Below are 106,085 nucleotides of genomic sequence, written 5' to 3' on the forward strand. Positions count from 1 at the left end.
CCACACCTATTTTAAAGCTCCCAGGCTCCTTCCTCCACTTTTTAATCATGCCAAAACCTGAAGTTACAGAAGCATTTGTTGAGTGCAGCTTCAAGAGAGTTGAAGAGAGTGTGTGACACTTTGCTTTACAGCTGGACAGGGATGCAGGGAGGGGAAGCAGGATTTGGAGAGAAAAAGTGACACATAACATGGAAAAATAGGGAAGTCACTAAGCTACATGATAGAAAATATGGGAAAAATGAAGGTTTTGTGGCTGGGCCGGTAAGAACTGACCGAGGAGCTGCTGGAGAGCACAGTGGGCAGTTGGCACAGCCTGAGGGATGGTGTGAGGGGAATACTCAGCCCTGGCAGGAGGGAGAGCCAAGGGATGGCCGCTCCTCACTCAGGTCAGCCTCACGCTTCCTTTCAAAACAAGAGCAGCTCTGTCTGCAAACGCATCCGTGTTTGCGTCGTATCTAGGAAGCAACTGATCCATCTGCTCTTCCACTTAAGAATATGGATGATGACAAAGTGACTGGCTGGGCTCCAGCAGGAGCAGGAAACTCCCTCCTCTGCTCATTGTGATGTGGGGAAGCGTCTGGGAGGGCACCTGCAGCCCCCGGAGCCGCCAGCTTTCCGACCGGGCATTTCCCGGGGCTGCTGCCTCGCTCCTCAGGGGTTTGGCATTCAGATGGAGGAGAATTCAGCCTTGGGGATGCCAAATCATAGTTGTGTGCAGACTTTTGGCTGGGAGTATAAAGATGTTTATGCAGCTGCTGTAATCAGAGCGGTATCAGGAACAGAAATATTATCTCATGGAAAGGTGAACAGATTTCCGGCTTTTACAGGGCTAGGTGAAAGATCAGAAATGAGGGGAAAAATAAAAGAGTTTCAATCCTTGTAATTTCTACCCCAAAACTGAAACCTGACAAGTTAAGCCTGTGGCAGAGAAGCAATGAAGTCTTCTAGTAAAACATTCACTAAGAGCATGATAAATAGATCCCTACAAGGTCTGGTTGTCTAATCATCCCCGATTTCTTGGATTTCTAGAGAAAATCCCTCCTCCCTTGAGTTTAACTCAAAAGATCTCAGTGCACTCACTGAGCTCAATTTCCAGACCCTGTCCTAAAGACACCTCCCAGCTCAGAGATCCAGAGTGTTCCTAATTTAATACCATTTGAATACTGACCTGTGAACATCACAGAGAACTAAATGCCATTACCACAGGCAACAGGCATGGGGTCTGCATGGGGGAGCCTCGTTTGTCCATAGGGACACACCAAGAGCAGCTGGACATTGCAGAGAGAAGAGCTGGATCCCTGTCTGAGGTGAGATCCAAGGGTTTATAAACCAAGATTATGAAACAGCTCTTGTGACATGAGCTTTCTCAGAGCAGCTCTGAGTGTTTATCATAACAGATAAGCAAATAGCAACCCCATTACTCCTCTGTGGCAGCTCCTACCCAAGATGGATGTGATGCACAAGAACCTACCATCAAAAACCTCTAAAGCTCTGCACTGAGAAGAGGTTCAAGTTGTTCCCTTTCATCCTCCTGAGAACAGCCATTCTTCAGATGTTTGCTGCTGTGCAGCAGCAGGATGGCTCAGTGTGTGCTGTGCCAGGCAATGCCCAAAATCCTCATCCTGCTGCTGGAAAGTGGCCAGAGCCAGGACTTTGGATCCTGCCAGGTCAGACAGGCACAGTCATTGCTTTCCCTCCCAACCCCAGCCTGCAGGAGTCAAATTCTTTACCAAGGCATGAGCAGCTTAACGTTCCTTGGGCTGTCACAAGTGAAGCTTTCCTGCTCAGACACTGTTTTCTGGGTACTTCATTAGTGCACAGTAAATTCTCACAGGTCAAAGGACTTTCCTTTGTCCTTAAAATGTGTTAAAAATTCTGTTTTGCTCAGTATCCTGTCTCAAACAGAGCCAAGAACATAAACTTACCACAAGGATGTTAAAGAGAAAATGCAAAGTCTGCACAGACTTCCCTTGGCTTTACCTTCTTTGTGTGGAGTTCCTGGAAGTCAGTGAGGTCAAGAAGCTGCATCCAGCTGATGAGGCCTCCCACAAACACACCAATTTGCTGGAGCACTTTGAATCTCACTGCTATTTGCTTGGCTAACAGCCAAAACCATGCATCTCTTTCCAGGATCAGGGTGGCACCTAAGTTCCAGCAAACATCATCGCCTTGGTATGAAAAGTGGAGTTTAAAGCAGTTTTGAGTGCATTGTGGCAGCTGTATTTCATTACAACAGCTTTACAAGCAACTGCTACAGCAGCATTAGCAACATCATCTACTGGGACATCATCACACAGGCTCTGTTACCCTGGAAATGGGAATTATCAGTTCTAGATTAGGCAAAGCAGCACTGGCTGGATTCTGGCCTCAAAGCCCTGGAGACCTGAGAGATTGGCTTCAGTCACTGCCCCCATATCTCTCTCTAGGACTGTGGTATTTGAGCAACTTAAAGTTGCATTTCTTCTCAGGGTGAGGTGGGTTTGGCTGCAGAGGCCCAGCATGGAAACTATTTGTCTGTTTCTGAAAATGTTTAGCTATTATTTTATATAGGAGTGGCATTTCAGCTCTCTAAGGATCACGTGCCACTCCTGCACTGGCATCCCTCTTGATGTCCTTGTTGAGCTTGGCAAGTGCTGGACCTGTTTTTATAAATAAACCACCAGCATTCCACACAGGACTGATTTCCAAAATGAAACCCTTGCCATGAAAAAAATGTATTATTGGAAGATGGAGCACAAATAGAGATCAGAGCAGAGCAGAGCTGCTCCCAGCTATGCTGAGAACAACCCAAACTGCTCTTTTCTGTTGAGATTCTCCTGGTTTTCCACCTCCTGACAGGACAGATCTACTGCCCTATCCCTCCTTAGTCTGTAATTTTAATATAGGAAGTCCCACCAAATCCTCACACAGTACTGGGAAGAACTACAATTCATTCAATCCTTAATATACTATATTTTAAAAGTTTTTTACTTTCCTTTTAACCTCAATTAAAGCTTGTCCTGGCAAACTTTAGGCAGCTGTGGAGAAAACCTGCAGGACCAAAGGACTTGGCAGAAGCAGTTGGAGGGCAATGACAAAGTTAAACCATCAACTGGGTTTGTATTTTTCACAGAACATCTTCCCAGGCCTCTCTGAGCTAATTTAACTCTCACTGCACCAAAGGCAAGTAAAACAACCCATCAAACCAGTACAATCTGTCCTGCTGATTTTCTGAAAGATCCAGCAGCTGCTGAAGGTGCCTTAAAACCATGCAAGAACTCAGGTGGTTTTTCCCCAGTGCAGAACAGAACATAAACAAGAAGTGCTCAGCATCACTGCCAGGCTGGAAAAGCTGAGAAGGTGGGGACAGCTCCAGTTTTGTGGCTCACTTGAAGACTCATCTACCTGGTAATGCTGGGCAGTGACTGAAGAGGAAAGTGCTCTTAGCCTGGGGGAGAAAGCAGGGTTGGAAGCTGAGCTGGCACTAAAGGCAGCTACAACTGTTACTCCCAATGCTGGCAGCACCAGCTCTTTGAGCCACCAAGCTCCTTCTCCAGGAGGGAAGAAGCCAGAGCCCCACCAGGGAACTGCAGAGAGCAGAGGGGTGATGCTGCACCAGCCCTGGCTTCTGCTCAGCTCAGCCATTCCCAGTTCTCCCTCCTGGGAGCTGCACCCTCAGGAGGTGTTTGTGCAGTGCAAGGTGTCAGCTCTGCTGGGGACAAACCTCAGCAGGGACACTGAGGCTGCTCTCAGTGGCTGATCCCTGCTGTCCCATCCAGCTGGCACCGTTCCTGCATCTGCCAGCAGAACAGTGGGCAAGAGCACCCTCTAGCCTCTTCCCTCCAAACAGTAACTCCAGCTTCAAACCATCAGCATCCAACTTTGCTAAGCCAGCAAAACAACAGATACTGAATTCATCAACTTCCTGAACCCTCACATGCCATACATTGGATTTTATACTGTCACTAGTACATACATACCTCAAATTCCACTGTTTTAAGAAGACAAGCTGTCCATAATCTGAGAAAAATGTCTTTTCTAACACAGCAGATGCTTTCCAGGAGAAATCTGAAGAAGGCCCAGCAGTGACCACATTTACAACCCTGGGTAATGCTGGTTTAGACTTTGTTACCATGACCATCAATGCACACCAATCTGGGGAGTGGCTCATAAACCTTAACAAGAGCAATTTCTGCTCATTTCTCAGGAGATATGGCCCAGCCCTATGCCCAGCTGTAACCACAGCCCCCAAGGACCTGTATTTATAGTGCTGCCCACTGGAATGTTGGACAGCCAGAGGTTCTCTCTCAAAGGCCTGTGGTGCAGAGGCAGCACTGCCATGACCTGGCTGGGGCAGTGCCACCTTCTCAGACTGCTCCCCTCTGCAGTGACAGAGCAGGAGGGATAATTCACCTCCCTTCTCTCCTCTCCCTTGGCTGCAGAGCTCAATCCCAAATGCTCACAATGCATCTACTGAACCTCACCTGCATCTGAACTCCAGGATGAAGCAGCTGCACACAATTGTTTCCATCACCCACATTCCAAAATGAGCAGGATGTAGCTTTTTTTAAAGCTATCCCACCTTAGATTTTGAGCTGTTCTGCCCCCTGGCAGCAGCAGAACACACTCACATTGCTTCTGCTTGCTCCCCTCAGGGTGCAGGGCAAGGTTTGCAGGCACCAGAGGAGGGAAAAAGGAAAGGAGCAGGGGACAAGTCTGCAAATCCAGGCCAGAGGATATGGACAGCAAGGAGGCTCATCACTGTACTGCCTGCAGATTCTATGAACACACAGAGCTGGGGTCAGAGCTGCAGTGCCATTCCAAACAAGTGCCTATTTACTGCTTAAACCATACCCCAGGAACACTGGGAATATGTAAGGAAATGCATGCAACTCAAGAAATTGTGAAACAGTAGGATTTCACAAATAAAACAATCAGCATTTATTGTTGTATTACAAAACACTTCATATTTTGGCAATATTTTACAGTTTATCTTTTCCTTCTTAGGGCCTGTTGAAAAGGTATGGGGTGAGGGGGGGGAAGAAAAGAGGAGAATGTGGAAATTAGGATTAAATTTCAATGTCTTGCTTAAAAAAAAATCCTCCCAAACCACCCCAGTCCCTCCCACCAAAATAAAAATCTAGTTTCACTCAATTCCACTATCGAAAGAGGCCATGGGTGAAGCTGCAGGCAATTTCACTATCAAACGCATCAAGAAGACAAACAAAACATTCACAGTGGTCTTCAGTATGGTCTGTTGCGTTGATCATTTCTGAAATCATTTCTGGAAAGGCAAAGAAAAGGTTCTAAGGAAGTAATAAATGAAGCAAATAACAAACAGTCCCTTCAGTCAAACATTTCTGACATTCTGTGTTTACAGAGAGCCTCATCCAGAAACATTCCCAAAACTCAACAGACTGAGTGGCTCTCTCTGGAAGCTCCTGTCTGTAGTGAATATTTTCATGGCAGTTGTACTTGCACACATAAACAACACTTTTCCCACAGTCCCCCCCATCAATCCCAGAGCCAGGCAAAGGCAAAGGCTGCTCTTACCTCCCTCCCATTTTGCCCCCATAGCCTCCTCCCCTGTCGCCGCCTCGGCCGCCGCGCCCTCGATAGCCCCGCTCTCCTCCATAGCCACCTCTGCCACGGAAATCTGGGGAAAAACATGGAAATGCATCAGCTTCTGCAGGTGATGTGAACACTTGAAATGTTCAAGAGGTGTAAGCTGCTTTTGCACACCTCCTGATGGACGTGAATCCTCTGGTCTGGGCTCCCCACACTGGTTGCAGGAATTCCTGCGAGCAAAGTTCATGTTGCCACAGGACCTGGAACAGACAAGGATTGCCCAGACTGAGCTGTGAAGGTGAAGCACACGTGGAACATCCCATCCCAATTAAAATGACACTTACGGGTTAGGACAAACCCAATCACCATTTTTTGGTTCCCCACTTCTACCCTGGAAGCCCCCACCTCTTCCATAGCCACCTCGTGAACCTGCAGATAAAATTATAATCAGAATAAAGTTCTGTGAACTGCACATGACAAACAGGTATCAAAGATTGTCACTGCCTTCAGACCCTCAGTGACAGACACACTTTTCAAGTGGAAGGAGTGTTTAATGCAAATATATTCCCACTATTTATAATAAATTCTTTTTCAGCAGTAAAGGGAAACCTGATCTGCTTGAATTGCCACTGGGTAAATACAAACCCACTACATGCATTAATAAAATTTCTGAAAGATTTAACAAGGTATAAGATCAGTCATTTATGGCCAGACTTGGGCACAGAACAAAAATTTAACAATGAAAGAAGTCTGGATTAATCCCAGGATGATTCTGACACAAGGAGAGGGACAATGTTCTTGTTTTCTGCATCACAAAATTAAGAACTTTTATACCAAGTGAAGTTGTTGAAGAATCCTTTTCCATCAGTCTACAGAAATGCCTGATTTCAGAACTATAATTTGTTGACAGTCACTGCCCAAAGCATGATTCCTGGAAAATGGTAATGAATACCCAGTGGATTACTGACAAAACTGTATATGCAGAGAATCAGGGAGATTGATACAGCCTTGATTAAAGGAAGCAGAAATCTAAATGCTGCTCCAAATCAGCAGCAGCTGAATTATGTACCCTGCTTTATCCCAGCTGGAAAGAGAGAATCTCAGAGCTTTGCTGTAACAAGCAAATACTCACTGGGAATTCCCCCCTATGTATGTGGGGATGGTACAGCTCAACATCCCTGTTACACTTTCTCTTTAAAAGCAAGGCAGACAAGACCTGGAGACTTTCCAGTTCTAAAGGAAAGCATAAATTCTGTGCTGTGCAGAAGAGATTACAGATTTCAGTTTACTTAACTGGGTTCAATCCTTATTACTCCCTTTCCTGGCAGAATCCCAAAGGCTCATATATTTGATGAATCACTGCTTCAAAGTCAACTTCTCTTTAATAAATCAATCATAGTGCAAAAGCATTTAACTGTGCAAAACCAAGGACTCTACAGACTTTAGTCCCACCTCGACGCCCGCCACCTCCACCTCCTCTCATGAATTCAGGTCTTCTGGTTGCAAAAGAAACTTTGATAACATTGCCATTGAATTCTTTTCCTGTGGGAGGAGAGAAAGGATCAATACAGCTCCCAACAACACAGCAGCAAACCCAGCAGAGCAGAAGTGATTTGCACACCCAGACTGAACACAAAACTCTTGAGACACAGGGAAGCTGCAGTGAATCTCTTGGTTTTCAAAGCACTGGTCCAAAGGTGAGATGGAAGCCCTGATCTACTTGCTAAACTCTCCTCAAACCCACAGATATTTTAGTTTAAATGAGATCTGTAAGTTGCAACTTAAAGACATAAGAATGTCTAGAAGATTTTTGGCCATGCTCATGGGGAAGCAGTTTGGATGTTTGAACTGTCTGTAATTCAACCAAGGCAACAAGGCTTTTGTACCACTCAATAGCCAGCCCAAAACTCAACTAAGTGTATTTAAATAAAGTTCATGATTTTCAGTGACTGGATTCTTCATAGATGCAATGTTTATCACAGACAAACAGCACTGCACATGTGCCTAATATAGTCATATTTGCCTTACCCTCTAAAACAAAAGTCAATTTGCATTTTGTTAGCAAATACAAACTCAGACAAGCATGCCATGCCAATTTTTTAAAGCAGCATCATTTCCCACCAGATGCAGAGCATGACCTTTTGTTTCTACCCAGTATCACTAAAATTCTGTGAACACACAAGGTGACAGGAAAAGGTACTTTTCCCTCACCCCCTTGAGTTTATTACTACAAGAGTGTCACTGTACTTCCTGCAGTCTGAGGAGTTTTACATCATTTGTAAATGATGTAAATGATCATTTGTAAATGATGTACATTATATTTTACATTTTACTGAGGAGTTTTACATCATTTGTAAATGATGTACATTATATTGTAATGTAAAACATTACATATTGCAATGTTTTACATTACAATATAATTCTGGGATAAATCCACAATTTTAAAACCTTGTTTTTCACTGTGCATATACAACACTCAGCACAAGATTGCCAGAACCATTCCCAAACTCTAAGAATGCTCCCACAACACTAAAAATATCAATGCAAGACTGTAGGGAATCCCTTCAGCTGCTAACACAGATTACAGCCCTGTTGATCTAAACAAGAGGTGACACAAACACCACCTCTTGTACCTTGTGCATGGGTGACTGAGGTACAGCAGCAAACCCTCAGTTTCACTGCACATTTTTGGTCTAAATCACTATCTGCTGCTTAATGAAATGAGAGAAATCCAACACACACAAGAAACCATGAAATATACCTCTTTGTTTAAGGGAAAAAAAACCCCAAACTAACTATAACCCTAACCAAAACTCCCAAAAACAAAACCAAAAAACCCAAGCCAAAAGCTACATAAATAGCAGCATTGGGCCTCCAAAAAGGGAACTGATTTGCTTCTTCTACTGCCTGTTAGATTCAAAAATGGCCAAAGGAACAGCTAAGTCTCACCCACCATCAAACCAGTCGATTGCTGCTTTAGCAGAAGGAGGGTCATCAAAAGATACTGTGGCTTCTCCCTTTGGCTTGCCAGTATCCTTGTCTGTGTACAGATTTATCATGGGTTTGCCAGTCTTTTTGTTGGTCTGAAAAGAAAGGTTGTACACTTGGCATAGCAAAAACAGTGGTGAAATCAGTTCAGAGCATAAACTGTAACACTAAGTATCTTTAGTGAGAATATTCTCCTGGAGCTGGCCTGCAGAAATAGGGATTTGACTGAAGGATACTGACTGGCTGTTCTCCATGAAGTAATGATGGGCTCAGTTTTAACAAAAAAATGAGGTCAAGTGCACAAAATCCTAATTTAGAATGGCAGAACCAGAAGCAGCAGCCCCAGAACAGAGGCACACACGCTGCAGTACGAGGGTGGCACAATGGATAGAGTGTCAGGGCTATAAAGACTAAAGAAGAGACACAATGCAACCTAAATGTCACTAGGAGAAAGGTGCTAGTGCTGCCAGCTTACAAATGAGCTGTCAGCTGGGAACCCAGATAAAATATTATCTACAGCTGCTGGGGAGTCAGAGAGAACTCTGCCTTGAATGATACCAGCACACTCCCAGTACACCAGCTCCACCAGTTCCCTTCTTTCTGACCCATGATTTCTCATGTCACATACCTTTATGATACCAATCTGTTTGAAATAGTCTGCCACTTGATCTGTTGAAACATCCTCTCCAAGTCCTTGCACAAAGATGGTGTTGTTATCAGAGTTGTCAGACTCTGAATCTGTGGAAAATTAAGCTACATTTACCATGTGTTTTTGTGGGAGCAATACTTTGAGCTCAGCTCTGTGCTGCCCAGTAGAAGACCCTTAAATCCCACAGACATTTTGTGTGAAATAAAAGAGGAGCAGGGAGCTTAATTTTGAGGTTAACACCATCAACTGAGTACATTGGACAGCTGACCTGACTTACATTCATGCAGCTGGGCATCCCAACCCACCAGAACAGTGTGTGTTTTAAATAACACAAGCTTAGCAGAAGTGTGATGACAGTTAAAGCAGCTGCTTGGCTCAAGCACATTCAGAATTCAACAGGAAATTCTTACTTGCTGTATTAACATCCAAAAATTCACATGCACTTTAATTAAATATATTTCTTTCAAGGAAGGCATGCTTTAGGCTAAGTTTCTCTTGAGCCATGGGAACTGCAATCACATCCATCTTTCCAGATAAACATTTTAAAAGCAGTGACCTAAGAGCTACAATCCACTCCCACTCACTGCTTGTTTCCTTACCAGCATCTGATCTCGGTCCATAATCCCTTTGACCTATGATACGGGTTTGACCAAAAATAAAAAAAAAAAGAAAGAAAGAAAAAGGACTATTTTTAGCACAACACATTCAAGTGACCTTTTTTAGCAACAAGAAAATATATAAAGAATGTATGCAATGCATCTAAGATCTAAGACATTCACCAGAGATTTAGAGAATATTTAGATTTAAACGTTCAACAGAAGGCGTCTGTAGGACGTTAACGTGTTCTTTAACTTGCAGCATGTGGCACTTGCCACACTGATGCTGTGCTGGTGTTTGCTTGCAAATGCTGGTTGTCACATCACCAAGCAGTTTCCCACTTTTTTTTTTCTACCTCTAGTACCTTTCTAAGAAGCATTTGTAACAAAAATTAAAAAAAGAAAAGAAAAAAAAAAATCCGGTGAACGTCACTGTCTCCACAAATTCTCTCATGCAATTTGACAAAGCAGAAATCCAGTTTATTGCTACAAGTTTGGCTATTAAAACTCGTGAACACACCAGCCTCACCAAAACTCTATAATGCTTCTACTAGATAGTAACAAGATATTGGTGGCTTTTAGATTTATAAAGAATTTCCACTGAAACATTTTTGGATACTCGGCACTTACCACCGTAATTTTTGAAGCCACCACGGTCACCACCACTGCAGAGGAAAAATTGAAGAAATGATTTCTTCCTTAAGTCTCTACGTGCTGAGCCCAAGGCTCAATCTACAGTTAACTGATGACAAGTTGAGAATTACTGTCTGGCAGCTAAAGCACCATGTCTATGTTCTCCTCACTACCCATTCATGTTCAAAAATTAAATTACAAAAAAAGAAAATCTCTCAGGGTGCTGCACTGGAGAAGACAAGCCCTAAGGAGTATTTTAAACTAACCCATACACATGTGGTTGGTTCAATACTTTCTCCCATCCCATCAGCCAAAATAACAGCTATTCAAAACTGGGGTTTAAAACAAAAATGGTATTTTCATGAAGATTAATGTGGGCTTTAATTGTAGATGTAATTGCTACTTTGGAATAATTAGTACTTTAGTACTTTCCTCGATGTCAAAAGAGCTAAAATTAATCTCTATTGTTATGCATTCATAATAGAGGGGGTAAATTAGCAGAATGAGCCATTCTCTGAGCAAGGGTCTGTGGGGACCTACTGTACTACAGCACTTGGCATTACAGAGAAGGTGTGTGTGTATGTGAGCTTCAAAAGCAGAGGCCGTGAAGTTTTATTTCATTCATTCTGAAACCTGTGGCACAAAATGTAGACCAAGTTAAGAGAATACACACATCAATTTTCAGAGGTTAAAAGGGGATTTAAAACAGGTGGTTATGCCTCCAATTATGTGCATGAAAATAAACCCTCACTCTTTTTTCACTGGATAGGTTTGTACTGGAAGGATTTTTCACAGCAGCATTTTTAATTGCATCCATGTTATGAACATAAGATAATCAATACTCAGAGCTGTCAGAAAAAAACCACTGGGTTTTCTAGAAAGTCAATAACCAAATGTCAGAAGGACTCTCTCATACTTCCATGTACAAATGTCTGCTTGTCCTCCTTGTCCTGAGGGACACAGCTGCCACCTCAAAATCAGGCAGGATCACCTCGTCCCAAGAGCTTTCTCACCATGAGGGGAGCTCAAACCCACCAGTGTGAGCTCAAACCCTGCTGCAGAGAAATATCTGCAGCCTCTGGAGCTATTGTACCTCCTCAGCAAAGCACTTTGTGACCAGAAATCACTCCAGGTGTTAACTCCATCTGTCTGCTCACACATCAGCCCAATCAGGGCACACAAGCACCATCAAAAGGCAATGCAGTAAAATTAGGGAGTCATTTCTCTGGCACTCTGTCCATCTGTTACAGCAAATGGAAAGTCATAAATGGAAGCTGCTGATACTTAACATTTATGAGAGAAAATCTGCCCAAAGTGAGGACCAAATAAAGTTTCAACAGGTTATTATCAAACCTGGATTAAGAGACACTCTTTGGAGGGTGACAGACACCTGGGACAGTTTGGCACAACACAACATTACTTTTACAGTGACTTTTCTTAAAAAAAATTTTTGCTGCTGCAGATTTTATTGCTGTTCCACAGAAGAAATCTGAATGCTAAATTGCAGTGTCATTTATTCATTAATCCACTCTGCTCATTAAAGATTTTACATGCAGCATCAGTGCTGGTCTTTACTCAAGGCTGTTTTCAAGGACTGATGATTAAAAACACAATGGTGATGATAAAATTTACTGTAAATACCTTTCTGCCACCTCCAATTCACTTCAGCTAAAAAAAAACCAACTTCATTATGACACAACAATTTTTAGTAGGATGCTTGTTTTTCTGGGATTTGAACTCAGAAAAAACAACAGTGAATAATATCAACCATCTAAATGAAAATTTATGAAAATTTTCCAACCCCAGATTATGGTCCCAGCTCATCAGGACAGCAATATCCAGAACAAATATATTTTCTGATGTGGAAGTGTATGGCAGTTAGAAAACCCCAGCAATCTGAAAACTTACACAAAGTAAATTTGTGTCAACACATCCAGGATTTTGCTGGAAGTGAAGGTTTTGTAGGATGCTGGGGTGAAAATGTGTGCACCATAATCCTGAAAAGTAGGAGCTGAATATACAAAATGTAAAGGAAGTCACAGTCCAATGCCTTAATTCTGTGATACAGCAGTTCTGCACTCTGCACCAACGAGTCAAATCAATAATTTTAATCAGTTTTTTAATTAATGTCTACAGAATTACATTTTTGCCCCAAGTATGCCTCAGCATGTTGTCTTCTGCTTAGTCACACATGACCAACACAACAAAAATCTGGAACAATCTACTGATAGACACCTTTGACAGTGGATTAATGCTTTCCTACATTTTTATGTGGCATTTGATATGTGATTTATGAAGCTGCAGTTTGTCACCTTCCTGCAATTGCTGGGCAAAGCTAGCCAAGACTCCCTGGGATCAGGCAGATATCCTGCAGCAAGTCAAACACAGAAATTGCAATCAACTGATGCCACAGTCTCAGATTTGCCCCTCACTGAGACCCAAAATTCAACCTCAGCAACTGAATTAGTTCCCACATTACTGCCATAAAACCTGTGGAAAATACAACTGCAGCATTTACAGCCCACTGCTTTACCAGGCCTGCACACAGACCTCAGACATGGGTGACCAGATGGAATTTGGAGTCTTAATATTCTGTGTCAGAAACAGAAACAGGCAGTTAAAATCCAGCAGTGCCAGCAGCTAAGATAATAAATAAGAGGCTGAACTGCAGGCAGCCAGAAGATGACAGGGCACCACTCTCTGTGTGAACTTGCTGCCCCAAGTCCTCAGTTGTTCATTTCTCCCATATTCAATCATAGATTTATCATCCCCTACTAGACTGCATCTGGATATTGCTTAATCCAGCTGGGAACATCTCTTTAAATTAAAGTACTGGTAATATGGGGAGTTCAACATACAAGAAATGCAGTTTTATAAGTATCAGATACTGGCAGAAGCAGCACTAAGAAATCAGGGAGCAAATTCAGCCTGCAACATGGATCTGTCTCACCAAGTGTGTCCCTAACACCTAAGAGTGTATTTTACAAACAAGAAAGGAATATTTAGTGCACCAACAGTCACTGACAGATGGGGTTTTTTCCCTTGCTTATATTTATTGCCTCTGTTCACATTTTTCCAAAGTCTCCATAAGGCTAAGCTCGAGCATATCTGTTACAAGTCAAAATATCAATTCTGAACACAAACCACACTTGTAAAACTCATCTGCACTATGCTGCAGTTTCTTTATATCACACTTATTCCCATTCCTAATAGCTGATAAATTAAGCTGCATAGGTAGTTTGTGTTTATAGTAGATCACCATAAATCTGCACAAGAGAGAAAAAATAATCTCTGCTGAGCAAAGTCAGGATTTCTATGACAAATCCTCACACAATGGCAAATCCTTTCTGAACTGCATCCCTGTGGTTCCCCCAGCACAGGCTGTGTGAGCAGAGCCAAAAGCAAAGCTCCTCTCACATGCTTTGTTTGCTCCTGTGTTTCCCACTTACAGCCTTAACCAAAACAATTCAGTCCCCCAGCCACAGTAACCATTAATTCCTTGTTTTCAGATGAGGAGTCTAAAAATTGGGTGAATTTCTTAAAGAAAAACTCTGCATTCTCAAGACTTGCTGTTCCTGCTTTCTAACCAAAAGATGACAGTCTTCTAACTATGAAGAAAAGAGAAATATTTTACTTCTTAGCTAGAATAAAAATTAGGAAGATCATAAATTTTTCAAGCTTCAAAACAGTAGGATGGGGAAATTCTACTAAAATCCCAAAAGATGCAATTCAAGACCATTAAAAAAATCTCTAGGATAATTCTGAAACCTTAAGTTATTAAAACTAAAATGTGAACTTCTGACACATGACAAAACATGTGTTCTTCACTAGACTAATATCAGTTAAAAACTCTGAACAGGAATTTCTCCAAGGAGATTTTCTTCTCAGTGCTGGGTGACTTTACACAGGCACTAAAGAAAAATGAGTGCTGGAAGCATTCAGTCCAGGACATGAGCTGGTTGTCAGAATAAAAGTACACCTCTAAAGCTTCTCCTTGTGTCTAAATGTCAGACAAGGAAGAATAATTATTAGCTAAGAACAAGAGATCCATTCATTGTGGTCTCCCATTTGATGCTGATTTGTTTGTAAAGTCAAGGAGCAATTTTTACATGTTATTTTCTAAGCCTGTAAAAGTCAAAGCCTGTTCTTATTCCATGCCCTGCTCAAGGCAAGCTTGGATGGAGCTCTGAGCACCCTGGGATAGTGGAAGGTGTCCCTGCCCATGGCAGAGGGAGGGAAAAGTTGATTTTTGAGGTCCCTTCCAACCCAAAACCATTTTGGAATTCTGTGATTACAGCATCATTAAAGTATCTGTGCAGACAAGATTTTTAGATTATCTCCTGATGACTACGGAATTTTCATGGTTTAGAATTAAAAGGGGATCAGAAAAACTGAAAATGGTGGCTACTGAAGATCAACCTGATATTCCTACATGTATTTTCCCCCAAGAAATAAACATATAAATAAGAGAAACCCAAGAATATAATCCCCCCAAAGAACCCCTGCCCTTAAACCCCACATTTTCACAGGACTAAACATGATTTCTTACCTTATTACAAGTTATTTTCCCCTTCATTATAGAGTTTGTTATTTAATTTAACCTTTTAGACTTCTCTAATAAGCATGTCTGGTAAAATACATATGTCAGGAGAATCCTCTGTCACAATTATGCAAAAAGACTGAATAAAGATATATGACACTGTAGGATCCAGAAAACTTCCACAAAAAATACCATTAAAGCCAACATCACTCAACAGAAGCAGACAGAATTCCTAATAAATGCCTTCCCACTTCCCTGAATTTTCCTCCACTTCTTCATTCACTTCCCCTCTTTCCCTTCTTTTGGCTCCATGATCTACATGGATGTGTGAGCAAAAGTTTCCTCACATTTTGGAAAAATATGGCAAGAGGCTTTATTTTCACAGACATTAATACATTTGACTTTATCTTGCAAAGACCAAGTTTGTTTCAAAGTGACAAACTCTATCAGCAGTGTGTTTTTTGAAGCTCACATTCATTGCTATTATTGGAAAGGGCTAAGCTATGAATTTTTTTTTTTTAATTTTTATCACAGGAATATGGAAAGTCCTCATCCACAAAGTAAATCCAATTAAAAAAAAGGTTCAGTTTTAACTGAAAATTAAAATTAACTTAGAAATTATTTTGCTTGTTATTTTTGTTTTATGTGAGGTGCTATATATTATAGATATTATTTGTTATATACATTTATGTTTATTTATAGTATATAAATTTGTGGTTATTATAAAAATATTATAGAAAAATACATTAAGTTTATATTATATAAACCACAGCAAACTAAAATAACACTAATATGATTTTCTAATTGTGTTACCACACCTAATTAGAAGATGTAAGATCCTCCTACATCATGATAAACAATCCATTAAGTACAATTTAGAAGCAACTCAGAAGCAGACAGATTTTAAATATGATTTAAAAATAAGTACATTTAAAAGTAACCAAGTAGTGGATTATTTTATTTAAATCAGATCAGTTCCAACAGAAAACACTGTGTAATTATAGAGTTTTTAATCTGGAATTTAGGAATAACCCAGAGCTGTGCAGCCTTTTGAAGGGTAAGTGGTGCTGACAAGCAACACCTCAAAGCTCTCTGGAAGCTTCAACATTGCCCTGCATCAGTGAGCCCTGTGCACCTCCAGCCACTCAGAGGGACACAAAGGGGAGCCAGTTGTGTGAGTTATTAATAAATAATATGTCATATGTTTAATTCAGTAGGCTTTAAAGCCAAGGTCCCAATTGCAGACCTCGGCATGAGATCATCTGCAAGCACAGAATTAAATATGTGCATAAATTTTCTTGACAGTGCAGGGCCTAAGGCAATGGGGAAAGGGGTGACAGCATTGTTAGTGTTTCAGATCTGCCCAAAATAAACGTGTTCAGACTGACAAATAAATCAATAATAAAAGATGTGTATTTTCACAGAAGTTTATAACTGAAAAAAGCAACAAAGAACAAATAATTTTACTGCTAAATTATTCAAGGCCAAAATACTTCCCTGGTAAATGTGAGCTACCTTAGGTAGGAATTTCATAAATTTTTCTCAATCACTGGCTGTTGGTTTTCTCATCACTGAAAACAAGTGATGGGCTGGGGCAGTTCTTGTATTGCAACTCATGCAAATAAAATGCAGCTGTGTGTCAAACAATCAAATGCCTGCTCTCAATCTATGTGAATGTAAAAGCTGCTCCCCTAGGCAAAACCCATTTCTGTGCAGTGCAGAAAGGTTTAATTTTAGAAACCTTCCAGTTTTGGAAATCTAAACCTGAACCACCTTAGGAATAGACATATAATAAACAAAAATGAAAACCAAGTAATAGGAATAACTAAATAATAGGAAACAAGCTGCAGGCACTGGAATGAGATCACTTACCTATATCCAGACATATGACCTCTTCCATCCATGTCATATCCCCCTCTACCTCCTCCCTGTGACCCGCCATATCCTCTATTATCTTCTCCATACCTGCTCTTTTCACGGCGATCATCTGGGAGAAGTCAAACCAAACAGAGTCAATTGTAGTGCAAACTGCAGCACAGAGAAAATTCACACCCTGCAATTCCCACCTCCTCTTCATTTACATCTGAAATGTATCAACTCCTAAATCTCTCTGACATTCTCTGTGCCAAAAAGGAAAAAAAAACAAACCAACTTTGCTCGGTTATCTCCAGGGTCACTGAGTATATCAGAATGTAAAAACCACTCTGTAATTACACTCCACTTTCCAAACATTAAACACATATTGTCTAAAATACACTTTCCATTTGATTTCCATACAGTCCTCCCAGTTTGCAAAAGACATCACTGAAGACAGAACAAGGATAAATAGAGTGGGTTGTGCTGCTGGTGTGAAGTTAATGCAAAAAAAGGCTTCATCTTAAACTTCTCCTTCTATCTCACAATTCACCTACACAGCATAAAGCTGGAATGTGAAGTGCAGAAGCTCTTCATGACTGATCAAGACATGTCACCCTCGTGCAGGAAGAGGGTTCAAAATAGCTTGGGGAAAAAAAAATCCATCTAGAATTTGCAGAACTCAGGGACAGAGTCTCTGCAATGCTCTTCCAACATACCTAAATGCAACCATTTTGGGACTCCAAGAGATTTTCATCTCCCTACTTTCAATGTTTTGAAAGTTTTAACAAATAAAACATCCCCCAAGAATATCAACATTGAAAGGAATTTAAGTATCCATCAAATCAAACTGCTTGCAGAAGGAAATCCAACCATTTCACAGAGCTCCTTCATGACTGATCAAAACATGTCACCCTCGTGCAGGAAGAGGGTTCAAAATAACTTGGGGGAAAAAAAAAATCCATCTAGAATTTGCAGAACTCAGGGACAGAGTCTCTGCAATGCTGTTCTAACATACCTAAATGCAACCATTTTGGGGCCTCAAGAGATTTTCATCTCCCATCTCAAAACAATGTTTTGAAAGTCTTAACTAATATACATCCCCCAGAATATCAACATGGAAAAAAATTTAAGTATCCATCAAATCAAAAACTGCTTGCAGAAGGAAATCCAACCATTTCACAGACCTGCTCAATTTTATTAGCCAATACTGAATTCAAGCAGTCAATTTTACCTTGGCTGTTGTGGCTATAGCTTCCCTTCTGGGACTGGTAGGATTGCTGGGAGTGCCCATATGAGCTTTGGTGCTGGTTATAGCCTGACTTTTGGTCATAAGAGCTCTGGTGGCCATAGCCAGACTGCTGGTCATAGGAGCCCTGGTGGCCATAGCCCGACTGCTGGTCATAGGAGCTTGACTGCTGGTCATAAGAGTCTTGGTTTTGTCCATAGCTTGACTGCTGGTCATAAGAGCTTTGGTGCTGACCATAGTTTGACTTTTGTTCATAAGAGCCTCTTCCACTTAAAACAAACAGAATTGGAATTAATAGCTAAATGTTCAGAGAATAGAGAGGAAAATCATGGTTGAAAATTCATGACATTGTTAAAAATTTCCTAATTGCAGTTATTTCGTTATGTAAATTAGGAGCATCACTCCTCTCAGGAGGTGTCCCAGTCCAACAGCTGCTTTCCCCCCTCTCCCCAGTCCCATCAATGGCTGATTGTGACCTCCTGAACACCAAATCCTTCCCTCTGGACCTGCAGGGAGAGCCTCAGTGCTCATGCTGGTCAGTGCAGCTGAGACTTGATCCCTAAAAACTCCCAACATTTTGCTTTCACTGAATTGCAACCTCTCTTCTTCTGGGCCTTCTACAGTTTATCAAGAACTTTTCTAACTGTTCTGGTGGCCTCTAACATACCTGTGGTTCTTCTCATTTCAGTGCCATCTAAACTATCCCAGCAGCCCTCATCAGAAACACTGAGAGGCATCACATCCAGGATGCTCCAACACAATGCAGCTCTACATTCCAAGAGGGAGTCATAAATCTTCTCTAAGATTAAGATTAATGACTTTAGAGCAACCACAAGGGAACCTCACCTACACTACACTTGCCTACACCACCCTACTTCAGTAGAAATGGAAGTATTTTGAAAATCTAGATATATGAGACAATAGTTCTCTTAGCCTTTCATGGCAAGGCATAATATAGATTTATGAGAAATAAATTGCATCCAGGGAACACTGGCTGTTACTCATTCCTTTGTTTCCCCCAGGTACTTAGCTGTGCCTTAGCTGTCTTTTTTTTCAGTAACTGAAAAGAATCTCTGACCTCTACCACCTTTTCTTCCCTTTTTCCCCCCTGCTTCCATCCTTTTTTGAAGGATGAGGCACTAGATCTGCCACTCTCCAGGATCTGGCAATCTTACTTGCTAGTGAAAGTATCTCAGAGAAAAGGAAAAAAACCACAAGAGCCTCCAGGAAGTTTCCAGCAGCTTTTCAAAGCACTTTCAGATGTAGTGCATTGGGTCTAACCAATCCCAAAATATCCCATCTGTGTAAATACCATTTAATCTGCTCTCTCCCACTTCTAGCCTAGATCTCAGCTTTAACCTTGCTAATCCCAGTGGTAAACAGCTTGTGAAGATTCTTGTTATTATCTTCACTTCAAAAAAGTCAGCTCTGCTTTAGCCTTTCACCACCAAAGGAAGCATTGCTGGAAGCATCCACTATTTGCTGTCCTCCCTTCCCTCTTCTAGGATGTGACAGCTGCAGGTTTGTGGTACCCTCCTCAAAGCTGCTACCATTTAATGTCTCCCTTTCTCCATATTTGTCACAACCCGAAAATGAGAAGCTTCCCTTCAAGGTCTTTTCTTCATTTTCTAGATCACAAACTTGCTGGAGAACCTATGTGCTGTATTTTTATTCTACTGGACATCTACAGAGTTAAAAAGTACATTACTGCCTCTGTACAACTCTAATAAATACTCAGAAAACAAAGCAAAACAAAACCTAACTGTGTATCTGCCTTTGTTACAGAAGCAAAAATGACATCTGAGTGAAAGAACCTATTGCTGGCATTTTAAGATTTTTTTTTAAATATTAAAATGTTTTATAATAAGAACTACAAAAATAGGAACCAAACAGAGCTTTGCTCAAGACCAGATTGTTTTATCACCTTGCAAAAAATACAAAACCATTTGGACCTTGGACACAAGAATGAGGTTTAGGACTCAACAGAGTATTTCAGAGAGGTCACATGATGCTCAGCAAAGCTCTAACACAAGCAGTGACCTGGGGTGGAGGCACAGAGCCTGTAAAGCAGACAGGGGAGGTATTCTAGCATTAAATGGCCTTTTTAGTCATCCTGGGAAGTTGGGTTGTATTTTCCAACATACTTTCAAAGCTGTATCATTAATCCTCCTGAAATTGAATCCAACACAACATCACAAGTAAAATACATTTGCAATAGCACAGAGTGCAGCATGTATGGGCACATTTAATTTCCTGATGAGGATATAAACCCACCATGTTCTGAGAACTCTACTTAGTTGGAAAACCAAAATATATTTCTTACATGACATTTTTGAGCCCTTTCTCTTTCAAGAAAAGGCATTCTGAGCCAGATAAGCAGTCTGCAATCTGAGAGCAGCTAAGAGTTCCATTGCTAAGAGCTTATTTGAAGTTAATAAAAGAGCACTGTAAGTTTATACAAAAGAATGTGATTGGAGAGGGATTTGATAGGTCTTTCTCCTAATCAAAACACTCTGCCAAGCCCATTCTTCATTGTAGCCACAATCCAAAGACTTTCTGAAGTGCATGTCCCCATATAGCTTGACTTCAAAACAACTACACCCATCCTTCCTACACAAAGAAATATTCTTCCTGTACCCCCCTTCAGACATTAAACATGTTTCAAGGACGTGGATTTCCAACTATTTGTCTTCTTCTCAGCAATGTTAGCAAGAAATATATTACAGCTCTATTTATTTATTATTTATAACTAAGACTGCACAACTACTAGATAATACCTTAAATAGCTACTGATAAACTCTGCCTCCTTACCCTCTGGATGACCCTTTCTGCTGCCCCTGGCTGCCATAGGACTGCTGGTTGTAGGAGCTCTGATTCTGATTTTCATAATTGGATTCATCATCATATCCCTGGGAATCTTGTCCATAACCTGGAAACGGAGGAAGAAAATTTTTAGTCAATATTCACCTTTTAAATCCTGCCAATGAATGTAACAAGCTAGCCAAACCTGATTGATTTTGTCCATAGTTCCCATGATAGCTTCCATAGTTCTGTCCATAGGAGGAATTGTCTCCACTCTGCCCATAACCAGAATATCCCTGTAATTTCAAGAATGTACTCAAATAAGTGTAACTTCCACAGCAGTAAATCACAGTTTCCTTGGCTAGACACAACTGCAAACATCAAGCACAGCTGAGACTGGAATTCTTCCTGGCCCAGGAACAGTTTTTTTTCACTCAAGGAACATCTGCTTTGAAAGCCACAATGTTTTTTTCAACATACCTGTCCTTGTCCATAATTCTGACTGCTCTGATTGCCATAGGACGAGTAGCTGGAAGAGAAAAATGCATTTAGGAAATGCTTAGAGTGCCCTCCACACAGGCTGGAAAGTAAAGGTATTTTTGGTGTCTCTGAGTTTCTCTTCATTCCAAAATAGGTGTTTCATCCAAGTGCTGCAGTTTCAGGCATATTAAAACTGCATCAATGAATTAATGATTGACTGTCAGAAGCCAGAAGAGCTTATTTTAATTTCTGCTGTGTTTCAAATATAAATTTTAAGTACATGAAAGCTGGGTTTGCTGTAATTTTATATTATACTTACTCATTATTCTGCCACTTTAAGCCTTCATGAACTGACAGAAGAAACACATGCTGAAACTCATCAAACTGAGATACAAACCCAAACTCAGGCAGTGCTACAAGCACAGAGCCTCATGATCTTCATTAGCACAGGCAGCATTAGCCATGATTTTTATACTTCCATAAAAACTCTTGTCTCACTGATTAAAACATGCCCTGCAGCTTTGGGCCATGTAACAAATATCATAACCTTTGGCTAAAATCTCAGTGAACAGCTTAAGGCAATCACATGGAAAGTATTTCTCTATATTCATGTCATTTCAAAAGTTCTCACTGTTACCAGATGCCATTCCAATTTACATCCATTTCCATTGCATGACTATTGTCTTCTTTTCAGGAATACAGAGTGATTTCTCTTTGTTTTGTAAGACATCTTGAGAAAGGCCCAGGTGTAAGCTTTCTGCATCCTTAATTCCAAACACCTATCAATAACTCTATCCTGAACAAGCAGGCATCATGCAGGGAATACTAAATGGTCTTTTAGTCTGCAGATGTAATTGCTAACAGCAAAACAAAAATCCTCACATACCTCTGCTGGCCCCCAGACTGACTGTAACTTCCAGAATCTAGAAAAAGAAATAAGTCATATTGAGAATTTCCAATGAACATTTTAGTCTCTACTCACTAGAGGGGAAAATCTGGGGAGAGGAAGAAAGGTTCAAGTACACTGGATATTACAACTACTACCCCTGCAGAATGAAGCTTCCTCTTCATTAACAGAAGTGAAAATATGAAGAGTGGAATGACAGCAGCACAAGATCACAGGGTGTGGGGGACACAACACACTTGGAAATGTCGTTTTTGAAGGAATTCTATTTTCATGGAGTCTTTTGAAATATCCAGAACTGTACAACCCCTCTAATGGCTATAGAGTACAGCGCCATCATCAATGAGCAGAATGCAGCAGCTTCATTAATCAAGCAAAGCTAAGTAGGTCAGTGCAGCTGAACCCCTTTTTGGGATGCTCTAGGAAAGAGCTCTGCTGAGCTAAAGGGCACAAACCCAGGCAGAATGGGAGATGGAAAACCAGGGATGGAGGAGCCACCACAGTTCCCTTTGCCCCTGCTGCAAGAGGAGAATCCCAGCAGAGAGCAGAGCAGCACGTGACAGATGCAGCACACAGAACACACACACAGAACACACACACACAGAGCACACACACACACAGAGCACACACAGAACACACACAGAACACACACAGAACACACACAGAACACACACACAGAGCACACACACAGAGCACACACACAGAGCACACACACACACAGAGCACACACACACACACAGAGCACTGAGGCTCCCTCAGCTCACATCCATCCCAGCCCTGCAGAATTCCTCACCCTGCCCCGTGCCCTTCCAGCCCCTGCACTGCTCAGGCTCCATCCAGCTCCCTTGCTAGGCAGGAGGAAATCTGCATGAAATTCCCACCTTCTTGTCAAAACCCAAACTTTCTGGATAAGCACTGCAATATTTCTCTTCGAGAATTTACAGAAATACTCTTGTGCCACGGTGTAATAAAATCTATCAGGAGCTTCTCATGCCCAGCTTTACCCTTCCCCCCACATTCTCTCTCCAGCCTCTACCCCCAGAAGTGCCTAAAACGCTGACACTGAGAATTAATTACAAGGCAGGGTAAATGTCATAAATGACTGTGACCATTTTCCAATCAAAACACTCATCAGATTGCTGAATGTGCTCATTATACCTCCCTCAGCAGGCCATAAATCCAATCCTGCCCGTGGTTACAGACACTTAACCAGAGCTTTGATGAGGGCATCACCTGAGGTGATGGATGTGAGATGGGGGGGGATCACCCCAGATAGTCACACACAAAACAGCATTTTTAATGGTAAGGTATCTCCTCAAAGCAACACAAAGTATCCAATTTCATATTCTGTAACAAAAACATTTACCAAAGCTAACATGAGATGAAAGGTTAAATTTCACATGTCCTATAAAGCAGTTCCACTTAGATGTGAATTTCTCCTCCTTTTGCACTGCTACATAAATATTGCATTGCTTTTTTTTGTATTAAAAAGCCAATGTAGAGGTGCAATTCAAGTTTGTTTTTAAGGGGTAAAGTAAAATTTTTACAATTTCTATTTCAATGATCACAAAGATTACTATTAAGCAGGTAACCACATTGTGAAACATGGTTGTGGTTTAACATTTATATGCCATTAATACTGCTAATTAAAGAATATTAATGGTAGTATCAGAAAATTACATCCTTGAGTAAGGATGTAATTAGCTATAAATTTAAGAAATGCATTTCATGTCCTTAGCTTCTCCTTAACAAACTTCCACCAAACCACAACATTTTGGAAAAAAAATTGAAAGCAACCAGATAAGGAACCTGTACAATATGAAAACACACAAGTAGAGGAATTTCCTTTATTTATACAATTTTCTACATCCTCTGCTTGACCTCTTACAGACTTCTGATCAATTTATTTTCGTGGGCTCAATGGGGACAAGAGTCTGTAAGGATTTTTGGAAATAACAGTTTATTCTGGAAATTCCTACACTGACTATTTTTTTTTTTAATGCTTACAAAGTTCATGGAAGGATTTCCTGTTGATGAAGTGGGATGTAGCAGCTTAATCACCTTGCACTGCCCAGGGGGTTTATTCCTCTCAAGATACAACAATCTGCTGTGTACATTTGAAAACCGAGATTTTCTTATTAAGTAATTCATATAAAGGAGCAGCAGTGCCTCTCAAAGAAAAAGAACCTCGTGTTTGAACATCACTAAAAACAGAGGAGACACTAAGGTGCTTCACTGGTCAGTAGCTGACAGATGAGGGGAAAGTGGATGTAATTTACTGCCATGCTTTACTCATTTATAGAAAAATTCGTGATTTGGACTCATTTTAGTACCTTTGGCCACATTTGCTTTTCCTGAATGAAAGGATTCCTGTAGCAGCCCTTGCTTTGTTTGTATTGTCTATCACTCACACACGCAGCACGAGACAACGCCAAAATGGCTCGACCACAACAAAACATGGCTCGCTCCACAAAGCACGGGCAGCCTTGGAATTCCTCCTCCCACTCTGGGATACACCAGTACCCACACCTAGCCAAGGCTTCCCTGCCGGGGGAGCAGCCATCAAAGGGGATGAAGGAACAGCACATTGTGCTCCGAGAGGCCCCAGGGGAGGCTGGGCTGTGTCAGGTCACCAGGGAGAGCAGATCCTGCCTCTGTGCTCAGCTAAAGCCTCGCTGGAAAACAATCCCAGCCAGGGAGGTGTTAAACCCACAGGAGGGGGTGAAGCCCCCCCCACTTCACGCTGTGGAGAGCACACAGAGGGCAGAACAGAGACAGCACACACCGGGACACAAAGGTAGCACACACCGGGACACAAAGGTGGCTCCTCTGCTGCAGGGAGAGGAGGGCATTGCCCATGGAAAGAGGGGCAAGACCCAAGGGAGGAGGTGCCTGCATTCCATGCGGGGTGCTGATCTAAAGGGGAGCGCACAAAGCAGGTTATGGAGAGGGGCACGACACAAAGGTGACCCCCAGCTCACACCGGGATGGGGTCACACAACCCCATCACAACATGATGGGGGAACCACAACCCAAAGTCGGGGTCCACACAGAAGAGCTGTGACCCAGAAGGGGGAGCTTCCATCTCACACCAGGGGGAAGGGAACACAACCCAAAAGTGGGGGAGCCTACAGTGAGGGGCATGAACCAAAACAGGGCCCACATCCCACACATGGGGGATACACAACCCAAGACGGAAGGGCCTACACTGGGAAGTATGAACCAAAATGGGGTCCATACTCACACTGGGGGGGGCTGTGGCCTAAAAGGGAGGGCTTAAACCCCAAAAGGAGGGGTGCACCCCAGCATCACCCGAGCACAGGAGCCCACAGGGATCCTGCCCCCAGGGCCCCCCCATTGCGACACGGGTGGGGGGCGCGTCCGCCAGGCCACGCCCCCGCGCCTAAAGGGGCGTGACCCGAGCGCCTCGCGCAACGGGGCTCCCCGGGGAGGGGGCGTGGCCTCGGGAGGCGTGTCCACGGGGGCCACCGGCGGGGGCGTGGCTCCCCTCCCCCTCACCGAGCGCAATGGTGGTGGGGGGGCGTGAGGTAAAATGCGGGCGCGTCCCCCGCAACATGGCCGCGGCCTTTCCCACATGCGCCACATGGCGCTCGCTCCGCCCGCCCTCCCGCGCCCCACCGCGCCCGCGCTCGGCGGCGGGAAGCGGAGCCGCCGCTGCCCGCTGAGCCCGGCAGGGCTGGCGGCACCTACCCGAAGCCATGGCGGCGGCGCTGAGGGGCGGAGGGAGCGGAAGGAACGCAGGGAGCGACCCGCCCGCCGCGCCGGCCGCGCGCACACTGAGGCACCCGCAGCTCGCGCGGACTGCGGGGCCGGGCGGCCAATCAGAGCGCGCGGCGCCTACCACTCGCTGGGGAAGCGGGGGGGAGGTGAGCTGGGCCGTGCCAAGGTACAGCGGGCGGGGGGGTTTGTACTGAGCGGAGAGGGTGCGAGGCTGTGCGGGCGCAGCGTCAAAGGATTAAATTAATTAAATTAATTAAATTAATAAACGCGCAGGGCACGGTCAGGGTGCGCAGGGGGAAATGGGGGTTTGCATGCCCGGCTTTCCGCAGCAGCAGCTCCCCTATTTCCCTCAGTACCCCACTTGTGCATCAGCGTTTGTAGCAGATGCTAAATGGAGTTAGAGAAAACATCCAAAATCTGGGTCCTAAAGGAAAAACAAGAAAGGTTTGCCAGCGTTTCTGAGTATCCTAAAAAAGCCAAATATCAACTTGGAGAATGGTTTTCCAAAGAAAGGGACGGGTCATGATCTTGGGAGCCACTTCTATGAAACGTGAGGGTTTGCTTCAGAGAGGAAGAGTCATGAAATGAGAAGACAGCAAAAGCGACGTTGATTACTTAATCTGATTATTTTTAGAAGTTGTATTTCTTGTTTCGCATCAAACCACCTTCTTGTGAGAGTTGGTAAGTGAACAGTTGCACCTTTCTGTCTAGGGACAGTCTGCACATGCACTCAGAAAACAGTGAGGATTTACCCTGGTTTTTTAAATTTTAACAGCAGCGAGGAATTTTCTCTGATTTCAGCTGAATGCTTTGAGCAGATTTACAGAGAAGTTGGGCTGTTTCTTTCCCCCCTGGGCGTTAGCAGCAGGAGGCAAATCCCACTGCCACAGCCAAAAATAAGTTTGGGCAAAACAAGCAGTGACTGGAATAATTAATTAAAGAAAAAAAAAAAACGAAAAAAAACCCCCGAAAAATAAAAGGGGTTGAGCTCCCTGCCTGTCTTTTGGTTTCTCCTTGAGAAACTTCATCTCCTCTAGCCATGATGCGTTCTACAGCTCCATGAGCCTTTCTGTGCCAACCTGGCAGCTCACAAAGGGATTAGGGCAGATCCCAAACAGTGCTCCCTAGACAGGGGATGTGGGGGATGTAGAGCCTCTTGGTGTTTGTGCATTCCTCGGGGGCTGAAGGCTTCTCATATGTGGAAATTGAATTAATTCAGAGACAGTTTCAGGCTTTTGTGCCTGCCTGCTGATGGATCTGTGCTATGGTCCCAACCAAAAACTTTGAAGCTGAGATGCGGGAAAAACATCAGCCCTTCTACCCTCTGCTCTTTCCCCTTGGCTGGAAGTGATCCCAGCTGCTTCAAATCCGTCTCCACGTTGCAAAATCAGAGGTGGTGTGGACAGTGGGTTTCTTCTGATCCTTCTTTAAGGTCCCTTCCAATCCAAACCCTTCTGGGATTCTGTGAACCAGCAGCCACAAGCAGAGTTCACAGGGTCACTGAGGGTTAGAAGTGACCTCTGCAATCATCCACTCCAACCCCCCTGCCAAGGCAGGGTCACCTGGAGCAGGTGGCACAGGAACACACCCAGGTGGGATGTACAATTTTCTCCTTTTGTGCAAATATACTCTTTTCCTACTACAATATCCACAATATCCAACTACAAGCTCAAGAACCACTAACTGTGGTTTGTTCTAACTGGGTATAAAGCTGGCTAATGGTCATGATCACGGGGAAGCTTTGGAATCAGATTAAGTTCTCCCTACTTCATTGTGTTTGGAGGTTTTTATCACAAACAGGACAGCACTGTTGGGGTACATTCCTTTTATTGGAGCATCATCCTCATTACATGGTTGAGACAACAGAAAGATGGCAAAAGCTCACCCACAACCAGCAGCAGCCAAACTTACCTTTATTATTTCCCACATTTCATCATCTCCTTTTGTCCACAAGACTTGCAGGAAGTTTGGTATCTTCATTTTTGAGCTGCTGATTCCTCTCCTAGATCAGACCAGAACTGGCCAAACGATGAAGCCAATATTCTGGGGAATTGAAGGCAGACAACACAAACCTGCCACAGGTTTTGGTATGAGCATGGCAGGAGCAGCTCTGGTGTGGATGTTCCTCTGCATCTGAAGGGAAACACTCAGCCTTTGAGTCCCATGTCCAGTTCTGGGGCCCTCAGTTCAGGAAGGACATTAAGGGGCTGGAGCAGAGAAGGGAACAGAGCTGGGGAAAACTCTTGTGAAAAACGCAAATCACTTGGTTTTAAAATTTTAAAAGTTTAATAGTAATAAAGTGGTTATAAAAATAGCAATATAATTAGAGTAATAATAATTTGGACAATTTGAATTAGGACAATATGAGACAATAGAAACAAAGAGTTACAGACAGTCTGGACCTGTTTCTGGGCAAAATAAGCCCAAAAAAGGACCCACGTTAACAGAGGATTGACCCTTAAATGCAAGAGGCTGTTGCATATTCATACATCTCATACATGATGCATACATTCAAACACAGGATTCTGTCTGGTCAGTGTCAACTTCTTCCTCTGAATCCTGACTGCATCTACAGGGCTGAGTGAGGTAGGAAGAAGTTCATTTCTTCTGATAATGGAGCAATAAATTCTTTTTCTCTGACAGATTTAGGTGTCCTGTGGCTGCTATCTCGCTGTGAGTCCTTTCTTTAAAAAAAGTATCTTACATAGCATAGTTTCTATTTTAACATTATGTTATAACCTAAAACTATATTTAACACACTACTTAAGAAACTTAAAACAGCATAACTTTCTAATATAACATATATAATATTCATTTTAATATTTGCAAAAAACCAATCATAAAATACAAATTTTTCACAGAGAGGACCTTCTTGTGCTCTACAATTATCTTACAGGAGGTTGTAGCCAAGTGGGGGTTGGGCTCTGCTCCAAGGGACAGGGTGAGAGGATTTAGTCATAAGCTGCATCACAGCAGGTTCAGGCTGAATATGAGGAGGAATTCCTTCACAGAAGGGGTGATTAGACATTGGAGGGGGCTGCCCAGGGTAGTGGTGGTGTCCCCATCCCTGGAGGTGGGGACACTGAATGTGCACACGGTGCTCTGGGCTAGTTGACATGGTGATGTTCATCAGTCACGGGTTGGACTCGATGATCCCAGAGATCTTTTCCAGGCTGATTGATTCTCTGCTCCCCAGCAGCCAGACCCTGAGGCTCGGGGGAGTGGGTGGTGGCTTGGATGGGCCTCCCACACCCTGGGGCACAGTGCGGGAACACCCGGCTAGAACCCAGCCCTGAGCGGACCTCAACCTCTCGCTGCGATATTTCTCCTTCTGAACAGGGAAAAGATAACAATAATTAAATAAAAATTCAAATGAGGGGGTGGAGATAGAGAAAGCGAGAAATACCCCCGTCACCATGGTAACGACCGCACGGCGCCTCCTGTTGCCTTGGTAACGGCCAGGCCTTCCGGCGGCGCCCGGAAGCGGCGGGCGCGCGGGGCAGCAATGGCGGCGCCCTCGGCCCCGCCGGCCGCCGCCGCCCTCACGGTGCTGCTGTCGGTCGGAGCCTCCGCGCCCGGGCTGCTGAGGGGTGTCCCCCTCGCCGCCGCGCTGCGCCCCGCAGCCCTGCAGGACGGGGAAGGTGAGCGGGGCCGCCGGCGGGCGCAGCCGCTGCCTCCTTGGTCCCTCTGCCCGCCTCATTCCGCGCCTTCCCCAAATCCCTTTGTGTCCCCTCTCTCCAGCCTCTCCTTGTCCTGCCCTGGACGCCGTGGTACCCCCCAGCCCCCATTTCTGTGCATTTCCTCAAGCCCGTCTCCGAGTCCGCTGCTCCCCCCCGTTCCTCTCTCCGTGTCCCTTTTCTTCCCTCTCTCCCTGTCCGTGTCCCTTCCCGCTCTCCGTGCGCTTCCCCTGGCCTGTCCCGAGCCTGCTGGGCACCCATCTCAGTCCCTCGATGTCCAGCTGCTCCTCCACACCCTCATCTCTGTCCTTTGACAATCAGCCCAGGGGATAACACTACTGGGAGCTTGAGGGATTTGCATTTCTCAGTCCCTCTGGTATTCCCAGAATGATTTTTATCACACTTTTAATTCCTGTGTTCCAGCTTACCCCCGTGCAGTGATTTCCTGTATCAGTCCAGGGCTCTGAGCTGATGGGTGATTCCGCCATCTCCTCACGTGTCCCCAGGGGTTGCACTCTGTTGTTTTGTTTCTCACTGCTGTTTTTCTGGCTGTGGAACTGAGGTTGATGGGAGGGAGGTGGAGTGTCTCAATCCCTGCTATGTGCCATGGGGAACACCTAAACAGAGGACCCAGAAGCACTTCTGAGGTGTGATAACCTCCAGGCTGTGGTGAGGGTCCCCAGGACGAGGGAAGAGATGAGAATCTGATTCCAAGTTCTCAGAAGGCTGATTTATTGTTATATTATATTATATTTTCTATTGTGTTATATATAATATAATATATGTATTGTAGAATATATAATATTATATTTTCTATTATATTATATATTATATTTTCTATTATATATTATAATCTCATATTATATATTACATTATAGAATACTATACTAAAACTATACTAAAAATGTTCATTCATTAACAAGAATGAATAATAAAAACCTCATGACTGACTCAGAGAGTCCAACACCGCTGGCTGTGATTGGTCATTAATTAAAAACAATTCACATGGAACCAATCAAAGATGCACCTATTGGTAAACGATCTCCAGGCCACATTCCAAAGCAATCAGGTAATTATTGTTTTCATTCTTTTCTGAGGCTTCTCAGCTTCTCAGGAGAAAATCCTGGGCAAAGAGGATTTTTCAGAAAATATCATGGTGACACCAGACATTTTTGGTGGTGAAAATCAGCCTGCCAGCAATTTAAGAAGTGTTTATCTTTTTGCCAAAATCATCAGTACTGTAACAGTTATTTTTATGTCTCTTGCCTTCTCTTTTAATGGGACTGAAATTTACTACAGATGCTGTTGCTTTTTTCCAGGCAGCTTCCCAGGAAGCAGCAAGAGCCAGCCCATATGTTTGTGACACCCAAGATAGCACTTTTTCCACTCTATCTTGTTATTTATGCCTGGTTTTAAAGGCCTCAGGTTCCTTCTTTTCTCCACCAGGATAGAAATGAAAGCTCTTAATTAATCCCACGGGCTCACTCCCCCTCTGCTCAAGCCTGTAATTGTTTTCTAGCAGCCCCAGTGCTGTCTGTGCCTGTCTGAGGTGCTGCTGTGCTCAGTTCACAGGTTGATCACCTACATCTTCATCTACGAGGACCTGATCTCCCTGGCCTGTGGGGCTGTTATCATCTGGTACTTTGCTGGCAGCTTTGAGAAGAACGTGGGCACAGTGAAGCACTGCATCCTCACTGCCGCTTTCTCTGTGCTCTCTGCCCTCCTCTACCTCTTCCTCCAGCCCCTTGTCTCCAGGCTGCTGGAAGTGGGAGATGCCAAGGGGTTCATGCCCGTGTCTTTTGCCATGCTGGGGGTCTCCACCACCCGCTCACGCATGAAGAGGACTCTGCTTTTGGGCTGCAGAGTTCCTGTGCTGCTGGTGCCGTGGCTTGGGCTCTGCCTGGCGTGGTTTGTCCCTCACTCTTCCCTCCTGGGGAACCTGTGTGGGCTCCTGGTTGGGGAAGCCTGTATCCTTTCTGAGTGGGAAGCCCTGGGCCAGAGTGAGATCCTGGTGGGAAGTGCTGTAGTTCTCACTGCTGGCTTTCCCTGGACTCTTGCCCTGCACTGAACCCTCACTGGCTTTTCTCATGCTCATCCCATTCTGCATTTGTGTTCCACCTCACAATGCCCCTAACCCTCACTGGCTTTTCTCATGCTCATCCCACTCTACATTTGTGTTCCACCTCACAATGCCCTTAACCCTCACTGGCTTTTCTCATGCTCATCCCACTCTACATTTGTGTTTCACTCACACTGCCCTTAACCTTCACTGGCTTTTCTCATGCTCATCCCATTCTGCATTTGTGTTCCACCTCACACTGCCCTTAACCCTCACTGGCTTTTCTCATCCCATCCCACTCTACATTTGTGTTTCACTCTCACTGCACCTAACCCTCACTGGCTTTTCTCATGCTCATCCCCTCCCATTCTGCATTTGTGTTTCACTCCCCCTGCCCCTCTCAGTGCCTGCAGAGAAGGTGGAGCTGAGGAGGGTGATGGTCTCTGAAGGTGCTGCTGGTTAGAGCAGGGAGAATTCCCCAGAGGAAGTGGTTTGGGAACAGAGGGGGCTCTGTGTGGCTGTGTCAGAAATGAGTGTGTTGTCCTCAGCTCTCCTTAACAAGCTCCTGATTTCAGATGGTCTTGGCTACTGTTTCTGCTTGGATTTTCCAGAGTCTGTGGGCTCTAAGTTGGACTGGGTCTTCCCTTTCACTCTGCTGAAGAGGATACCAGGGCTGAAATACATCCCAGGGTCCTTAGCAGAGAGAAGAGCCTCTGGAAACAGCATGTAAGTACAGGAGTTCCTGTGAAACATTTGTAGGGGAATTTTGAGGTGTGAGCAGAGGCCTTAAATCCTCTCTAAAAGCTGTATTGTACCTCTCCTGTTCACAGAGTGGGTGCCATGGGCAGCAGAGTCACCCAGTGATGTTACACTGGTGACATTGGTGTGACTGATGAATCACCACACATTAACCAGATCTTTAAATGGAGGTTGTAGACCTCTCCTTTGCTGCAAGGGCAGCGTGTACACATGGGAATATTGCAGCTCTGGCTGACAGGAGAGCTAAGTTGTGTAACTCTGCCCCAGCTTTAGGCAATTGTTCCTGGCTATATATGGCTCCCTGGGCCATGATCCTTATCTTTATCTGCCCCACCTTTCCTGCCAGGAATGCTGTGAAGTGAGTTGTGTCCAATCCTACTTAGGACCAGAGCTTTGTAAATTAAGGATGGCACTTATAAAGTTCAGTGCAGACCTTTTGGTGTCTTTTAACCTTTCAGCAGGTTTTCAGTGTCAAGGCAATGTTGCTTTACAGAAAAGAAACCTTGGGGCCCAGAGCTGACATGCAGGAAAGGTTTTAAGTTTAATACAAACCATGAGAATTCACTTGTACTCTAAAAAGTTTCAAAATGCAGGTCAAATATTTACCTATTCTAAGGTATCCTTTCAGTTTCACAGAGGAAAAATAGTTTTCTAGTCAGGGTTACATTTTATGTATTGTTTAAGCCATCAGCTTGCTGTAAAGTTTTATTTGAAGTGGAAGCATTCCCAGGTGTTTGCACTGCCCTCACCCATGGGAAACCATAAAAGCAACCCTTGCCTGCAGCAGGAGTGTCCCCCAGTTCCATCAGGACGTTCAAAACGTGTGAGTGCTTGCAGGGGAGGCCAGAGAGACCCAGAATTTGTTTTCCCTCTCTCCCTCCTGTGCAAGTGCAGCTTTTGGGAGGAGAGGGAGCCTGGTTCTGTGCTGAGCCTGTGTCAGCACCAGTGCCATCCTGCTGTGCACAGCACCTCAGTGTCTGAACCTGCCTCCTTTGGTGAGGTGACACAGGCTGTTGTGACACAAAGGTATTTACATGAACATTTGACTATCAAACAGGGCGTGGGAAGGTGTTTCTAGGATGCTTCCACTGCTGCAGCTGAATTTGCATGTCTGTGTCTTAGATACAACTTCTGTAAATGCTTCTGGAGTTTAATTTTTATTATTTTGATGATTATTCCAAGCAAGAGCTCTTAATAGTTTGGGATTTGTTTTAATCTTAAATTTTCATAAAGTTCAGGCATTAAATGGCTGCAAGACAGGAAATATTTCTTTGAAGTCCAGGCCTTGGCATCATGTTTATGTCCACAAATAAAAATCCAAACTCAAACCCACACCTGAAATAATTAAAAAGAAATCTCCAAGCCTGAAAATCCCAGCATGAGCCAGTCTCTTCTTCTTGCTGGGAACTTGGCACCCATGGCTTCATGAATATTGCCTGGATTCTCAGCTCTCATCCTCATGTGCGTGGGCTGAGCAGCACTCCTGAAGTCCCAGAGGCTGAGGCTTGCAGGCAGATTGCCTCTCTCCTGATGGGTTTTGGCAGGATGAGTCATGCCTTCTGCTGGCAAACCCTTCCTAGCCCTTGCTTCTGAATGATTAATTTTATTTCTAACTCTCTCTTTTATTTCTAACTCTTTCTTTCTTCCTTCCTTTTTTTTTTTTTTTTTCCCTTTGCTCTATACTCTGGGTTCTTACTCGCACCAAAGGCCTTTTGTGTTTTCTTGATAAATAACACTTGGCAGCTGTAACTTCTCCTGATTAATGACTTGGCAGATGTGTCACTCACAGGGCAGGGAGGATGTGCACAGGAATCTCAAAGCATGTTGAAATTTGGCTTTGTGTATTCCTTGCACAAAGAGTCTGAGGCCAAGAGCCAGGCTCCTTCAGTGGGTGTGGAGTGAGAGTGGGTTGGGACTGGGAACAGCTGTCCTGGGAGGCCACTAAAGCCATTTTTTACTCAAGTGCTGCTTATAATAAGGGCTTCTGTTGTAGTGAATCCCTCTGATGGGTTGCAGTGACCTCTCTGAGCGCTGGTCGGGAGGAAATCTGCCCCCAGGGCATTTCCAGCACTAATTAGGCAATGGCAGTTCTGAGCACAGTGTAACTTTCTGTTTTCTTCCTGCCCAGGATTAAAGCCGTGCCTGGCACTTACCCCACCCAGAGCTACCACTGCCCATCGCCTCTGGCTCTTCCTGCTCACCCCAGTGCTCAGGGCCAGAGCTTTCATCACAGCCAGGCTCTGGGACAGCATGCACCTCAGCATGGCCCTGCTGCAGGACACAGCCTCAGCTCTGCCCACTGCCAAGCCAGAGGTGCCTTTGGAGAGTGCCCTGGGCAGGCCCAGGCTGGAGCCTCACCAGGACAGTGCTGCCAGCTGGGCAAATTCTCTGTCCCACAGCGTGTGTGCCCAGCTCAGCCACAGCCACCCACAGCCATGGGCCTTCAGCAAGCACCAGGGTACCCAGCAGCCCCAGTGGGCCCTGTTCCAGCTGAATTTACCAGAGTGCAGGTGTACTGATCCTCCAGAGAGCAGCAGGACTCACACAGGGCAGGAGTGCTCTGTGAGGCTGGCACAGCAGTGCTTTGTTGGGATCTGTGCTGTGTCTGGGTGAGTGTTGGTAGCTCCAGTGAAGGCCATTCCCCTGCATTTCCCTGTTCCCTGGCACAGTCTACTTGAATATTCCCTTTATAATTTTGTTGGTTTTTTTTTTACTTTTTGATGTGGCTGGAGGATGGGAACTGTATCACCTCAGTGAACTTCTCGTCCTTTTTATGTCTTTTCTTTGCTGCATTTAGCAGCTGCCTTTTTCCACAAGTCCACTGGAGTTCCAGTGCACCAGGTACCCAGGCCAAGGCAGGAACCTCAGTGGCAAAACACTGAGCAAATCTGGGCTTTAACTAAGCTGCAGCAATAAGCACTTCCCATTTACATTCCTGTCTTTTTTACAGGTTTGATGTAGCTAGAACCCAAAAGAGTGAGAATCACATGAGCCTTAGTTTGTAACTTAAAATTAAATGGAGGAGGACAATGTCTGTTCTACTGGTGACTTATCCTCTTAAGAGAGTGCCTTGAAGGGGGCTTGTTACACCAGCCTGGGGCAGGAGGATAGAATACAGAGTACCTTCTTCTGCCCCAAAACACAGCTCTGAAATGCTGAAGGTCCTGTGCCTGCATCAATGGATTGCCTTCATTTTCTGAGAGCATTGCACCAGCTCAGCCTGTATCACCAGCACTTGGCAGCCTCAAATGCCTGTGAAGTAGTGAGACACTTTTCAATAAGGGATTTTGGCCCTTTGTGGAGCAAATATTTATAAATCCAAAGAGCTGGGAGGGACCTTAACAATGGGTTAGAAGAATTAAGTGGAATGTAGCAGTGCTGTTGGGGGTGTTCACACTGCTCAGCTTCAGAAATCTCACCCACCAATATTAGCACAATCTCTCTGTTTTTTTCAGAGCTGGTGGGCAGGTGTGTGGGAGAGGGGAGTTTTCAGCCAGGGATTTACAATAGGATTCACTGTTTGCTGCCTGAGGCTATAATGAAGGAGTTGCTGGGATTTGAGCTTTACTCCCAGCTGTGTAGCTCACTGTACAGTGCCCAGGAGGAATCTGCTGTCTCTGTGTCTGTAAATCTGCCAAGATCTCAACAACTGCCCTTGACTCTCCTTGGAGTTTTGCTGTGCTCCATAAAAAAGTGCTCCATGAAGCACAAAGTGCCATTCCTGCTCTTGGAGATGCTCTTGCAGTGCCTCACCCATCCCCAGAAACTCAACAGCCTCAGGGCTCCTCCCTGCTCTCACTGAGCCTGGCCAGAGGCTGAGTTCTGGCACATTCCAAACCACATCCCTGCCTCTTTGATTTTTCCATCATCAGGGTAAGAACAAACCCTGAGTTGCCATCCAGCTGCTTTACTTCTCCAGCAGCCCCTCTGGAGTCACTGCCATGGTCCCATCTGGGATGCCAGGGCTTCCTTTGGGAGGAGACCAAAGTCAGTGCTGAGAACTTGCACCTCACAGGAGTAAGACATGAGTAAGAAGCTCTTCTTGTGAAGGTGAGCACCCAGGCAGGGCTTTCAGCAGCAACTTGGGAACCAACTTGGAGTTGGGGAACAACTCTGTTTCATACCTGATTATTTCCTCTGTGGGATCACAAGTGGACTTGATTTCATGGTTCTCTTTTTCCTGCTGACAGCAATTGCATTGTTATACTTTTAGTGTGGAGCAAGAGCAGGATAAGGAGCTTGTTTGGAATTTAAAAGCATGTTTTTAATACCAGGAAAGAAGTGCTAGAGATAACATTGAAATGTTGACACTCCACTCCTGTTAGTGCCTTGATTTTTCCTCCTTGTGAAATCCTTGCCTGTAAACTGAGGAATTTTACCACTGATTTTTTTCCAGAAGGCTGATGAGGATCAATAGCAATCACAAATGTTGTGTGTCTCCAGACTGTGAACTTGAAATAGAATCTGAAAGATGGACTGGTTTTCTCTGGGTGTGTTTATAAGTGGGGAGCTGGAGCTGTCCCTCTGGGGGATGGGTGGGGCGAGATCTGTGGGGCGGGATCAGTGGGATGGGATCAGGAGGATGGAGTCTGTGGGGTGGGATCTGTGGGATGGGATCAGCGGGGTGGGATCAGTGAGGCGGGATCTATGGGGTGGGATGGGATCCCTGGAGTGGGATCTGTTGTGGGATGGGATCAGTGGGGTGGGATCTGTGAGATGGGATCTGTGGGGTAGAGTCTGTGGGATGGGATCAGTGAGATGGGATCCCTGGGGTGGGATCAGTGGGGTGAGATCAGTGGGGTGAGATCATTGGGGCGGCATCTGTGGGGCAGGATCGGGGGGTGGGATCAGTGGGGTGGGATCCCTGGGGTGGGATCAGTGGGGCAGGACGGGCTCAGCAGTGTCAGGCCGGTGGCTTAGGACGCGCAGTGAGGACGAGCGCTGGGGACAGCCGGTACTGCACGCTGGAATCGCTGGAATCCCGGTGCTTTTCCTTGTCCACTCCATCAGTGATGCGGTGAGGGAGTCGCTCTCCCCGCAGAGCTGTCCCAGGGATGTGTTTCCAGGGAGCAGTTCCCGGCTTTATTGCCAGGAAGCCCTGTAAGAGTCGCCACCCCAGTCCCAGGTGGTGCAAACCTCCCTCCAGGAGGGAAGGAGCAGGTCCCAGCCATGAACCTTTCTGTGCTGGGACAAGACAACTGCCACAGCCTTCCAGGTGAGCCCTGAGGGCAGGACTGAGCACAAAACCTGAGTTTGGATTTATTTTCTTTCTGCTGCCAGATATTTCGGGAGCTTCTCGGTGACTGTGGCAGATCACTTGGTCTCTCTGATTTCTACAGCTTCCACCATGTCCCCAAGGAGTGTTCAGAGTCCAGCTGCACCTCCTGGTCATGTGCAATGTGTTGGACCTGTCTTCAGTGCCCTTCAGTTGGGTGTTTGTGGAGATTTCTTCTCTGTTCCCTGCTTTCCTGAGGGCATCCATTCCACAGTGAGATGCTCTTGGGCAGTGGAGTCCAACAAGTCCCAGTTCCTCAGGGCTGGGTGTGAATTCAGAACTCATCACCCAGGGAAGTGACGTTGCTGAGAGAGAGGAAGCAGGTTGGGATGAGAATTTGCCAACGTGTCTAAGGCTGAGAAGGGGATTTAAATTTGAAGAGAGGGAGGTAAAAGTCATCAGCTCACTGGGCTTTGGCATCTGCCTATCTCAGCTCACAGTAATGTTACTCATCACACATTGCAGTACCCACTCATTTCCTTGGTGGGGAGACAGAGAATTGAAGTTCCTAAAGCAGGAAAGAAAATTTAAAAAGAAGAAAAAAAATCAATAACCACCCAGTTCAGCCTGGGATGGCTGCCCCTGGGGTGACTGCCCTGGGAACGTGCTGTCCCTGGAGGTTGTTATTCTGTGCCTCTGGCTCATTCCTAGTAAAACTGCCCATGCCAGGACTCTGTGTGACCACAGGGTGTGCAGAGAGTCCAGAAATCCCCGTGGGTTGCCCCCATGTCCTCAGAGGGTTGCTGCAGAGGGACAGTCTGGGGACAGTGCTGGCAGCAGAGCCAGCTGTTCCCTGTTCTTGGAGTAGCTGTCCTGCTATGGGAGGGATGCTCTGGAAGTCCAAGTCCATCCCCTCTGCATGGTGCAAGGGAAAAGGAGTCAGGGATACATGAGGAAAGCAGAACTGACTTGCACCTCCATTGCTGCCCCATGCAGAAGTGAGAGGGGACCCACAAAGTGGGGAGGCCTGGCAGGTGACATTGATGCTGGCAGGAAAATGGGTCTGTGTTTGCTTTCCTGCCATTAACTTTTGGCCAAGCACACCCATGCAGACATCCTGACTGGGGGCCAGGTTCCCTGTGCCAGGGCCAGGACACTGCCAAACACCACCTCCATGGCTGTCCCATGATGTCCCCTGTTGGCTGCCACTGGGAGGGTTCTGTGGCCAAAAGTTCAGCCTCAAACTGTGCTGGGAAGAGAGGAGAGATGGGAGAAATAAGCAGAGAGACAAAGCACTGACCAAAGAGGACTCTGTGGGCTGCAGGACTCTGCTGCTTGTCCCTGGGGGGTTTGGGCTGGGTGTGATGAGCCCCCAGTCCCTTTCCTGTGGGGACAGAATGGGACAGGCTGTGCCATAATGCCAGTCTGGGCACCTGATGGGATGACCCCAGCCATGGACCTGCTCAGTCCTGCCATTCCCACAGGGCCACTGGGATCTTTAACCCATTTCCATTCACCCCACGGGGGATGGTCACAGACCAGCCACCCCAGGGAGCTTCCATGGGGTCAGTCCCAAAGCTGCTGTGAGTGGCACCAGTGTCGCCTTGATTTTTTAAGATTTTCTAAGCTTTCTGATGTTAACATTCTTGTAACAAACTGTCTCACACACTTTGTGTGAATAACTCATTGTTTTGCATTCTTTTATGGAGGAGGAGAAATTTGATGGACTGTTTGTTTGTCCGGTGACACTGGAGAGGTGGCACTGTCACCCTCCAATCCGCTGTCACTTTTGGAAAACTAGAAATGTTGGACTCAGAAAACAAACTTCCCTTTTTTCACCTTGAGAGCACCAGGACTCAGGTGACCTCACAGCCCTCGACCCTCTGCTCAGCTGCTGTCAGGAAACAGGCAGTCCCTGCAGCCCTGGGCTGTTCTTTGGGTCTGTGCCCCCTCCTCACACCTCTCCAGGTGCCTGCCAGGCCCAGCTCGAACTTTGGACCTTCCCCAAGTGTTTTATTGACTCTGGAGCAAGCGTCAACACAGCGATGGCGCCAGAACGGTGACTTTGGATGTGCCAGTGCCCAGCAGGCAAAGGGAGGGGACCCAGCCCGGGGTGACCCCACATAACCGTGGGACTGCTCAGTGGCAAGCTGTGCCCCTGGCTTTGGCCAAGCTGGAAACAGTGCAGTTATAACCCAGCTTTCCCCTCCCCAAAAAAACCAACAGGGAGGAGAGCAGCAGTTCCTGTGGGATCTGAGGTCTGGGTTGTGAAATGTCCCACTGTGACTGCTGGGGATGCTTCCAGAGCTGCTTGAGCAACTTCCACGTGTGGCAGCGAGAGAAAGACCACCCCAAACCATCCGAATCATCTGGGCTGTGGTTACATCAGGAGAATATGCTTGCCCCGGGTGAAGCAGCCCCTGGATCCCACAGAGGATGGCAGTGACTGGGTGCCAGCCCCCACCTCGGGGTCCCCTTGAGTCCCCACGGGGCCCTGGTGTGGACAATGACCCTGAGGGGGGCTGGGAGTCCCACACCACGGGCACCCAGCAGTGACCACAGACAGGGCTCCTGGGTCTGCAGGTCCTGGCTGAGCCCAGTTAGTGTCCAACACTGACCCCAGTTCATGACCCCACAGTGCCCCCATCTCTGCTCCCACTGTCACCCCAACTCTGACCCCGCCATGACCTCAACGCTTGCCCCCATACTCACCCCCAAACTACAATGTTCACCCCAACTCTGTCTCCCCTCTTGAGCCTGCCCCCAGACCGAGTCCCTGCTGGCACACATGGTGGCCTCTGGGCCCTGTTCTGCACCCCGACCCCACCCGTGACCGCCCCAACCCTGACCAGCCCTTGACCCCACCCGTGGCCCCCTCAGTCCTGACCGTCCCCTGACCCTCACCTTACCCGGCCCCTCCCGCCGCTCCTGTCCCTTTAAGACCCCCGTCCTGGGGCTGTACCATGCGCCGCCGCAGAGGGGTGATCTCCACCAGCGGGCGCGCTCTCCGCCTATTAGCGGGCGGCGAGGGCGGCGTGTTCCCCTGCGCGTATGCCCGGGTGGTGCGGTCCGCCGTACGTGCCGGCCGCGCCGGGGCCGCGGGAGCCGCCAGCGCCAGACGGGCCAGAGCGGCGGTGGGTGCGGGGAGCCGCGGCACCGGGGGCGTGTGGTGAGGAGGGTGCGGTACCAGGGGTTCTCTGGGGCTGAGCTCCGCCGCCGGGGGCTTCTGTGCTGGGCAGGGGCGGTCCGGCATCCCCCGGTGGGGTTGGCGTGGCATGGGGGCTGTTTCTGTGTTGGGGGCATTGGCTGCGTGTTACGGGCATGACTGCCGTCCCCTGTGTGTGGGGTGAGTGGCACCGCTGTCGCTGGTGGGGACATCGATGTGAATGTGGGGGGGGACTGGCATGACCAGAGCCCCCTGTTCACTGGGAGGTGTGGTGTGAGTGGGTGTCCTGTTCCTGGGGGTTACTGAGTGTTTAGAGGTCCTTCTTACTGTGGGGGTCGGGGAGGACTGGGATGACCCCTGTAATGTGAGCACTGTGCTCTGCTGTCCCCCTGTTTTGGACCGGGATGGTTAGAGCTCCCTGTTATCTGGAGAATCTGATGTGACTGGTCCCCTGTTACCTGTTGGAATTGGGGTGACCAGAGCTCCCTGTTATCTGGAGAATCTGATGTGACTGGTCCCCTGTTATTTGGGGGAATTGGGGTGACCAGAGCTCCCTGTTACCTGGAGAGTCTGATGTGGCTGCTCCCCTGTTAACCTGTTGGAATTGGGGTGACCAGAGCCCCTCTTATTTGGGAATATCTGGTGGTGCTGATCCCCTGTTACTGGCGAGACTGGTGTGGCCGATGTGTAGTGTCTGAAAAGCTCTTCCATTCTCAGAGGAAACTGGGCTTATAAGTACAAAATATCCTGGCTCCTTACAAACAGTGCTTGGTTCTCTTGAAATAAATAAATGTGTGTGTATGGAGGGCTGGCATGCGTGCACCCCCCTGTTTTTTGGGGGGTACCCCATCACATCTGTCACGCCAGGGGCTGTGGGGCAGGGGACAGACCAGCAGCCCTGGGAATGGGGTGATGCCTGCCCTGCCTTGCTTCCACAGCACTGAAGGGTTGCTCAGCCTTACCCCATCCCAAGGTGTTGCTGGTTTAAAGCCTTTAACGAGCTTAATTTTCTGGCACTTCCCTGGAGAACGTTATTCCCAGTGTTTAATTGATACCTTTGCTGCAGGCTGGGCTGTTCTGCTGTTGCTCCATTTATTTCACTTTATAAACTGCTGGGGTGTGGGAAGACTGTTTGCTCCTGACTTTTCCTGCAGGAGTTTCTTAGAAGAGTGAAATTATTCACCTAGGGAGTGTGCTTGTCAAAGGAAATTATGGGAACCCCTTGGTTTAGGGAATATTGAGGCTGGAGGGGGTGAAAGTACCTGGATGATGGTGTTGGGAGTTAGTCATCAGCGTGGAATTGGTTTCTGGGGAGTTGTCTTAGTTGCAGGAGTAAGCACTGCTGGTGCAGCCTGGAGTGTGCTTTGTTCTGCCAGTGCTTAGACCTTGGGTTAGCTTTTGGAGTGTGAAAGGAAACGGGAATGCTTAGTGGAATGTGTACAGAGAAGAGGGGTCACTGAGGTGCTCTGATGTGAGTCTGGAAAAGCGAAATGAGTTTGTGTTTTAAAAAGTAGAAACATAAATCTGGCTGAGAAGCTGGAAAAGTGCAAGGAGGAAGGAGTGAGGTCTGTGTTTCTGAGTTGTGGAAGTGAATCAGTGATAGCGTTGGTGGGGACATCCCCTCCACAACAGAACTCTACACTTTGTGTGGGCTGCCAGGAGGAGCTGTGGAGTTTCAGAATTTTTTTTTGCTTATTGAGGTGCAGTGGTGTACACATCCCTTTTGCTAGATGGAAGGGGATGGGCTTTGTTCCAATATTTCTGTAATTCTCTGAGAAATTCCGAGGAACTGTTGCACACACGCAGAGCAGCTTGCTGATTAATCTGCTGCAAATGAGCAAATCAGTGTTTTGTCTGGGAGGGCTGCTAAGCCAGACCCTTCCTGGAAAACCCAGCATTGTCTCAGTACAGGTTTTTCTTGGGCTGGTTGACAGCACTGAGGCAGGGCATGGAGTGTGCCTTGGTTTTGCAGCTGGATGTGACTGTGCACGAGAACTGTGTTTGCAGAACAGAGCAGGGAGGATACAGAGCTACAGGCAGAAACACCAGCTGAGTGCCTTCTTTTAATCCTTGAGTGTGAAAGCCTTGAAGAGTGGGCAGGAAGGAGGGTGTAGTGTCACAAATCTGGCTTAATCCCCTCTTAATTAGTCCTGCTCTAATTGTGACAGAGAAGAACCTCTTGCTTGTCATCACTTCGCAGTTGCCTCCAGTTCAGTCAGTAATTTCTGGGTTTGTGCTTCCTGGACAGCCAAGTGCCTTCTGCAACTTTTCTTTTGTTTCTTGCAGAGCAGCTGGAGGAGCAGGACAGGGCCATACAACCAAAAACTCTTTGAACTGCCTCAAGGGAGACTTTCCCTGCTGCTCACCACCCTCCGTGCTGGAGCTCAGAGGCCCCACCAGCTCTTGTTTGCAGAGCCATAGGTGCAAGGTAACCCCTCTCTTTTGAGTGTCACAGGGTGTGGAGCATCTCTGGGTGCAGTTGGGTTTGGGGAGGGTGGCTGGCAGTGGGTGCTGGGAGTGATGCTTTCTTTACCTGCAGCAAAAGCAAAGTGTGGAGCTGTCAGACTGAAATCCCGTTTGGTCTTTGCTCTCTCCTTTGCCTGTTGGGATACAGCAAAGTTTGTGTTTGCTCAGTTCTGAAGGACTGGGGAAAAGGCTTCCCTGCTCAGGTCTGTGCTCCTGCCTTCTCCTCCCCTGGTATAAAGGAAAATCACCTGCAGTTACCTCTGTGGTCACTGAACTTTGTTCTGTTTCCTGACGTGGACTCTCCTGCCTCAAAAAACACAATTCTTAGAACTTGCATAATTTGCTTTCCCAACGTGATCATTTGATCCCAGTGATGAGATTACTTTGCACATGCTGCTGTGGAGAGTGAATCACCAGCCCTGCAGTGACAGGTGCACCTCTGCTTTTTTATAGGCCTGACAATTTCATAGGTCAGAACAAATAATAATTGCAGGCTGCTCATAATCTCTTGCTGTTTGTCCCTGAGTAAACATTTCAAGTTAATTGCATGTTGCTGTCACCCATGGAATCGAGACAGAGAGATCAGAAGCTGTGTCTGGTGGCTTCTGGAGGGCCACAAGTCCAAAGAGTGGCTGAGTTTGACCCTTGGTGGCAGATTATTGTAGTATTTTTGCTTAGTAATCAGCCACGTTCATGCCTGCAGTCACTCCTTTGCAAGGAATGGAGGTATTGATTTATTTATCTTCCTTTCTTGCTGTGTGGAGTTTGAGATGGGGTTTGATTTTTCTCCTTGGTAAAATCTGGCTCTGGCAGTGCAAGGGAAGTCTGCTGGGAAGGTTTAACAACCAGCCCGGGGAGTTGGTAGGTCTGGTTTTGTGGTGCTGGATGTTGCTGTGTGGTTGTGAAACACATCAATTGACACTCTTTCACGGGTCATTGCTGCATCTCCTCTCTAACTCCAAGCTTTGGAGGAGCAAGTTGATAAAATGCCTGCAAGGATTGTGCAAGTCCTGGTTGTGTAACAGGACTCAATGCATAACTGCTGGAGGTAAGAGGAGCAGCTCCTGTTACAGAGGAACAAAAACCCCGTGTCAAGTCTCTTCTCTTTTTGTTGATTCTGCTGGGGCATTGGAGAGCTGTGGTTTTTGCAGCCTGGGACCAGCCTTTCAGCCTGTGACCCCTGAGTTCTCAGGTGTCTTGTGGCCTGGGTCATGTTTTGGGGATGGAGTTGATGTTCTGAGGTCTGCTGTGGCCATGGCTGTGTGTGATTGCAAGGGGCTGGGCTGGGAAGTGATCTGTGTTTCCCAAATCATTTCAAAAAGGTGAAGTCCAGGTCAGATTGCTGACCCATGGCAGGCAGGGAGGTTCTGTAGGGTCATTGCACATCCTCCTGATAGGGCAGCCAGAGCAGGACAGCTTAAGTGCTGAGATTCCAAGAGGTGCAAGGGTAATGCAGTGACACCTCCATCCCCTACAGCAACGCAGGAGATGGGCCTGTAATGTCTGAAAAGCTCTTCCATTCTCAGAGGAAACTGGGCTTATAAATACAAAATATCCTGGCTCCTTACAAACAGTGCTTGGTTCTCTTGAAATAAATGAATAAATCCCCAAAACACACTGTTCTGATCAAAAGTCTTGACAACTGTGAAAACTTTGCAAGATGTGTTTAACCCTGTCCCTCTGGTGCTCTTTCAGCTGTTGGTTTCAAGGGAAACCTCTCAAAAGAGACCAGCATTGGAGGGTTTTGTTTAAACTTTTCCTGGTGGAAGAGGTCAAAGTCTCTGGCTACTGACCCCATCCATAGGGCTCCTTTCCCAGTGGTGGCATAAGGCAAAGCCACAGGCTGTCACACCAACCCTCCACAAACAGCCTGTGGGGAGGAATGTCCAGCTCTGGCTGTGGCAGCACAGGCTACAGCACTCACAGAAGAGGCTGCTGAAAAAACGTCATTTTCCCTCTTGATCTTAGAAAAACATCTTCAGCAGGACCTGAGCCATGCAGAGCCCATGCCTGGATGGGTTTCTCCTGAGGTTTTGCAGCCCTCTGAGCAGTTGTTGGCCTGAGAGGTGCCCGTGGAGTTGGCATCAGGGTGGTGTAAAACTCCTGCAGGCTTGTCCCTGCTCCTGAAGATTGGTGCTGGCAAGGCCCCTGTTCCTGTTCCAAGCAATTCCTGGGCTGTGGTGCTCTGGATTTGTCCCTCACTGGGAGGGGAGGTTGGGGAGCAGTGTTGGTTCACAGGGGGTCAGTTACCTGCCATTCTCAGGTTGTGTTTGTCCTGTAACCCTGAAATCCTGTTTTTCTCTGCTGGCTCACATTAATCTATGAAGGAAGGTGTCCAAGTGCCTAAGCTGGGGAGATCCCCCATGTTTAAAGGTTCAGAGTCAGGCTTTTATCTCATAGAAGGAAATGTGCAAGTTCAGTAATTCTAGCTTGCTTGAAGCCAGCTTGGCAAGTTTGAGTTCATTTTTGTGTTGGATAATGCCTTAAATCCTTTGGTTCAGTGCACTGGGCTCACTGCACAGCCCCACCTGAGCATACCCATAGCAGAGATTTCTTTTCTGCCTCAGTAAAACAGTTCTTGTTCTCTTCCTTGCTTTTGCAGCTGCTCTGCTGTCCTTGAATAAGACCCAGGGGCCAAAAAACATGCAAGTGTGACACAGTGGAAGCTCAAATATGCAGTATTTCAAGATCCAGACTGACTGATGCACACTCTGTATCTGTCCTGTGTCTAAAATAGCAGTTTTGCTGATGTCTGAGCTGGTGTGTCAGGGTCTGGGTAGAAGACACCTTTCACAGTGAGAGCAAATTTTATTTCACAAAAAAACCGCAGCAGTTTTTGTGTTCCCTTCCCTGCTTCAGGTGCTGCTGCAGCCAACTCCTCAGCTTGGGCTGGGATTTCTGAGCTGGTGGAAGAGTGCAGAAGCACTTCCCTGGTTTTCTGTGAGGCTTTGCTACTTTCTACCCTTCTTTATTGAGCTGGTTAATGGGAAGCTGTGGGAAACATGTGAGAAGAAAGGGATAGGGAAGCTGTAGGTGTGGCAATCCTTCACCCCAGGACCTGTGGTCCAACAGAGGCTGAAGGGGCAAGGAGAGCTGTGAGGTTTCTCACTGTGCCTTCCTTCCCACGAGCCCAGGACTCACCTGTGGGATGATTCCCACCCCAAGCATGGAGCCTGTGCAGACCAGGCCAAACAGGGCCACTTGTCTGCCCAGATCAGCATCCTCTTGTTGATGGGAAATGCAGTCTCTGTGTGGCAGAGCTGTGGAGAAAAGGCTGACCCAAGGCAGTTGTTAAATATCCTGGATGTGAGCAGCTGCTTCCTTGAACTGCTTTTGTTTTGGAAAGGCTGATTTTTCCTGCCAGGTCTCCTTTTAGTAAAAGGGAAAGTAAAAAGAGCTCATTCGAAGCTGGCACAGGCTGATGTAAACAGAATTTCTTCAGTCTAATTTATTGCATTTCTAAGAGGAATAAGAGAAGATCTGGTTTTGCCCTGAGGGTCTCCTGGCCCACTATCACACATTAACATGCAGGAAGTCTTGGCTGCAGTGGGGTTCAGAGGAGACCAGGCACCGGGCAGGAATGGCACCTCCACCACAGCCCTGCTGTCTCTGCTGCTGCTGCCTCTCTCCTCCCTCCTGGGATTGTATCTGTGGGGCTCCTCTCCCTGACAGCCACCAGTGACCTGCCTGATGTCATTAGTGGGTGAAAGAAGAGAGCCCTTGGCTGGTCACAAGACTGCATTCCTGTTTGTGGGCAAGTCTCTTCCTTCTGCTGCTGCTGGGAGGAGTGGTGGGATCTCAGTGCAGCTTCCTTCTGGTGCTGTGAGCTCTCCACAAACTTTGCAGACCTGTGAGAGGGCTGTCCAGGGGTTTTCTTTTTTTCCTCCCAGATATTTCAGTTGTTTAATTTCTATTTACAGTCTCCCTGTTTTGCCATTGTACCTAAATCTCAGGCTGCAGGTCAGTGCTGTACAAAGAATCAGAGTTTTCACTTGGCTTGCTTGCTTATCTTTTATGTGTCTGTTCTGAGGTTGAATTTTGGGGCTGTGCCATGATGCTGGTGGAAAAAATTGGTCTCTGATTTAAAATTGGGCTTTTTTAAGGCTTCTTCTTAAGGCTGATAATGTCCTAAATCTGTCAGCACAAGAGGAAGGGCAATCCCTGGGGCAGACAAGGTGAGAAGGGAAATCTGGTCACACACACACCTGCCTCTGCCTTGGGAATTCAGGATGGTCCTTCCTGGTCAGAAAGAGGGGTCTGGCAGATCTGGTTGCAATGGTGACATCCCCAGCCACACAGAGCTGCCAGCACTGAAAATCATCACAGCTGCACTTCCTCTCTGCTGCCTAACGTGATGTCTGTGCTGAGTCAGGGACATGAGGGTCACTGTCACATGGCTGCAGGAGCACGAGTGCCCTCCCTGCCAGCAGTGCCCCCTTGTCCCCTGCCCCGTGTGCCTCTGCAGGGCTCTCAGTCTGAGCTGGAGGAGGGCAGTCTGAAGGAGCTTTTTGAGTGTGTGTTGCTGTTATATCTGCAGTTAGCCTTGCATGGACTCCTGTTTGTGAAAATCTGGAAGGCAGTCCTTTGGTGAGTGTTGCTGGAGGGGTTGGGTGGGCTGGTGGAGATGGGACAGGGGCTCCAGAGCTCCAGTTGGCACTGTGATGTGAGAAATGAGGGGATGGTGGAGAGGGGACAGGGGCTGCAGAGCTCCAGTTGGCACTGTGATGTGAGAAATGAGGGGATGGTGGGCTGGTGGAGAGAGGACAGGGGCTCCAGAGCTCCAGCTGGCACTGTGATGTGAGAAATGAGGGGATGGTGGAGAGGGGACAGGGGCTGCAGAGCTCCAGTTGGCACTGTGATGTGAGAAATGAGGGGATGGTGGAGAGGGCACAGGGGCTCCAGAGCTCCAGCTGGCACTGTGATGTGAGAAATGAGGGGATGGTGGGCTGGTGGAGAGAGGACAGGGGCTCCAGAGCTCCAGCTGGCACTGTGATGTGAGAAATGAGGGGATGGTGGAGATGGGACAGGGGCTGCAGAGCTCCAGTTGGCACTGTGATGTGAGAAATGAGGGGCTGGTGGAGAGAGGACAGGGGCTCCAGAGCTCCAGCTGGCACTGTGATGTGAGAAATGAGGGGATGGTGGGCTGGTGGAGAGGGCACAGGGGCTCCAGAGCTCCAGCTGGCAATGTGATGTGAGAAATGAGGGGATGGTGGAGAGGGGACAGGGGCTCCAGAGCTCCAGCTGGCACTGTGATGTGAGAAATGAGGGGATCTCCTTGCTGCAGGGGTGGTTTGCTTCCAAACCACTGCCTGCTGTCCCTGCTGCTGCTCAGCTGAGGCAGCCTGGACCTTGCTGTGGGCTGGGAAGGCTCCTGAGCCTGCACCCTGCTGAGCTCCCTTTGAATGCAGCCTGGCACTGGTGGCTGGTGGCACTGCACGTTTGTCACGCAGCTCCTCTTTGACTCCATCACCACTGATTCTCGTTCTGCACATGCTGCAGAGCACAGGTTGCACCTGCAGCTCCTGTGCTTATCTGCAGGTGTCCAAAGGGAAAAGCCTTGGGTGTTTTGATAGCTCTGGGGGTGCAGCCCCTGTGCCAGCCATGCCAGGGCAGGCAGTGTCTGCAGGGTGTGTGGGGATCCCTCTCTGGTGTGCTGGGCTGCAGTCAGGGGCTCCTTGGTGCTCCAGCTGCTGCTGGGGATGGATGATCAGAGGTGGGGGCAGTGAGCAGCCTGGGCTCAGCAGTTTTCCTTCTCTTTCCCTGCTGAGCAAGGCATCTCCCTTATGCTTCTCAAGGAAAACTCTGGGACTGAGTCTTTCCCTCTGCCCCTCCTATTTCTTAAATAAAATCAAGCCAGTGTGTTGACCCACAGAAAGATGTCCATCCCCATCCAGGAATTGATAACTTTTGTGTTCCAAAGTTTGCTAAAAACCTCAGTACCTCCCAGGAGAATGCAGTGCTGAACACAAGGTGGGATAAGACAGATTTCTGCATACCAGAGCATTTCATTTGGGACCATGCTGATGTGTCACTTTATCTTACTTCAGCTGGCCCCTTCCCTGGAGCAGCCCAGGGATTATCAGCCACTATCACACAAACCCTGTGAGATTGTGCTTGCTCAGCACTTCTCCTTCTCCTTCTCCTTCCCCTCTGGGCGAGGCTGACTCTGCATGTCAGGGTGTGCTGGTGGTGGCACGGGGCAGAGTCAAGCAGAGAAACTTGGTCACTCATTTTTGGGGCAAGAGTCACAGGCTGCAGTCCTGGTCTGGGACTGGGAAGTCCAGCTGAGGTATTTGAAACCCATCACAGATACTACATTAAGAAAAAGGCTGCTTCAGTCTCAAGAGAGACAACTTCCTGCCCACATTGCCAGTTTAGCTTCAGAGCCAAGGCTTTTGGTCACAGGAGATATCACATTGTCACTTCCACAAGGGGAAACCTCCCAGCCACCTTTTGTGCTTTTGGTTCTGTGTCCCAAGGTGCTTTTGGTCACTAGGAGTTATCACAGGGTGACTTGCACAAGGGGAAACCTCCCAGCCATGTTTTGTGCTTTTGGTGCTGTGTCCTAGGGTGCTTTTGGGGACATCTGATGCACCATCTCCTGATGCAAGGAAGGAGAATAAATCTCTTCAGGTTGCTGACCACTTGGCCTTCATCACTCCTGTCTTGTTTGTTGTAATACTGTTTCTATATATATTTATGTATTTTTAACCCTGTGACCTTATAGACCCTTTAGTCTGTAGGGAAATCAGGGGGAATTTGAGGATGCCTGGCACTGAGAGTGTTTCCAGTCCTTTTTTTTGTTTCCAAGGTGTGCATGAGAATGAGGGATACATTTCATTTAATATGAAGATGAAGTGTTTGCTAGCACAGAGATGTGCAAAGAAGGTCCCTGATGATTTGAATTATTGTGAGCTGCCATGTATCAAGCAAATTCTCACATTCAGGGGCTGAAAAGCTGTGCTAAAACATAGCATTGCTTGATAGCAATCTTTCAAAATGTTGTGACTTTTCTGTGTGATGGAAATGCTCACATCTTGCTGAGCCTGATGGCTTTGCTGTGTGCACAAGCAGGGATCCAGGAACTGGAGCCACCATTAGAAAAAAGCCCAGGGATGTGGACATCTTGTCTTACCTAGATTGAAGATACAATAAACACTGTGGATAAAATGACCACCCTTGAAACTGTTGTCAGGGAAAGTTTTACTCTGTATCATAAATTTCCTTTTCCTTTTAAAAATCTAGTTGGATTCTACCAAGGCCCTTCCAGAGACTGCAGGATTTCCAGGATAGCTAAATTTCAAGTAAGAGTCAGGTTTCTTTTCACTGGATGTTAGTAAAGGATATATATTTGAAAATGACATGAAAATGTCATTTGAAAATGACAGATTTGCTGTGAACTTCTGGAAAATAATTGTTACAGCCAGCTAGGTGAGACTGAGATAAGCTGAGCAATAATCTTCCTGTGCTGGGTGAAGTGAGTTCAATAGTTCCTGAGTTAAGACAACCCTTTAAAAAAGAGAAATGAGGTCTGATTTCACATTCTTGGCCTTTCTCTTGCTATGCCTAAGCAAACCTTTTCCTGAGGGTAGGGGTAGTGAAGGGAAAGCAAAAAGAGGAATCTGTAGCTGGGATGTAAACCTTGAATAACCAAATGTCCAGGACCAGAGGGAGCCCAAAATTAATCAAAATTAAAGCAGCTCTTGTCACCAGGCCATGATCACATTTCCTCCCAGGGTTAGAAGTCAGTGTGGAAACTTTGTGCAGTGGAGATTGTGAATGAAGAGAGGAGAACAAACCAGGCTCTGCTGGATGCACCAGAGCCATGAACCTCCTGGAATATTCCCTTCCCTGGCTGTGGGCAGTGAGTGGGTGGCCTGGCTGCAGCTGCAGGGCTCCCTTTTGAAGCCCTGGAGAGCTGCAGTGTGGTCAAGGCAAGGAGATAGCACAGCTTCCACCCCCACATCCCCCCAGGCAGCATTCCTGGCAGCTGCTCCCTGAGGATGCCTCTCTCCAGGGCAGAGCAGACCTCCTCTGGAGGCTTGAGAGAGCCAAACCCCTCTGCTCTGGGAGCTGCAGCTCTGCTGCTTTGAGCACAGGGATGAATTTTGGCTGGAGACAAAGCCCTCACCTGGCTGAGCAGAGCACAGGCTGGTTCTTGCCCTCATTCTTTGCCCACACAGGGCAGCTCATGAATATCCATGAATATCCATGTCTGAGCTGTCTGGAGCTGGGAATTGCTGTGGGCCAGGTGCTGCTCACCACAAACTTGTCTGTTTTGGAGCTCTCTGCACCTGCCCTTGGTGACAAGGGAAGCTGCTGTGTCCTCAGCAAGGAGCCTTTCCCAGGGCTCAGAAGGCAAAGAGCTGCAGCTCCTGCCCCAAAGCAGCTCAGCATGGTCTCCATCAGCCTTGTGTTTATTCATGGCTTCCTCTGAGCAAAGGTTTGTCATTGCCTTATGTGCCTTGGAGTTTTCAGGGAAAGGGAGTGAAAGACAGGCTGTTCTGAGGGTAATTTTACTGACATGGCCATCACTGCCCTGTGTGAGGGGAATTGTCCACCCTTGTGTAATTTGGGCAGTGAAACTGCTGCTGAACAAACCAAGCCACCTTGCAGAGTTGGAGATATTTACTCCTGCCTGTGTCTGGGCACTGACTCCTCCATCTCTTTGCAGAGTTGGGCTGTGCTGTGCACAGGCAGCAGTTGAGGCTCCCTAGGAACCATGGACCACTCAGGGGTTCTTTGCCCTGAGGTGTAATGAGAGTTCAAGTGATGAGTGAGATGGCAAGAATCAAAACCCCAAAACTCTGTGAAATGAAGGGTTCACTGGCAGGTTTTGGCTGAGATTGGCTGAAATTCCTACAGGTTGGGTGGCAGAGGGGGAGAGGAGAAGAGCTTGTAATTAAAACTTCTTTCATCAGGAATAAAAGCAATAAACCAGCAACAGTTTTCCTCCACCAGCAGATTTCCCTGATGCTGATTGCCAGACCAGCTCCTTTGTGATTTACTGGAACCAGATGAGGAGGAGGAGGAGAGGGATCTTCCTGGGAGCTGTGCCTTTTTGGCAACTAATTTTTTTTGTGGAGGCTTTAACTAACAGTTTAGTCTACAGTTGTACAGAAGTAACATCCAGCTCTTGCTTGGCTCCAAGCTCCAGCCATGGAAAGCCTGTTTGCAAGGAGGGAGGACAGGGTGACCTGTCTGATGGAGAGGAATGTGCAATTTGCTTGTCTGCAGTCACATCACTCTTATTTTTCTTCCAGCACCCTGCCTTGGTGTCTTCTGTGGGAATCTAACAGGCAGCTTTGAGGTGGTGTTTGAGTGCTCTTTGTAATGCAGTTATTTGCCAAGTTCTCCACCAAATGAAACTTCTTGTGGGGTTGAGCACTCATTGGTTTCCAGAGAACCTGCCCAGGGTCACTGCCAGGTGGCTGTGGACCTCTCCCTGTGCTCCACAGGGTGATTTTTATGGCTGGTGCCTTGTGGCACAGGGCTGTGTGTTGTCTGGAGCTGGACTTCCCTTGTGTGGGTAACAACAGGGGGTTGATCTTTGCTGAAGGTACCTGGTCTCCCTCATTAGTGCTCCCTAAGCATCACCTTCTCTTCTCTTCACTTCTCTTCTCGTCACTTCTCTTCTCTTCTCTTCTCGTCACTTCTCTTCTCGTCACTTCTCTTTCTCAGCCATGGCATGTATCCTCTGTGACACCAGCATGGCTCTGAGTCACTTTTCTACGTGCAAGTTCAAATGTCCATGGTCCCCTGGGTTGGCAGCATGCCCAAGTACAAAGAGAGAGTCACTTTGCCCTTCCAAATCAAGTTTAGAGTTAATTATCTGTCTGTTTGGACAGAGTGTGTCCTTGCATGTAGGGAAGATAATCTTGCCATTGGGTTAGGGTCAGAGGGGTTCAGAGCTTTGGCACAGCAGTGGGAGGGAGGGAGGGATGGGTGGCTCCCCAGGGGAGGGACAGGGGCCATGGGGCTGCCTGGGTATTTGAGGGCTGGGTGTTCATCCTTGTGCTACCACAGACTCTGGGTATGGCTGTGGGCAAGTCCCAAATCACTTAAACTCTGCCTTGGTAAGTGTGAAGGAGCAATTCAAGGAGATGGAAGTTAAACTGGGGGAGATCATGGAGGGGACTGGGAAGCCAAAGGCCCAGGGAGAGATGGATAGTAAATCCACTCTGCAATGGAGTAAATCAGAAATATCAGCACAGCAGTGGGGCCAGGGCATCCTGTCACCTTGTGGGAAGGAGGGAGGAAGCCCCAGATCTGTGGGATGACTGAAGAGTGGGGTCATCCCTCAGTAACACCCAGGGGTTGTGTGGTGAGTGAGGGCTTTAGTAAAGGCTGGCCATGAGTCCCTATTGCTGGGGTAGGAGCCTGGTTTGGCTCCTTGGCTGGAGTGTGGGGCTGCTCTGATGCTGCTGGCAGAGGGATGGATCAGCATGGATACAACAGCAAGGAAAAAGCTTGGTGGGACACAGAAGAACCTTGCAGAGCTGTGATGCAAGGCCTCTAGCCCAAGAATTGTTGGGCAGCCTTGTGCTCCTAAGACAAAGCGTAAAGCAAAACTCATTTTCAGGGTGTGCTGTAATGCTGTCCAGTGTGGCTGCTGGTGCTCACTTTTTCTCCTTGCTCACAGTGCCTCTGAGTGCCATGGGGGAGCCCAGCATGGACCCAACCATTGCTGCTGACAGCCCTGCACAGCAGGACTCTCTCTTCAGCATGACAGACGTGTTCCTCATCTCCCTCATCACTGGACTTTTCACCTACTGGTTCTTCTTCCGCAAGAAAAAGGAGGAAGTGCCTGAGCTCCCCAGGATGCAGACAGTGTAAGTAACAACTCTCAGCCTGTGTGGCTCTAGGGGAGCTTTGCTCTCTTGTGGTGGGCTCTGGGAGGCTCAGCTGGATTGTGGGAGGTCGGCGAGGGGGCGTTTCTGTGCCCTCAGCTGTGGGTTCTGCTCACAGTGCAGAAATCCCGGTGGAAGAGCCAGGCTGCAGTTCTGCCTTACCCCACCGTGTGGCCCAAACTGGGAATTGGCCTTTCCCAAGCAAGGCAGGAAAGCCTCTGGCTGTACTTCAGAACTCTTACGGATTTCATTCTTGGTGTTTTCTGATAAAAGTCACATTTAGGTAAATCTGGAGAAAGGTTGCTTGCTCTTAAGCAGGTTTCCTGTTGGAGATTTTATCTACCCTTGGCTATGAAGGAAAGAAATAGCTCCTGGGATGAGCTGCTTGGCAACTCCTGTAAAATATGATTGGCTTTTGATACCAGGTTAGCCCTGGAGTGGGAGACTGAATTTGGAGAGGGAGAGCTTTGCTCTACCCTGTCTCCTGCAGAGGGCTTGGGGCCAGGAACGAGCCACACAGGTGGAGATCTGGGTGCATTTCATTCCTTGTCTCAGTCACATTCCAAACTTAACATCAGTTTTCTGCTGGGTTTTTTAAGCTCGTGCTTTGTTTCTGGAGGTTGGAAAGTACATTTTCTGGCTGGGAGGGTTCTAAAGGGCAGCAGTGTCCCTGGCTGTGCTACCTTGTGCAGATGGGTGCACACATGGCTGGCAGCAGCCCAGCTGCCTGTGCCAGCCCAGCCTTACCTTGGGAATGTGTCCTGTTGGATTGCTGGGATGCTTTCCCTGCCATGCCTGCCAGCCAGGGCTGTGTGTGTCAGTGCACGTGGTCGCCTCTGGAGATTGTAAGAATGGCTGTGCTGGCTGGGAAAAGGGCACTGTCCATCTGAAATTGGATCCTGCCATGGCACAGCCTGGGCTCCCGTGCTCCCCATCCTTGTGACTGATTCCACCTGCAGCCCATCATGTGCAGCTCTTCCAGAGGCTGTGGTGACCTTGCAGGGAAGCTTTGACTGCTGGTTGTGTGTTACCACCTTGTTCTGCTGCAGGGCCTCAGCACATGGGTTCCATCCCAGCCTGGCTGCAGGCCCTGGCTCTGAGCTGCCTCACAGGCACTTTGTTTCTTCTGTGGGGTCTGTGCTGCCTTCTCTGTCCCTGGGAGCAGCTGCTCCTTGTGGGAGATGTGGAGCAGCAGCACCTCCTGTTGCTGATAACCAGAGAGGTGAGGTTGTTCAGCAAGCTGTCTGACACAGCTGCACTTTGGAAAAGTGTCAGCCAGGCAGGTGCAGAGTGAAAGGAGGCTGTGCAGTGGTTTTTTTTCCCTGTACCCTGCTGCAGCCCTGCTGTGGTCATTGTATCAAGCTGGTCCCAGGGCACTGTGACCCTAAAAGCCAAGGCTGTGGCTGGTGGCACATCCATCCTTCAGGACAGAGACAGTGACTTCCTGCAGCTTTTGCAGTGTGATTTTATGGGATGCCTGGAACCAGGAGGAAAATGAGTGAGAAAACAAGCTTGGTCAGCCTTGGGTTTCCTTCCCTCCTGTAATCCTTCAGTCTGGGGTGGAGTTTCCTTTCTGATGAACAAGCAAATCAGGATCCCACTGCCAGCCTCTGCCTGTGGCTGGCTGGATGTGGGGGGCAGGGAAGCTGTCCCAGACCCATGAAGGCAGAGAGGCCTCAGTGGGGCTGTCTCTGGCCAGAGTGGAGAGCCTTGACCTTTAGGGGAGTTGCATTTCTTCAGTTCATTCTCTGCAGCTCTGCCAAAGTGTCCTGAACTGCTTTATCTGATGGCATTGGCTGATGGTTTCTGTTGTGTCACTTTGGCCCCCCAATTTCAGCCTCAGAACACTGGAGGATGAAGGTGCTGAATAACAATTCAGACACATCACAGTGGCTGCTGCTTTAGCAATGTGATTGCAATGCTGAAGAGTGCAATGCTGACCTAAACACAGCATCCAGCACCTCAGTGCCCTTCTGGGGTTTTTGGGAGCAGCACACCTTCATAAAACCATGTCAGCTCAGCAGGGTCTGCAAAGAAAATGCCTTTTGTTACTGCCTTTGATTGTGGAAGAGCAGATGTGAGGTTGAGATGCCCTGTTCTGGGTTCTCTCTGCGTGGCCTGGGAATCATCATGATCTTGCCCCAGCAATGCATCTCCAGGTTCAGCCACAGCTCAGAGAGGGACCAGGCTGCTGATCTTCACCCTTAAGTGGAGCTGTTTTCCTGCCTGAAGTGCCCACGGAAGGGGCAGAACCCAACACATGCAGTGTCTCCTGCAGACGAGGTGTCCTGTACCTGTGACGTGTAACAAGTGTGTGTGGGCCAGGCTGGGATCCCACTGACTGAGCATTGCTTGTGTTTTGACCATTTGCAGACTTAATTAAAACCACCAGAGCAGCCCTCCCTGCAGCCTGCTCTGCAGATGTCGTTAGGGAGAGCAGCTCTGGATCAGCAGCAGCCACGGCCACCGCGCTTCCTCGCAGGGCCATTGCCGGGGAATGCGGGAATTTATTTTTGCTCTTTGGCTGCTCCTCCTCTGCAAGTTTCTCAATCACAGATTTCTTTCCCTTCTCCTGTCCCCACTCTGCAGACAGTCATCCTGGGGAGAGATGCTGGTGGGACAGCCATTGGTATGCTGAGTGTCACCCTCTCCCTTCTCCCCCCCCTCTTTAACATTGTTTGGGACAGAAAATGGCTTATCTCTATTCTGCAGCTATGCAGAAATCCATTCCCTGGTACTTATAGGGCTTCCTGTGGCAGGAATTGCTCCAAGTCCTCAGCCTGATTAGCTCTCTGCTGCCTGTGTGTGAGAGAGAGACCATCTCTAATTTAATTTAATAGGATCCTGAGGAAAACAAACTCCTTTGAGCTGCCTCCGTAATGGCACTGCCATAGTTACCCAAAGCGTTGCTCACGCAGTGTCTGGAATCGTTTCATTCAGCTACAGCATCAAGCTTTTTTTCCCTTTTTTTTTCTTCTTTTTTTTTTTTTTTTTTTTTTATAAAAGAATATATAAAAGCAGCTGTGATATAAACAGTTTCCAAGGGAACGAGGCAGGGGGAGGGTTTTGTGTCCCGTCCCCTGCTCCGTGCGGGTGGGAGAGGGACGTGTGCTGCGGAGGATCCTGGGAGGTTTCATTCTCCACTCCTAATTCCTTTCTGCCACTGCTGCCAGATGTTGCAGTTTCTCAGGACTGTGCAGATCCACTCAGTAACTTCCAAAGCCCCACCAGGAGGATTGGAGTGGACAGCACCACTCCTGCTATGACCCGTGCCGGGACCTTTTGTGCCGGCTCTCTTCTCCTCAACAAAAGGCTGATGCTTGGTTTTAACGCCCGGGAGGAGCAGAATGGAAAGGCCTGTGTGCCTGTGGCTCCAGAGCTAAGTTAGATCCATCCCCCCACAGCTCCCTTTGCAGACACAGCTGCCCTGGACTCTTTGTCTGCCTCCTCCCTGCCCTGCCATGGGCTGTGTGTACTCAGCCCCGCGGGAAGAGCCGGCCGTGGCCAGGTGAGTTACTCTGCCTGATGGGCTGCTGGGGTCCTCCCAGCTCCAAAGCTGGGTGGAGTGGGTGCCTCCTCCCTCTGCAACAGGAGGAGAAGGGAGGGGAGAGGCTCTGCTTGGAAGCAGGCTGCTCCAGAGGAGTCCCTGCTGTCAGTGCTCGCATTCTGTGCAGCATCCAGACTGCGTCCTCACTTCTGGATGTATCTCTGCTTTCAGCAGGAAAGCCATGGGAGCTTTCTGAAGGAGAAGTGTTCAGCTGAGACAGGCTTTGGTATTCCTGCTGAGCTTTTGGAAGCTTCCTCCCCTGTCCTTTCTTTCTCCTGAAACCAAAGTGACAGAGAGCCCTGGGAGTTGTTTGAGCTGTGGGCTCTCACCAAGGGTGGGGGAGCTGTACAAGTTACAGACTCACTCTGACAATGGGGTTAATCCCCTTCCCTCCAGCCAGTGCTTCTTCTGGTGCTTGTAGCTGCTACCTTGAGCTGTCTAAGCTGTAAGAGCAGTCCTTGCTGAGGACAAACTTTCTCTTCCAAGTTTCCCTGGCAGAGCAGTGGAAATGTGTGTAGTTTCTGCCTTTGGTGCCTGTGTGTTTTCGTTGCTCAGATTTTCAGGCCACCCTGATGAAGCAATTTCAGTGAGTTGTGTAGCCTTTTTTCCAAAGCCAGACTCATTATTTCTTCTGTATCTGAGCCACAGCCTGTTCTCCAGCACTCACTTCAGTGCAGGGTTGCCTCCTTTGAAAATGGACGAGCTCCATGTGCTGCTCCCTTTTTTCTTCCAAAGGGAGCTTGTTGAAAGGATCTAAAAACTTTTCTTTTTCTCCTCCTTTAAAAGCATTTTGTTTAGTAGTTAAACCAACAGTTGTTTTAATTGGATCTCATTTGCAGAGGGCAGGAATTAAAGAAGTTCACCAAGGAGATAAAAACTAAGTGAGAGCTGAGTCTTGAGAGCTCTCCCGAGCCCATGCCCTGGCTGCAGCGTGGGCAGGGCTGAGGCTGCTCCCTTAGGATATTTGTGATATCCCAGTTCCCAACAGGGGACAAATGACAACATGAGGAGGCTGTTAGCTGCTGAGAGAGCCAAGCAGGGTGTGAAGCAGCTCTCCTGGGAGCACGGCTGCCTTGGGGAGCTTTTTGGGGTCAGCTTTGCTTGTCCTTTGTGTGTGCTTTGTCTTTTGTATGAGACTGTTGGTGCTCAGAGCTGTCAGGCCCAGTTATGGAGCTCCTTGATCCCTTTGGGTAGCAAGGGGTGCTGGAAGGGATGTTTTATCAGTGTCTCCCACCCTGCTGCTCTGTGTGTGTGTGTGCTCTCCACAAATGCCTCAGCACATCCGCAGGATCCCTCCCTCTGGGCTACAGAGCTGAGGAAACTGTTAGCAAGCTCTTCACATTCTTACATGGGCTGGAGCCAAAACCATTTGTTTTTTGCCTGGAGGCTTCTCTCTTCCCACAGGAGACCCGGCCTTGCATTCTTCCATTGTGGCACGGAAACGGGTCCCACGTTCCTATTCCCTGCTACCAGACTTGGGGGAGGACAGCAGGGGAGCTTCTGTCCCAGCCTGCTCTGAAAAGCTCCCAGCACCTAATCTGACTGTAGTTATGGTCACCTCTGCTTATGAGGGTCCCAGAGTCCTCAGGGCTGGGCTGTTTTCACTCCATGACACTGAAAATCCAAAGATGTGCTAAGGATAGCAAAGCTCTTCTGGCTCCCTCCCTAACAGGGCAGCCCCAGTAGTGTGAATCCCCACCTCCATGTTTCTGGCTCTGCTGGGGTTTGTCCCACTTCCAAGCTAGTGAAAGCCACATCTATTCAATAATGCAAATGTTCTGTGCAGGAGATCCATCCTGGGAATGGGAACCCAGCACAGAATGATCTCCACAGGACCTTGGCTGGCAGTGGTGGCCTTGCTGGGAGCTCTGTGGCTCTGATCAGCTGCGTGTGCCTGCTCCACAGGGCTCTGCAGCCCTGGGGCTCATGGCTGGCATGCTGTTTGGAGGTTCAAACAGCTGATTTTTAGCCCTGTTTGACTTAAGCTTTGGGGGATGTGCCCTGGGGAGCATGGCTCAGGACTGATCCTGCCTGCCCACAGTGGTGTGGGAAGGAGGGAGTTTTCCATTCCCTTCTTTCAAACCACGGCTTGGCCCCTGAGACTTATCTGGAGACCTGCTCCTGTGAGATCCTTTAGCTCAGCTGTGAAACCTCTCAGAGCAGTTGATAAAGGTTTCCTGGTGGGCAGGGCTGTGTGCCTGGGCTTTTCCTGTGGGGGGATTCACTGATGGGGGTCAGGCAGGAGCTCAGCTTTTCCCCTGTGCTCCAAGTCCCTGCTCCATGGTTGTGTGCAGAAGCCCTGTGGCTGAGCAATGGGCATCCCTGGGACCAGGTGAATAACAGTGCTCAGTGGAGATTCACACCCTTCTGGGCAGCTTTCCTGACGTCTGGAGGCCACTTTTCTCCCACTTGCTTATTCCTGACCTCAAAAATGAATGTACTCATCTGAAAAGATGTTCCTCCTGTCTTTCAGAGCAGCTCCAGTGAGGGACAGCAGCTTCATTGAGAAGATGAAGAAGACGGTAAGCTGCTTGTTCTGCCTCCAGGGGGTGCTGGGAAGGTGGGGGAGCTCATGTCCATCCCAGTTTCCTCTGGAACCATCCCATTTTCCTCTGGAAAGTGTCAGCAGGAGGAGCTGCTTTGGATACAGCCACATGGCTGCTGCAGAGAGCATCCAGAGGAAGGCTGTGTGAGCAGCCAGGAATAGCTCTTTTAGTCTGTGCCTGAGAGTTGTTCTTAGAGAAGAAATTAAAGTAAAAATTCAGTGGTGGAAAAAAATAATGTAATATGAGATCAAAGTCAGAAGGGAAATGGCAGAGACTTTGAAGTCATTGGCTGGCAGTTGTTTTCTGTGTGGTTGCTTCCCAAACTGGCTGGCTGTGCAATGGGAATTGTACACAGAACTGTCAGCTTTTGACTCTGCTGCTCTGGACACAAGAGGAAGCAAAGGCTGGATGCATTTTCCATTCTACTTCAAAGTAGCTGGCTTGCAGCAGAGCAGGAGCTCTGGTGCTCAGGCACTTGCCCAGAGCCTTTGGCAAGTTCTGCATTCCCATCCAAGGTGTTCCCTGTTTCCAGGAGTCATGCTGCAGCCTCGAAGTTGAGAATAAATCTGGAAAGTTTATTCTTTGCTTTGGGTTTTAGTCTGACCTGAATCTCCCCTCTGAGAGTGGCAAGAGTCATGTTCTCATTAACAGCTCAGCCCTGAGTTTTCTGCCAAGCTCTTGGAATCCTGCACAAGCACACGCTCCTGGTTGCCTTTAGGTCGCAGTCCAGGATTCCTGATCTTAGGCATTTCCTTTGTGCTTCATCCATGCATTTGCCAAATGACTAATCACCATTTAAAAAGGGATTTTTCTTTCTCTCCAGGGCCGAAATATCGTGGTTTTCTATGGTTCCCAGACAGGCACAGCAGAGGAGTTTGCCAATCGCCTGGCCAAAGATGCCCATCGCTATGGCCTCCGGGGCATGGCAGCAGATCCAGAGGAGTATGACCTGGTAATTTAGCCCTGAACAGCCTTGGGATAGTCACAACCTTTCAGTGCCCCCTAAAAAAATCCAATGACCCTGGCCAAGGGACAGTTGTGTCATTTAGGGGAGAAAAGATCATCCTGAGAGATGCAGGTACGGGCTCGGCCCTTGCCGTTCTACATTCTCCTGGTCCTTTAAAGCCTTGCATGGAAAATCCCATTGCTTTTCTTTGTGGTGGAGCAGAAATATTGACTTGCAGTCCAGTAAGGGTGGTTTCCTTTATTTTCCCAGCCATTTTGGGTGGGTTTGGCCTTTCCCAACCCCTTCTGTAAACACGTGCTGCTGTTTGCACACCTACACTGTGGGAATAGGAATTTCCCAACAGCCACAGTGTGGGATCCTTGAATATTCCTTCTTTCCTCTGCTTGCAGTCGGACCTGAGTCGCCTCTCTGAGATTGACAAATCCTTGGCAGTGTTCTGCATGGCCACCTATGGAGAGGGGGATCCCACAGATAATGCCCAGGATTTCTATGACTGGCTGCAGGAGGCTGATGCCGACCTCTCGGGTCTCCGGTTTGCAGTAAGTGGCTCTATTCCAGTTCTTGTCTTGCATTTGGGCAGGAAGGCCAAGAGCCCTCCAGAGTGGCTTGGGGAAAGGCCCAACATGATGTCTGTGCCTTGTACACCTTGTCTGGGATGAGGTCCCTGCTGTCTTCCTGCCCAGGCTTTGTGGACACCTGCAAATGTACTTGTGGAGGCTTTAAATGCAAATGTCAGAGTTTGCTCTCCACTCCCTAAATCATCAGGGTTCCCTGGTATAAACAGCCCCAAACAGCCCTGCAGGCACTGAATACAGGTTTGTAAATGAGCTACAGGCTGCTACTGCTCTTCAGAAGCTAATTGAGCAGCCTGGGGCCAGGTCTTCTCCCACTAATTAAATCACTTGGAGGAGTGTGTAGCTCTCTTCCCATGCTAAGCTGAATAACTGGCTGAGAAACAGCCACCTCACCTAAAACCTGGCCAAATTCCTTAGGCAGCATAATATTGCAAATGAGAGTAAAATCCACTGGTGGAGATGTGAGGCTACTCTGTGTGAAGCAGTGAGCAAGGATTTATTTACTGTGTGGTTTGTGAGAGGCAAAGGCCAGCAATGGCTCTCCAGGCAGTCCAGGTTCTTACTGGTCCCACAAGGAGATATGCAGGAGTTCTTGGAAGTGCATCCAGGCTCAGGGGAGGTGCTGGTGCCTCCTGACCACACACTCTCAGTGGTAGATTCTTACTGGAGAGCTGATGGGGGAGCTGGGAGAGGTCTCACTGTCTTTGTTCTGCATCCTTTGTGATGGGTGATACCTGTCCAGAGGATGTCAAATGGATGGGGAAAGTTCCATCTCCTGCTTCTGCATGCTCATGAGTGTTCCCTTTCAGGTCTTTGGGCTGGGGAACAAAACTTATGAGCACTTCAATGCCATGGGGAAGTACGTGGACAAGAGGCTGGAGGAGCTTGGAGCGCAGCGCATCTTTGAGCTGGGGCTGGGAGATGATGATGGCAAGTGAGTGCCTTGGGCTGAGGGGCTGGTCAGAGCTGGCTGAAAGCATCTTGGAAGGGACCTTGGCAGGGAATTGGCTCCACTACCAAGCCAGAAATAAGCTCCACAGGGCTTGTTGTTGGGGTTGACATGTTTGTGAGTGTGTGTGCTTGCTGTGTCTTCCACAACCAGCTCTCTGTGCACAGGGAGTGTTCTGAGGGATCCTGTGTCTGGGAAATCCCACCTCAGCTTTAAATGCTCATGGGACAACTGCTCTGCCTTTGTGGATAAACTCACCTATCCCAGTGAGGCAGGCAGGTTAATCTCCTTGGGAGCTGTTTTATGGTGGGAGGCAGCAACTTTCCAACTCGGACAATGATATTGATATTTTCTTTTTTTTTTTTTACCTCTCTGTGTTCACTTGAGCACCTTGGAACATTATATCAACCTGTGGCTCTACCTCTAAGCTCTGCAGGGCCTTGTGGGAGGGATATGCCATGTGTGGAAGGCTCTGAGCCTGGAAAAATAAGCAGTGCCACAATGGAATAATGACCTTTTAGGAAGGTCACCTCATGCCAGGGGTGGGCAACAGGGAGCTTTTTAAAGACTGAGCCTAAATAACAAAGCCTTCCTTGGCAGAGCTGGGGAAGGGAGGGGAGTCTGGTGTAGCAGCAGCTCCCACTCAGTGCTCTGCAGGTGCTTTCCTGGTGACCTGTGGGAATGTGGAGGTACCAAGGGTGCCTGGGTCTGAGGCAAATGCTTTTATCCACAGTGATGGGAGGAGGACACAGGGCTCTCAGCTGGCTTCTCTGGGAATGGGGCTGGGTTGTTGACTCTCTCTTCTGCCCTGGCTAGCCTGGAAGAAGACTTCATCACCTGGAGAGAGCAGTTCTGGCCAGCAGTGTGTGAGCACTTCGGGGTGGAGGCTACAGGAGAAGAGTCCAGGTGGGTTTGGGAGCAGCTCCTCCTGGGTGTCACGGACTGGCCACCTTGACTGGTGGCTGTGTCATCAGCCCTGGGCTGCTGTTCCCTTTCCTCTGCACTGCCTCCCCTTCCAGACTCAAGGGCACAAGTGAAGTATAGCAGTGAGTGGGGCTGTTTGGCCTGAGCCTGTGCTGGTGTGAGTCTGAGCCCAGCTCTGGGTTCCTGTTCTGAGTGGGGAGATGATAGCTCTGGTTCCTTTGGGGCTGGTTGTGAGGCTCCAGGGAGGCTGAGGGTTCCCCTTGCTTTGGCCTTTCTGCAGAGTCTTCCTGTTTTCTCATGTCTCAAGAGGGGCAAAGGGGTGGAATTTGTTTTTGAGCTGCAGCAAATCTAGCAAAGGAGATGATGCTTCCAGCTGCAACTTGTGGGTTCCAATTTGACTTTTTTCTCTTTTCTCTCCTTTTTGCCCCCAGCATCCGGCAGTACGAGCTGGTGGTGCACACAGATGTGAACATGAACAAAGTCTACACGGGGGAGATGGGCAGACTCAAGAGCTACGAGAACCAGAAGCCGTGAGTGCCAAACCCCTGGGCAGGCTGTGCCTGGGGCAGGGCTTGGCTGGTGGCTCCCTGATGTTTGTAACAGCACCTGCAGCACAGCAGCTCTCTGCCCAAGAGAAATGGGCTCAAAGCTCCACTGGGACTCTGAGATTCCCCAATTAATGAATCATTTATGGTGAGGAGATGGCTGTGGTCACATGTGCTGTTTGGCTGGTACATCCACAGCATCTGTCCTGAACCTTTCCTTGCCTGCAGCAGCCAATGCATGATGGCTGCTGGCAGTATTGCTGTGGGGACAGATGAGCTTTAAACATTAATTCCAGCCTGAAATATTTCTTTGAGATGTGACAGTGCCTCCAATCCCGTTGGATGTCATGTGTCCTTAATGGGACAGAAGCTGTTGACTGCTGGGCTGTGCTGAGAAGGAAAAGGATCTGTTTTCTGTGCCAGTGTGGGGAGCAGCAGATTGTGGTTTGGTTTATGCTGGGGTGCAGTGTGCTTTGGAACAGGATCAAGTCATGGGGGCCTGCTCTGGAGTCAGAGGGATCATGCCTGGACACAAGGAGCTCCATGAGCCTGCAGGAGGGAATCCCAGAGCACCTTTGTCTTTCCTTGCAGCCCATTTGATGCCAAGAACCCCTTCCTGGCTCAGGTCACAGAGAACCGCAAGCTGAACGAGGGTGGAGAGCGACACTTGATGCACCTGGAGCTGGATATCTCCAATTCCAAAATCAGGTACTTCCCTGGGGGAGACTGCTCCTCTCTTTTGTCAGGAGCAAAGAAAAAGATGTGGCACCAGCCTCATCCAGCACTTAGAAGGGGACCTTGCTCCTTAACACAGCCTTAACTGCCCCTTTGGGCTTCTGTACCAGGTACCCCCTGCCAGGACTTGCTCCCAGCTCTTGCACTGCTTTGGGTCCATCCCATCCCACATCTCTGTCCTACCTGAGCAGTGCCAGTTGCAGGAATTCTCTAGAAGTCAATAAATGAGAGGGCAGCTGAGCTGAGGACTGTTCTTGCCCTGTGTGTGCCTGGTTTGGGTGTATGTGCATAGGGGGAATAAAGCCCTGTTCTTAAAACCCTCCCACTGGCTTAAATTCCTTAAATTGTTAGGAAGTCATGAATCCAGGTGGCTTAACATAACAACTGCAGAGGTTTTGAGGAGCTTTGCTCTGTTCTGTTGGGAAACTGACCTGTCCTTGCTGAAACTCTGGCAGAACTGCTGTTAATAAAAACCCTGGGAAACCATTATCCCACAATGTCACTGCTGCTGTCACTGCTGGCTCTGTGGGTCCTGGTGGTGCAGGTCCTGTGCATCAGACCTCAGTGTAGTCCTGCTGCCTCTTGCACCAGCCCCCTTGTCTTCTGGCTGAGCTGCTGGGGGTGGTCAAGAAGTGGTGCAGGTGTTCCATGTGCTCTCCTCCTGCTCTGTGCCAGGTATGAGTCTGGGGACCATGTGGCTGTGTACCCAGCCAACGACTCCTCCCTGGTGAACCAGATTGGTGAGATCCTGGGCACGGACCTGGACACTGTCATGTCCCTAAACAACTTGGATGGTGAGTAGGGATGACCCCTGAGGGTCTCCAGTTCTCCAGCTGTGGCCTCTGTCCTTCACCCTCAGATCCTGTGGGGCACCTCCAGATGTCCCACAGCCCCTCTCAGTGTTGTGCTGTTTTAGGAGGGGCTCAGAGCCTGCCTGCTGAGACCAGCTGAAGTGGGTCAGTTGTGAAATGCGCTTGGTGAGCCCATTCAACAACAAATTATGTAACAGCACACTCCTAAATATGGAGCATCAGCCCACCAGAGCATCCTTCAGCAGCCCTGGAGCTCCTCAGGGCCCTGAGTGTGTGAGATGTTCTTATTCAGTCCTGGGAGGAGGCACAGGCTTGGGGACTGAACTGCCAGCAGGGAGCACTTGTGCTGATCCAAGGAGCTGTTCCTGGGGAGCATTCCCAGCAGAGCCAGCCTCTGGCAGGAGGGAGATGGCAGCTGCTGCCCATCACAGTCCTGGAGCAGCACAGCCAGACCTGAGGCAGCAGATGTGCTGGCCCAGAAGCCTGAGAGAGCTCCTGGTTTCTAGAGACAAAGTGGATTTAAGGCATTGCTGGAGCCTGTGGCCCCCTGTGCAGTATCCTGTGCTGTCATTCCTGTCCCCCAGCCTTGGACCTCTCAAGGCTGAACAGAATGGGTCTGGCCTTGGAGCACAGCTGTATGTGGCTGACAGAGCCTAAGGACACTTTTGAGGCCAGATCTGATGGAGCTGTAAGTGCCTGAGGCCGAATTAGCCATGGAGGGCAGCTCCCTGCTTAGCCTGGGGGTTTGCTGGACTGTTCGTGCACAACTTGGGGCAGGGAGCCCCTTGGGGGACACAGGGTGTGTTTTTTGCTGCAAAACTATCAGGCAGCATCTGTGAAACACAAAATGGCCTACTGGGAGATGGAGGTGATTCAGTGTGGAGCTGCTGCCAGTTTTGCAGCCGGCACAAAACCTCTTAACAGCACAAGGTGGATGGATTTTTATTTTTTCTTTTTCTCCCACTTCTCCAGAGGAATCCAACAAGAAGCATCCCTTCCCCTGCCCCACGTCATACAGGACAGCCCTGACCTACTACCTGGACATCACCAACCCTCCCCGCACCAACGTGCTCTACGAGCTGGCCCAGTACGCGACAGACAGCGGCGAGCAGGAGCGCCTGCGCAAAATGGCCTCGTCTGCTGCTGAGGGCAAGGTGGGAGCACTGCCCTGCCCACCTGGGCTGGGGGGGTACCCAAAAGGCAGCCAGAGAGCCCACAGGGTGTGGAGGCCCTGGGGGGGCATCTCCTAAGTTACGCCCCATTGGCTGCTTCCCCTCTTCCTGTGTCCCTATGTTCATGAGCCACTCCTTCACATTTCCCTGCTTGGCCCTTATCTTTGTACTGCCCCCCAGATCAGGGGAAGCCTCCAGGCCCCTGGAGAGAAAGCTGAGCTCTCCAGGTGTGTGTGCTGGAGACCTGAATGGTGTCATCTTATTGCAAAAGTTCCATATCTTCTTGGTGATTTCTCATGGGCAGCTCCTCACAGCACTGACTCCTTCTTCACAGTACAGCCAACAAACTCCAGCTCCCTTCTCCACCAGCTAACCCACTCTTTTGTGGTGCACTTGTCTTCTTATTGGACACAGCTGTAGCCTATTAAGGGCAGGCCTGTTCCTAATCTTTGGTGATTAGTACAGCTGCACTCCTCAGGTGTGAGATTGTGTTCTGCACTCTTCTCTTACATTCTATCCCTCCACACCTGAACATCTCATGGTGCAGCTGAATTAAACATCTGTGGATATTATGCAAAGGCCCGTTTTGTTTCTTTACCCTGGACTTTACTAGCAGCAGTTCAGGCTCAAGGGGGGTGTTTGCCAGCCATGTGGGGAGGTTGTGATGCCTGTGCTCTCCTTGCCTGCAGGCGCTGTACCTCAGCTGGGTGGTGGAGGCCCGCAGGAACATCCTGGCCATCCTGCAGGACATGCCCTCCCTGCGCCCCCCCATCGACCACCTGTGCGAGCTCCTGCCCCGCCTGCAGGCCCGCTACTACTCCATCGCCTCCTCCTCCAAGGTGGGTGTGCTTCCAGCAGGGAATGTGCCTGTGGAGGGACCTCTTCAGCTGCAGCTTCCCTCAGCTGGGAGCTTCTCCTAGTGACATTTACTATGAGAAGGGCAGATTTAGTGATCTTCATGCATGGAGTTATCCCAGCTTCCCAGAGGGTCTGTGCAAAGTCCCATGCTGCAGCCAGCTGTGCCCTGATACCACCAGACTCTCTGGAGCCCTGCTCCTCTTTGCCCATTTGCTTGGCAAGGTGGCGTTTTAGGGGCTGGTCAAAAGTCCCTCTTGGCAACCTCCAGGGAAGCTCAGTGGTCCTGTGATGAGTTGAGGACAAGAGAGAAGCCCCATGAGGAGCACACAGGGAGGAGTAGCTGTCCCAATGTTAACATGAAGTTCAACTTATCCCACATTCCTGAGCACAGTGTGGGGTTGCTGGGCTCCTTCTCTGCCTGGTTCCAGCATCTTTTCCCTGCAGGTCTGTTGTCATCTTATTGCAGAGGTTCCATGCTGTTGTCTCCTTATCACAGAAGTTTCACACCTTCTTGGTGTTTCCCGTGGGCAGTTCCTCAGAGCACTGGCTCTTTATTCTTCACAAAGCAGCCAAATGACTCCAGTTCCCTTCCCAACCAGCCACCCCACTCTTTTATAGCATCTTCGTCTCATTGGTCACAGCTGTGGCCTGTTCAAGTCAGGCCTGTTCCTAATCTTTGCTAACTGACCCAGCTGCAACTCCTTAGGGGTAAGATTACTTTCTACACCATCTTTATTTCCTTATATTCTATCCCCCTACCCAGGTCCATCCCAACTCCATCCACATCTGTGCTGTGACAGTGGAGTACGAGACCAAGACGGGCCGCCTGAACAAAGGGGTGGCCACCAGCTGGCTCAGGAGCAAGGTGCCTGTCCAGCAGGGGAGCAGCTCCCAGGTGCCTGGCCAGCAGGGGAGCAGCTCCCAGGTGCCTGGCCAGCAGGAGAGCAGCTCCCAGGTGCCTGTCCAGCAGGGGAGCAACTCCCTGGTGCCCATGTACGTGCGCAAGTCACAGTTCCGGCTGCCCTTCAAGCCCAGCACGCCCGTGATCATGATCGGGCCAGGCACCGGCATCGCCCCCTTCATGGGCTTCATCCAGGAGAGGGCCTGGCTCAAGCAGCAGGGTGAGTGAGTGAGTGCCCAGGGGCTGGAGCTGCTGCAGGGCTCTCTGGGGGCAGTTTGGTGCCTCCAGGGTGCAGCTTTGCTGGTCCTGTTGCGGGTTGGCCCAGCCAAAAGCAGAGTGCTGGGGCAGGGTGAACAGGGCTGAGTGGTTTTGTCCACACAAGGGTGTTCTGTCCTGCTCTTGGCCACAGAGGATGTTTGGGGGTGGACAGAGCTGGGCCACTTCTCTGATCTCTGCCACTATTGTAAATCAAAGGAGACTCCAATGAAGGGGAGAGAGAATGATGTATCTGACTCCATCATCAGAAGGCTAATGAATTACTTTATTATACTATACTATATACATTTCATCTCAATTGAATCTGCCCTGCACTCTTGCTCACAGCTGCACAGACCTGCACTCATCTCTGGCTCTCTCCTGACAGTCCAACACACACACACTTCTTGGCCCTGATAGGTCAAAGCATCCTCACTTTGGGTAAACAATCTCCATATTGCATTCTACTTTAGCACAACACAGGCACAGCAAGCAAGATAAGAATTGTGTTTTCCGACTTCTCTGCTTGTCTCACAGCTTCTCTCTGTTCAGAGGGCATGTGAATACCACATGCCACCACCACACCTCCAAATAACCACAGTCAGGTCACTCAGACTGGATTCCAAAGCCTGTTGCCACTCCTGGGAATCAGTCCTGAGCTTCCCCTTGTAACCAGAAACCATCGTGCAGCTCTGCGAGCCCAGAGTGGGGGAGAGCACAGGGCCGGGGGTGTGAGGACAAGGGGAGGTTGGGAAGGGGCAGGGCTGGGGCTGGCAGGGCCCAGCTGATGGGGGCTGTGTGACCCACCCTGCAGGCAAGGAGGTTGGTGAGACAGTGCTTTACTATGGCTGCCGCCACGAGCGCGAGGACTACCTGTACCGGGAGGAGCTGGCCCGCTTCCAGAAGGAGGGAGTGCTCACCCAGCTCAACGTGGCCTTCTCCAGGGACCAGGCTGAGAAGGTACCACACTGTTCCTCCTGCCACTTGTTCCTGCTGCCCACCATCGCTCCCACGGCAGGCAGGAGCACCCAGCACTTGCCCTGTCTCCCAGAGGCATGAGCACAGCCTTGCCTTCCTGAGCCTCCCTCTCAAAGGTGAGGGGGAGCTCTGCTCCTCTCCCCTCACTCCCCCACCTTGTTTCCTGCCAGGTTTATGTCCAGCACTTACTGAAGAAGAACAAGGAGAACGTCTGGAAGCTGGTTAATGAGGGGATGGCTCACATCTATGTGTGCGGGTAGGTTGGGGACAGGATGGGGATTTGGGGGCAATTCTCAGGAAAAGGAGTGTGACTCAGTTTCCCCAGCCGTGCATTAGAAGCCCTGGGAGGGTTCTGCTGTCCTGGTTCAGAGGAGGGCAGGGGGCTGGGGTGAGCACACCCTCCAGAGCGGGAGGTGGCTGTGTGGCCGTGCTCTGGTGTCTCACTCACTCCGTGTTTGCAGCGATGCCCGGAACATGGCCCGGGACGTGCAGAACACCTTCTACGAGATCGTGTCCGAGTTTGGCAGCATGAGCCAGCCCCAGGCCGTGGACTATGTAAAGAAACTGATGACAAAGGGCCGCTACTCCCTGGATGTGTGGAGCTAAGAGCGGGGCTGCCGGGGCCGGGGAGAGAACAGGTCCCCAGGCATGGGCCAGGGGAGATGGCAAGTGCCTGCTCACCCACTGCTGCTGTGGGTGACGGTGTGGCTCCCAGCCCACGGCTACCCCAGTGTCACTCCCAACCCTTCCTGGGCCTCTGCATTCCCTCAGGGCAGGCTGGGCACTCAGGGGGTGGAAAGGGTTGAGAGGGGCACGGGGGTAGCTCAGGCTGCTGCCCAGGAGCTGCGGTGTCACCAGCACCTCAGGGTGCACCAGCGTTGGCCTTGAGGCCAGGGACAGCAGGGACACGGCCACGAGGGACAGACACGGCCAGGGAGTCCTTCCCTGGACACGAGGTGTTGCCTTATCCCCGGGGCTGGAGCCCAGCCTGGCCTGCAGGGACAGCAGAGGGGTGGAGGGGCTGTGCTGGGGCTGGGGTCACAGCTTTGCCTCTCTCCTGCCACCCCTGGGATGTGGGGCTGGCAGCTGCCTCTGGGCACAGAGCTGTCCCATGGCCCCAGCAGCATGTCCTGCTCCATTCCTGCTGCCTGCCCTGGCTCCAGCAGCCGCGGGAAGCTCCTCTGCCTGTGGAATACAGCCGGATTGGGAGGCGGGGTCTCAGCCCATGGGGGCCCTGCCTGCTCCCCTGAGCCCAGCCCCTCCCTCACACCATGTACGGTCATTTTTTAAATACGGTTTTTATTTTGAACATCTTTGTGATTTTAGCATGGAAAAAAACAAACAAACAAAAAAAAACCAAAACAAAAAACAACAACAGAAACCCCAGACTTCCAGGCTGTCCAGTGATTGTAAATTATTTAAATACATTTACCCTTGGAATAAAAACCCTGTGTCTGGAGTTTGCTTCCTGCATCTCTCTGCTCAGCCAGAGGGAAGAAGGAGGCAGGAGGAGCAATGGATGATAACCAGGAGGAAATCTGGGGATGTGGTGGCAGCTCTGGGTTTGGTCTGAGCTGGGGCAGCCCCTACCCTGAGTGCTGGGCTGTGGAAGGGGGAGGGAGGAGGGCAGTGGGGGGCTCTGGACTGGGGTGCAGCTGTGCCCAACCTGCTCTTTGGTTATTCCAGAGCTCCCAGTGCTGGTACAGCTGGTACAGGGTCTCTCTTCCCCACCTCCAGGGACACTGAGGTTCTGCTGGGCTCCTTGGGATGCCATGGGAAGGAGAACCCCCTGCAGCTCAGGCTGGTGGAAGGGCACAGGGAGATGACTTTCCATAAAATCATGGGCTCATTTAGGCTGGAAAGCCCTCCAACTCATTGAGTCCAACCCTTAACCCAGCAATACCAAACCCACCACTCAACCGTGTCCCCAACTGCCACATCTACATGGCTTTTAAATCCCTGCAGGGATGGTGACTCCACCACTGCTCTGGGCAGCCTCTGTCAGGGCTGGACAACCCTTTTTTGTGAAGACATTTTCCTTAATATCTGACCTAAACCTCCCCTGGTGGAACCTGAGGCTGTTTCCTCTTGTCCTGTTGTGACAATTGTCCTATTGCCCCCCACCTCCACCCTCCTTTCAGGGAGGTTGTGTCAGGACCCCCTTCCTGATGAACCAAAGCCACAGAGCAGAGTGTGGGAGCAGTTCCCAGACTGAGCCAGGGCAGCTCCTTCCCTTTATTTTCACATCTGCAGCCTCAGGAGCTGCCAGCCCAGGCTGCTGCTTGCACAGCCCCAGCTCCTGCTGCTCCCACCCCTCCCGTGCCCCAGCCACCCCTTCCCTGTGGATTGAAGGTGAGGGAGGAGCTGGGGCAGCCCTGCAATCAGAGCTGTGCACAGCCCCAGCTGCCCTTGGAGGGTCCCTGCCCTCAGCACACAGGGGCTGCCCTGGGTGCAGGGCTGGGGGGAAAAGGGGGAGCCTCCAGCACCCCAGGAGCTGTGGGAGGCAGTCCCTGGACACTGCCCTGTCCCAGTGGGGAGCAGCAGCAGCCAGAGGCCATCCCAGTGCCAGGGAGGGCAGTGGCTGTCCCAGGCATCCTGCTGTCTGGATGGGGAAGGCAGCCAGGACAGGAGGTGCAGGGTGCTCCAGGCTGCAGGTGAGGGACTCCAGCACGGATCCAGCCCCGTGCTGAGCACAGGGACTGTCCAGGAGCAGGCCCCAAGCTCTGTCCCACACCCAGGCCTCCAAGGGATGGGATGAGACCCCAGAGTCCGGACGGAATCGAGGAGATGGGGACAGGGGATGGAGCCAGTGGGAAGAAACAGTCCAGGCCCCCACAGGGCCCCTCTTCAATTCTCCTTCGTGTCCTGGTTCTTGTTCTGGATCTTCTGGTGGACGACGCGGAGGGTGGTGAAGAAGTTGCCCAGGAAGAGGATGGAGAAGGGGAGGCCACACATGAGGACCTGTGGGAGGAGAGGCTGGGGTCAGCAGGAGGGACCTGCTGGGGCTGCCCCTGCCAGGGCCCTCCCAGGAGCCTCCTTACCTGCCACTCCTTGCACTCGGGGTGCTGCAGCATGCGGAACAGCGTGATGGCGTTGTAGAGCTGCCAGAACTGCAGGGCAGAGGAGAGTCAGGGCAGCTGCTGCTGCTGCTTCCAGAGGCTCAGCCCCAGGCTGGTGCCTGTCCAGCTGCTCCCTCTGGGTATAAACCCCACACCCACCTCGTGTGGGGGCACTGAGACCCCATCCAGGCTCAGGGACAGAGGGCTCCTTCCCAGAGGACCCCAGCTGGGACATCCCCCCTGTTTCAGGCCAGCTGGAGCCCAAGGGCCTCAGGGAGCCTCAGAGCAGCCTTTGGCCATCAGCCTCAACAATGTGACTGAGGAAGGACTTGATTGATCCTTTCAGCAGCAGCTCAAAGCTCAGAAGGGCTTTGGAAAGGCTTTGGAAGGCTTCTTACCACAGCACCCAGCAGAACCACCCCAGCTCCTCCCCACCTCACTTCCCCAGTTGTGGTGGCTGCTTTGGAGGGAAAGGCTTGGCATTTGTTGTGGAAGCATTTCCCTGCTGTGGCAGCCTGTGGGGTCTGTGCCACGTCCAGAGCACCGAGCACAGCTGGGAATGTGGCACATCCCATTCCCACCCCAGGCTCTGACATCCTGCAAGGACTGGTGCAGCCTCACCTGCCCAAAGAAGAGGAAGGGAAGCAGGAACGTGAGGCCTCTCCACATCCAGGACTGGAAGCCCTCTGCAAAGGATGAAGGTTTCTGTGAGGAGCTGGGTTTCTGTGAGGTTCTGTGCCTGGCTGAGGAGGTCCTGCCATTCCAGCCTCACTGTGGCCACTTGCAGGGGACAGTGGCAGGGACCCCTAATCCAGCACAGGGCTCTGGGCTGCAGTGCAGCTGGCCCTCAGCTCCTGCCCTCAGTGTCACAGGGGCTGGGGAGGTGACAGCCCACAGTGCCTGGGGTTTGGAGGGGTGTGCCATGTCTGAAGGAGCTTCCTGGGCAAACCTGGGATGCCCAGAGCCACATCCACTGCCACCTCACAACCTGAGGCAGCCAGCTGTGGGCTGGTGGTCCCAGCAGAGCAGGAGGAGGGGGACAATCAGCCTATGGGGTGGTGCTGCCCCATAGGAGAAGCTGCTCTGGGAGCTTTGGTTTGACTTGTAGCTTTTACTGTTCCTGCCACTGATAAAAATGACCTCAAATCCAAGTGTCACCATTTCCTTCAGTAGAACCCACAGCTCCCAGTGAGCTGAGCAGCAGCAAGGGGCCATCCCACTCACCCACAGTCAGGTCCATGTTGTGCCTCTCTCCCAGCGCTCGCAGCCGGTACAAGCACCCACTCTGGTAGTAATACTGCAGGAACTGCACAAAGCCTGCAAGGAGAGCATGGCTGCTGTCAGGAGCTGCCCAGGGATCACCTTCCAGCCTCAGCATCACCCCACGAGGCCAAGGGAGCTGCCAGGTGAGCTGGGAGCTGAGCAGCTGCAGCCAGGTCTCCATGTGTAGAGCTCTGCAGGCACTCCCAGCACCTGGGGTCAGTCCCTGGCCCAGCACACGTGGCAGCACTTACTCTGGTACATGGAGAAGGACAGAAACTGGTTCCTGAACATCTGGTACATGAGCCCATCTGGCCTGTGGAGAGACAGTGCTGGCTGGGGGACGTGGGGCTGGGAGGGGGCAGGAGCAGCCCCTCCATGGGACAAGGGACACAGACTTACCACGTCAGCATGACACCTGAGAGGAAGGTGGAGATGTAGTGATGGAAAACCCACCAGCCTTTGATCCTGGAGGGCAGACACAGAGAAGCACCGTCACATCTGGAGCATGAACCCAAGCCAAAGGCAGCCTGGAGAGTGCAGCAGCCCAGCCCCAGCCACCCCAAGCTCCCAGGGCTGGTTGGGAAATGGCTCAGAGCAGGACCCAGGGCCTCGGGGCTGGGCAGCACCAGGGCCCTGCCAGCTCCACCTGCCCGCGCCGCCCCCGTGGGAACGGGAGGCTCCTCCTGCCCCCTCCTGCAGCTCCCAGCAGGGTTTGCCACACACCCTGAGTGGGAGGGAGCTGCTCCCCTGTGACAGGCCCAGCTCCCCCAGCCCTGCAGGAAAGGCCCAGCCCCTCCCCGGGCCACTCACTTGGAGCCGTTGTTGATGAGGATGCTCTCGCGGATGGTGAGGGTGCAGTAGTACCACACCAGGAGGAAGTTGAAGACGGCGTCTGTCACCCTGTGTCACACAGAGCAGGCTGTCAAGGCACGTGCTGGGGCCACAGGCATGGTGACAGCCCGTGGGACACCCACCCCCAAGGGAAGGGACCTGCTCCCCACCACCGACCATGGCCACAAAGGCCACCCCACCTTCAGATGCTTTAGCAGGACCTCCTGTTCAGCTCTGGATATTCCAGGATGGGAGAGAAGGCAGGGGGGCTCTGGGAGGAGATCTCTGCCCAGCACCAAGCCAGACTCACCTGGAGTTGAGGAGGAACCGACAGGAGAAGGAGACAATGAGTAGGATGATGGTGAGGTAGAGCTTGAACTTCTCGTACTCATCTTTATAGGCAAACCTGCAGGGAAGCACAAGGACAGGCTTGGAGCAAGGGGGCTGCTGGAAATCTGTGTCCTCCCATCCCATCTGGCTGGGCAAAGTGATGTTTCTGGGAGACACTCAGGGAGAACCTTGCCTTGGGGGATTTCTGAGAGCAGAGCACACCAGGCTGCTCCCACACAGCTGGGACATGTCTGAGCAGCCCAAACCACCCCAGCCTGGGGGTGGCCCTGGAGGGGGAGCTGGGCAGACTGGGATGTGCACACATATCCACCGGGAGGACTGGGGAGCAGAGGGAGAGGGGAGTGGCTCCTGGCTGGGCATCTCTGGCAAAGGAAAGGCTCTAAGGGGCCAAAACCAGCTTCTGGTGTTTCCCCAAAGAAAAGAGGAGGGGACTGTCCACTGTCTGTCTTTCCTGGAAGTTCCTGACACAGTGGAAACACGGACATGGCTTCAGTGGAGGATCCCATTAACTTGTCAGAGCTAATGGTCCAGCCCAGCCCAGAGACAGGAATGTGAGGGGGAGCCAAGGATTTGGCTGATTCCTGGGAAATGATGCAGAAAACAGCTCAGGAAGGGAATCTACACCAGGTGAGCCAAGCCAGCCCGTGTCTGCCTGGGAGGAGCTGTTGTTCCTGGTGCCAAGGGGATCCCAAGGCAGGAAAATCAGAGGAGCAGCGAGGAGGGGCCGTACTTGGCCTGTTTGCTGAGCAGGGTCACGTTCACATTGCCAAGCACCAGACTCAGGTACAACCTGGGGAGAGAGCAGAGCGTTAGGATGAGGACCTGCCTGTGCAGCTGTCCCCTCTTGTGCCACCAGTGAGACCAGGGATGAGCCCCCAGGTGCTTCCACAGCTCTCTGGAATCCCCCTCCACGGGTGGGGGAGCACACACCCCACCTCCCACAGGCACTGGGGTGTTCACCAGGGCTTCTCCTCGGGCACAGCCACTGGGCAAGGGTGGGTGATGGCCACGAGCAGGCAGAGGAGTGAGGGAAGCACTGCTGGCTCCTGCCCAGGTGTCCTTGGGGAGCCCAAGGGGAGCAGCACAGCTGTGACACTGCTGGGTGCAGGGTGGCAGCTCTGGGGGCTGTTCCTTACAGCCACAGGGATGGGGAGGGTGGCCCTGGTGGCCCAGCCAGAGCTGAGGTGCCTTCTCACCCGTTCTTCTTTGGCAGATAGGCCTCCATCTCAAAGAACACGTTCTGCCTCTCTTTAATCAGGCTCTGGGTCTCTTGGATGGATGCTTCCTGCTCGGGAGTCACCTGGGCTCTGCATCTGGGGAGCAAACACAGGCACTGGCACCAGGAGGGCCTCTGGAACGTGAGCAGCACATGCTGGCACTCCACAAGTGACTGGCTGGGGCAAGGACACCCCAAGGACAGGGAAGGTGCATGGGAGGCAAGTCCACAACTCCATCTGCAGGACGAGCTCCTCTGTCAGGCCATGGTGTTGCTCAAGAGAAGGGAGCAGGGTGAGGCCAGATGGGTCTCACCCTCAGCAAGGATGGGGAGAGCTTTGTGCAGGAGGAGGGCAGTTCATGGTACCTGCAAAACTCTTGCCAGCTCTGAACTGCAAACAGGGCACAGGAAAGGGGGGCTGGGGAAGAACAACTTCCCCACAGCCCCTGGCTGCAGAGAGGTTTGCATCTGAGGCACGAGGGGAGCTCAGTCCTAGCTGCTGTCCCCTCCTGTGCTGTCACAGAGCACTGACTCACTTTTTGAGGGACAGGGACAGCTCCTTCAGCCGCTTCTTCTGCCGGGCAATGGAGCTGGAGATCCCATCCTGCAGCTTGGTCAGCTCCTCGAGTTTCTGCTTGTACAGCCTGTGGTTGTCCTGGGAAGGAGAGAGAGACCAGCACACGTTAGAGCTGCCAGCCCAGACACTCCTGTCCTTGGGCCTTCTATGAAAAATGTCCTTAATTTCACCTGTGCAGCTGCTGGGTGAGAGGAGGGGTGGCTGCAGAAGGCCAGGTGTGTTTGGGGACAGCCAGCCCTGCTTCCATGGGGATGCCCAGCCCCACTCCCAAGCAGGACATGCACAGGATGTTCCCGTGCTTGGGACACCAATGACTGCACACAGCAGATAGGAAAGACTTGGGAATAAACCCTGAGTGGGCCAGGCTACAGCTGTGGTACCACAGGGGTGTTGGGTGCTGGGACAGGATGAGCAGCTCTTTGTGCCTCAGCTCTCCCAGCTGGTGGCTTTGGGGCTCTGCCTGAGCTCCCCTGGGAAGCTGGAAGGAGCCTGTCCGTGAGCTGGACAAAGGAAGGGCTCCCAGCAGGGCTGCAGCCAATGCCCTGTAACCCAACCACACCTGGATAAGGCTGGCTGCATTTCTCCACTATTTTTAGCAGGGAAAGGGGAGAGCTGCTGGATCAATGCTGCTGCTGCTTGTCCAGGTCAGCAGGAAAACAGCCTCACCTCAGCCACAGCAGCCTGACTGCCACTTCCACACGCTGCTCACTCCAACCCTTGGACTAGACCTTGGCACAAACAAATTCTAACCTCTGTAGCTCTTATCAACCACTCGATCGCCAGATCTTAAAAGTTGTTCCCAAAGGAGAAAGGTGAAACCAAGAGCAGAGGAGAGAACCCTTCTCCCTCTGGTGACAAGCAGCGGCAAGGAGGGAACAGATCCCAGATAGTCCCGGTTCCACAGCAGTGATTTATGTCCCTGATTTATCCGAGGACATTCCCTGGTTGACCATCGAGCTTTCCTGCTGCCACCTAGAGTCACCTCCCCCTGGCTCTGGAGTTAACCGTGAGCAAGTGGCTTTTGTGACAAGTCCTTTGGCCGTGCCAGCATCGGGGACAGCCCGGGTGAGGAGTGACCCAGGAAGGAAGGAGGTGTCCCAAGGGAAGGGCCGGCGCTGAGCGGCTGCACTCAGGGCTCGGAGTGGGCGACCCGGGACATCCACGCAACCCCTATGGAGCAAGAGGAGGTTTCTCAAAGCCTCCCTTGCCCCAGATCTGGGAAACAACATCCGCTTCACCCCGCTCTCGGGGGGGAAGGAGGGGGAAAGGGAACGGCTGCAGCTGCAGCCCAGTGACCCGAGCGGCAGCAGGAGATGGTTGGCCAACCTTTCCCTGGGGTGACCCTGTGCGAGCTGAACCCTGCCCACTCCTTCTCCGGCAGGCAGCGCCCTGGGGATTACACAAAGCAGGTGGAAGCACCTCTGACACCGGTCACCTTCGTGGCACGGAGCGGTGACAGGGCACGGCGCTGGGGACACGGCTGAAGCCGGGCTGAAGCGTGCCTGCGTTCCGGGAGCGCCGGGCTCCGCCGGCCGCTGTCCCCGCGGGGCTGCCCAGCTCCGGGCTGCCCCGAGAGCAGCGATAAGGGCTGAAACAGCATCTGCGCACCTCGTCCGGCCGTGCCACGCCGGGCACCGCCGCTCCCCGCTCCCAGCAGCCAAACCGGCAGATCTGAGCTCTCCACGCCACGTCCACGGCGGGCTGGGGCACCGGACCGGGGCAGCCCCGCTGTTCCCGAGCCCCGGCACAGCCCGGCACAGCCCGGTACAGCCCGGTACAGCCCGGCACCCCTGCCCTGCTCCCAAACGCTCTGCCCCAAGGCACACGGGGGCTGGGGCACGGGGGCCAGCACCAGGACTGCAGCGGGGACAGCCCGGCTCCCGCTGGGGATGCTGCGGGGCACCCGCGGGGGATCCCCCACCCCCGGTGCCGGTAACCGCGGCGTGCCGCGCTCGGCCGGAGCGCTCCCCGGCCCGTCCCGGGCCCGGTGGTACCTGGATGCGCTGGTAGCCGTCCTGCAGCTCCTCCCACTCGCGCAGGCACTCGGCGAGCGAGGCGCCCCAGGCCATGGCGGCGATGGCGGCGGCGGCGACCGGCCCGGCCCGGCCCGCGGCGACGGGCGGCGCTGGCCACGCCCCCTTCCGGACACGCCCCGGGGCGGGGCGGGGCGGGGCCTCCGTCATTCCGCGCTTCCCTCTAAAGCGGAGCCTGGAAAACCAGAAATTCCCCTGGAAAACCAGAAATTCCCTCTAAAGCGGAGCCTGGAAAACCAGAAATTCCCTCCAAAGCGGAGCCTGGAAAACCAGAAATTCCCCTGGAAAACCAGAAATTCCCTCTAAATCCGAGCCTGGAAAACCAGAAATTCCCTCTAGAGTAGAGCCTGGAAAACCAGAAATTCCCTCTAAACTGGAGCCTGGTAAAAGAGAAATTCCCTCTAAAGCTCAGCCTAGAAAACCAGAAATTCCCTCTGAATCGGAGCCTGGAAAACCAGAAATTCCCTTTAAAGCGGAGCCTGGAAAACCAGAAATTCCCTCTAGAGTGGAGCCTGGAAAACGAGAAATTCCCTCTAAATTGGAGCCTGGAAAACGAGAAACTCCCTCTAAAGCTCAGCCTGGAAAACCAGAAATTCCCTCTAAAGCAGAGTCTGGAAAACCAGAAATTCCCTCCAAAGCAGAGCCTGGAAAAAGAGAAATTCCCTCTAAAGCAGAGCCTGGAAAACCAGAAATTCCATCTAAAGCAGAGTCTGGAAAACCAGAAATTCCCTCGAATGGCAGCCCTTGGTGCCCGGGCTCACTCCCAGCTCTCGGGATGCGCTCCCGGTCCTGGCTGCGCGTGTCAGGATGAAAAACCCAAACCCACTGGTAAATCCCAAACACAGAGTGCTGCAAAGGCAGGGAGGGTTTTCTGTGGTGTTTTATTTTGTGATTCAAAGAACAGAATTCAGAGTAAGAGAAAGGATGGACTGATTCGGGTACTGGTTGAGGTTGCATGTGACAGCACTGAGGGTTCAAAGTCACCACCTCTGCCCAGGGGTTTGGCTGTAGGATTAGAAGGCAGCAAATGGGAAGGGTGGATTGTCACCAATCCAGCCAGCCAGGCTGAGGGGGCTGAGAAGGTACTTACAGGGCACAGGGACTTCTGAAACAGGGAAATTCTGTTGTCACCTCTCCAAACTGGAAGTGGGCACTGTCAGACTCTAAATTTCCTATTCCAGACCATGGCTAACAAACCCTTACAGTGATAACCCTACTGACTGCCCCTCAGCTGTGGTTATAATCCCCTTTGCTTACAAAAGAGTCGAGCTGTGTCTAATGGGCCTGCAGGACTTGCATTCCCCAAACTTTCACCTCCTCCAGCACAGCTGAGTTCCCCAGGAAGCTCCAGATCTTGACCCAAAATGAACATGGAGCTAGAGGAAAGCTTTTCCATTACATTTGGGACTTTTTTCACACAGCTTTCAAGTAACTTTGTCCTCAGAGAGGGGAAGGGAAGTGGCTTTGCCCACGGGTGTTTTCTGTCAGTAATTTGGCTCAGACACGTCTGTGACTGGGTACCCATAGATTTGGGTCTCCCAGGCTGAGAGCTGCTCCACAAAGCCCCGGTTTGGTCTCATGTTCATTTTGCATTTCAGAAGGTATTTCCAAGCTCTCTGTAAACAGAAGGAAAGTAAAGAAGTGTTAGGAGTTGAACAGAAAGTGACTCTTGGGCATTTTCACAAAGCAGCTACACTTCAGTCAACACAGCCTTGAATTTGCTGCCTGTGCTGGACAGCAAGAACCTGCAGAGAGGAGTTTGGCATCAAAGTGGGAACAGGCTGGATCCAGATGTGACCCTGAGAGAAACCTGTCCCCTTTCATGCTCTGCTCTCCTGGATATGAGGACAGCTCAGGCTGTTTTCACTACTGATGTTATTCTACTCTGCTGGAGTGATACAATCCTGGATTTTCCACTCTAAAATGCTGCTCCTTCCACAGGTGATGAGCAAAGCAGTGAAGTATCAGCCATAAAGGTTATAAAGCAATGGAGGTTATCACATTTTTGGATTGGTGTGACCTGATGTGGCAGAGCAGTTATGACCTTGCAGTTGTCCCACTGTATTAATTACAGCCATCTTAATTATTTGTTAGCTCCAAGTAATCACCTAGAAACTCTGACACACACAGGGCAGATCCCCCAGCATTACTCCAGCTCCATCCCTGGGTTTTCCTGTCAGTGCTCATCTTCCTGCTCATAAAAGAGTTTGACCCCTGCACTTGGAGGGTTGCTTAAGGGAAATGAGACCAAAGGTCAGCAGATAGTGCTCCATTGGTTTGTTTTTCTAATCTTGCTGATTCTGCAGGCTCTGAGGCTGATATTCCAATATTTACTCCTCTGGGTTCACAGTGTGGGTGTCTCTGGTTCCCCTGGACTCAATGGATTTACTCACATATTGCTCACTAATAGAATCAGGGGCTGCACATCCCAACTCTGCATTGTTTTTGCCTTTTTGGAAGCTTTCAAAGATCTTTGCCTGGATTGGCTGGAGGATCACACAGAAATCTTTGCACTGCTTTTGTCTGCAAGAAACAAACTTGGCTGCCAGGGTAATCCCTCAGGAAAGCTTTGCCCAGCCAACAGTGGGCAAGCACTGCCCTGTCAATATTTTCTTTCTTTTTTTTTTTTTTTTTTTGGCATTTAGTTAAATGCTGAGACCAACCTGTTGATGCCAACTGAGGGGAATGGCAAGGCTCAGGCTTTGACTTTTGCACTGCCATTGGAAGCCCATTCTGTGATTCAGTGAGTGAGTGGCTGTTATCAGCCTGCAGGAGCAATCACATCCCTGTTAGAGCAGGGGCTGAACCCTGTCTGAGCCCTGCTGGCACCCTCAGCCTCTAATTACCCACTGGCACACAGCCATGGAAAGAGCTTTCCTCTTACATTGGACATGTTTGCACAAAATCAATCACCTTATCAGATACAGACCCAGCTTCAGTGAAGTTTGGATCAATCCCTTCTAGCTCCTGCATTTTCCAAACAAGGGGGAGGTTTTTAAGGAGAGGCTGGTCAGTTGCCATTGGAACTCTCCTGCTCCCTGTCAGGAGCCACCAGGAGATGCTGCAAAGGGAGGAAGGCCTGGCACCAGGGGAGAGGCCACCAGGCTCTTGCACAGCCAGGCCATCCCCAGCCATCCTTCATTCATTTCTTTCCTTGTTCAGAGCTATGGAACAGCCTGTGCTGGACATCTGACCTGCACACCCCCTCTGGGCAGGTGTTATCCCATTGCAGATTTCTATAGAGGGGTGTCTGTGGGAGGGGATTGCTTCTGGAGGAGTAAGAAAGGATTTTGGAAGGTGGCAGTGCTGAAGTCAATGGTGAATGAGAGCCCTGCAAACGTTGTGTTCTGAACTTCTCTAACACCATGGAATTAGAGATAGGATTAACTGCAGTAGCTTCCACTCTTTCCCTCAAATCCAGAAGATAAGTACCATGTTCTGTATCCACAGCTTTGCTTTTCTAGCCCTTTAGTTAAGTAGGAACAACAAAAATATCTCAAGTTCTAGAGTAAGGACTCAAAGATCCAAAATCACACCTAATCCACCTCCTTAATGGTCTAAAGAAGAAGCAATCTCAAATCATAATCAGTTCCATCATCAGGTGGGTATTGTGCATGAGTGCTGGGGTTTCAGGAGGAGCAGGGGAGTGCAGAGGCAGTGGTGTGGCACTGTGACAGGGACATACCTGCAGGGAGAAGCGGCAGGAGTGCATCAGATAGGCCATGGTGGCCGTGCTGCTCCGGCTGATCCCCAGGCTGGAGAGCACCAGCACTGCTCCCTCATCCAGCTGAGCATCTGAGCCAAGAAATGCCAGTCACAAATTAGTGAGCTGGGAAACAGAGCCCCCCGTGGCACTCATTTGGTGACAGCTGACAGGGGGGCTGCATTCTTAGAGACAGGAGCCCTCAGGAGCCCTGACAGCAGCAGATGGGCACTGCCAGCTCCCGTTTCTGTAAGCGTTTGCCTTTCTTAAAAATCCACAGTTAAAACATGGCCTTGAAGAGCAGCAGCAATGACAATGACCAGTCAATGCTTCATTACACATCAGTGTCACCCTCACATCAGGGATCTGAGGAGATGTGGTCTTTCATGACCTACCAGCTGTGGTCAGCATCACAAACTCTCCCCAGACAGGTCTAAAGGTACTGAAATTTTATTTTGCCTGGAAGGTTGCATATTTAATTAATAACTTTTTAATTTTTTCTCTCCCTCTCTAGACAGAATGATGTTTTTAAAATATTGGCAACTGAACTCCAGAATTCATAGAGCAAAACCTTTTCTTTTAGTGCTGTCAAGATGTTTTGTTTGGTTGGTTTTTTTCCCAAGCACTAAATCAGCATTTTTAAACTAATTTCTATTGTGAGATACTACTTCTATCTGGGTAGAACTGGCCTCACTCCAACATAGACCTGGCATGAGGACATTCACACTCCTCTTGGAGTATGTGGAGAGCTTTAGTCTCGTGTTCTGGTTTGAGTAATCTGCTCTCCACTGCCAAACAAACAGTTCCACTATCAGGTAAACAGTGGAACACTTCCACAAGTGCAGCTAATAGGCTCTTGTAGTCTGGTTTGGAAACAGCCACAAATCATGTGTAATGTCAGAAGGAAACTTCTGAAATACTACTGGGGAAAAGCATGAGGCACAATGAAAGGCAAGTAAGTGAATGTCAACATTCAGGTGCACCAAATAATGAAATTCAGTTCAGAACTACAAAATTATATCCAACAACAAATGTTGTTTCTTTGTGTGCAGTTGTCATGTCTGATATTGTACTTGGGTTAAGCTCTGTGGGCACAGGGTGGTCTTTTGCTTCTGGCTCTGTCCAGCACAGCTCAGCAGGGCCTGGGTCTGTGGCAGATGTTGTTTGATAAGCACAATAAAAGATAACAACATGGTTGGACAGCATCAGGATGGAGCTGCAGGAGCCTGAGCTGCAGGCACTGAGCTGCAGAGTGTTTTTTCTTGTCCTATCTGATGTAATCAGCTGAAGGCAGGTCCATGCTGTCCAACCTGAAAGTCCTCCTGGGCCCTACAGTGGGTCTGCACTGCAAATCACAAAGATTATCAATGCCTCATGCTGAGCTCTCTAATGTGTGTCACACTCTGCTTCAAATAAAGCTCTGGTGGCTGAAGATTTGGGCTGGTGAGAGTCAGAGGAGTAAGAGGGAATCCTCTGAAGCTCTGGTAGATTCCCAGCTGCAAAGATCTGGATGGAAAGCTCCCTGTTATCAGAGTGAGGTATCCTTTAGGGTGAGCAGGGACATCAGAGTCAGATGCTCTGTAAAATCTCCTCTCTATCCATCAGGCTGGTTAGTGAGGCAGCTCTGGTATCCATCAGGGTGTGGGTGTGCTTACCCTCCTACCTGGGCTTCCTGTCACTCCCATCTAATATGCTACAGTGAGCAAGGGCTCAGGAATTCCACATCAGGATCCACTCACCTATGAAATGAGAAATGGTGGGGAAGGAAGAAAAAAGATCTGCTTCGAGTGAATCAGGAACAGGTACATGGAGGGATTTACCTTCTTCTGCAAACCTGGAAAAAGAGCACACAGACCCCATGGAGCAGAGGAGCAGCCTTGACAAGATGTGCTTGTTGGAGGCAAGGTGATCGTTTTGTTTGCTGTTACATTTGTGAGTTTTTAATCATCAGCATCATTAACATGATAAGGGATTTATTGTGGTGAGGCACAGAGATGTTTGTAACACAGAACCAGTTTAGTCACTGATTTTCCATTTCAATGGTATCAGTATTGATGCCTTAACCTACAGATAGATAACCTACAGAGAGATAAGTGAAAACAGATAAACTGAAAGCAGATGTGCTTTCACAGAGTGTGTGGTGGCTGTTTTGTGGGGCCCCCCAGTTCCCTTCATGTGGTTTTCTATGGCAGTGACTCCTCCTTCCACAGACTCAGAGGGGCAAAAAATTGGTGAGGAATTTCCAAAATGTGGAAGCACATCATGCAGAGGGCATGGGAATATTACCCACAGTGCAGAGACATTCCTCTGGGGCCAAAGGCATGTGAAATGTCTGCTGGTGCATATGTCCTGGGGTGGGTAACTGGTTTTGTTACTTTTTTTGGGTCACCACCTTGAGAAATGCCACTGGGTTTTTCACTGTGTGAAACTGCATTTCCAGCAAGGCTGTCTGCTCATGGACAGAGCAGGTAAGGAAGGAAGACCAAAAATGTAACATATTGCTGACTTAGCTTTTACATAGATGTGTTGGTAAGATTTTGCTCTGAAAGCTATTTAGACATACAGGTTTTTCCTGAAGAGAGGTGGTATGTGATAGACTTGAAATACCAAGGGCTTCCCAGTCCTCCTCTTACCCAGTTCACCCGTGGCATGGTCAAAGGCTGTGCAGGACTGTGTTGCTGTTGTGCTAACTCTAGAGCAGAAATTAGAAAACTGACCATGAAATGGCACTGGAATCTGCAGAGGTTTCCTTGGAAGGCCACAGGTACTGACTCCTCTGCCAATAAACTCTGTGTCACCTCTATTTTTCACATCACAGACCGGTGAGGGTGAGCCTTGAACTGTTTGACTTACAGAATCACGGGCTGTTCTGAGACGTTGACCAGTGCTTTGATCCTCAGATCTTTCTGAATTTGTTTGTCACTGGCCTGCTTGAAATTGCCCATATATAGCTTTGCAGGCAGTATTTCTACAGGGTATGGCTGGAAGGTGTCTAGTTCCTGCCAGAAAGAAACCACAGGCTCAGGTTAGAGAGTGTCTTTGCTGGATATATCTTAAACAGAAGTCATGTGAAGAGTTGAACAGGTACTTAGTCAGCAGCCCATGACATATTTTAGTGTAATGATTCATTCAATCACCTGGATTTGCTGTATTTTGAAGTCTTTGCTAGTTTTACTGGGAATAATTAACAGCCTCACTGTTGTTGTGGCATTACCTGAAGCAAATCCCAACTAAACAGGAGGTGGAATACATTCTTTCCATTGTCTGGAGGGGCTGCAGCAGGAGAGATTCCTTTGATGTTCTCCCTGGTTACTGTTTACAAGGCTAAATGAAATCATCTGCCACCTGCAGAGCTGCAGGTGCCCTGGAGTGGCACAGCACAAATCCACAGCTGCATCCGGTGTGGCAGCCTGGAGGCTGAGGAGGAAAACGCACAGGCAGCCAGCAGTGCCTCACATCCCTGAGGGGATGTGCCTTGGATGTGCAGCCAGCAGTGCCTCACATCCCTGAGGGGATGTGCCTTGGATGTGCAGCCAGGAGTGCCTCACATCCCTGAGGGGATGTGCCCTGGATGCTGCTCCAGGAGCACAGAGGAGGAGTCGAACAATTCAAAGCTTCAATTCTCAATTTAAGGAGGTGCCTGTGTCCAGCTGAGTGTGAGCAGGAAGCTCAGCAGTGAATTGCCCTTCACAGGGCAGCACAAAGTGAATTATTTTCTCTCTTGTGCTGTGGCATCCCCAGGTTAGCACTGTGTCATGGGCTGTTTCCTGGGAACCAGATGGGAACAATGGGAACAAAATACACCTTGGAATGAAATGCTCTGTTGTCCAGCACCTTCTTGACCTGCCCTGCCTGTCCTAAATGTGCAATAAAGGGTAATTGTTTCTCATAAGCTAAATAGATTGATGTTTACAGGTGAAACCAAGCAATCAGGACTCAGTGTTTGAGTGGATGGCTGTTTTCTTCCTGGGCCTATTGAAACAAGGCAGTTGTGACCCTTTCTGATGAAAAGACATGGATCACAGTGCTTGGTAGGAATTGTACTTATGTTTGAAAACATGTGCTGAGTACTATGCCAGATAACCACGTGTGAGAGAGCAGCCTGCTTCCTGTCACCACTTGCTACTGTTTGTTCAGTTATCTGTACTCTCCATAGGCCAGTTTTGGGGTTATCAGGGGAACATTCCCAGCTTGTTTCCATGAACTTCCTTTCAGGCAATAGAAGAGGAAGAAGTGTGGCTGTAAAAGAATCAGTGGTGAGACTCAGAGCAAGCACAGTAACTCAAATTCATTTAATTCCTTTGTCTGAAGTTACTGTCATACCAAGTTTGCAACACCATCTAACCTGAATTCACCAGCCATCACCAGTTGAATATTAATGTCATCTGCTTGGAAATTAGTCTCATCTCACCTGGGGCATCCACAGAGTCTTGTGGCTCTTCAGGAAATGGTAACAAGCTGAAAAGCGCCTGTAGCCTCCCTTCAGGAGGAGCACGGGGTGCCGGGTGAACTGCTCCAAGTTCCTGGCATGGAAGAGGGCATCTCCTTCCTCAGGACCTACAGAGACCAAAGAGCTGTTGGCCTGGGCAGGTTCAGTGTCTCCATCTGCCTCCCTGGCATCCACAGCAAATCCCTTTTCATTCCATCTAATGCTCTGGAGAAAAGTTTGTTAAAAGCTCAACTTATTCTTTACTTGTTGCTGCAGGTCAGTTACAGGGGGTGCTGCTTTTCCCCTCTCATCCTGATCTTTTATTCCTCTCCTGGTTTCTTTTCTAGGACCAGATTTCCTCTCCCTGTTTTACTTTGGGAAATGCTTGTAATAAGTTTCCATAATAGGGAAGTTTTATTAATTCAAATGTAATAATCTTAGTTTTATGGAGGCTCTTTTCTTTAGCCTGCTGTAGGCAAACAGGGAAAAAAAAAGAAATGTCTTAATTAAATTCTTCACAAATGTTTTAAACACCCCCCTCAGTGAAGTAGATTATGTGAGATGGCTGCTCCTCCTCCCAAGGAATCCATCCTGTTTCCCTCTAGCTATGTCTGCTTTAGAAATGGATCAGCACAATAGAAACCCAGCTCTGATTCTTCACACCTTCCCTCTACTGCCTCACCACTGAGCATTTAGGAACCTGCTTGCTTTATTCATTCCCCTCACACCTCCACTATTTTTTTCTTTAAAAAGTGATGTAAATCTTTGCTAAAACTCTGTAGCTTTTGTAAAAGCTCAAACAAACAGAAGTGGTTCTGCTCACAGAAGGACGTGCCAAAGGATGTGTGAAAGCCAAACACTTCCATGGTTCAAGGAAAACTGAACAATGCCATGGAAAAGTTTCCAGCACTTCACATTTCTTGGTGAACCCCATCAAATCACCACCCCCATTAAAAGTAATTCTTTTAAAATATCATGAAGTGAAAGCCTTTTGTGACCCTCAAAGAAGGAAGTACTCACTCTGGGAACACACGGAATCTGAGCTGCTGATTTCAGTCTCTGAAGAAGTGCTGCTCCCTGAAAGACAATTGTTGGACAAGCCAAATCTCAGGGAAATGTGGCCAAAAAAAAATAAAGAACCCATTCCTCACATGCAACTAGGAGCTTCAGAGGATCATCCACAGATGGGAAACCAGGGCTGCCAGGATGCTTTGAAATAAAACCTGGATTTTTGAAGCCTGAGAACATACACAACACAGTGAAAAAACAGAGGCAGGGCACAGTTTTTCACATAAATCTGGGAACATTTACATCTCTTCCAACAAGCTCATAACTGCTTTAGGTAAACAGGGAAAAAAAAAAAAAAAAGAAATGTCTTAATTAAATTCTTCACAAATGTTTTAAACACTCCCCTCAGTGAAGCAGATTATGTGAGATGGCTGCTCCTCCTCCTCCTCCCAAGGAATCCACCTCATAACATTATTATTCCTCATAACATTAAATGAGGAATGGGAAGAATCTCAATCCAGCAGTGAGGACTGGACTGACACGGGTCACACGTACCTGTTTCTTCTTCTTCCTCCTCCTCCTCCTCCTCCTCCTCCTCCTGATTGTCAGTGTCAGTCAAAAATCCAGTGTCGTGGTCATACACCACACAGAATCTGACATAGCCCAGCTCCTCGGGGTTGGGGATCACATACTGCCCTGCAGGACTCTGCCAAAATCACAGAGCAATTCCATCAGGGGCACGGCTCCACTCTCCTCTGCTGGCATCAGCACTCCTGACATCCTGCAAGTTACAACTCTGGCTTGGGTTTGTTGTGTTTGTACGTGTGGGTGGACACGGCACTGACAGCCCCGCTTAGGAGTCAGGAATGATGCAAATCCCGCTGATTGCTCCACCGGCAGCAGCGGTGCAGATGCCAGCGCTGGCCTTGTGAGGCAAGGCTAGAGCTGGGTGAGCTCTTGTGCAATGTTTTCCCTGATTTTCAGCTGCTGTGTGCCAATCCTTGGGGCTGCTGGAGCCACCTCTGCTTTGTGACAGAATACATCCCCCCAGTGGCAGCCGCGGGGCACGGCCGAGCAGGGGCTGGGACACTTCCCCTGGGTTTCAAACCAGTTCTGGCTTCCTGCTAATTGCTAAATCCAGGGGTGGCTCACACAAACAGCAATCCCCTCACCAGTACAATCCTTTGGGCTGTAACAATGTGGCTGTCATCGAATTCAAGCTGAGAACGGGCATCTGAAAAAAAAAAACAAAACCAACCAAGACAGAGCAATTGGATTTTAAAGGTGGAATCCTCTTTGTATTTTGTCAGTGGGAATTCAGGCAGCACTCAGAGAAAGAGGGTTGGAAATGTGACAGTTGGGGATATGGTTTAGGGGTGGTTGTAGTGTTGCAGGGTCACCTGTCGGACTGGATGAACTCAAAGGTGTTTTCCAACTTTGATGATTCAGTGATTTGGTTTGTTTTTTTTTTTTTTTTTAAAAACTGAGGGTTTCTGGTGTGGGTATAACAAACTCCAGGGTGGATGTGAGTCTGTGTGTAACACCAGCAGTGTTAGTCCTGCCCCAAGTGTGCTCCTGCAGCATTGCCAGCCTCAGTCCTGTGCTCTGCCCTGTGCTCTGCCCTGACCTGCCCAGCAGCTCTGCCTCTGCTGCTCCAGAGCTGTGGAGAGGGGCACTGCAAAGACCCCCGCCCCACTCCCAAACTGGCCAACCCCCTCAGCAAAACACTGAATGACAGGCACCCCTCTGGGGGTATTGGCACTATGCAGAATGGATGTGGTTATCAGGGATCTTTGTGTAATGGGTGAGAAATCTAGTCCAGTTCTAAAACCTCTGGGAGCAGCAGGGGAGAGTGTTTGTGCATGGGACTGATGAGAGCAGGGAGAGCTGAGCACGAGGAAAGCCAAACAGCACCAGCTCACAGCACCTGAAATGGGATGGGAGGGAGGTGCCAAGTGCCAGGCCCCAGAAATGGTGAGAAGTGATGTGTGTGCTTTTCCTCACAAGCCCTGATGGCTCAGGATATCTGCCTGGGCTGAGCACAGTGCCTGGCTGCTGGCAGGGACAGGGACAGGCAGAGACAGGGACAGGGACAGGCAGGGACAAGGCAAAGAAGGAACTGGGGCAGGCAGGGACAGGCAGGGGCAGAAGAAGCAGGCGGGGAAGGAGCAGCCAGGGCAAAGACAGGTAGGGACAGGGAGGGGCATGCACAGGCAGGAGGGGGGACCGGGATAGGCAGAGGAAGGGGCAGCAGCAACAGGGACAGGCAGAGGAAGCAGCAAGCAGGGGGAGGCATGGGGCTAGGCAGGGACAGGGACAGGCAGGGGCAGGGACAAGGCAGGGACAGGGACAGGGACAGGCCTATGCCGCGGCCTCACCCAGCAGGCACAGGTAGTTGGGCTCCGCCAACCGCGATCTCCACCGGTACTGGTTGATGATGTTGTAGAGGTGTCGGGGCTCGCAGAACATCACCCCCGCCATCCCCCATCCGCCCGGCTGTCGCCGACTATCGCGACACCGCGCTCCCCCTCCCCGCCCAGCCGCACGCAGCGACGCCCGCCGGTCTCCAAGGTTACCTCAGGTGGGATCTCGCGAGACTTCCCCCCCCTTCCCGCGGCAGGGGGCAGTCTCGCGAGAGCGGCGGGCGGGGCCGCGCAGGCGCAGCGCGGGCCCTGGAGGTCGTTGGAGTCACCGGAGCCGCCGCCGCTCGCTGTGCCCGCCGTGCCCGCCGTGCCCGCCATGCTGTCCCGCCTCAGCACCGCCACCGCCCTGCGCCGCGGCATCGCCACCTCCGCGCAGGTACGGCCCCCGCACACACACCGCCCCCCGCCGCGCTTCCTCCTCCGCTCTGGGGCTGCCGCGGAGCGCGGGGGGAAGCCGGGGAGGAGCCCCGGTGCTGCTCGGTGAGGGGGCTGTGGAGCACGGGCGCTGCCGGTTGAAGGGGTGCGGAGCGGGGATGCAGGCTGGTTGTTCTCCGTTCTGGGCCTGCAGGGCCGGAGTTGGACGTAGTTCCTCCTGCGGGACTCGGGTGGAACGCAGGCCTTCGACAGGGGCTGCGGGGTCGGGAGGCAGCGCCGGTGCTCCTTGGCTGTAGAGCCCTGGGTCTGCTCGGTAAGGGCTGCGAAGCTCGGGTGGAGCCTGGACCCTTCCTTGGGTTCGGGGTAGAGCCCAGAGCCCTCCTCGGAGCGGGGCTGCGGGGCTCGGGTGGAGCCCGGACCCCTCCTCGGAGCTCGGGGTAGAGCTCAGAGCCCTCCTCGGAACGGGACTGCGGGGCCGGGAAGGAGCCCGGGGCCTCAGTGAGGGGTGTGTGGAGCCCAGGAGCTCCGCAGAGCGGGGCTGCAGGGCTCGGGTGTAGCCTAGAACACCTCGGAGAGGGGCTGGGAGCTGTGCCTCAGGCACGCAGGGCAGAGGGCTCGGGCGGTCTCGGTGCTGGGTGTGCCCGGTGACAGCACCGTGGCCCTGCGGGTGTCAGCCCAGCCAGGCTGTGAGTGTGATGATCCCGAATGAGCTCCCTCTCTCTGATGGTGTGCGGAGGGTGATGGGTTTGCTGCTTCCTCACTCCAGTGCAAAAATGCCCCTGTGTTCCGGAGGTGTTAAGAACTAAAGCTGGTGGTTGGTTTAGCAGTAATCCTTCATGTGCCAAAATCCACTGTGCTGGCTCCAGACCACTCTGCTGTGGCTGCACAGATAGAAACCGACCTCTGTCCAGTGTTAATAGGCCTGGTGGGATGTAAAAGAGTGATTATTGCAGCTGTAAATAAGTGTTGTATAGGACAGCCTTTTCTATGGAAACTGTATTGATTAGCAGTGAGATTTTGACCCCACGGTGTCAGCTCGGTCACAGATGGGGCTCAGCAGTGACTCAAGCCAGACTTTGCTTCCTCTTAAAGAGTTTCATGCAAAATTATCTTTGTTGCAATAGCAAGAAAACTGGGTTGAGGTTAATCTGGTCCAGTTCTTGGGTAAATTTTTTCCTGCATAGCACAGTAATTAAGCTGTTCATGACGAGAAGTAGAGCTATTATGGCTTTTATCTGGAAATATTGTGATAAAGAATGGCTTTATCAGCAGTAATTGCTCGTTACCTCTCCACAGGAGTTTTCCATCACTTTGGCAGTGTTGCACTTTAAGGTTGTTCTGGCCCTGGAAGGAGCTTTCCTCTTGTGGAGCAGCACTTTGCAAACAGGCATTTTTGACAGAAATTACACTCTGCCAGTCAGTACCTGAGTGAGGATAAAATTGGTCCACAGGGCAACCAAGCAGAGTTGATTTTACTTGATTCTCATCCATGTGATCAAAGTTGGAAATTGTAGCCACTTAATGTTCTCTGTCCTCAATCTGCAGGTGCTATTTTGGATTTATATCAGGTCTAAACATGTTCTTCACATATATGCAGTGGTTATTACATTTCTTGTAGTCCATTAAATGTACTGATTTGCCAAATGGAAAGCGTATTTTTTTTTATACTGGCAATGTAAACTAGAAAAACTACAAACCAGATTTGCCTTAAATCAGGCCTGGGCCCACAGGGTAGCAGGTATTAGTCTCAGGCAGGCATTTCTTTTGGGGGAAGGGTGATCCCTTGGGTTCCTTTAACCTAGCCTAGCTTCCCTTTTGAGCTTCAGATCACAGGTAACCATTTCCTCCAACCTGTCCTACCAATAAACCTCGGGGAGGCTGCTGTGAGGGTCATTTCCTGTAGGCTTAAACCATCAAGTTTGCACAGCGCTTGGTAAAAAGAAAAAAAGAGAAGCAGAACTTAAAAGTAAAGAAAGAGTGGTGAAATCCCCAAGGTCACTGCTGGGGGAGGTGAGTGCCAGAACAGCCCTCCAACGTGTTTGCTGTCTGTTTTGCACAGAACCATGCCAAGGTGGCCGTGCTGGGGGCCTCGGGGGGCATCGGGCAGCCGCTGTCGCTGCTGCTGAAGAACAGCCCCCTGGTGAGCAAGCTCAGCCTCTACGACATCGCTCACACGCCGGGCGTGGCCGCCGACCTCAGCCACATCGAGACCAAAGCCAGCGTCAAAGGTACCCTGGGAATGGCCTCGCTGCCGAAGGGATCCTCCCACGGGGGTGGCTCTGACCCTGAGTGCCCATTGCCTCTGAGGGGAAGTCTTCACCCACTGATCCTGAAGCCCAGTATCAATTTAAGTAGCTTTTTCCTCAAGCAGTGAGTGATTAATTAAGGTTTAGCTGATTAGATTGACGTGTATAGAGATAAATATGGGCTGTGGTTGAAGGGAAATTTGTGACATCTGGCAGGGAACATTCAGTGAAATTATCACAGAGCGTTGAATTTAAAAGTTTGACCAGAAATAGGTTTAACACTCCCTGGGTGAATTCCATGTGCTTCTTTTCTCTTAGATTCTGATGAAATCAAAACTTAATCTGCTCATCTTTCTTTTATCTGAAGATCACCAAAAGGTGACATTTTACATGAATGTGCCAGTCTGCAGTTCTTTGGGGGCACTGACTCTAGTGCCAAGGCTTTTGGGGAGTAAATACACATAGCTGGAGGAACTGAGAGTTTGGACACAGGTGAATGTGAGATTCTCACCACTCTCATTCTGTAAGTTTTGAAACAAGGATAAAAATAAAACATCAAATGGGATCCATCCATAATTGTGTTGCTTTGCTTTTCAGCATCAAGTCTAAATTGAAGGTTAAATTAAAAAAAAAAAAAAAAAACTTGGTTGCCTCTGGGCATGATTTTATACTTCAAAGTGTCAACTGTTTAATAACTATCAGAAACATAATGCCTGAATGTCTTCCATTTCAGGCTACATGGGACCTGAGCAGTTGCCAGAATGTCTGAAGGGCTGTGATGTTGTTGTTATTCCAGCAGGAGTCCCAAGAAAACCAGGTAGGTTCTGTTTGTTGGAAAGCCCCAGGGCTGCTTTGCAGTGGATCTCTGCAGTTCTGCTGCTCAGAGCTGTGTCTGTTGGGGTGTCAGAGGTCTGTTCATGCTTCTGCCCCAGAGCTCCTGGTGCTGTCAGGCAGCTCATTCAGCCTCTCTTACACTGTCCCTTCTGAAATGGGCTAAATGGATTTCTGGAGTTCCTACTTGGGCCTCAGCTGCAAAGGCTTTTCATGCAAGTCATCCTAAATCTCCCTTAGTGTTCCTTGTCCCAGAGCAATGCTCAAGGAATGAAAATTGGTTCTTTGTTTAATTTCTCAGCAGAAGAGAAATAATCCATTTTAGTTTGTGTCAATTTTACAGCAACTTCTTGGGGCATCTCTGAATAAATGCTGTTAAACCTTCCTGGAATGTTTCTGACCTCTTCCATTTCTATTTTCCATTATTCTATTAGGAACATGACAAAATTCTAGACTTTAATGCCTAGCTCTTCCTAAATATTCATTTTTCATAGTTAAAGTGGTTGCTGCAATAGCAATGGGGGGTGGCACTTACACAGCCAGCAATATTTGCACACAGCAGTTGTCATTTAAACTGTAGTTGTGGAAGTGACTTAAAAGAGGGAAGAGAGTTCATCTTGGGAGCAGTTGTGCTGCTGTGAGCACCTCTGGTGTGGGTTGTGTGGTCACAGTGCACTCAGGCAGTCTCAGTGAAGTGGGTTCTGTTGGGCTGGTTCCTCCTGGGAAGGGCTGATCTCTCTCTTTGTGAGAGGAGTTACCTGTGGAGCCAATTCCTTACTGCAACTGGAGAATTTGTTCTTGATCTGTGAAACCACATGTGTGTCTGTGCAGAGCAGAATTTTGATTTTGGATTTTGATGGCATTTCCTGCCTGTGATGGTAACTGTGGGTAACTTGGAATCCTGCCCTGGCTGTGTTTTAGGTATGACCCGTGACGACCTGTTCAACACCAATGCCAGCATTGTTGCCTCTTTGACAACTGCCTGTGCAAAGCACTGTCCAGAAGCCATGATCTGTATTATTTCTAACCCAGTAAGTGTTTTCTGGAGACCTTGGAATGCAGAGGAAAAACCTCACCAAATTCCAGATACTAGAGTATACCAAATACTAGAGTAATCCTAAGTCCTACTAATTTTGACCAGTGTCTTTAAAATCTGCAGTGTATTTGCAGAAAAGCCTGGTTCTACTAACCCATTTTTCTTGGCTATTTTTAATTCAGAGAAAACTTGGATGTAAAAGTGCTTAATATCTGTGTGACTGGTTATAATGCAAGCTGGTGTATTAGCTGGGATAAAAGCCTTAGCTCACTAAGGGAGGAGCCTTTGTAATGGGAATGAACAAATTTATTGTCTTAATGGTTATTTAAAATTAATGATTTTTATTCCAGCCTGACTGTAAATTGCTCTTCAATTTAGGCATTAAAGTAATTGGCTACAGTTGATTCCAAATTGAAAGTATAGTTCAGATTGTTAATTTGCCTGTTAAGTTCATGCATTGGCTTCTTTATTAAACTGCTTTTAATCAGTGCTTGCCTCTTCTTGCTTGTAGGTAAATTCAACCATCCCAATAACTTCAGAGGTCTTCAAGAAGCACGGTGTGTATAATCCCAACAAAATCTTTGGTGTTACAACACTGGACATCGTCAGAGCCAACACTTTTGTGGCTGAACTAAAGGCAGGTCATGGTTAACGTACAGGGGGAGGGATACTGCCTGCTTTGATCATCAGATCTATAAAGTTCTTCCAAAATCACTGCAGAGAGCCAAAGGAGCTCAGATTTCCGTGCAGCTAGAGGCAAAGGCAATGATTCCCTGTCTCCCTTATTTAGAGGAGCCTGAAGATAAGGTTTCTTGCAAAATGTGGTTCAAGAGACTTTGACCTTTCCTTTTCATAGCTGAGCCCTGCAAGTGAGCTACGTGTTGGCCTTAATTCCCTTGGCATTCCCAGCCCTGCCATGCAGCCAGAGGAGAGGCTTGAGTTGTGGTGTGTGTTTGCAAGTCAAACTCTGTGCTGTGTGTCACAGGATACTCTGCAAAGTATCAGGAGCTGTAGCAGGTTACTGCTCTTAATAGCCCTGCTGGTGTTTATGTTGTGCTGCTCTTTATCCAGCCCTGCAGTAATAATATCCTGTAACTGTATGAAGTGATCAGAGTAACCCAGAGTTCTGCTCTGTGGATGTGGCTTTGTCCCTGCAGTGCAGCTGCCTCTGGAACTCCTGCCCTGTGTGTCCTGGTATCCAGGGCAGGGAGTGAAGTCACTTGTTTTTCTTGCCCGTGTGCTTCAGAAGCTGGAAAGTTTTGTGTTTCCTTCAGGGCTTGGATCCAGCTCGAGTAACTGTGCCAGTTATTGGTGGCCATGCTGGGAAGACCATCATCCCTCTGATCTCTCAGGTGAGTCAGGGTGACAGCTGTGTGTGGCAGCACACTCAGCAGCATGCTAGGGTTGATATAAAGTGCCTCTGTGATGGCAGGAAATGTGCCAGGATAGAGCATGCTATCCTGCTCTGTCTCTTCCTGCTCTCATGGCTGCTTTCCTTCTGGGATGGAGTGCAGGATGAGGTGGAAGGCAGCAGCCTAAATCTGAACCCACCTGGGCAGTGTAAACAGTTCCAGCTTTCCTCTAAGGAAAGGAGTTTGGGATAAGAACTGAGGGGTAGTGTGGGTGTTTAGGTGTCCTGGCACTGTTTGTGACAGGTATCTCATGACAGGAATACCTGGCTTCAGGAGAAAAATTGAATTGATTTTGCTGTGATGGAGTGGAAACCCCACTTGAAGCTCCAGCATTGGAAGGCACAGGTCAGGCTGTGCAGGGAGGCCTGTTCCAGCCATGACTGGTAGTCTGGCCCTTCAGCCAGGCTGAAATGCAGTTCTGAAGCAGGTGCAGTCTCATGGGGAGATGCTGGGATGTGGCCAAGGAGCAATCTGGAGAAAAGCTGTGCTCTAAGTGGGGAATAAAGTATCCTTTAGAGAAGAATTTTCTTGGGAATAAGAGCAAGGGCTTTGGAGCAGCTGAATGCTGAGAGGTGCTTTAGTTAAACAGTCCATTGGGACAGACACAACTGTGCTTAAGCTGCTGGTGTAGCTGTAACTGAAGGTTCAGTGAATTCCTAAATACTGCTGGGAAACTGGATCTTCCATAAGGCTTGACTTCCATAATGCCACCGTGACCCAGATATTTACAAGATGACTTTCTGAAATTCCTCAAGCTTGGAGGGTGTCTGTAATGCACAGGACTACACAGTAGTGAGGAGCCATGGCAAGCCCTGGTTTGGCTGTGAAGCTGTGGTTTGTCCCTGAGGAAGCTGGGCAGGGCTGGGTTCCTGTTCCAGGCCATGCAGTAACCCCAGCTCTGATGACTTTTGCAGTTGGTCAGTGTCACACAAGCTGGGGAAACCCATTTTGCCCAGTTGAGAATTATTGATAACAACTGCAGTGGTACAAAAAATATTGTGTGTTTATACTGCATCTAGAGGGCTTCTGGTATTTGTAGTAACTTCTTTTTTCCCATCCAGTGCACACCAAAAGTGGAGTTTCCTCAGGATCAGCTGGAGAAACTTACAGCAAGAATTCAAGAAGCTGGGACTGAAGTTGTCCAAGCTAAAGCAGGAGCAGGTGGGTTCTTGAGTAAAGCTCCCAAGTAAGTCTTGTTGTCTTTCTGTAGGGCTGCAGTCTTCTGCAGTTTAATCTTATTTACAGGTTATGAACTGCTGGTTGTCAGTCTCACTGCTGCCTGGGCTGTGCTACTAGAAACAGCTCAGTATGTAACACTATTAACTGATCCCACACCACCTATGGCTTTAAAAGAATTCTCTCTGTCAAATTAAGCTGTTTCTTTTATAAATCTTGTCAGTTAGATACATGTAACTGGCTAAAAGCTTCTGCTTTATCTAACTGGCCATGAACTTGAAGTCAGTGACACATTATTACTGACAGCACACTGGTATGGAAACCTTTGATGCTAAAGGAAGTATCAAATTTCAGTGTGATCTGTTCTGAAAGTGGTGTAACTCTTGCAGGATCTGCCACCTTGTCCATGGCCTATGCTGGTGCTCGATTTGCATTCTCCCTGTTGGAGGCCATGAGTGGAAAGCAGGGGGTTGTTGAATGTGCCTTTGTTCGGTCGGACGTGACAGAGGTCCCCTACTTCTCTACACCTCTGCAGCTTGGGGTATGTACTTTACATCACAAGCCTTATGAGCAGCAGCTACTGCTTGTGTCATGTGGGTTTTACTCAGGGGGTTCAGTTTAGCTGAGTGCCTGCTATTGCTGGAGTTAGCAGCTGAGTGTGCCTTTAAGAGTCTGCAGTATTTGGGTGTGGTGTTTAGGCACATAGCTCAGCTTGACAAGGATGCTGCTGCTTTTATCTGCTCTTAGACTGCAGGTCACTGAGTAACCAGAGGTTCAGACTTGGCTTAAGAGGTCACACTAGCCTCAAGTCAGGCCTGTTTACTCTGGGCTTTCATATGATTAACCAGAGTCAGCAATCCTGTCTCCTCAGCTTGATCTGCTACAAGCAAATCCTCAGAAACTGAGGCACATGGGGAGCTGCAGCATGGATTAGGATTAATAGCTTGCTTTCAGGACCTCTGCTGAACTCTGAAAGCAGTGTTCTTTTGTCACCCATAACCTGGGGTGTGGAAAACAGTGATGCTGCAGCCCTGTCATGGCTGCTGGGATGCCAAGGGTGGTGTTTGCTGGTGAGGGGATGCAAGCAGAGGAGTATTAAGAGGGAATGTAGACATCTTGAAAACCTGTGAGTGCCACTCTGAGGCAGTTTGAGATAGCAAGCAAAGGGCATACACACCTCTTGATGGTGGGTGTGAAGTTAGGAAGGGTCAGTTGGTGTCAGTCTCCTCTTGAAGGAGCTGCTGGGTTGGCTTCTGGTTTCTCACATGTGAACAGTGAATGAGAAGTTTGTGAGGGCTCTAGAAGTTGCCACAGATAGTAAGAGGCTTCTTTCCAGGAAGTACAAGGTTGGCAGACTAGAGATGACACAGGTGCCAGGCTGGGTCTCTGTCTCAGCTGGATAATACTTAGTCAGAACTGTTAAGCTACTCTTTAGGTCATTCAATGAATGCTTAATCCTTAAATCCTCTTTCCCTCAGAAAAAAGGAATTGAGAAGAACCTAGGCCTTGGCAAGCTCTCCCCCTTTGAAGAGAAGATGGTTGCTGCAGCCATGTCTGAGCTGAAGGGCTCTATTAAGAAAGGAGAGGAATTTGCAAAGAACTTCAAGTGAAGACTTGACTACGGAGAGGAATTAACTTCCTTAATTTATTAAGGCATCATGTCACTTATCGACTTCTGATTCAAAGCTCATGCTTTGGTTGAAGTCTGTCTGTATTAGCTTGATGCTTGTTGCCAGTGCAGTCTAATCATCAATAAAACAGCCTCATTTTTTCAGTGTACCATGTGGAGGTGTCCTGATGTGCTTGTCCTTTGGAAGGTGGAGGCTGTAGGTCTCTAAGAGGGGATTGGTTTCAGCAGGGATGGAATAGCCTTGGAAAGGGGATGAACTCATTACTCCCAACTCTGCTGCTGCCTGGGTTTGGGCTCCTTGTTCAGCACAGCCACTGGGAACCAGGTGTGACCAGATCAGGATGGGTGTAGGGATAACTGAGTGAAATTATGTAAAAGATGTTTTTTCAGAGGTGGCATTACTTCTATTACCTTGTGTTACCTTAATCTCTTATGTAATTTGATTTTAAAGGAGTTAGTGAAAGAGCACAGCGTTTGAAACGTCAGTCCTGCACTAAGACAATAATTAAACTGCTGAGAGCGACTTCTTTCTAGTTAGGAACAAAAGCCTTGATTTAGCATCTCCATAAATTTCTCTTACATTCATCCTCTTGTGAATATAAAAATAAATGTCTGCAAGAAGATGGTGATGACGAGTTCTGTTGCTGACTTCTTTGAAGGTAAGCTTTAATGAAGGAAGTTATTAATTCACTCTTCCTCCGTGCTCTGCGCTGCTTACGCTGTTGCTTTGAATTGCTCTCATCCGTGTAGGCTGAATTCTAAGTTGAACAGACTTTATTTTGATGGGTGAAGGAAAAGCCAAAGCCCAGCACCTCTGGAGGAACTGAGGTGAATGTTGATTTGAGCCAGAGAACATGGGGTAGTTGCTTACAAGATACCTAAAAGCCATAAATGCTCTTTGGTCACTGCCTTTTATCTTCCTCCCACATGTATTTTTTTTTTGAGCTCTCTTTACCATGTTTTATTTTTTTGATTTTAATTAGTTCATCATTCTGAACCAGATCACACAATTGTGACTGTTGAAGATGCATGGAGAATAAAGTGTCTGGTTCTTGTCCTGCCCTGTGGAAGAAGTGGGCAAGGAGGGCACCAAGCACAGTCCTTGTTACTCCTCTGCAGAAATCCAGCGTGTTAAAAGCTTGGTTTCTTTACAGGAATAGTAATGAAATAGAAGCGTTGGCAGTCATTACTCAGCAGGCTTGGAACAAAGTAATTATTAGGTGGTATTAATAGAATTAAAGATGGTGTTGGAGGGGGCAGGGGAGGATGTGGAACTGGAGGACACTGAGGAGGAGTGACAGGCCAGACCTGGTAAATGTGACAGAGACTGTTCCAAACAATAAATGGAAAGCATGTGGCAGACTGTTCTAACTTGTCAGCAATTTCAAACCTGAAACAGGCAGCCCAGAGTGTTAAAACCAGTGTGTGTGCACCTGCAGAGGTGTGTGTCCAGTCTGGGTGCCCAGGTGGTCCAGGGGCAGTGCTCCACGAGGCTGCAGGGAAAGCCTTGCCTTGCAACCTGCAGGACAGGAACACACCTTTGGTCCAGTCCTGCTATTTTTAATACAGCAGATAGAGCAGATTTCTGAGCACTGGAGACATTTCAGAACTTGAGGTTCATTGTGTGGCTTAGGTTATTCAATCTTTCCTTGTGTCAGCAGTCCAAACCCAGCAAAGTCTGGGGGAATTGCATGGACAAGCAGAAAGCTTTGCCTGTACCAGTGGGGACTCAGGGACAGCTTGGGCAAGTGGAGCTGAGGTGGAAGAGGATTATGTCTCAGCACCTGCTGACTTTTAGGTTCTCCAAGGTCTCCTTCAAATCTCCTGAATGTTAACAAAGCCCCTGCACTGTTTGGATTTAGGGGTTGTTTCTTCTTCTCCCTAATCCCATGCTGCATTTTTGGAGTTGAAGCTATTCCCTATGCTGGAAATCTGCTCCCTTTTGAGAAAGGACAGGAGACAGCCTTTTGTGGCTTTCTGCAATGAAGTCAGAGGCCAGAAGGGCACTGGCTAAAGGTGAGAGATGGATGGATGTGTGTCAGTGCTCCCTGTGCTGTCCCTGTAACTGAGCAGTGCTGTGGTGGGTAACAATCCCTCTGGGGACTGGGGATGGTTTGTAGAGGTGTGGGTCATCCCACCCCTTCTCTCTGATCAGGTTCCCTGGAGGAGGAAGGGATCTGGGCCGTATCCCTCCCTGGGAGGGGTAGGAATCAGCTGGGTGTACCCAGAAAAACCAACCCTCTGTCCTGGAAGTTGTTTCCTGGTGCTGTGGCTCTGACACACAAGACCTTCATCCCCTCTCCTCCAAGTTCTGCAGCAGGGCTGCCCTGCTGAGTCACAGCACTCATTCCAGTGCTGCCAGCCTTTGTGTTAACCTCCTGTGGAGATGAGTGACCAGGTCTGGAGGAGGTGAAAAACCTGCCCTGTGCACATCTCTTGGGGTTTCATCCTTTTTACTGAGCAGATTTTGCCTTGATGGTCTCTAAGCACCTCTTCCCCTGCAGCATCATTTCTGCACATGGAGCTGCCACCTCCTTGGGCAGCACAGCCCTGCACCCGAGCACAGATGTCAAGATACAGAGGAGATGTGTGTGGAGAGTAATAAATAAAGATTCTCCAGATGGCCATATGTCAGGTCACTCGAGCCCACCTGCTGCTCCTGTGCTGCTGCAGCAGCGTGTTAAATGCAGGAAAGGATAGAACAAGGAGAAAAGAAAAATGCTGAGTGGTGTAACTCAGGCCTCATCCTGATCATCACTGTCCTGGAGGACTTCAGGTGGGATGACCACAGGAGCAGACTGGCAGACCTGTGTCTGTTATTCCTGGGAAATCTGTTTTCCCTTCCTGGCTCTGTGCGAGGGCTGGTGCTTTGGTGTGGGGGTACAGACCTCCCACCCAAACCCCAGCTCACCCTGGGGGGCTCTGGGTGCCACTTTCCTTGGGTTAAGGCTGGTACAGCTGCAGCAGGCGTGGCTGAGCCTGAGGACAATCCATGGCATTTTGGTGATATTTAGGAGAAGCAGAAGAAAGAACAACAGTTTAGTGCAGCCTCTGCCTTGCCAAAGCTGGCTGCCTTCCCAGCTCCAGCAAAAGAGCAGGACTGGAGGGGCTGGAGGTACTTCAGAAAGGTGCTGGGTAACTCTTGCCCTCTCTCAGGAGCCCACCTCCAAAATCCACAGTCTCCAGTGCTTTCTTCCCACAGAAGCTGCCAGGACAGAGAGCTGTTGCTGCCCTTTCCCTCCCCTGGGCAGCTCAGCTTGTGCACCACCAATCTGGGCCACTCTGTGCTCAGCCTCACATTACTGGGGCTGGCAGTCCAGAGCAGGCAGCTCATCCTCTGCCCAGGAATGGGGAAAGGAGAGGTGGAAATACACCCCAAGAGTGGCTGGGTGTAGTTGGGGGCACAGACAGATCTCCCCCACAGCCAGCTCAGCTTCCCCCTCTCCTCACAGGGCAAGGGCAAAGGGTTTTAACGTGAGCAGGAGCATCACAAACCATCTGAGCTGCGGATTTGGCTTTGCACAGAGCTCTGCCCCTCCCCTGGCTCTCCCTCCTGGCCACAGGCAGTGTGAAATCACCACCTTTGCATTCCCTGCTCTTGATTTACTGCAATGCCCCAGAGCTCCCACTTCCCTCCCGGGTGCCTCAAAGCAGAGCTGGAGAGCTGTGCCGAGGCAGGAGGGTTTGTTTGCATTTACAGGGAAACCTGTTAATAAAGGAGACCAAAGGGACTGCTCTTTTCCTGGCTGTGGGAACAGATGGCTGGATAACACAGTGCAATTAATATGCACGGAGTCCTGCCGGGGCAGGGATTTGATTGCCTGTTAGGAGAGGTTAGCACGCTCAGGCTGAGCTCTGCCACCACCCTGCCCATCCCTGGCACCTGCTGCCTGCAGGGACTCTGTGGGGACACTGGGACAGATTGGCTGGGGTCACAGATGAGAGTGTGGGCACAGGGTACAGGGCAGGATGCAGCTGGGGACTCTGGGACAGTGGCAGGTCTCTGCTTCTCCCATGCTGGGTGATGCTCTGGGAGGGTTTGCAAAAGCAGAGGATGGCTCTGGTGATGAATGACTGCTCAGGGGTACTTCCAGGCTGGAATGGCAACTCTGGATTGTGTTCTTTCCTCCTGGACTTGTTACCTCTGGGTAAGGAGGTGCCAAGGAGAGCAGCAGGCAGGAGTTCCTGGATGAGCTGAGGGAGGTGGGCACAGGAGGTGGGCATCTTGCTGCAGCACAGAACATTTCCCTGGGCTTCAAAGAGTGACCCGATAAATCCACAGGGAAGAAAAACCCCTGCTGAGGGCTAGGAAGGTTAGGGAACCCTGAGGAAGCAGGAAACCCAGCAAACCCACCCCAGCACTGAGCTGGGCCACGTGGCCACAAGGTCAAGCCCAAATCTATGGGAGCCTCCAGCCGCGGGGCCAAGGTCACCCTGGGCACGAGCGGGGCTGTCCCCATGCCCTGTCCCCGTCCTGTCCTGGGCTCTCACAGCATCGCAGTGCCCCAGCCCCTTCCCCTTCATACCTTTACTTTCCCCCCCTCCCCATTTTCTGGTATTTTCTGGTATTTTCTCTCCCCCCCCCCCGGCTCGTCGAGGTTGTTGAGCACCATGAAAGGCAGCGCAGGCTTTGATCAGGGGCTGCCGCCTGTGCCGCGCTCCCTCCCGCCCGGCACCGCCACTCGCGGCCGCCCTTTCTTCTGCGTCGGGAGGAGCTGCTGGAGATGTCGATCCTCAGCGCAAATCCTCGCAATTAGGCCTGTTCTGCTGCCTGCCTCGTTTGATCTCCTTTAATTATTTATCGCCTTTTCTTTCTCCTCTTTCCTAAATCCTCGGTTTCTTTCAAGTGATGATTTCCCTCCTCTCCCCCCAGCCGTGGCTGGCTCTGCCTGTTTCCCTGCAATTACCGACCCTTCTGCTCCTTCCATCTCTCCCCTTTTGTTCTCCACCAGATCACTCCTCGCTGATCTCATGGCTTCACCCTGCCCGCCTGCCTGGCAGCTTTTTCTCTCTGCTTTTCTTGAATTTTTCCTTCCTGGCTGGCTATTGCCTGTCTCCATCCCATTCCAGGTGTGGTTCTGGCTGAGTTTGCTGCCCGTGCCAGGGATCCTGCACCTTGAGCTGGGTTATTCTCTATCTCCCACTGCTGTTCTCCTGGGCTACTGGTCAAACCCTGCTACAAAGCCCTGGCTCCTGGCCAAAACCAGGAAACCCCCATGGGGCTCCTGTCCTTGCCATGCCAGGGTCTCCCTGTGCTGCTTTTTCATCCCTCATTTCTTTGTTTCCCAGGGCCTGATGCATTATTCAGCACTGTGGGGTGTGGGGAAGATAATGGTGCTGCAAAGGGCATGGGCTCACCCTGGCCATGCTGGATCTTCTGTCATGGCCTGATTTCCCCCTCCAGCATTAAACCAGGAATAGTCCTGACCACGCAGGAGGCTCCTCCTAGGAGGTGACATCTGCTGTCAGCCCTGGGGGGACATGGCAGGGACAAAGGTGGGAGCAGGAGGAGGCAGCAGTGGTGCTGGCAGTGCTCCAGGGGCTGCACCTCCCAATTTTTTTAAGAGAGTTTAATAGAGACACAACTCCAACACATGGCCCCTTGTTTCTGTAGTCCTGACATGGATAATGGATGCAGCATGCAGGTTTTGCTCAGCAGATGTAGCAAACCACCCCAAACTGATGTTTAACCCTTGTGGAAAGAGGATGCTCATGGCCTGCAACCCTGTTTGCATCTGTGAACCCCCAGCTGGACCTGTCCCCATGGTTTGCTGCCACCTCAGCCTCTGCACAGGGACGGGGAGGAAGGTGAGGGATGGAGGGATGAAGGGCTGGTGTTGCTGCCACCTCAGCCTATGCACAGGGACAGGGAGGAAGGTGAGGGATGCAGGGATGAAGGGCTGGTGTTGCTGGCAGAATTTTGATTCCTGGGTCTGTCTTCCCTCAGGAAACAGCTTCAGCCCGTGTCCATCCATTGTGGAGACATCCCCACCAGGACAGGCCTCTCCAGCCTTGGCTGCCCCAGGAAAGGTCCCCTTAGACCCCATCTCTGGCTTCCCATCCCTGTCTCTGCAGAAGCTCCCTCCCCAAATCCTGCTCTGAGGCCAAGTCCCCCATGGAGTGATGGTCAGGTGCTTTTGTTTGGCTCTGCTTGGAAGCTGCAGCCAGATTGAGGAGGGAGCTGTGGCCACAGGGGATGCAGAGCCCAGGCAGTGCTGGGGAAACTGAGCTGGGGTGGGACCAGGTGTGTTTGGTGTCCCTGGCAGAGCAGCCAGGGTAAATTCAGAGTGTTTTGGGAAGATAAACCCTGGTCATGGGTCACACTGGGCAGTTTTGAGGTGGTTTAGAGGAGGTTTGGGATCTTTCCCCCTTCTCTGGTTTCACCATTTCCTGTCTGCTGAGGAGGGTGAGTGCTCGGCATCACTGAAGGAAATGAAAATTAATTATGGGCTCATTAACACGGACTCATTCCCTGAGCTGCAGCACTGGGGAGTGTCCCTGCTGGGGACCCAACACCTCCTAAATCACCACAACCCCCCAGCCATCC

General features: G+C 49.5%; 6 protein-coding genes across 13 annotated transcripts; 3 read left to right on the plus strand and 3 right to left on the minus strand.

Moving 5' to 3' along the window:
- Positions 1-4,896: 4,896 nt before the first annotated feature.
- On the minus strand, positions 4,897-26,093 carry TAF15 (TATA-box binding protein associated factor 15). The gene is made up of 16 exons (XM_054646973.2): positions 25,954-26,093; positions 22,225-22,261; positions 21,339-21,387; positions 21,064-21,154; positions 20,868-20,985; positions 18,042-18,325; positions 16,826-16,940; positions 10,411-10,445; positions 9,784-9,816; positions 9,164-9,273; positions 8,501-8,630; positions 7,000-7,089; positions 5,892-5,976; positions 5,722-5,807; positions 5,533-5,635; positions 4,897-5,263 (listed from the first exon to the last, which is right to left on the minus strand). The coding sequence occupies exons 1-16, from the start codon at positions 25,961-25,963 to the stop codon at positions 5,224-5,226; spliced, it is 1,416 nt and encodes a 471-aa protein (XP_054502948.1). The 5' UTR covers positions 25,964-26,093; the 3' UTR covers positions 4,897-5,223.
- A 3,341-nt stretch (positions 26,094-29,434) lies between these two features.
- On the plus strand, positions 29,435-36,959 carry RHBDD2 (rhomboid domain containing 2). Its single transcript, XM_054646971.2, has 4 exons — positions 29,435-29,624; positions 31,226-31,627; positions 32,295-32,445; positions 34,607-36,959. Exons 1-4 carry the CDS (start codon positions 29,489-29,491, stop codon positions 34,995-34,997), a joined length of 1,080 nt encoding a protein of 359 aa, XP_054502946.2. The 5' UTR covers positions 29,435-29,488; the 3' UTR covers positions 34,998-36,959.
- Positions 36,960-40,729: 3,770 nt separating this feature from the next.
- Positions 40,730-71,385, plus strand: POR (cytochrome p450 oxidoreductase). Of its 7 annotated transcripts, none has more exons than XM_077188582.1 (18): positions 40,730-40,827; positions 43,151-43,287; positions 53,968-54,157; positions 60,196-60,244; positions 61,092-61,220; positions 61,625-61,774; positions 62,620-62,744; positions 63,576-63,665; positions 64,115-64,213; positions 64,820-64,936; positions 65,639-65,757; positions 66,748-66,929; positions 67,637-67,786; positions 68,569-68,700; positions 68,731-68,926; positions 69,776-69,921; positions 70,110-70,195; positions 70,401-71,385. In XM_077188582.1, the coding sequence occupies exons 3-18, from the start codon at positions 53,982-53,984 to the stop codon at positions 70,543-70,545; spliced, it is 2,091 nt and encodes a 696-aa protein (XP_077044697.1). In that variant the 5' UTR covers positions 40,730-40,827; positions 43,151-43,287; positions 53,968-53,981; the 3' UTR covers positions 70,546-71,385. The 7 variants fall into 7 exon arrangements, with proteins under 7 accessions (XP_077044697.1, XP_077044698.1, XP_054502882.2 ...); XM_077188583.1 differs by having other exon boundaries at positions 68,569-68,670; positions 68,701-68,926; XM_054646907.2 differs by having other exon boundaries at positions 68,569-68,926.
- A 1,254-nt stretch (positions 71,386-72,639) lies between these two features.
- TMEM120A (transmembrane protein 120A) lies at positions 72,640-79,434 on the minus strand. The gene is made up of 12 exons (XM_054646908.2): positions 79,231-79,434; positions 77,196-77,314; positions 76,640-76,756; positions 76,174-76,233; positions 75,403-75,498; positions 75,072-75,161; positions 74,661-74,726; positions 74,513-74,574; positions 74,223-74,315; positions 73,620-73,684; positions 72,981-73,049; positions 72,640-72,900 (listed from the first exon to the last, which is right to left on the minus strand). Exons 1-12 carry the CDS (start codon positions 79,417-79,419, stop codon positions 72,787-72,789), a joined length of 1,140 nt encoding a protein of 379 aa, XP_054502883.1. The 5' UTR covers positions 79,420-79,434; the 3' UTR covers positions 72,640-72,786.
- Positions 79,435-80,133: 699 nt separating this feature from the next.
- STYXL1 (serine/threonine/tyrosine interacting like 1) lies at positions 80,134-90,948 on the minus strand. Of its 2 annotated transcripts, XM_054647112.2 has the most exons (9): positions 90,788-90,944; positions 89,582-89,643; positions 88,965-89,115; positions 88,422-88,478; positions 87,384-87,529; positions 85,826-85,971; positions 84,712-84,806; positions 82,955-83,064; positions 80,134-80,885 (listed from the first exon to the last, which is right to left on the minus strand). In XM_054647112.2, the coding sequence occupies exons 1-9, from the start codon at positions 90,888-90,890 to the stop codon at positions 80,754-80,756; spliced, it is 1,002 nt and encodes a 333-aa protein (XP_054503087.2). In that variant the 5' UTR covers positions 90,891-90,944; the 3' UTR covers positions 80,134-80,753. The 2 variants fall into 2 exon arrangements, with proteins under 2 accessions (XP_054503087.2, XP_077044731.1); XM_077188616.1 differs by lacking the exon at positions 82,955-83,064 and having other exon boundaries at positions 90,788-90,948.
- Positions 90,949-91,048: 100 nt separating this feature from the next.
- MDH2 (malate dehydrogenase 2) lies at positions 91,049-99,687 on the plus strand. The gene is made up of 9 exons (XM_054647052.2): positions 91,049-91,208; positions 93,267-93,435; positions 94,187-94,270; positions 95,206-95,315; positions 95,832-95,957; positions 96,595-96,672; positions 97,794-97,893; positions 98,298-98,449; positions 99,387-99,687. Exons 1-9 carry the CDS (start codon positions 91,149-91,151, stop codon positions 99,516-99,518), a joined length of 1,011 nt encoding a protein of 336 aa, XP_054503027.1. The 5' UTR covers positions 91,049-91,148; the 3' UTR covers positions 99,519-99,687.
- The last annotated feature ends 6,398 nt before the right edge of the window (positions 99,688-106,085 follow it).

The sequence above is a fragment of the Agelaius phoeniceus genome, chromosome 20 (genome assembly GCF_051311805.1).
Source record: "Agelaius phoeniceus isolate bAgePho1 chromosome 20, bAgePho1.hap1, whole genome shotgun sequence".
Classification (NCBI taxonomy): Eukaryota; Metazoa; Chordata; class Aves; order Passeriformes; family Icteridae; genus Agelaius; species Agelaius phoeniceus.

What these genes read in the sequence shown, in the direction of transcription:
- TAF15 (XM_054646973.2), bottom strand. An exon ending in AGAATTATGGACAAGGACAG is followed by an intron (nt 21,155 to 21,338) that starts GTATGTTGAAAA and finishes TTGAAATTACAG; the next exon opens with GGATATTCTGGTTATGGGCA. An exon ending in GGATTCACGTCCATCAGGAG is followed by an intron (nt 5,636 to 5,721) that starts GTGTGCAAAAGC and finishes GTTTTTCCCCAG; the next exon opens with ATTTCCGTGGCAGAGGTGGC.
- RHBDD2 (XM_054646971.2), top strand. Translation starts at nt 29,489, where the DNA reads ATGGCGGCGCCCTCGGCCCCGCCGGCCGCCGCCGCCCTCACGGTGCTG. An exon ending in AGCCCTGCAGGACGGGGAAG is followed by an intron (nt 29,625 to 31,225) that starts GTGAGCGGGGCC and finishes TGCTGTGCTCAG; the next exon opens with TTCACAGGTTGATCACCTAC. An exon ending in GCTCCTGGTTGGGGAAGCCT is followed by an intron (nt 31,628 to 32,294) that starts GTATCCTTTCTG and finishes TCCTGATTTCAG; the next exon opens with ATGGTCTTGGCTACTGTTTC.
- POR (XM_054646907.2), top strand. Translation starts at nt 53,982, where the DNA reads ATGGGGGAGCCCAGCATGGACCCAACCATTGCTGCTGACAGCCCTGCA. An exon ending in TTGAGAAGATGAAGAAGACG is followed by an intron (nt 60,245 to 61,091) that starts GTAAGCTGCTTG and finishes CTTTCTCTCCAG; the next exon opens with GGCCGAAATATCGTGGTTTT. An exon ending in TCTCGGGTCTCCGGTTTGCA is followed by an intron (nt 61,775 to 62,619) that starts GTAAGTGGCTCT and finishes GTTCCCTTTCAG; the next exon opens with GTCTTTGGGCTGGGGAACAA.
- TMEM120A (XM_054646908.2), bottom strand. Translation starts at nt 79,419, where the DNA reads ATGACGGAGGCCCCGCCCCGCCCCGCCCCGGGGCGTGTCCGGAAGGGG. An exon ending in TATCTGCCAAAGAAGAACGG is followed by an intron (nt 76,234 to 76,639) that starts GTGAGAAGGCAC and finishes CTCTCTCCCCAG; the next exon opens with GTTGTACCTGAGTCTGGTGC. An exon ending in TCAGGTGTCATGCTGACGTG is followed by an intron (nt 74,575 to 74,660) that starts GTAAGTCTGTGT and finishes GTCTCTCCACAG; the next exon opens with GCCAGATGGGCTCATGTACC.
- STYXL1 (XM_054647112.2), bottom strand. Translation starts at nt 90,890, where the DNA reads ATGGCGGGGGTGATGTTCTGCGAGCCCCGACACCTCTACAACATCATC. An exon ending in CAACTACCTGTGCCTGCTGG is followed by an intron (nt 89,644 to 90,787) that starts GTGAGGCCGCGG and finishes TTTTTTTTTCAG; the next exon opens with ATGCCCGTTCTCAGCTTGAA. An exon ending in AGACTCTGTGGATGCCCCAG is followed by an intron (nt 85,972 to 87,383) that starts GTGAGATGAGAC and finishes TCTTTCTGGCAG; the next exon opens with GAACTAGACACCTTCCAGCC.
- MDH2 (XM_054647052.2), top strand. Translation starts at nt 91,149, where the DNA reads ATGCTGTCCCGCCTCAGCACCGCCACCGCCCTGCGCCGCGGCATCGCC. An exon ending in GACCAAAGCCAGCGTCAAAG is followed by an intron (nt 93,436 to 94,186) that starts GTACCCTGGGAA and finishes CTTCCATTTCAG; the next exon opens with GCTACATGGGACCTGAGCAG. An exon ending in TCTGTATTATTTCTAACCCA is followed by an intron (nt 95,316 to 95,831) that starts GTAAGTGTTTTC and finishes TCTTGCTTGTAG; the next exon opens with GTAAATTCAACCATCCCAAT.